The sequence below is a fragment of the Mesoplodon bidens genome, assembly GCF_964165515.1.
Source record: "Mesoplodon bidens genome assembly, contig: HAP1_SCAFFOLD_72, whole genome shotgun sequence".
Lineage (NCBI taxonomy): Eukaryota > Metazoa > Chordata > Mammalia > Artiodactyla > Ziphiidae > Mesoplodon > Mesoplodon bidens.
In genome coordinates, this window is record NW_027671438.1 from 1,352,986 (window position 1) to 1,497,164 (window position 144,179).

The following is a 144,179-nucleotide window of genomic DNA, read 5'->3' on the forward strand; positions in this document are numbered from 1 at the left end:
TTAATCGCCACATAGTTTTGAATTTTCCAGCTTCCTTCATGGAATTAATTTTGGTTTCATACCATTGTACCTGGAAAAAAGGTACTTGATATGATTCCAGTCCTCTTAAATTTATTAAGGCTTGTTTTTGGGGGGCTTCCCTGGTGGCACAGTGGTTGAGAATCTGCCTGCCAATGCAGGGGACACGGGTTCGAGCCCTGCTCTGGGAAGATGCCACATGCTGCGGAGCAACTAGGCCCGTGAGCCACAACTACTGAGCCTGCGTGTCTGGAGCCTGTGCTCTGCAACAAGAGGGGCCGCGACAGTGAGAGGCCTGTGCACCGCGATGAAGAGTGGGCCCTGCTCGCCGCAACTAGAGAAAGCCCTCGCACAGAAACGAAGACCCAACACAGCCAAAAGTAAATAAATAAATAAATAAAATAAAATAAATTAATTAAAAAAGACTTGTTTTTTAGCCTAACATATTCTCTATCCTGGAAAATGTGTTTCATGTGTACTTGAGAAGAGTGTGTATTTGTGTTGCTTTTGTATGGAATTTTCTATATATACCTGTTAAGTTCATTTGGTCTAATGTGTCATTTAAGGCTGATGTTCCCTTATCGATTTTCTGTGTGAATGATCTATCCATTGATGCAAGTGGGGTTTTAAAATTCCCTACTATGGTATTGCTGTCTGTTTCTCTCTTTAGGTCTGTTAATGTTTGCTTTATATATTTAAGTGTTTCTGTGTTGGGTGCATATATATTTACATATGTTATATCCTCTTGTTGGAGTGACTCCTTTATCATTATAAAACTCCCCTCCACTCCGCCTTATGACACACCTGGCTCTCCTTTGTGGAAGCCAGAGAGCCCCCAGGAAAGCAGACCAGATGATACCTCAAGCTGGTCTCAAAGAAGTAGAAGTTTGATCGGGGTTTTTCATTGTCCCAGGATCCTCCCTTATAATCCTGTCCCAGGTCCAGTTCTCTCCCAGGACATTGACTACCCACATTCCAGATGGGGATAAAGAGGAAATTGTCAGGAAGGATGGTTCTTATCAGCTGGCCACTGTCACTTTCACCCCTTATTTGGAGATGCTTATCCTGTTGTTCTTCTCCTATTACCTCCATTTCATTAAGGCTTTTTATTTTTTTCCTGAGGTTTTATCTTGTTCTTTCATTTGGAACATACACCTCTGTTTCTTCATTTTCTTGACCCTCTGTTTTGGTTTCTGTACAGTAGATGAAACAATCGCCTCTCTCAGCCTTGAAGGAGTGGCCTTGTGTAGGAGATGAAGCTTGTTGTTCAACCCTGCCCCAATGCTTTTTTGTCTCTCAAACCTTTGTGCTTATGCAAGCAGCCCATTACATTTTTAATAACTCCCAGTAATTGAGAATGTGCCAAGACCTGTCAGCATCCCTAATGGGAGGATCTCAGCCCCTAGATTCAGGCTGTTTAGAAGCCAGACCCTCAGGCAGTGGCTTTTTAAAGTATGAAAACGTACACAGATACATGTTTTGTAGGACCATAAGTGTAAGCTCTGCTGGCCAGGTGACCTGGCAGTCACAAAAATCAGGGCTCCAAACAAGTATATAAGCTCTTTCTGGGATATACTGGTGAACTGGAACAAGGCAGAGGGAGAGTGCCAAGATGGCATCCACAGCCTGCATTCCTCATTCCGTAATTACGGAGAGCAGCTCCGTAATCCACTACATGTGTGCTGAACCTGAAGCCTGCCCCTCAGGCTGGAGCTCCAGGATAAGCCAAGCAGCCTCCTTCACAGATGACTGGGGTATGTGCATCAGTCTGCCTCCGGCTCAGTCCCTGGGCTGGCAGCCTGCCAAGAACCATCTCTCTGATTTGCTACAATCCCGTAGGATCCACAAATGCAAGTCCCCCTGTCCACCAGAGCCAGGCAATCAAGGGGCATCCCCTAGGCAGCAACTGCAAAAACTGGGGCGCCAGATACAAAAACCAAGGCAGTAGCCAAGTGTAAAGCTTCCTTCCAGGAGACACCGGCTCTCTGGAGGGCAGCAGAGGGAGAGCATGAAGACAGTGCCTGCCCTCCAAGGCCTCTGAAAAGGATTACAGTCAACCCCTAGATGTGTGTTTAATTAGAAGCTTGCCCCTCAGGCCACAGCCATGATGATAAGCTAATAGGTCTTCTTCACAGAAAGATGGGCTTCTGGGTCTGTTGCCTCTTGCTGTGCCCCGGGGGTGGTAGCTGCTGAAGAATTCTTTCTCCTTTGGTTGTGTGAGACCCACAAGTGTAAGCGCCACTGCCTGCCAGAGCAGGTGATGGAGATGTGTACTCTGGCATCAGCTGCAAAAATTGGGGTATGAGCTCCTTTCTGGGTGACACTGATTTTTACAGTCCCAGGGGACCAGGAATGCAAGCTCCACTTGCCTCCAGAGCCAGGTGGTCAAGAGGTATCCCCCGCCCCAAGTGGCAGCCACAGAGATCTGGGCACCAGGCACATGGAAAGAGCTCCTTCTGGGAGAAGATACTGGTGCTCTGGAGCACAGCAAAGGGAGAGTGCGAAGATGGCCCCACCAGTCTCCATCCCTGGAGACTGTTCCAGCAGGCTTCTAGAGCTGTGTGTTAAATTAGATGCCTGCCCCTCAGGTCAACACTAATATAAGCAGGTGAGCCTCCTTCACGTTAAATCAGGGCTTGATTGGCTGCCTCTGAGCTGGGCCCGGGGGCGGGTACATCTGAGCACAGGGCCGCTTTAAGAGCTGGCTCTCAGATAGCTACAGCTCTGCGTCTGAAGATGTGAGCCCTGTTGGTTTTCCAAGTTAGGGCTTTTGGGGGCTGGTCTCTCAGGTGCAGGTCCTAAAAGGTGAGGTGTCCGATGTGGGGTTCAAACTCTTTCCTTCTTGGGGAGAAGCTCCGGGTTTTGAGTTTTCTCCTGGTTGTGGCTCACTGGGGTGAGCTGGGGGTGGCGTTTATATCGAGATTGTATGCCCGTTTCCATGTGGTTTCCTTCTTGTTTGCCAGATGTGTAGTGGTCATTCAGCCGGACTTGGACTTTAGGTTTTCTTTCTTTCTTTTTTTTTTTTTTTTGCGATACACGGGCCTCTCACTGTTGTGGCCTCTCCCGTTGCGGAGCACAGGCTCCGGACGCGCAGGCTCAGAGGCCATGGCTCACGGGCCCAGCCGCTCCGAGGCATGTGGGATCCTCCCGGACCGGGGCACAAACCCACGTCCTCTGCATCGGCAGGCGAACTCCCAACCACTGCGCCACCAGGGAAGCCCATGAAAGGAACTTTTTAAGTAGTATCAATGCTAAAAGAATTATCCTGGGGGCGTAAAACATTGTGAAGGTTTTCCAAAGTGCTCCTTGACACAGTAGGGCCTCCATGATTGAGATTTGAACTCCTGTGATCTGCTTAATACTGACAAGGTTATTCTAAGGGCTTTGTGCTCTCAAACATGAGCAGCATGTTATTACCCTCGATTTCAACGGAACTTCTGAAATGCCAAGAGTTTGCCTGCTGTTCCTAAGCTCGGAGAAATATAATCTGGTCCAGCAGGTCGGAGGACCTTACGTTTGGATGTGGCCCACCGTGAATGTGAAATGCTAAGTCTTCATAGCCAGATCATTTGAAATGGCCTTTCAGTTCTTAATTAGTAGATGCTTTCTCTACCACTGACTACCTGGGAGTGACGTGAAGGAGAATTTGCCTAGTTTGCAGGGGGGCGCCTGGGAGAGCCATTATCACTCACAGTGTGTTAGAAATGAAAGATTGAAGAAAAGCTGATTAAAGCCCCAGCAGCTGCCTTCACAAATGAACTTCAGGAGAAAAAGCAGTTTAGTGTAAACGTGGCAAGTCTTCATATTGGAGCTTGATGAAATTAAAGGCAATGCCAGGTAATATAAACCACTGTTGAATCTTTCTTTTATTAAAACTGGGTTAAAACAAGGAGTAGAAATTTGTCAGGTGCAGTAATTACTTTGGTACTTTACTGATGAAAGCTCTCTTGGGCAAAGCCCTCCTCATCTCTTTTCCATTTCCTCCTAAGTTAGACTTTCAGCTGCTAGAAGAGAATAAATATGAGCTAAGAAGAGGGTAACTTCAAAGCCTATCCATTTATGCATTAAATATTTCTAAGGGTAATACTGGTGATGTTTTCCCTCACTCAGTTGCCCTGAATTACTACCTTGAGAAAATTTCTAGATTATTTGGTCAATTATATTCTTAGGGGAACAGAGAAACATACATGTTGGTGACCATAGAAACAGGAAAAAAAAACTCTGATGAGACAACATCTGTTGCATGTGAAAATACTATAACCCAGCTGTTGCGGCTAAAGCAGGAGATGGAAGAAGGATACTGGGGCAGTAATAGTGGGATAAAAGAAACTGATAAAGAAGAGAAAAGTCTGTGAGGTCCTTGCTTGTAGTGTGGTCTTTGAAGCAGCATAAACGTCACCTGGAAGAAATCACCTGTTAGAAATGCAGAATCTCAGGCCTTACCCCAGAATACTGAGTCAGAGTCTGCATTTTAACGTGATCTGCAGGTGATTCATATGAACATTCCAGTTTAAAAAACTCTTGATCTATGGGCAGCCCTATAGATGCCCATCTAAGTGCTATCAAAGCCAGAGAGACCTATACAATTCAGAGGATATCCACAGCTTCTCAGAAGGCATTTGCAGAGGGCATGCCAGTGGAAGGAATTACACATTCAGTGCTGGTGAAGATAGCAACAAATAGCTAGAGAAATAGAAATTCACAGGAAATCTTTAATTTTTAAAATTTTATTTAAGTGTAGTTGACTTACAATGTTGTGTTAATTTCTGCTGTACAGCAGTGACTCAGTTATACATATATCTATTCTTTTCCATTATGGTTTATCACAGGATTTTTTAAAATAAATTTTATTTTATTTAGTTTTTTTTTAATTTTTGGCTGCATTGAGTCTTCGTTGCTGTGTGCGGGCTTTCTCTAGTTGTGGTGAGCAGGGGCTACTCTTTGTTGCGGTGCATGGGCTTCTCATTGTGGTGGCTTGTTGCGGAGCACAGGCTCTAGGCACACAGGCTCAGTAGTTCTGGCTCGCGGGCTCTAGAGCACAGGCTCAAAAGTTGTGGTGCACGGGCTTAGTTGCCCCGCGGCATGTGGGATCTTCCTGGACCAGGGCTCGAACCCATGTCCCCTGCATTGAATCCCCCAGGCGGATTCTTAACCACTGTGCCACCGGGGAAGTCCCTATCACAGGATATAGAATATAGTTCCCTGTGCTATACAGTAGGACCTTGTTGTTTATCCATTCTGTATATGCTAGTTTGTACCTGCTAATCCTAAACTCTCAATACTTCCCTCCCCTACCTCCACTCCCCTTTGGCAACCACAAGTCTGTTCTCTGTCTGTGAGTCTCTGTTTCGTAGATATGTTCATTTGTGTCATGGACAAGAAATTTTTAGAGTTAAGGCAAGAAAGCTCTCTGATTTAAGGACTGAAATGGTGCAGTAGTAGAAAGGAGTTAAAACTCTTTGCAGTATATTTACTTGCTATGAAAAAAGGCACCGAATGATCCAAACAAGGGCAGCATGGCTGAGTGTGAGACGTGGAGCTACTGGAAGCAGAAGGGACACTCAGCACCAGGCAGCAAGACAGGGGTGTGGTCCAGGATAAAGATCTGCTTCTAATCAATTTTTGCTCATAGCTTTTGTAGTGAGGTGGAGTTAACAGTAAACCCAGACCATGGTCATCCACGTTAATTCTTAGTAATTTACTGCATATCCTTATCTATTCCCATGTGCACTTAAATTAACTCTTGAATAAACTCTACATAATTTGTTCGTAAATAGGTTTTGTTTCTTCACAAGCGTGGGTTCATTTCCCAGCTTTTATCTGCCGTGTGACTTTGACCACCTGTATCTTAGCCTCACTTGCCTGTTTCTTCAGCTTTAAAATGGGGATAACAGTAGTACTCACCTCAGAGGTTTGTTTGAGAATTAAATGAATTAGTACATGTTATTTGCTTAAAAGAGCACCTGACATCTAGTTAGGGCTTAATAATTATTAGTTGTGATTATTATAAAGTCTTGAAATAAAAGTATCCATTCAGATACTTAAGGAGAGGCAGCTGAACCAGGAGGATTTAACCAGCACTGGCAATCACTCTGCTAGGACAGGTCACCTCAGTTAGACATACTATTTTTAGATGCTCCAGACCTTAAATATGGATAATAACACAAAAATCAGATAGGATTTTGAGTAGTCATAACTTAAATGTATTCTTATATACCTAAGGAATGAACTCCCTGGAAATGGAAAATCCATTACTTACCTTTGCTTCCAGAAATCTCTTTCATTTTCTTGGGTCCTTTCTATCCTTACTCATAGAAAGTACATGGAAGGCCAAGTCCATACCAGTAGTTCTTGGATAAATAGTGATAGCTGAAGTATTGTGGCTGAATTTCACTCCTTTAAAAATTGACTGAGGAATTGATCTTAATTTGTAGCTGTATTATGCATCTTGATCCAGGTGACAGGAATGCTAGAAAATGATGTAGTGAAATTGTAAAATGTTTAGGATCAACTGGATCTCATTAAGAATGAGCTATTTGTGCTTAAAACCTACTTGAGTGAAAAATGTTTTTCTCAACTACTTTGCAGTAGTTTTTCACGTGCATTTGGAAGATTTTCCTCTTCCTGCTCCTTCTGCTTTCTTGAGGGGCATTTCTGCAAGGAAATGTCATTATAAACACCAGTTGTCATAGGTGATGGCAAGAATCTCCAAAAGCAATGCATGTGAATAGCTCTCCTTGAAGAGGCAGGACAGTGATGGAAAGTAAATAAGTTTGACCCATGTTACAGACCGGATATCTGACAACTTTTCCTTCTGGTCGTGGTTCTGCTCTGACGTTGCTGTCAGCCCCCTTCTCGAAGCCTCTGTGTCCCATCTATGAAATCTGAACTAAAATATAAAATCACATATTCAACCAACTTAAAATTCTAGGCCTCTGTGATTAGGACCCTACACAAAGGAATTATGAAAAGCATTTCTAACCGATTAGTTAAATTTCCCCTGGTTTAGGAGAATTGGGGTCAGGGACCAACACGAGACTACCCTGGGGAGACATGCAGGTCTTTTCCTGAATATACTTTACTTGGGTAAATGTAATTTCTGAGAATAATTTCTTTTCTTGATTTTTTTCCTTCGGTCTGGGGCCATGTTGGTCAGCCTTTTTTTTTTTTTTTTTTGCGGTACGCGGGCCTCTCACTCTTGTGGCCTCTCCCGTTGCAGAGCACAGGCTCCGGACGCACAGGCTCAGCGACCATGGCTCACGGGCCTAGCCGCTCTGCGGCATGTGGGATCTTCCCGGACCGGGGCACGAACCAGCGTCCCCTGCATCGGCAGGCAGACTGTGCCACTAGGGAAGCCCGGTCAGCCTTTTCGTAATATGAATTTTTATTTTCAAAATGGACTTTCTCACATCTCTCTCTGTACTACTGAAGATGTTGACAATCTATACAAAACCAGGAGAAAGAGGTCTTTGGGACGCTAATGCATTACACTCAGTCTCTTGGCCCAGGTGGCCCAGGTTTGGTGAGGAGGACATGGCAAAGATGCAAGGAAGTCCTGAGCCAGCAGGGATTACTGTAATTGAATTCCTGGGCAGCCCCTTGCTGCCTTCCAGCCCAGGCACACGTCTTTGCCTTTTTTCTATCTTCTGGCTTCCATAAATAATCCGCAAAGTGGACAGTTGGCGGCCAGAAAATCAATTGGCCCTTATATCTTCTCTAATTAATTTCTCATTGCCAAGCATTCGCAAGGCATTTGTAGGGAATAAACTAACTCTTCTACCTGTTATGGTGCTTTTGATAGATGACAAGACAGATAGATTCAGGGTGGAACAAACAGGTAAAGTTCTATAGCTGAGTACACTCTATCTGGACTTCCTTTTATCTTGTGTAACTGTAGAGGACGATGTTTTCCCAAATACCATATTATTAATATAAATAATAATTAATTTAAATATGTTATCTTTTTTAACTCTACTTTTTTAAAACTACATTTGTGTTGTGTGACAGAAACTGTGGGTATTATAAGTAAATAGAAAATAGGGATGACAAAATGAAAAGTAAACTCATAAAGTACATGAACATTCCTAAGGCTTTGAAACATGCCTGTGAGGAGACCAGCAGACACATATATTGGGTGCTCAAGAAATATTTAATTGATGAATGGAATTTTCCAAAACAGTTATTTGTATTTCTTCCCACCATCAGCTTAGGAGATAACCTATTTGTTTTATACTTGCCAATGTTGTTCAATTCTTTTCCTTTTTTTTAACAATTTAAGTGATATATTCTTACTACACACCTATGAGAATGGCTAAAATTAAAATATTAAAAATACCAAATGCTGGTGAGAATGTAGAGCAACAGGAACTGTCATCCATTGCTGGTGAGAATGCAAAATTGTACAGCAACACTAGAAAACGGCTTGACAGTTTCATATAAAGGTAAACAGATACTTATCATAAGACTCTGCAAGCACACTCCTAGGTATTTGCCCAAGAGGGATGAAGATTCGTGTTGATATAAAAACTCTACACAAATGCTTAGAGTAGCTCTATTCATAGTCACCCTAAACTAGAAACAGCCTAAATGTGGGCTTCAGTGGGCAAGTGAATAAACAGACTGCTGCATTCATGTGATGGAATTCTACTCAGCAGTATAAAGAACAAATTTTTGATGCACATAACAACTTGGATAATCTCAAAGGCACTATGCTGAGTGAAAGAAGCTAACCTCAAAAGACTACATAGAGCATGATTTTCTCAAGGAATCAGAACTACAGTTGACCCTTGAATAATATGGGAATTAGGAATGCCAACCCCCCACAAGTCAAAAATCAGAATATGACTTTAGAGTTAGCCTTCCTCATCCACGGTTTTGCATTGGCAGATTCAACCAACCTTGGATCGTGTAGTACTGTAGAATTTACCATTGAAAAAAAAGCCCTATATAAGTGGACCTGCGCCATTCAAACCCATGTTGTTCAAGGGTCATCCGTATAGTGATGGGGAGTAGGTCAGTGGTTGCTAGGGGTTTGAGGCCAGGAGAGTGTGTGACTATAAAGTGAGAGCAATGGGGAGTTTTTTTGGGTGTAATGAAACTGCTCTGTATCCTGACTGTGCTGATGGTTACATGAACCCATACATGTGCTATAATTTATAAAAGTGTACCTCAAAAATGAGCCAATTTTATGGTATCATAATTTTTTTAACAAAATTTTTAATTAATTAATTGATTTGTTTTTGCTGTGTTGGGTCTTCGTTTCTGTGCGAGGGCTTTCTCTAGTTGTGGCAAGCGGGGGCTACTTTTCATCGCGGTGCGCGGGCCTCTCACTATCGCGGCCTCTCCTGTTGGGGAGCACAGGCTCCAGACGCGCAGGCTCAGTAGTTGTGGCTCACGGGCCTAGTTGCTCCGCGGCATGTGGGATCCTCCCAGACCAGGGCTCGAACCCGTGTCCCCTGCATTAGCAGGCAGATTCTCAACCACTGCGCCACCAGGGAAGCCCCGGTATGATAAGTTTTAAAACAAAGTGAAAAAAATATACATTCTTATTGAAGACTATTAAACAATAGGAAGCGTAAAAGTAAAATGGAGTCTTCACTCCTCACCTCCCTAACTCATACCAGGATGTGTATCCTTTCAGAGCTATCTATGCTGTTCTGACAGGCTGAGAGTTGCTGGGAAAGACATCAACTCAGGAGCCACATGGCCTTGATTTGTCCCAGCCCCTCCACTTAATTGTAGCTTTGTGACTTTGGGCAAGTTACTTAACCTCTCTGTTTCTCATGTTTCTCTTTCTTATGTACAAAATGGTGCTTATAGCTTGTTTACATAACAAGCACTGTAAGCATTTGCCATTTTTACTGTAGGAACATACGACATGCACACGTAAAATCGGTTTGTATTTGTATCGTTTTGACATCTTTCGTTCATTTGACATTACATAATTAATATCTTTCCATGTCAGTATATAAAGATCTTCCCTACTTCTGTGAATTCCAAAGGCTGCATAGTAGTCTATTATATATATATGAATTAAAATATATTTAATATTACATATTATTTATAAATATATATTTAATACATTCATATTAAATTTAATATTATATATCCTATTTATAATATAATATATTTAATAATGTTCTTATGGATGAAGGCACCCTTTTTAACTTAAACTGGTTTTTTATTTTTGAAAAATTTTCTCTACCAATCGGATCCCAATGTGCTCGCAATCTTCCAGGATTTGTTCACAGTTCATAGTTCACTGCTGGTACCCTTTTCTCCCTTCTCATCCTCTTCTTTCCCTTTCTCCTTCTTTTAAAAATCTTTTCCATAAGTTCCGTGGGCTTTTCGGGAGGCATTGGACGTGATGTGTGTCTTCAGTCCGTCATCTTGAATCAGAAGCTCTTACCCTCCTAACATCCTTTCTTAAACCCATCTTATGAGTCAGGGGAAGTATTGAGGCAGAAGATTGCAGTGCTTAGGGAGAAAACTGAACTTAAGCTGGGAAATTTGAGTGTGAATTCTGCTTAGCCATCCATTAGCTGGCTGAAGGTGGGCATTCACTTCACATTCTCTGGTTCTCAGTTTCAACTGTAAAATGATATGCTTAGACTAGATGAACTCTAAAATTCTGTTACCGGGCTTCCCTGGTGGCGCAGTGGTTGAGAGTCTGCCTGCCGATGCAGGGGACGCGGGTTCGTGCCCCGGTCTGGGAAGATCCCACATGCCGCGGAGCGGCTGGGCCCGTGAGCCATGGCCGCTGAGCCTGCGCGTCCGGAGCCTGTGCTCCACAACGGGAGAGGCCACAACACTGAGAGGCCCGCATACCGCAAAAAAAAAATAATAATAATAAAATAAAATAAAATTCTGTTACCTCCACTTACAAAATGGTGACACTAAGGCTCACAGAAATGATTTGCCAGTGGTCATCCAGGAAGTGAGATGTAGACTTGAGTCTTGAACACGTGTCTTAGGATTTCAAATCACAGGTGCACCAAGCCAACCTGAGCAATGCCACCTCAAGAACTGAGAGTGAAGGGGACACATCTCTCTGAGAGCCATTTCCTACCATGTGTGGATGTGGGCACGTGTGCCCCCACACAGAGGCTGTCCCAGGAGGTCGCCTCGTGGCTCTTATACGCCTGCCCTCCAGTGGACAGAGCTGTGTTCTAGAACGTTGCCTGCTCCTCCTCTCGTGGGGTGGGGGCGGGGGTGTAGCTCGGCTTTGGCCCAGCACTGAGAAGCAGCCCTGTACAGATGGTGGTGCGGCTGCGTGCACAGTGGTCGGGCCTCCCAGCACTGGAGAGCATGGCTGAGCTGGTTCCGAACTCGCTCTGACAACATTCCTCTCCTGGCAGCCATGTAATCTCTCCTCCAGCCTTGTGCAAGCAAATGGCTTTGCAGCGGCTCCCCTCAGTCCTGGTGTAAGCAAGGTACAAGCATCAGGGCCGTGCCTTTGTATACATTTCCCTTATTTGGATCTTTCCACAAGGCCTTCCCTAGATGTCAATTTCCTCCTTCCTTTCCACGGATTTCCCTTTGGGTTGTATGAACACGGTTTTTCTTTTTAGTCAGTATTAGGATGACTTTTAAAAATTTGCAGCAAAACCCCTAACTCCTCTAAACACACAAACAAACAAGCCAACAGAAAATCAAACCAGCAAACAGACGCATCCTACAAATCCATTAAAAGTGCTTCTTCAACACAATCTCATCAGCCTCTAGTTAGGGGACGGTGTACTTGTTTCTTACACGGTTTAAGAATTGAGTGCTCGTCTGTTGCCCCACACCTTTAGCTTCTTTGGAACATGAGCTTCTGGAGTGCTGATCTGTCACTTCATTCTTTCTGGCCGCCTCCTTCCTTCTCCTTTACCTGGTTCTGTCCATTCCCTGAGTCTCATGCAATTATACCATCTGGCCGACCTTTTGGTTACTCCAGACCAGCTGTTCTCAACTCTGGCTGCACGTTAGAATCACTTGGGGGTTGAATTTGTCTTTGTTGGATTCTAGGTGTGCATATATTTAAACATACCTTAAGTGACCTGTACACAGAGGGGGTAAGAAATGGATAACATCTGTTAAATGGGATCAACTCCTTCCTTTTTCTACCTACCTAATCTAGCTTCTTTCCTCTTTTGGTGATTCTCAGAGAGAAAATAGGGGGTTCCCTTGGGCGGTTGTTGGCTTTCAAGCCTTTGATCTGACAATGCATTCATAACTCTCTGGGAGTGTGGTACCCACCCTACAGGCTTATAGTCACTCTTAGAGGTCACAGGATGAACACGAGGTACAGCGTGATTTTTCGCTTGCTTTATAATTTTCTCTATATCACTCTTTCATTCATAGTTTAGAAACAGTAGATGAATTATGTAGGCTTTTTAGACTCCTCAATAAAAGGAGAAGGGGAAAGGGAGCTCTAGGTTGAAGAAATGTGCATAGAAAGAAAGTATGCCCCAGTCACTGCACATTTCAAGATATGTGATATCAGTATTTGAAATGTTTTTGAGTCTGGTTCTTTTTAAAATACTTAGGGGCATCCTGGCTGTAAAGACACAAGGCCTTTTGCACAGGTTGTATGTTTAAGCTCATGGGAAGAGAGTCATAAAGCCCATCTTCCATATCCACCTTCTGTTGGGTATTGAGAAAACTCTTTTCTCTTCGTCTAAGCACCTGTGTTGAATTTGGTAGCTGTGGTGTTTGGACTGATTCAGCAGTAATTAATCTCCAGGCTAATTATGAGCTCTGTTGTCATTTTGCTAGATGTAATTAAACTGCATAGCTGGAGAAAGTTGGGGAACTCTGGTTTCCAAGAAAACTCTTCCCTGTAACTTGGCAAGGAGCTCAAGAGTGTCAACATAATCAGCCAATTAAATATGAGCTGGAAGCCTGATGTCCTTCAGGATGAGTTTCCATGAAGAAGACAAATGTATATTCACAAGAGGCACCTGCTGTTTTACTGCTGCCTTTTTGGAAATACTGCTGCTTGGAGTATTCTAGAGGTTTTCTCTCATTAATCCTCTTGATAGCTTTATTAAACAGGAAGCAGAGCAAACATTTTAGTCCCTTTCAAACAGATGAGATGATTAACATCGTGAAGGTCAACTGTCTTGTCAAAGAGCATAGTGACCACGGGTCAGAAGAAATTTCAGTAATGTATTTCCTTTAAAAATGTGATGATTGTCTACATAGATTTCTATAGCAACCATCAAATACATGATTATACTAGCATAAAGATATGAATTGGTGAATAAATTCTTTAAGTCTTTTGGGGCCAAGGTTCTGTTCCATTTTTTAGTCTAGGGTAAGGAGATACCCTAACAAACGTGGGTGTTGCTGAATCACACTGGCCTTGGCCTTGCTCAGAAGGGCCACTTTGAAGAGATGAGGAAGAAGGTGCATCTGGTCCGTCTTTCCATAAAAATCAGCCCTGGTAACCTGTTTGGCAAATAAGTTGCAGGCTTCCAATGCCTGACATAGGTAGAAAGACATATCGTACTTTGTTATTTTAAACAGGTTTTAATGCTTTATCTCTGAGCAGACTCTTTGCCTTGGTGTGCACAGAATACATGGTCAAGGAGAAAGCATTTAAAGCATGGGACAGCTACTCTCGTTGCTGTGTTTCCAAAAGCATGTGTGGGTGTGTACATGGGCTCCACCAGTGATACTCAAGAACTCAGGATGATTGGGGGAGGTACATTGACTCATATAGGTAGAGTTTTATACTGTTGGATATTTTTCATAGTTTTATTTATGGCAAGGGATTTCCATTTAAAAGAGTAAGGAATAAGAATGTCCTGTTGAAAATAAATTTATCTAAGTAAAACTGTGACCCATATAATTGTTAAATAAATAATGATATGGGTAACGTGTGGGTAGAGGCACAATTATGAAGGTGGCACTCGAATGACTAAGGTTTAGGTCACAGGGGCCTCTATCCGTTCTCTCCTACCCCTGGTAAGAGATTTACCTTCTTGATTCCTTTGCCTCTACAGTAATTCCATTTTGTTAAAGGTGGGTCAAATAAGAAAACTAATGTGTTGTACCATTAAGTCACAAATATGTATTCCGTTGCTATTGCAATAATGAAAAGATAAGGAAAACCACACTTAAACTCTGCCTTGAGTCTCCGAATTAATTTTAGTGCCCAGTCATTTGACTAACAAAAGTTTGGGTCTTACAAACATATGACTTAGTGCCTATAATAACCACAGATTATGATTATTCCCTGAGAGTGTTTCTTCTTTCCCTGCTCTGCTGAAAACAAACAGCCATAGTAAAAACTCGGTTTCTTCCTAACCATGGACAAACTAAATGGCAAGAGATCCAGGCTTTGCATATTGACTTTGGCTTTGGAAAAATAAGGGAAACTCTAAAGGACAATATGCCAGTCCACATTTCCTGACACACACAACACGGATAATCTCACTTACCTTGTGCTAAGTGAAAGAAGCCAAACTCAAAATGTTACATACTTGTTGATTACATTTATATGACTTTCTGGACAAAGTCAAACTATGGGGACAGAAAACTTATTAGTGATTGTCAGGGGGCTACAGGTTGACTTCCAAGGGGCAGGGAAAAATTTTCAGGATGCTGGAACTATTCTCTATCTTCATTATGGTGGAGGTTGTAAGACTATATCCATTTGTCAAAACTCTTAGAACTGTACGCTAGAAAGGGTGAATTTTACTGGCTGTAAATTATACCTCAATAAACCTGACCGAAGAACAAATAAATGTTCTTAGTGTTCCATAAGAAGAATTACAAGTAAAATATGAAATAATAGTCAAACCAAAACGAAAAGCCACAAATACCTGCAAATCATTTCTTGAGGGTGGAGAAAATCAGTCTCAAATTGCAAATTGATTTACCTTGATAGACAGCCTCTTAATCTGTATGTCTAGAGTGAAAATATCAAGTGTATCCTTTTATACAAACTGTTTCCATTCAATCTTTTTTTTTGTTCACGACTAGATTCATTTCAGCCCTACTGCTCCTCATAGTTTGAACAATTTATCATGGCAAAGCGTGCTTTCTCTGGTCGGATATTATATTAGTACATCGCTGTCAATGATTGCCCTGTAGCAGTTTTTTTCATATAAAACACACTCTACCTTTGGTACAGTTAGGGAATGCCTAAGAGTGGAGATGATGGAGAAATTAGGAACATATAAACTTTTGGAGATAACGTACTCCGAATTAGTTCGGAATGGCCAACTTTTAAAATAGTGTGATCAGGTACAGATAAGGTTTGTAGCCCCTCTTACCTTGCATGTCCCCCTGTCCCCATGCTCATGAGATTGTATGGAACATTTTGGCTCCCCTGGGTGTCTTCAGTCTGTGAGTTCCTTAGGAGCAAGAGACATATTCATTTTTGTATCCTATTTCCTAGCACAGTGCTTGTAGGAACTAAAAATTGCTTCTGAATGAATAAGTGAAAACTTATGGCTTTCTAATGATCTTAAATGAATCATTACCATGTAAAAACGGACGTTTGCAAGGAGTTGGGCAAGTGACATGAATTCTGACATGCCAAGATGGACACATGAGGCCATATGTCTGTGATACTGTAGGTGTAGCTTTTCTTGGAGGCATGTGGCTGGACTTGAAGTCTTCTTGAAACTTGTTCTAGTTGCTGGTTGGTTAAAGTAAGAACTACTCAAAGCTTTTAATGCATTCATTAAAATTTGTTTAAAGTAGTATAATAATGAAAATTAAGTCATTTAGGAAAAAAATGATGCATTTTTAAAGGTTCCTCTGCCTTGCAAATATAATGAATTATCAAAGGTTACACATATTTTATAGACACTGTTTTCTTTCTTTTTCTTTTTTTTTTTTTTTTTTTTTGCAGTATGCGGGCCTCTCACTGTTGTGGCCTCTCCCATTGCGGAGCACAGGCTCCGGACGCACAAGCTCAGCGGCCATGGCTCACGGGCCCAGCCGCTCCGCGGCATGTGGGATCTTCCCGGACCGGGACACGAACCCGTGTCCCCTGCACCGGCAGGCGGACTCCCAACCACTGCGCCACCAGGGAAGCCCTAGACACTGTTTTTATAGGACTAATTGACTTTCTTTTGAAGCACTGGTATATTGTTGCAATTCAGATCATTCCATAGTTCAAATAAGAGGTCCCTTTTCCTCATGGCTTTTTAGGGAAGTCTTTTAAAGTAATACATGAAAATCTGATTAATATATAGTCTGGTTTTCATAATTGTATCTGTTGTGATTCAAGGACTGATTTAAGATTTCTATTTCATTTTATTTTTCTTGTTTTGTGGCAATCACAGACAGTTAGCCATGTTCACCTTCTGATACCTATGACACAATTTTCATATCACAGAAGGCAGAACTCACCTTACCAAGCCCTCAGGATTGTTTACTGATTATAGACTCAGTTAATTCTTCTCAAACAGTGCAAACAGTCAAGGTCAGCTCCTTTTTGTTGATTTGTTTCCAAGAGGCCTGGTAGGATACTGCCCACCTCTGTAGCTCCATTTCACAATTGATCTTGGCTGTGTTTCCCTTCACACATTGTATTTATCATCATTTCACTTATCCCAGACTTACTAATCAATACACCAATTAACAAATATTTGCTGAGTTCTTTTTGTGGTGGCACATGATATTTATCTTGCCCAGGAGACATTGCCTTTCCTATGGTAACTACATTTAGGTTTCCCTTTGGGGCGTCTCTCCCTACATCTCTCAGTCATGTGCTTTGGAAGCAGCAGAGCTCCAGCAGTGGGCACATGACTCAGACTGGCCAATCAGTGTAGTCCATTTCTCTGGCCCCAGTGAATTGTGTGGTGATGGGCACATGACATGAAACAGTCCATTAGGAATGAATTCCATGACTTTGGACTAAAACTGTTGGGAAGAGAAGCTGTCTTTCTCCCAGGGTTACTAACCAGGTGCAGTATTTCTGGGGCTATCTTTAATCCCACTATTAGAGGATCTTTGAAGAAGGAAGCCAATATAGAGAAAACCAGACCCAAGGAATGGAGAAAGAAATTCTTATGTCCCTTTAAAAAGCCTGATCCGGGCTTCCCTGGTGGCGCAGTGGTTGAGAGTCTGCCTGCCGATGCAGGGGACATGGGTTCGTGCCCCGGTCTGGGAGGATTCCACATGCCGCGGAGCGGCTGGGCCCGTGAGCCATGGCCGCTGAGCCCGTGCATCCGGAGCCTGTGCTCCGCAACGGGAGAGGCCACAACAGTGAGAGGCCCGCGTAGCAAAAAAACAAAAAACAAAAAAGCCTGATCCAACTGTGTCTGAAGCTGATATCAGGCTACACGTGTACCTTAGAACATACACAATTTCTGTCCTTCACTAAAAAGGACTACTGGTTAAAATGCTCACATGTGCAAAGATTCTGAAAAATACAAATTTCTGGTTTCCAAGGGTTTACAATAGATCAGAAAGAATAAAATAGAATCATATCAAGTTAGCATTACTCTTCAAAAGTATGCTATTTTTTCTCTCTATCCCTGAAATTATTCAGGATTGTTTGCATATATTCCTTTCTTCCAAGATAGATTGCAGAGAAGAGAGCCTGATCTTCTATTCACCTCCTTTTTCTTAATATCTAGCAAAGCGCTTGTACATGGAAAATAGTCAATAAATTTTTATTGAATTTATCTGAAAAGACAACTAATGGTACTCAGGGATTTATAGTAAATGAGTAGTTTAGATCATGACATCCTATTTTATGTTAAATCACATTTTTTGTCCTCTGGGCCAGGTCTTCATTCAGATTGCTACCACTAGATAATTTGTGTTTTGTTTTGCTTTCTTGAGCAAAGCCATGGCTCAATACTAGACAGAGGCAGCTTTGTGGGGATAGAAGAAGGGGAATTGAGAAAGCCTCCAGGGATTTATGTTTTACAAGGAATATGCTCCATTATCAAAATAACGTTAAATTATCTTGTTCACTTAACTTTAAATTGATAAACCATAAAATTTTAATGAGGAAAAGAGAGAGGAAGATTCACTCCCAATAATCAAAAGTATATGCAATAATAACATCTTGATCATAATCATTGTTTTTGACCTTTCCTAGCTCAAATAACTCAGCCACTTTTACATAGTTGCAGTGTAGAACCATTTTGTCACTAGTTAATTAGAACCAAATGCCCTGACAAGGTCTGATTCTTTCTTTATTCTCAGAGCTGTGAATCTTTTTTCTTCCTGGACCAAACTAAAGTGAACTTCGTTCCTGTCTGATATTTATCCAGCTTCAAAAGTGGAAGCACCTGAAGCTACTTTGTTCAAGGTAAGTGAACTAGATATCTGCAGTTAATATTTATTTCTTTTAAATTTTAATCGATACAGGCATGTGTGGTCTTATATGAGGATGCATATAAAACAATGCTCAAAACAATGCTTTTATTACAGTAGCTAAGATTCACAGAAGGAACTGAAAATGCATGAGTGATATTCAACACCTCTATCTTTTTCTCTTGGGTTATGTCATTCTATAGGATGAAATAATGATGGTTAAAGTTTAATTCGTTTCTATGTTTTTTTTAACAACTTTATTGGAGTATAATTGCTTCACAGTGGTGTGCTAGTTTCTGCTCTATAACAAAGTGAATCAGCTATACGTACACATATATCCCCATATCTCCTCCCTCTTGCGTCTCCCTCCCACCCTCCCTTCCCCACCCCTCTAGGTGGTCACAAAGCACTGAGCTGATCTCCCTGTGCTATGCGGCTGCTTCCCACTAGCTCTCTATTTGACATTTGATAGTGTATATATGTCCATGCCACACTCTCACTTCACCCAGCTTACCCTTCTCCCTCCCTGTGTCCTCAAGTCCATTCTCTACGTCTGTGTCTTTATTCCTGTCCTGCTCCTAGGTTCTTCAGAACCTTTTTTTTTTTTTTTTTAGATTCCATATATATGTGTTAGCATATGGTATTTGTTTTTCTCTTTCTGACTTACTTCACTCTGTATGACAGACTCTAGGTCCATCCACCTCACTACAAATAACTCAATTTCGTTTCTTTTTATGGCTGAGTAATATTCCATTGTATATATGTGCCACATCTTCTTTATCCACTCATCTGTCGATGGACACTTAGGTCACTTCCATGTCCTGGCTATTGTAAATAGAGCTGCAATGAACATTGTGGTACAAGACTCTTTTTGAATTATGGTTTTCTCAGGGTATATGCCCAGTAGTGGGATTGCTGGGCCATATGGTAGTTCTACTTTTAGTTTTTTAAGGAATCTCCATACTGTTCTCCATAGTGGCTGTATCAATTTACATTCCCACCAACAGTGCAAGAAGATTCCCTTTTCTCCACACCCTCTCCAGCATTTCTTGTTTCTAGATTGTTTGATGATGGCCCCTCTGACTGGTGTGAGGTGATACGTCATTGTAGTTTGGATTTGCATTTCTCTAATGATTAGTGATGTTGAGCATCCTTTCATGTGTTTGTTGGCAATCTGTATATCTTCTTTGGAGAAATGTCTATTTAGGTCTTCTCATTTTTGGATGGGGTTGTTTTTTTGATATTGAGCTGCATGAGCTGCTTGTAAACTTTGGAGATTAATCCTTTGTCAGTTGCTTCAAATATTGGCAAATATTTTCTCCCATTCTGAGGGTTGTCTTTTCATCTTGTTTATGGTTTCCTTTGCTGTGCAAAAGCTTTTAAGTTTCATTAGGTCTCATTTGTTTATTTTTGTTTTTATTTCCATTTGTCTAGGAGGTGGGTCAGAAAGGTTCTTGCTGTGATTTATGTCATAGAGTGTTCTGCCTAGGTTTTCCTCCCTTTCTATGGTTTTATTAGATAACTAACATCATAGGTTTTTCATGAGACGGACCCCTGAAATAAGTTTGAATTTCAGCACCGCCATTTGTCAGAGCTGTTAATTGTAGACAAGTCACTTACCTTTGCCAGCCTGTTTTCTCATCTGTTCCTCATGGAGTTGCTGTGAGGACCAAGTATTCTAATGTACGTGAGGTCAAAGGACAATGGTAGTAGTAGCAAGAGCTACAGATTAGCTGGAGTAGTAATTCTGTACAAGCTTTCCCTATATCCTCCCTAGGAAACTTGATGTAAAGGCAATTCCATTTTTCCCCAATGTTGAATGGGCCATATGGCTGGCTAGGCCCCCTCTTTCTTCACATTCCGCCTGTGTCCCTCAGGGATGTGTATGCGGTTGAACTGGTATCCTTCCAGGATGGAGGGAAACTGTTCTTCAGTTCAGGGTACCCCTCTAGGAAACATGAGAATGACAAATAATAAAAAAGAACCAGCCCCAAATGCTGTCAAATTGTGAGTACAAAACTAATGTTGGTTTTCATGTCGCTGAATTTTTTGTTAAAGGAATTAAATTCTAACAAAACTAGCTTTGGTCAAAGAAGTTGACCCAATTTCATACAAGAAATAAGGATGTTACTGGGAATTGAACAGTTTATTGCTAGAATAATAAAGACGACAAGAGGAAGAATTATGGTCTCTTTTGTTCTCTCTTGAATCCCAGCTAGTAAAGTTGTGCCTGGACTATAAGAGGTGCTCAGTATATAATTATTGAATAAATGAGTGAATGCTGCTAAAAAAAATTAACAGGTGGACTTGGGCTGATTTTTAAGCATGATAAGTGTGCCATGTAAAATAAACTAGATAGAAGCAACATAGTTAAGCCAGGAAGCTGAAATTCCTCTTCTCTGAAGATCTCTAAGAGTAGGTTCAACTCCCATTTCTCCAAGATCCTGTCAGTTTACCTTTTGAAAAGAGGATAGGCCAGATATATTCTGAGGTTGAAAGGCTCTAGAACTCTCATGGGAAGTTCCATATATGTGTGAAAGGTCTTTCATCATCTTGGAACTTGGAGAGCTTTGCCAGGCACCACAAATATTTATCCACAGTTAGTCTTTTACCCCCAATCATGCCTTAAGACAGATTTTCCTGCTACAGATCCATTTTGTTTCTGACACTCATTTGTTGCAAGCCACCAGTTACCTGTGTGTGCAGGTGATAATGACCCCAGTGATATTTATTCATAGTTCACTTTTCCTTCACAGAAAGCAGGAAACAGTTCCTCATTAGTATCTGGGCCATATGTAAATAGCTGAATGACATTGTTGCTTTCTGTCCGCAAAGGAGAGAAATTTTGCTCAGGGTTTCACAGATAATACTGATTTTTTTGTGTCCCAGATCATGTTCAGGATATCATCATACATTGTGGTTCTACTTTCCTTTTGAAAATAATGTAGTAGATCAAAGTACTTATTTCTTTTATGTGAATAATACCTTATTCATTTAAACTCCTAATATGAAACAAGAATATTTATTAAAAGATTTCATGGAAATTTGGGGTAGAAAACAGTGCTCGTTTTATAAGCAATTGGAAATCAAATGGTAATTATTTTGAGAAAGAACTTTCTTATTACCATGGTGGGCTACTGACAATTGTTTAGGATAAGCTAACTAATTTAATAATTAAGTGACTATATTTGTTGCCCAAATCTCTGAAAATGGACAGGTTTCATGTTAAATGGTCTAATGTATATGAAGCCAAAGCACAATTTTTGTTGTTTTTCTGGTTTGATTACTTAATAGATACAGTACCAGAAACAAACCACAGCCTAGAAGCCCCCATCATAGCTAGAATACATCTCAGGAAGACATAATTGGAAGATAAGTTTGAACCAATGAAACCCACAGAGCAGAAAGATACCATTACAGATTTAAAGATCATATATCTTATACACTTTAAGATAAAGTTGATGAATCTGAAGGACCCAGATCAGTAAAACCAATTTAGTCACATTGCATATGTAAAGAAAAGACAATGGGTCTAGTGAAACTAAGATGACTAACATAGCAAAAGACTTCAGTGCTCTCTAGTTTGCTTTGAAGGTATAATTTATGAAGATGCTTTAAGGTCATATGTAATACAAATGACAGTATTTCTAGAGATATATTTGTGCTCTGTAGGATTCATGAGTAATAATGCCTGGAGCACTCCAACAAAGGTAGTTGCATGAATTAATGGAGCAATCTGGGCATCAGTCCAATAAAAATGTTGGCTGAATGCTTTCTTGGGGGGAAAAGATGCTGAGAACAGGAGAGTTATAAGCAATTGATGCTGGTTAAATAGAACATCTTCCTTACTCTTTTCAGCTTGCTTCTGAACTAAGTCAGCTGTGTGTCTTTGAGAGAGGAAGAAGAAGACTTTAAGGGGCAAGTTTACTTTAATGCAAAGAGTCAATTTTCAAGTAACGTACTTCTTTTTGGGTAGACTGACCTGAGTATGAAAACCCAGGCTTACTAGCAAGCCCTTAGTTATAAAGTCTCTGCATTTAATGCTGATATCTCAGCTTTATGCTGCACACTTCCTATAAGATCAAAGTACAATATGTAATTCTCAATTTCAATGCAACTACATATTTGAATAAATTTATTTTGTGTTGGGAACAGTGGGAAGAAATGGAGTCAGTTAACCAGGTCTAATAGGAAGAGTTCCCTTCTCTCTTGGCTTGAGGTCTTCCATGGGGACATAAAGAAATAAAAACTCTAGGCTCATAAGAACTTCTGTGTCCCACTTGCCAATCAAAAATAGAAGGCAACTGGTTGTCTTTAAGTGATTGGTAGTGGGCATGGAAGAAAAGAGCATGCTGTGGAATAGCTGGGCTGGGTGGAGTGTCACATGCTTTTTAGAATTGGTCTGAAGGTCACTCTCTCCATTTATAGCCATGGAATGGATGGAGACCAAATTCAGTGTCAGAATGTTTGAAATCCATCCTTATTCTATAACTTTCTAGCCATGTTACTCAGGGCAGGTGGCTTAACTTCTCTGAGGAGAAGTTTAACTTTTTAAATTTACACAATTGGAAAAATAAAACTCTCCTCTGTGTCTTACAATCATTTCCTGAGACGCTATTGAAATAATGTATGCAGATGTGTTTTGCTGGTTGAGGAGAACTATGCCATTGTGAAGTGTGGACATTATTATTCTCTCTAATGGAAAGCTCCCTGAGGGTTTACACCGTTCATAAACCTCTTCCAGCTGCCTACTTTATTTCCCAAACCCTCCTCCTTTGGCTCTTCTTGTTGTTCTAATTACATCCAGGAGGACAACTCCATTAGGAATTAATGAGCTTTAGTACCTTCATTTGCCATCTGCTCCCCTCCCCCTTTTGACAAATGAAGGTGTGTCTCAGCCTCAAGACCTTATGTTGACTGTAGCCAGGCAGATGTAGCCAGCGTGATTCAGATGAGAAAGATTCTTTATTCCATGGTACCAAGGTCACATTTGGATTTGGTGCTGCTTTTGGAAGCCAGATGGCGACTGGAAGGTGAGAAGAGCCTCTGTTTAGAGCCCTGCTATGGAACACACTGGCCCCACTGGCATTCATTTATTCAAGCAGGCATTTATTCATTCAATTAACATTTACTGTGTCTGTTATATGCCAGACACTGTGCTAGATGGCAAGGATATAAAGTTGAATGAGACGGACTCTTTTCCTTGAATTGCTCACAGCCTACTGGAGGAGATAAATACATGTATCCAGGTAACTATAGTGCAATATTTGATGTGCTCTAATAGTCCTATAGCACTGAGTCTAGGTTCAGATATAGGGAAAGTTAGAAGAGCTGAATTGCTCTCACAATTGGGGCTTTTCAGAGAAAGGACTGTCTTCTCAGTTGCCTCCATGTCTATTAGCAAAAGGAACTGGTTTGTGGACCAGTAAGTATCTAGTTGATAACCCCCAATTGCACATCTCTCTTTTCCTTTATTCCTATGTCTGCTGTGTCCAGTTTGGGAATCACCTAGGACATAACTGCAATACTGGAAAGATTTGCAAATGTAGAGAATAATAATCTCCCCATCTCTATTTATAATAACTGTGTACCATCTATTGTTTAATGAAGAGGGTGGTAATTAGGGTCCTAATAGATAACAGATGGCACACAAAACTGTTACAAGGGTGTGAGTACAGCCCCATAGGAGGGATTGTGCAGGAATCTGGGGCTAGGAGCAGCTGAGCTGAGACAATCTCTATGTCCAAAGGGAAGAAGAGAGGGATCAGTTTCAGGACCGCAGCAGATAAAGGACCCCTGGAGAATTGGTCTTCTTGAGAGGTACAGTAACCTTCAGTAAAAGGTCATAGTTAGCCCACTTGGAGGCTATCTAGCAGGGAGAAAGCCAGGGAAACAAATCCCCTGCCTTCACTTTCCTCCTCCCTCCCTCACATCTCTCTGATGCTCTCCATGGCCCAGACCCAGCTAGAAGTCTCAGGGGCTGGGATCCTGTCAACCTCACCCTTCCAGTTCACCAGAGAAGGGTGGAGAGGGGACCTGGGAGGGCAAACAGAAGATAACCACCCAGGAGAGATCAGGATCCTCACCTGTAACATGACTGTGTAAGAATGTAGACTTGCCTGCCCCCAAAAGTTATGTTAATTATGTATATATGCGTATATATATGTGTGTGTGTGTGTATATATATATAACATAACTTTTTATGCACATTTTATTATGCCTATATATACACATATATATGCACATATATACATGTGTGTTTTCTTAAAATAATAGCACACAAGTTCTGTACAGTAAGTCCCCTACATACAAACCTTCAAGTTGTGAACTTTCAAAGATGCAAACATGCATTCGCATGTCCAATCACGTAAGTTCAAGTGTCTGGGGTAAATTGTCACGTGCATGCATCTTCTACGAGTGGTTGTGCTTTTGTGTAGTTTACAGAACTGTATAGAGGACAGTAGTACAGTATCTTTATTTCAAGCCCAGGCTGTCCAGAAGCAAGCGTAAAAGCGTAGGTAAAGTAGCTGGTACTACTGTACTTTTCAGAGTACTGTACTGTAAGATTAAAAATGTTTTCTTTATTTTTTCTGTTTGTTTTGTATGTATTATTTGTGTGAAAAGTATTATAAACCTATTTCAGTCCCGTACTATATAGCCGAGTTGTTAGTTGGGTACCTAGGCTAACTTTGTTGGATTTGCAAACAATTTGGACTTAAGGAACGCGTTCTCGGAATGGAACTCATTTGTATGTAGGGGACTTATTGTTTAACTTTCTTACTTGAGGTGCTTTACCAAACACTCTTTTTCTTTCCTTTTTTAAAATACTTTCTTAGTTATGGAAAATGTCAAACACACACATACATAATAAATCCCTAGATGCCCATTATTTTGCTTTAGTACTTATCAATTCATGACCAATCTTGTTTCATCATGCTCGCGTCCAATCTTCATAATCCTATGATTTTGAAATACATCCCATGTTTGGCTTTTGTTAGGCCAAAGGCATGTTAAAGCTATTTTTTAAAATGAATCCCCTTTCTCAATCACAAATTAAGCATATATTTTTAAGAGCTGAATCATAGGCAGTAATTAATATATTTTAAAAGGTCAGTCAGCCTCTCTTAACCCTAGATTGTTTTAAAATGATAAATGATTGCAAAACACAATGAATAACATGATTTATATAACTGTTTACTGTGTTATAGTGTAAAAATACTGGCTTATACCTTTTTTTACCTCTTTTTCTTTTCATTGTTTGGTAGTTAACTAAATTCCTAAATGACGATTTCTTCCGTTTTATTTATCCCCCACCCCTATATTGGGAACCTATCATGGGGTACCATTCAGTATATAGAACATTGTTCCCCTCTGATTTGTAATGTCCCATCTTCCATATATCAGATTTCAATACATGCATGGGCCTGTGTTGGGCACCTCTTTTTATTCTGTTGGTTTATTATTTTTTAAATCATTGTGGCAACATCATACTTTATAATATACTATAAAGTATCACTTTATAATAATTCTTCATATCTGGCGTTTGGAGTCTTTGGACGTATCCTAGCCTTTCTTGGCCCGCTCTTCCATATAAATAGGTTCAGCTTGTCAAACTCCATGGGGAAAAAATCCTATTGGTATATGGCAGTTGATTTCTAAAATGATCTGAACTATAAAACATATTTGTTGAGAACTTTGAAAGTTTTCTAGAAGTTTATGAACTGAAGGCTTCATGAGGCTTAAGACAAGCAGGAATAAAATATGATTTTCTCTTTGTGCATGTGAAGGCTTGATTAAAAGAAAAAGAATATATTTTTGTAATATTTGTGTGTCAAGCATAGGATCCATATCTTTTTGTTTAATGTAGTTTTCTACTCACTTTAAGATCTTTCTTTGCAATATGGGCTCTCAGTGACTAAAAAGGCAAGGTTGAGAAGAAATGAGAAATGATTGACAGAAGACCTCAAGAGCTCAATGGTCTCAAAAAATATGCACCATGGACCCAAGGGGCAATGCATAGAAGGAATATATTAATTGGCTGGTGATTTGAAGATATTAATGATGAAGACCATGGCTGCAATACAGCTGAGCCACCAGTCATTTAAAAATGTAGGATCTGAATGCTTAGGAATTGTATTAGTTATCTGTTTGCTGAGTAACAAATGAGTGGCTTAAAACAACCCAGGTTTTATGGGTCCGGAGTCCAGGCACTGGGTCCTGTGCTTGGGGTCTCACCAGGCTCTGATAAACGTGTTGGGTGGACCACATTTTCATGTGGACATCAGCCTTGGGGGGAATGCACTTCCATGCTCATTCAGGTCATTGGCAGAATTCATATCCTGGTTGCTCCAAGACTGGGGTCCCCAGCTTTTTGCTGATTGTCACTGGAGGCCACCCCAGATCCTAGAGGCAATGCAGTTCCTCCCTGTGGGCTTCTTCGGTGTGGCTGCTTGCTTCAGCCAGCAAGGAGGGTCTCTGGCCTGTAGAAGGCCCGGTGCCTCTTTTATGAGCTTTCACCTGATTAAGGCCACACAGGATAATCTCCTTTTTGATTTACCCTTTTGACTTGGGACCTTTATAACATCTGCCAAACCCCTTCACCTTTGCCATACTCAATTGTTTAGAAAAAAGTCACAGGTCCTGTCTATGCTCAGAGGGAGTTGGTGATCATACAAGGTGTCAACACCAGGCGGACAGAGTCATAGGGCCACGCTAGAGGCTCTTTGCATAGGGCTAAAATAAAATGGCAGAAAAATTGTCATCTGTGGTCACAGTTCTGGCCACCTGGTTCTTTAAAAGGAAAGGGCGTTTCTGGGATGAGACCTGCAGAGGCAGAGGTGTTAGGGTGATGTGGGTGCAGCCCGTTTTGCCTTGTGTTTGTGAGAAGCAGAAGGAACACACATTGGCCTCCCCGAGCTTTCAGGGTATCTGTGCTGTAGGGCTTGGGAGCTTGCTGTGGGCTGTCTCCCCTTCAGAGCAGTAGATGTGGGGACGCAGACACGTGGCTCTGACAGGCAGGCAACACGGATCTCCTTGCAGTCAGCAGCCCAGGAAAGAGTTAAGCCTTGGCTTTTGTTCCTGAGCTAGGAGATTTTGATTAGATGCTTAATTGCTATTGGAACCTCGTGTGTAGGGTACACGCTTAGCGACCTGAGACAGTCAGAGACCGAATTTAGTACCTACTCTTAGGCCTGCTCCCAAGGACGAGAAGAAAAGGAGTTGTGAGGTACATTGTTGGCACAAACGCTGGGTGAACAATCACCTTCCTGGCCCAGCAGCAGTTTCCTGGTGCAGGTGATTCTGTGGCATTTGTGCTGTACAGCTCCCTTCACCTTTCTGGCCCCAGCCTGCAAAAAAATTCTGGCACAGCAGGGAATTAGTGCCTAACGGCAAGAGAAAAGGAAATTAGCATTTCCTAACAGCTAACCAAACACAAAAGCGTCCCCCAGCCTTGCACGGAACACCTCTGACCATCCATCCCTCTATGGCCAAGCCCTGCACCTTACAATTTGTGCTTAATTATACAGGAAAAGAGAAATCTGTTTCTCTGGGAGAGCCTCTGAGAACCTGTTGGGGAAAGCTTTCAATTTTAATTACAGAAGAAATACTGGCTGAGGCAATGGTGAAAAGGAATTACCTTTCCTTTTCTTCTGATTTTGCAAAACAGCTGGCAGCAGACACTGGCACATAGAAGGTGTGTAGGAAATGTGGGTCCAATAACTGAATAAATATGTGAATGAAAAAACAAGTGTGAAACACTTACACAAGAATATTCTTCTTTCAAAAGAATAATGAAAAATAATTTCATTCAATAAGAGTCATTCTTAGTTACTGATACATGACTCAGTAGTTCCCATTCAATTTAAAATGTTCCATTTTTTTCTGATACTTAACAAGTCATTAATTGAATGTTGCTCACTTTTAAGGCCAATCTGTGAGACATTATTTATCCTGTCTACTCTAAAGTTCCAGCATCAACGCAGGCGGGGCTTCACCATGTACTGATCATGGGACCTTGGCCTCTCATTGCCTCAGTTTTCTCATTTGTAACATGGGTATAATAATAGGCTTAATTCATAGGCCTATGAGGAGGAAAACCTCATATATATTTGTGTGTGTCTATATATATGTATTTAAACAGTGTCTTAGAATAGTGTCTGGCACATGATAAGCATTACAGAGTATTGACTGCTGCTCCTAGTACTGTTATTATGAGAACTAGCTGTTGAGAATAATCCTTCATATACTGGTTTATTCCACTCAAGATAAAGGAAACTAATAGAATATTAGAAATCAGATTAAACACAGAAAGCCAGTAAAATATACCAAGACAGAAGATGATGAGAGTGTAAAAGCATAGAAGAAAAAAAAAAACGGTTTTTGTTTTTCTTTTTCTTTTTTAAAGAAGGAAAAAGCCTAGAAATAGGACAAAAACTATTCGTTGGCTATACTGACATGGAGATCGCTGGTGACCTCCATAAGTAAAATTTCAGGACAGTGGGCAAAGAGATTACGGTGAGAGAAGTCAGATGGATGTAACTTATAGAGTAAATGGGACATGAGGAAATGGAAACAATATATGAAGATAACAATTTTGAAAAGTTCAGACATGAATTGGCTAAAGAAGATATGCAGGGATTAGGGGAGGAGGGAGGCTTTCATGTTGCACGTATAGTTTTTAACATTTTAAGTTGGAGTTACTAGTCTAGAATGAGGTTGAATTTTGGCAAGAATCATTCATAAGGAGTAGATGGGTTGTAGAAAATGCAGTGCTGTGAAGTACTTGAGAAGATGAGAAGAAATGAAATGCTATCTGTAGTGCACATGGACTTTTAACTTTAACTCCTGTAGTAAAAGGGAATACAAAGATCAATGCAAATGCTAATGGATTAATGGATTTGGCAGTGGACTATTATGCATACCATAATGTCCTTTTTCTATTCCAGGATTTCATCCAAAACATCACATTACCTTTAGTTGCCATGTTTCCTGAGGCTCCTCTTGGGTTTGATAACTTCTCATATTTTCCTTGGATGACCTTGACAATTTTGAGTAGTTAGTTTCTTGTAGGATACCCACTACTAGAATTTGTTTGATGCATTTTTCATGATAATATTGGGATTATGTGTTTTGGGGAGGAAGACCACAGAGTAGAAGGGTCATTCTGTAAGATCACATCAAGTGTACGAAGTATCAATATGCATTATGAATGCTGAGGTCGACCTTGATCACCAGGCTGAGGTAGTGTTTTTCAGGTTTCTCCATCGTACGATTACTGTTTTCCCATTTTCATGCTGTACTTTTTGGAAGGAAGTCAATATGCTCAGCCCACAACTAAGGAATAGGGAGTTATGCTTCAGATGGAGTACTACATAAACTATCTGGAATTCCTTTGCACTGGAGATTTATCTATTCTCCTGCATTTATTTATGTATCCAATTATTTATTTATATCAGAAGAACTCAAGGATTTTTATTTTATACTTTGGGTTATAATCTAATTCTACTTTAGTTACTTTGTTCCTCAAATTGCTCTAGTCCTGACCCTTGTGAACTCTTTTCAGTTGGCTCTTGTGCCACTCTGAGGTATCCCCATCCTATATATTTTTTTGGAACTTTCTGACACTATAAGATGGTCTTGTCTATAAATCTTGTATATTTACTGCCCTAGTCCTAGAATCAGCTATTTCTTCAAGGATAACTAGGTCTTTTTAGTGGAGAACGGTATTAGACAGGAGGATCTGGGTGTGGGGTGTACTAATTGCTGCTTGGATGTCATTGCTTCTAGATCTTGTCAGCTGACAGAGCAAAGAGATAATATGTGTGTACATGACCCATGTATAGGCACATATCTATAAGTATCTCTCTACATAACCATGTGTATTAAGGTAATATGAAGCAATATTAAGCTAAACATGAACGTATATTGATGTTTCCAACTGTAATCTGTTACCACATAGATCATCTTAGCCTCATCTCTTGCTTATCTTTAAATTTCAACTCCAGCAAAACACTTGGCTTTTAGAAGTATGAAAATCAAATTGTAGCAACTTTGGGAAGCCACATCATCTAGCAGAATAATTCTTAAAGGGCAAGGTGTATATCATCAAATTTTAACTTACAGTCAGCAGTACTTTTTAACATCAGTAGGCCTCCAGACCTCTGCTTCCAAGAAGATGAAGTAGCCCATTTCTCCCAGGTTCTCCCACTTAAAACTAAAACCTTGAACATAACAACAAACAAACATAGGAAGACGCTGAAAGGTGGAAATGAGAAGGCAGACTTAACTAGGGACTTTGGGACTTGAGGAATAACATGGTGATGAGTCCCCTGTGTTTCCTGTTGCTTCCCATACATCCTGGAGAGGCTATTACAGGAACCCCCAATCAATAACCACCAACAGAACAACAGACAAAAAAGCTTCCGAAAAAAACACAAAACCCTGTTCCCCCTAGCCAAAGTATGAGGAAAGGGGTTGCTAAAGACAGAAGACCATTTGGGCAATAATATACACACTACTCGAGCCAAGTGCCAGTGGAATATACACAGTACTCGAGCCAAGTGCCAGTGGAATATTGCACCCATCCCCTATGTCCTGTCGTTTCAGTTGGGCCAAGGTAGGATTTGATCTTCCACACCACCCCACTCCTGCCCTCCAGAAGAGCCAGCGCTCTGATTCCCCACCAGGGTTGTTTCAGTGTGGTCCAGTGGTGAGCTGAGCCTCCACCCCTTTCCATTAGCAAACAGACTTTAAAAGGTGGTGCCTGACAGGCTAGTTAACACTGGGCTGCCCTCACACAGTCGTGGGGTCCAATGGTGGGACTTAGCCTCCGTCTCTCCCTGACATCAATAAGAATAGGATGTTACAGGTTGGAGGGAGTAGGCACCCCACTAACCGCCAACACATGGTGTCAGTGAGACCCAGTGGGGTGCTGAATCCCCATAACCATCCTGAGGCAGTAAGACAGAATGAGATGGCACAAGCAGGGCTAGTTGTTAGTTCTCTTCCTCTTACCTTGGTGTCAGTGGGGCAAGCACGTAGCTGACCCTCTACCCACACCCGGCATCAACAAGAAGCAATGAAGTGGGAGGAAGGACAGCAAACACTTCACTTCTCCCCTCCCCTGGTGTCAAGAAATCTACTGGGGAGATGAACTTCCACTCCTACTAAAAGGCAACACAATGATATTAATGTTCCCACTTTTGAGGGGAAGGTGTCAGAAAGGCCAATAGGAGCTGAACTTCTACTTGATCTGTCTTCAGTGAGACAATGTAAGTGCCCACTTTTGCTGGGGTATCGTCAGTAGGGCCCAATGGAAATCTGTACGTAACCTCCCAGTCCTCATACTACGCCTCAAATAGGATGACTTCCTTCTAAAAAGTAATAATAAAATTAAAATGGATACACAGTCATATAATAACTCACAATGTTGAGAATACAATGGAAAAATACTTATGACACCAAGAACCAGGAAATCACAGAATAAATGAGAAAGGACAATAAACATACACCAACACTGAGATAAAACTTCTGTTGAAATGATCAGACAAGGATTTTAAATAAGCTGTCACATAAGTGCTTCAATTAGCAATTATGTGTTCCTTGGCAGAAATGGGAAAAATAGAAAATGTAAACAAAGAACTAGAAGCTATAACAATAAAAACAAATGAGAACAGTAGAACTGAAAACTATAACAATCAAAAAACTTTGCTCAAGAGTAGAGTGGAGATTATAAAGCATAGAATCATGAACTTAGAAGAGATCAATACAGTGTACCACATGTACAGAGAAAAATAGACTGAGGGGTAAAGATGGGAGAAAGAACAGGATCTCAAGAACCTGTAAACAGTAACAAAAGCACTAACATTCGTATCATCAAAGTTCCAGAATGAAAAAAGAGAGCAAGTAGGACTGACAAAGTATTCAAAGAAATCATGACTAAAAAGTTCACAATTTTTTAGAAAACATAAACACAAATTCAAGAATCTGAACAAACCCAAAGAGGAAAAACGCAAAGATATCCTTGCCAAGACGCGTCATAACTAAACTTCTGATAAGTAGAGACAAAAAAAATCTTGAAAGTGGACAGGAAGAAATGATGCATTACTTATTGAGAAACACCAATTCCAATGACAGCATATTTCTTGTCTAAAACTCTGGAGTCAGAAGCATTGACATAACATTTTTCAAGTGCTAAAAAAAAGAACACTCAGCCACAAATTCACGCTTTCTATATCCACTTTCTTGTTTGACTTACGTTAATGGACTACTAACTCATCTTTCTATATCCGGGACTGCCATCACCCTTCTCCAAAAATCTAGTCACAGCATTTCCAGAGTGATCTTTCTGAAAATGAAACAACTTTTTCTTATAAAAATACCTGATTGTGTTATGAAACTTTTCTCTCTTCTAAGTTACCAGTTAAAATCCTTCAATGGATTCCCATCTTTCTTGGAGTAAAATCTCACATCCAAACTCTCTTTGTCCTTTTGGGCTGCTGTAAGATTATGGTGCAGGTTGGGTGGCTCATAAACAACAGGCATTTTTTTCTCACAGTTCTGGAGGCTGCAAGTGCAAGAATAGGGTGGCAGTATGGTCAGATGAGGGCCCTCTTCTGAGTCACAGACTTCTCATGGTAACCTCACATGGCAGAAGAGCTTCGGGAGCTCTGGGGCGTCTCTTGTATAAGAGCACTAATACCATAATCATTTCCCAAAGGCCCCACCTACTAATACTATAACCTCTGGAAATTAAGATTTCAACGTATAAATTTGGAGGGGAACACAAAGACTACACCACAGCACTTCCTATACATACATGGACCATTCATGGTCTGGCTTCTACCACCCTCTCCATTGTCTTCTTTTCTTACACTCCAGTGAGCATTTCTTTTTTTTTTTTTTTTTTTTTGCGGTACGCGGGCCTCTCCCTGTTGTGGCCTCTCCCGTTGCAGAGCACAGGCTCCGGACGTGCAGGCTCAGCAGCCATGGCTCACGGGCCCAGCCGCTCCGTGGCATGTGGGATCTTCCCAGACCAGGGCACGAACCCGTGTCCCCAGCATCGGCAGGCGGACTCTCAACCACTGCGCCACCAGGGAAGCCCCAGTGACATTTCTTATACTGATTATGAATGGAACTCCTTTCTGGACTGATCCTTAACCATTCATTTTCTGGCAAACATGAATTTATCTTCTCTTTTCCTCAAAAATTCACCCTTCCTTCATGTTACATATCCATTTCCATTGCCTTCTACAGGAAGCCCTACTGATATCCCCCATATACTACTGTCCACAGCATGAATTAAGGTCTTACCGTGTCTTCCTATAGCACTCTGTAATAATTTTTACGGTAACTATGGATTTTCTTATTTGAGTCTCACAATACATTGACTTCTAGGTGGCACGATAATGATTTTAGTAACAGTAACACTGGTGCCTAGTTTAACCCATGGCCTATTTTAGGTGTTCAATAAATGTTTGTTGAATGAGTGAATGAATGAATGAATGGTCAGTTTGAAATCTTAATCATGTTACTTTTCAAAAATCTGTTAAAAAGATACCCACAGTTTTCCAGAAGATTAGGGACTTAGGATCTTCAACTTGATTTAATAGAGGAAATTTTTACTCATACATCATGCTTAAATACCTCAAAGTAAAACCATTAACCCAGGAATTTAAGGTTACCATTTGGACTTGCAAGCCAATAATTAATATCTCCTGCCCCCACTGTATTAGATGGTTTCAATGCTCCACTCATATCTCCCCAGCACTCATCATTCCAGTATATGCTGATAGACTCATGCTACCACCTGCAATTATCCACCTTAGGGCAACCAGAAATGTACAGGAGTTAATGTATCTGGGTGTAGCTTTCAACCAAGGACAGAGGGGACTGGAAGATAAGTACTTCAAGTTTCTCACCAATTCTTGGGATAACTCTGAGACATGTTCTATAGAGTTTCACAGAACTCCCCTGAAGTACTGGCAGCAGTTTCCTGCAGGAGTAATTGATTCAGTAATGCACCTCTGTTGGCTTCCTTCCATGCCTCCATTCTCAATTCCCACTCCACTTCTGAGTTTTCTGGAAGCACCTCCCAGATGCACAGTTGGCATTCAAATTATTGCCTCAGGTTCTGCTTCTAGGGGAATTCAATTTATAGCCTCCTAACAATCCAGTGCTCCTTACAGAGCCATCACTGGTACAAGTACCAAGGCATGGCACATTATGTATCACCCCTCCTAAATCCTAATATTTTGAAACAGATAGGAAAGAGCACGACCTTGAAGAGAAAAATCGTTTCTATGAGAATAGCCAATGGACAAAGGGAAGGAGAGACAGTGCCATTTGTTTTCCATTAATGAGAGTGTGAAATTTATGGGCAGATGGTCTAACAGGTGTGACTATAATTTGAGGAGCCTGCTCCCTTGGTTACAGAAGACTGCTATTGTTATTATTATGGAAGCACAACCTCATGACTTTATTGCTTCACTTGATGTAGCCTTTTCCTTTACCCTTAAATCTTTCTACATCACTGAATTGCAGCCAATAGATTTATTTTCTCCCTATGGCTCCATAACAAAAAAAAGACACACATGTGCACACACACACACACACACACAGAGTTTTGTGTATGCCAGTGCTAGAAAAGACAAGCTCATGGTGCATGTATGCGATGGATATTGTACATTACAGGTCCCTGTGAGATAGTCTTCTGCAGGTTCGTATGTTTATTTTATGAATAATTAACTTTAGTAAAGTTAATTTCCTGAAGATCTTGATGAAGACTGAAGAAAGGAAGTAAATTTTAAAGAAAAAGACTTAGAAACTTGCCCTTTTTGCCCTCTCTTTGTGTCTTAATGAACAAAGGATAACTGGGCCTTTTTGAAGTCTTTGCTTGAGTTGAAGACACAAAATGCAACCTGTACTCTTATCATAATATGTTCAGTTTATGAGTACACAAACTTATAAACTGTGAATTTCCCTAAAGTTATTAAACCATGTAGAAGATGTTTGCTGGGACATTTACTTAAAACCAAACAATTGAGGTCTATATGTCCAAATAATTTCCTTCTCTCTTGCTGTCTCCATTTCAGTTTCCTGAGTTTCTGGGAAGGCCTTGTTTCCCCAAAGGAACGATTTCTGGTAGAATTCTGGAAGTCTGACCCAAGAAAAATAATCCAGTATAGCCAATGAATTGAAGACAAGAAGGTTTCCAATCAGGTAGGAACATTTAATCTCATACATTACAATCACCTTAAATAAGGTGTGCTGATAGCTGGATATGATATAACTGCTTGGAAAAAGATGCATATCTAACCTACCCCACAAGGAAGTTGTTCTCAATTCCCTTAGAGGTTGTGATGTTTATCAGAGAGTGCCTTGGGGGAAAATGAATACAATAACAGTATGATGCTTTTTTTTTTTCATTTTTAGCTCATTGTTGCCAAGTACACTTGGTTATCTTGGTGCCTGTGGTTTAATCCCAGCAGGTTAGACATGTGGAACAGCACATTAACCCTTTTTAGTATTTTCTCACAAGACAAATCATTTTTATAGGTTGTCTCCATGGTCTTCTAGTTGCTTATCAAAATTAAGCATCATGTCTTCTAAGTGAGTAATAGCCCCAGTCAGTGTGAGGAAATCAGCTTGGTTCTTATTGGGGCACAAATTCTTGGTCTTGGCACAAAGTGGGTTCACATAGGGAGTTAGAAGGAGAAGAATGGGGCATGCGAAAGGGGAGTTCTGTGTTCTCATTTACCTATGCATGTTGAAACTCCACTAACAGTTTTATTTTCATTAGCAATTTGTGATAAAAACTTAGGGTAAAGGGAATAATGAAGCTGTGCCATTATATGGCAGGACAAAAGATAGTAGTGACATCAAAGTCAGGGCCTATCCATCTCATTTGCAGTTATATACTCAGTGTTTAGCCTAGCATTTGACCCCTCATCAGTATTCAATAAGAAGATGCGTGTTGAATGATTTAGGGATGAATTAATGAATGAAAAAAGTTAATATGGTCGAAAATGTGTTTTATCCTTGTATTTTCGTGTGTTGACTTCTGTATTTCAAGACCCAGCACTGTAACTGACACATAGAATATAAGCAATAAAATTTGCTGAAAGAATGAATGAGTCCCCACAATTCTAAGAATAATTTTAAGACCAACACAGACCCCATATCTACCATGGTCTATGACAGAAGTATCCAGAGATGAAAGCCTGATCTCAGCTAGTGGTAGAGCTGACAGAATTTATCTAGTTTTAATAATTTACAGCTCATCCCATTACATCTAGGCATAGTACCTACGTGAGCCATACAATTAAATGTGGACTGAAAAAAAATGCACAACCTAAAAGTTGAGAATTATGTTTTATTTGGAGGACATACTGAGGACTTAAATCAGGAGACAACCTCTCAGATAGCTCTGAGGGACTGTTCCGAAGAGGTAAGGGAGGGCACAGGATATTTAGGGGTTCTTGCAAAAAAAAAAAAAAAACCCAGGTAGTTGGAACATCAAAAGATTACTGTTAATTAAAGAAACTAGACATCTTAATTAAATAAATTTAGCACTTTTCTATATATGGTGAGATGCAAGAATCTGGTCTCATGGAAATCATTCCCTTGATATGCACTTTAATTATCTAGGGCCAGTATCCTGTTTTCTCCATCCTGAATCCCCTCAGGGTGCAGCATTGGGGGTGGCTTCAGTGGCTGATGGCTTGATGGCTATAACATCCTTTGTACTGATACCGCAGGCTACATTCTTTGTCCACGTAAATGACTTGAATATGGATAGTAAATCTGTGGATTTGCAAAACGTAATTCTTGGAGCATTTTTAGAAGGACAAAGTTAAGGGCAATTTCAGAAGCACTAGCAGCTAAAATTGCTATTTATACTTTTCCACCGGTAGGTAGTAATCTGTTGTTGCTATCTTCAGTATTCCCAAGGGATAACAAAAGCCATTTAATTCTAGAAAGAAATGTAAAATTTAGCACAATGCAACTTCCATAAAACCAAACACACAAACACACACCCAACTCTCGCAGATATGAAGTAATAATCTAAAATAGAATCCTGGAACTAATTGCAAAAAAAGAGCAAATGTACTCATATTGGATTTTATTCTTTTATTAATGTTTGAGATATATATATATATATATATATAGGTATTTATTAATAAAATTCAGAGTTGCTATATGGAGAAATAGCTTTGTACCAATATTGTCTTTGTGTGTGTTTATCAGTAATGTATGAGATTGCCTCCTATGCTCCTTTTCCTTTATTCTCTTGCAGGCAGTAGATGTAGTTATCAGTTGTTTTTAAAATTTCTAGGCAGCCAAAGGGCTAGTATCACTTAAATAAAGAAGGCAAATTGTCCTAAAGTAGGAACAATTTTCCTTCATTATGGAACATAAAGTCCTCCTATGAAGGGGGAAGAATTTCATAGCTAAAAGCTTTCAACTGCAGAAGATGTATGAGTAACTATGTATGTTGTTTCAAAGTGGACTCTCTATAATTAATGTCTAGGGGTTATCTTTGGTATATAATGGATTTTGATTTTTTAAATATTATTAGATAATCTACAAAAGAATATATTTAATTGTATGTAAGTTATGAGAAATAATAAAAACTCCTGCAAACACACCACCAAAACTAAGAACTAGAATCAAAACTGCTGAGTCTTCTCTCTGTTCTCTACCCTGATCCCACCTTCCTGCTTTCACCAAAGAAATCACTCTGATCTTGGCTTTATGTTGAACATCCACATAATTTTTATCTGATTTTGCTTATTATTGAGATTTATAAAATTGATATCATACTTTAGTCTTCTGTGCTTGCTTTTTTTACTCAACATTATGTTTCTAAGGTTCATCCACTTTACTTTAACTAGTGTTCATTCATTTGTACTACTGTATAATATTTTATTGTATAAATACAAGAAAATGTGTTTATTATTCTATTAATGATATTTGGGTTGTTTGGGGCCTATTACGGACAGTACTTCCATGAACATTTATTTTAATGTTTCCTGGTACACATGTGCAAGATTTAACATAAGTAAAAGAGTAGACATACTAAGAGTAGAATTGCTGAGTTGTAGGGAATTCAAATATTCAACTTTAAAAATGCATGTCAAAATGTCTTCCAAAGTTATGGAATCAATTTTCAGCCCTTTTGCTCTATAGCTTCACCAGTTAGAATGGCCATTCTAGTCTTTTGTTCCTTGTATTAGTCTGCTCAGGTTGTCCTAGCAAAATACCTCAGATTCAGTGGCTTAAAAAACAAGAGATTTATCTTCTCACAGTTCTGGAGGCTGGAAGTCCAGGCTCAAGATGTTGGCAGTTTTGGGTCCTCCTGAGGCCTCTGTCCTTGACTTGCAGATGACCACTGCTTCCTTGCTGTGTCCTCACATGGCCTTTTCTCTGTGTGTATACATCCCTCTTATCTCTTTCTCTTCTTACAAGGACACCAGTCATATCAGTTAGGGCCCCACCATTATGACCTCATTCAACCATAATTATGTTTTTAAAGTCCCTGTCTCCAAACAGCCACATTGGGAGATGGGGCATCCACATACGAATTTTAGGGAACACAATTCAGTCCATAACAATTTTAATTTGTATTTCTCTAATTACTGATAGGCTGAGAATCCTTTCATTTGTTTAACAGTTGCCTATGTTTCCTATTCTGTGAAGTCCAGAGAATATCTTTTGTCCATTTTTCTACTGTTTATCTTTTTCTTACTTATTTGTATTGTTTTTTAAATACAAGCAAATAATCTTTGGTCGGCTATATATGACACAAATAAGTTATTTCATACCTTCTAACATTTTTAATGTTGTCTTGTGATAAATAGCGGCTCTCAATTTTAATGAAATCAAATTTATCTTTTAGCTTAGTGTCTTTTTGTTCTACTTAAAATGTCCTTCCCTAGTTTAATGCTACCCAGATATAGTATATTTTCTTCTGAAAGTTCTAGTGTATCTTTGTTTTATATTCAAGCCATTAATGCACTTACAATCGACTTGTCTGTATTATCCAATTTCTTTGTTTTCTTATGAATAATTAAGTTTTCCAGGACCATTTTGGGATGAATGGATTTTTTAGGTGTGTCTGAGCTGTTCTTGACCATTCACATAAATTTCAGAATTGGCAATCCTGTAAAACCTCTATTAAGTATTTTTATTGTAATTGTATTGACTATATAAATTAAGTTGGGGAAAAATTATACCATTATGATGAGTCTTTTCAATCCATAAACAAGATGTACCTCTCCATTTATTTAAGACTTCTTTAACATCTTTCAATAAGGTTTCATTTTCTCCATAAATGTCTTGCACATTTTTATTTAGATTTATTCCTAGGTAGTTTTTTTTTCCACTTTAAATAATTTTTAAGCTCTCTCTTTGTTCCTGGTTTATAGAAATCCAATAGATTTTTGCATCTTGAGCTTATATCTACCATCTTGCTAATATTGTTTTTTAGTAAGAGAGAGGATTTTCTTAGCAAAGAGGAATAAATGTAAAATTAAGTAAAAAGGTTATGGGTCAGCTCTGGTCAATAGAACTTTCCATGATAATGGAAATGTTCTTAGTGCTGTCAAAAACTACAGCCATTAGTCACATGTGTTTTTAAATTTTTAAATGTAAGTTCAATAAAATTAAAATTTCAGTTCCTAAGTCAAACTTGCCCACATTTCAAGTATTTAATAGCCACTTGTGACTAATGGACACTATACTGGACATTGTATCTCTAGACTATTAGACTGTGAAGCCATGGCGTCCCGGGATTTTATCTTTGTCAATGGCATAGTGAGATCTTTTATGTGACAGTTATTCTGTTATTAAAAAGAGAAGTTACTTAACCAAGTCATCCCTAACTTTTTGAAATAATCCAACATAGCTTTCACCATCCATGAATTTCTTGAATCATATTTATGTTTCTAAACTATTTCTTGTATCAGGTGTTCACTTTGTACCAAGTTCATTGTCCTAAAATGGCACATACCAAAGTATCAAGAGGTTCCCTTATTCCTGATAAGCTGTGATTGGATGAAGAAGACCTTGTTACCCTGCCTGTCTGATTTTTATTATAATCAGATGTTAATCTGTACCAGTCTCCATATTCAAAATTCACCTTCAAAATTATATGTTATTTACATGATGGTTGTCTTTATTTCATTTAGCTAGTATCATGACCTTATAAATGCAGTTTTGGTCATTTTCTACTAAAACCTCATATTTATCTGTGTGGAAAAACATCTCCTACTTGTTTGCCCTCTTATAAACTCTTCCTGTAATTTAATCCTCATGAGCTTTATTTCCCCTAATTCTAACTACTTAATATTTTGTAAAACATTTAAGAGATCACTGGTATGCTCTTTTTTTCAATCATCTATACATTTAAACAGTGTGTTGCAATAAGAAATAGTACTGGTAACCAGAAGACCAGAGTCCTAGTTTTACCCATAAAAATGAACTATATGTGCATTTAAATAAGTTTTATATAAGGTTATATAAGGTTTATTCTGATTCTAAAATTGTTATGATTATTTCGAAAATTATGTGTGAAATATGGCATTATTCAAAACCAATAGAGGTTTGAAATCTATTAAAAATCTACAAAGAATTCAACTATTTCACCTTTTTCCCTGATTTGATATTAAACTGTAATCCTTCATCTTTCACTTACAGCATGCTGTAGCTGCTGTTGACACAAAGACAAAATATAATGTCTAAATATTGTGTACTTGTTTTTTAAATGAATACTTTTGTTTAAAATTGTCTTTTACATAGATTCTTGATTCCCTTTTCACAACTTTTCCATTCCCCATGCTACTGCAATCAATCACTCATGATAGAAAATTATTCTCTTTTCTGTTTGCTAAAGCTCTTTTTAAAATACCAAGTTTCAAATGATGATCAATTCAAGAAACTTTGGGAAATGAACCTCATCATTTCCAGAATGAATATTTTGTTTCACTGGCTACCAGGACACCATCCTCTCCTAGATTTCTCCCCTCCTCACTCACCATTCCTTGGCAGTCTCCCTTGGTGATGCCTCCCATCCCTCAACGTCTTTAAGAATGCCCTAAGGCTCATTCCTGGCCCCCTTCACTCTCCATCTACCTTAACTACTCATGAGTTTTAATCTAGTCCCATTACTTGAATGGGAAGATGACTTATGATTCCCCAATTCGTACTTCTAGCCCTAAGCACTCACCTAACCTCCAGACTCCTAATTCCAATTTCCCACTAAATATCTCCAATCTATGCATAATAGACATTTCAAACTTAGCAAATAAAACTAAATATTTTGCTTTGATCCATCCATTGCACTCCCGTTTTTCCTGGCTCCATAACTCATCCAGTTGCTCAGGCCAAAAATGTTAGATTCATCCTTAAACTCTCACTTTCGCACAATTCCTGTGTCCAGTCCATCAGAAATTCTTGCCAGTCTAACTTGAAAATACATCCTGAATCCACCTACCTCTCACCTTACTCTTGCCGTCTTTACTTACTCCAAGCCATCATTGCTTGCCTCATCTAATGCAATAGGCAGCCTCTTCCACAACCTCCTTGCTTCCTCCCCTCTTGCCCCAATCCTTATAGTCTATAACCATTACAATAGCCAGAATAATCACAAAAAAACCATGAATCATATCACATTATTTCCCAAAACCTGTTCCCATCACTTTAGAATAAAAATTAAACTTTTTACCTGTCCCACATGCTTTATTCAGTATTTCTTCTGCCCTACTCTCCAAGCTCGTTTACTACTACTCTTCTCTCACACACACATCCAGATTTTCTTTCTGCAGTGGCTTTCCCAACATCAGGGCCTTTGCACTTGCTATTCCCTAAAACCTGGAAGATTTAAAAAATCTGTAAGATTCCTCCAAGCAAGATCTTAGAAGGTATTTACATTTCATTTTGTAGAGACATTTGGTAGAAGACATTTTTGCAAAAGATAGATACATTTTACTTTGGCGGCTATTCACACATCTGGCAATTTCCAAGTTGGTTAAATAACAAATGTGAATTGATGAAGCTAAAATAAAAGAACTGTAGTTGGTGAGACCTATGTGTTTTAAACCGTGAACTTTGAGGAATTGTAGACATGCAAACTCCACCATGGTTTCAGTGTTAATGTGTGAGAATTAGCTAAGGTATTTTCCAAATACTCATTACTCTCTAAAGAGCTTCTGGGCAGGAAATCAGAACAGGGCCTGTGGACCTGAATTTTATCTAGTACCACAGTTGATTCTGTTGCAGGTGGTTTTCAGTCAGCCCTTTGAGAGACACCAAGCTGGGGTATTTGCCCAGATATGATTACCAATGGTCATGCAAGTCACCAATGAGATACAATCGAGAATCAACAAATGACTGAAAAGAGTGACAAAAGAAGAAGAGGATCCAGTAAGGATCAGTAGAGACGCTATCCCAAGCACTCTTGGCTAGGAGTTTTACACATCCATTCATATAAATGGATGATAGTTAACAGCCAAATGGCACTGCACATTTTTTTAAGTTGCTGAGTATTAAAGTGTATGGCTAAGCATCATAAGTTTTGTTAAATTATATTTTGGTTGCTATAAAATTAGGTGTACATTGTGTGTCATAGATGTAGGGATACAGATGTGTAAATATATGTCATTGTTTCAGTTCTTCAGCTGCTACTTCATAATGTCTTTGCAACTTCTAAATGAAGGGCCTCTTCAAATATTGTTTAGAAAGGAAAGATACCTGTTCATCCCTGTCCACCTCCCTTTCTTCATCCCCTTCCTTGTCCCTTCCCTTTTTTTTTATATCTTTATTGGAGTATAACTGCTTTATAGTGTTGTGATCCCTTCCCTTCTTGAACAAATTAGTCCATTAAGTGAGGTAAAATAACCCTTTGTCAGCATGGGGGAGGTGGGCATTCAAGGGACCAAGTGACTTGGCATTGGGTCTCAGAGTCTGAGAAAGGGGAGAGGATGTCTGCATAAGGGAGCCTGGAGTTGACTGCTGAAGTCTGATTCGTGTGAAAGGGCATCCACATGAGGAAGTGGCCTTGGCAACCACTGTGTACAGATTGTCCTAACCCGTGCCAGGTGGAGAAAATGTGTGGATGGGAAAGTGGCAGCTACAAGAATTTACTTAAATACAGGAAGATTGATCAAATAATTAAGGATATTAAGAATATGGTAATCAGTGTTATTTTAATATCTGTGGAGGGAGTTAAAATATGAAAAGGGCAAAAACTAGAATGAAAGAGTGTTGAAAGGGAATGGAGGATGTTAATGTGAACACATGATTTTCAATATAGAGACATTATAGAAAAAACATAGACTATATGTATGCATATGTTTATGAATGTGTTTGTGAATATGTGTAAATGGTTATGAATATGTGTTTTCATATGTGTGTATGTATATATGTACATAAATCCCCTAGCTCTGCCTATTGAGAGTACCTGGGACCACTGCTTCCCAAGAGCAATGAATACACCTAGTGTCCAGATCTTGGTTTCTAAATACAGCTCTCCAACTGAAGGAACTAAAGCTCTTTGGAGAAATGGCTGATTCTAGAACCGCTACAGGGAAAATATAAGATGACCCTAGAACATACTATTGTTTCAAGAAGTAAGGGATCAGCCATAAAAAGAAGCGAAATTGAGTTATTTGTAGTGAGGTGGATGGACCTAGAGTCTGTCATACAGAGTGAAGTAAGTCAGAAAGAGAAAGACAAATACCGTATGCTAACACATATATATGGAATCTAAAAAAAAAAAAAATGTCATGAAGAACCTAGGGGTAAGACGGGAATAAAGACACAGACCTAGTAGAGAATGGACTTAAGGATATGGGGAGGGGGAAGGATAAGCTGTGACAAAGTGAGAGAGTGGCATGGACATATATACACTAGCAAACGTAAAATAGATAGCTAGTGGGAAGCAGCCGCATAGCACAGGGAGATCAGTTTGGTGCTTTGTGACCTAGAGGGGTGGGATTGGGATGGTGGGAAGGAGAGCGATGCAAGATGGAAGAGATATGAGGATACATGTATAACTGATTCACTTTGTTATAAAGCAGAAACTAACACACCATTGTAAAACAAGTATACTCCAATAAAGATGTTAAAAAAAAAAGAAGTGAGATATCACAGAATAATTGGGAAACATCAAAGGATATAGAAGCCAAACTGAAGGGGTTTCCACTGGACAAATCTTGAACAATCTCAGCCTCAAAATAAATAATGGCAGAAATGTATTATAGTCAATTGAATAAAATAGGAGTCTATGAGTTCATACTGATTTAAATAATTAAATTGAGTAAATTATGTTTGATGAGGAACAGGATATTTACATAATTACAAAGTGCCTTACCACAAAAATTATTAATAATGAAGGAGAAAAAAATAACTTTACAATGGAGAAGACTGGGTGATACACCTTAATCAAATGAGTCACATGATATTCCAGTAAGGTTATAGGTTAAAAGTTTGCCAAAATTGTTTGATAGGAAGCAGTGAGAAGAACAGAGCTTCACCACTGTGTTATTCCTGCCAACTACACATATCCTGAATAATCATGAGACAAATACAAACAGCTAAATCCTACAAAATAACTGATCCATATTCTTTAAAACTTTCTAGAGATTCAAGGGAAGCCTGAGAAAATTTTCCAGATTAAAAAACTAAAGAGACAGGACAACTAGATGCAACATGTGACACTGGGCTGATCCTTTTATTATGAAGGACATGATGGGGATAATTGACAAAACTTGAAAGGGGTCTGAGGATTAGTAGCTCTGTGGTCATGTGTCAGTGTTAATTTCCTTATTTTCATGATTATATTTGGATATGTGTTTGTAGGAAATACTAGAGGATTTGGGGGAGACATTGCATTGTGTTAGCAACTACTCTCAAATGGTTTGGGAAATAAATTATTTTTATTGTCATTTCAATCTTTCTTTAATTTTCGAGATTGTTAAAAGAAGGCAAAGAAAAGAGGAGTAACCCTCCTTTTCCTGGCGACTGCCATAGTTAAAAGCTCAGTTTACAATGGTGGTCAGTTTTTCAGTCTATTTGTGCTAATTTCTGTTACTAACAACATAGCATCTTATTTTCTATTTGAGGTTTTTGGATTTTTCCGAATTATGCTTTTGCTTTTTATTCGATCAAATGTCTATGAATTTGATAAAGTCCTTGGTATTAACACAAAATCAGTAAGATTCATAAAAATAAAAATAAGTTCTTGGAGAAATTTATAAATTTCTACCTGCATTCAAATTGGAGTAAGTTGGCAAGAAATTTATAAGGGGAAAATACTATAAGGAGCACTCCCATTCAGAAACTCAAAATGGTTGCACGTGTTTATCTTGTAAGAGGTCTGTGATGAAACAGCAGGATGAAGGCTATATGTCCAAACTTAAATGCAATCTTTTAAATCGCCTTTCGTGTCAGGCCATGTAAGAACTGGGCAATTCAAGAAGTAAATTAGAACAATTCTTATTTTCAATAATTTCTTAGGTCAACACTTAGAATAATGAAAGACTTATCTTTAACTCCAAGAAATCTGCACAGTTATTAAAGCAAATGTGTTGTCCTACTGGCCTACACCTGGTTACAAACAGCAGTACGACTTCAGAAAACCCTGGACACTGAGTGGGCTTTCTAACTATAGCTTTTTCTTTCTATAAAGGTGTTTTACAAGAATGCTATCTTTTGTGAAAATGTGGCCTTTAGAAAGGGTACACTAAGGTCTGTGACTTATAGACCTAGAAAAGATTTGAAATATTTTCTTAGCCTGGGAATCCACATTTTAGAGGCATAGAAAGAGAAACCCAATGAAATTAAATATTTTGCCCACCATCAAATGGCAAACAAGTAATAACGACAACACTCAAGCCTCTGTCTTCTAAATCCATTGAATGCAGCATAAATAGATTTCAATAACTGCTGATTTTCATTGTCCTCAACACTACATTCCTTCTGTGCCTTATACCTCTTCTTTTAAGAGGGATGACAACATTATCTGCAAACTTTATCTATAACTATTTTTTTTTAATTTTGCTGTTTTGTAAACTTTTTGTTTCTATGTTGAAAATGTGTAAGGACATTTACCTTCTTTCTTGAAACACCTTTGCCTGCATTTATCACATTTTATTGTTGAACTATCGTGTAGCAATAAGTACAAAAGCGCCTCTAGTAGAGGAGATAATATCAGAGGCAACAAGGTGTGTGTATGGGGGGGCGGGGTTAGAGTTGACGTACCTTAAGGGAGATGAGGAGAGAGGGAAGAGAATAGAAAGTTTATTTATTTGAAAAAATATGGCAAGTTAGAGAATTTTGGCTAAACTTAATACAATATAGCTTTCCTTAACTTAAATTCCGGGTTAACTTCCACTCTTTACATTGCCACAGACTAGGGAATAAACAAAGCAAAAAGATTTTTGGTACCACCATTTTGTGTTAATTTCATAAAAATTTCTACAAGACTTTTAAAAAATAAATTGAAAAACGAAAGTCTTGTCTTTAGCTTATTTTCCCTGCATGCTTGCACTTTAATAAGTTGATAAATGGCATTTAAACTCAATAGTTATGATTAATTCTGTCCCACAATTTTTAAAAGCACTGGGGATTGTGTGCGTGTGCATGTGCCCACCTTTACAACCAGTAAAATAAAGTTCTTGATCCAGAAATGATTATCACTTAGACTATTGAATAAAATCAGATATGATAGAGGGGCCAGCTGTTGGTAGGTTTAAAAGTCACCCTAGGTGATTAATTCATGCAGCAGTGTTGCACGTCTCTCTTTAGATGAAGCACTTAGAAGTAGAACCAAGCATGGATCTAATTTCATATCTGAGATGTGTTTTATTTAGAGTTCTTTGGCAAGTGCTTGCTCTATGTGTTTTTATAGTCTTTGGTTGTGCTATAAAAATGTCAAAATTATGAATTAACAGATATGCAAAAGTGAAATCCTAGAAGATAGGATAAACATGAAGTCCTCTAATTATCACTCAAATAAGTTTGGTTGACACAGAACTGGGAATCAGATAAAGACATTAATAATTCATAATGCTGAAGTTAAAATCTTCTAGTTACAGTACAAAAGAAATCCTAATTTGTACCACAAGGTAATGAATTCAGTACTTTTCATTTGTTAAACATTTGCTTATTACCCTGCACCGTGCATATAAAACTGTTCCCAAATTTGGAGGGCAAACAGGAAAAACAGACACTCTCTACCCTCAAGTTGTTTATACTGCAGTCAGTGAAATTTCTCTACTTTGAGATCTTTTAATTCCTCAGCTCATTGTAACATCTTCTTCAGATGAATTGTTTTTTATTTGTTAAAACCAATGTTTAGCACTTGAAATAGTTTCTTCAATGTTCCTGATAGTGAAATAGAGTCATCATGGTAATTTCCAATACTAATTATAGAGTTGATAGGAGAAATGCTCAAGATTGATAGTAAAGTGATTTCAATAATCTACAAAATGTCTTGAGGTTTCCCAGATAACAACTTGTCTCCCAGACAAAAATGCACTTATTATTTATCTTCCAAGCTTATAAAAATTTTTGTACTTTAATCATATAGAGATTTTACAACATCTTTTCATTCATATTTTAAGATATTTTGTTCAGTAGATTATCTCATTTAGAAACTATTGATTTATATATACATACTATGTAAATATTAGTATACATTTCTCAATGACTAGATTAGTGCTTTCTTAACTACTTAAATTTGTTTAATTCATATTGTTGTTCTTCAGCATTTCTTTTACTCACTGGAGCCTATCCTACTGACTTCAAAAAGCCTGAAAAATCTGAAAATCCCATTTAAAGTAACTGTATGGAAAATCTTTAAAATAACATATAATAATGGTAGAGAAGAAGTGTATTGAACATTGTGCTGAGATTATTCCATTAATAAAGAGATTAATCAATAATTCTAATATTCAGACATATAATCAAAATGAAAAACAATCATAATACTGAGCAATGACATTTTCAATAAAGGGAGATATTAAATATTGTATAGGAAACTAGAATCTGCAAAGCAGACAAGTTGGCAATGATTATACATATATTTAAAATATGTTGAAACAGTCATAGACAGTTTTTCTTTTTGGCTGAAAAGACGCCTATTGAAGTGTTTAAGCACTACTTCAACTGGAAGAGATATTTAGACACTATACAGAAAACACGATTGCAGAAGAGCAGATATTAGCAGGTGTGTGAATGTGTATGTCTTTTTGTTTTGTTTTGTTTTGTGGTACGCAGGCTTCTCACTGCTGTGGCCTCTCCCGTTGCGAAGCACAGGCTCCGGATGCGCAGGCTCAGCGGCCATGGCGCACGGACCCAGCCGCTCCGCGGCATGTGGGATCTTCCCAAACCGGGGCACGAACCCGTGTCCCTTGCATCGGCAGGCGGACTCTCAACCACTGCGCCACCAGGGAAGCCCGTGTATGTCTTTAATTAATGTATTTTCATTCATTCAAAAAGGGAAGAATGCCAAATTTACTTTAAAGGTGGCATTGTGATATGTTAAAGTTCCATTCTTAGACTTTTGCTGCTGTTGCTGTTCCTTTAGTATTCACCAAAGAGTACCGTCCTGTCATTTATCCAAGTTAGAAATCTAGGAGCAATCCTAGGATTCTCATTATAGGGTCCACTACCTTCATGCTCCCCCCTCAATAAGTAACACATTCTTGGCTCTCCTATATAGGAAAGCTCTCTCCAATGTACGCCTGCTCTGTCACTCTCCGGGTCCAGCATCTCTGCCTCAGCCTCCCATTGAAGTCACTTCTAGTTCATTCTGTGCAGGGCCATTTTTAAACCTTCCTCAGTCCTAGGCAATTGCCCTTTTAGAAGCTTTACCCTAAATGTTATCAAATGCATTAAAATGTGCCCAAGTCACATATCCAATATAATTTATAGATAACTATATGAAAGCTGAGTAACATTGCTGTTGTAGTAATATTAGTTGAAAATATTAATTACACAAGTTTTGATCTCCATTTTGCAGATTTGTTTTCATATTCTGGAGCCCTTTTTTTCAGGTTCCAAACAATTTTCTAAGTCCTTCTCAAACTCCTAGTCCCTAGTGAGTGTGCTTTTACTGTCACAGGGTTGAACAGCCCAGACAGCAAGATGTCTGAAGATGAAGACCATCACAGGGATGAGTAAATCAGATACGTGGAAGTTGGAATGCAAAGTGTTTGTAGAAAAAAATATACAAATCAAGGAAGAAATTGCAGTGTCAATTAATATGATGTTTATCAGATGATAGTATTAAAAAGCCAGGTGAAAATAAAATAACTTAATAATGTACCTATTTGTCTGATTGTTTACTAGTGATATACTGCTCAGTGTAAGGTGAGAACCACAGATATTATCTTCTGGAAAAAAACCCTTTAAGCCCTAACAGTTTCAGTTTATAAATTTCCTCTCTAATAAATGAGGAATAAAATAATTTACAATAAATTAATTATTTCCTCTTCTGAAGGTACCAATACCACAAATTCAGTCAGAAGATGGATCAAGTTTTTCATACATTTCTCTCATTTCACATTTTTTAAATAAATGAGACTATATTTTGTCTAATGACTACCAGAACAACTATCTGGAAACTGTGACTTCATTATATGTGAGAGAGTATTTTAGGAGATACAGACGTATATTTAGATGGAGATATAAATACATAGCATATATACACAATATTTAATCAGACACAGGAAATGTCGGATAGCTCCAGAGTGGTACACCCTATGTTCTGAGCTGCTCCGAAATGCAGTTCCTTTTTTTTTTTTTTAACATCTTTATTGGAGTATACTTGCTTTACAGTGGTGTGTTAGTTTCTGCTTTATAACAAAGTGAATCAGTTATACATATACACATGTTCCCATATCACTTCCCTCTTGCGTCTCCCTCCCTCCCACCCTCCCTATCCCACCCCTCTAGGTGGTCACAAAGCACCCAGCTGATCTCCCTGTGCTATGTGGCTGCTTCCCACTAGCTATCTGTTCTAATGGGAGTTCTCTGGGCACAAAGGGCACTATTTTCTGTAATGAGATTAGAAGAAAGGATTTGCTAATAATTGCTTCTATAGCAACTAAAAATCTTGGAATCCCACCTTTCAGCATTTTGAAAATCTTAAAGGGGATGTTGTCAGTAACAAAAAAATTGAAGACTGATTATGTATTTAAATTAATGATTCTTTAAATTCATCTGCCCATTCATCTTTTAAATGGATTCATGCTTCTCAGAAAATAAAATATGCTAATCCGTATATCCTTTTTCCACTGCGTAGGGCAACTATATCTAAAAACAAAAATACTATCATTTTACTTTCCTTTACTATATTCCTCCACAACTTGTGTTGTACTTTCATATTTTCTTTTCATTCTGCTAGTGAGATATATATCCATATATGTACGTATACATATATGTTTATATACACATAATATTTAGATTTTAGATATTTGCATTATGCAGGGCAATCCATAAAATGGATAGATGCTTAATTTTAATACCATTGAATACAATTTTCATAATTTTATACTTTAATTATTTTTGGAAGCACAAACCAGAAAGGGTAAAGCAAACTTGAAATGGAAAAAGATGACCAAGCTGGCATTTTGCATTTCAGACTTTATATTTGGACTACTCAGTGGGACAGATTATAATAACAAAATTTTGCTTTTGCAGGGAGGTCAATCTTTGCTTCTGCATTGCCTCATCTCTTTTAATCCCATCCAGTTTATTTTTCATCTCAGAAACTATATTTTTCATCTCTAGGAACTCAATTTGGGTTATTTTTATATCCTCTGTATGTCTATTTAAGATGTTGACTCTTTCCTTTAAACTTTTTGAACCTATGAAAATTAGTTATAATAACTGTTTGAATGTCTTTGTTTACTGATTGTACCATTTTTCAGTCTGTTTTCATTAATTAATTTTTCTCCTTGTTATGGGTTATATTTTCCTTCGTCTTTGCATCCCTAGTAATTCTAGATTGCATGTCAGATATTGTGAATTTTACTTTACTGGTTGCAGGGCGTATTTGTATTTTTGTAAATATTTGTAACTTTGCTCAAAGAAGTAGTTAAGAAATAGTTTGATCATTTTGAGGCTTCCTTGTAAGCCTTATTAGGCTGCAAGTGAAATAATTTAGTCTAGGGCTAATTTGGTCCCACTACTAAGCCTATACCCATTGAATACTCTGTGTACTGAATACTCTAGTTGATGCTGCATGTATTAAATTATATCAAAAAATATTTGTATAATCTTAAAGCAATAAATGCAACACATAAAAATATAAAAAATTTTAAAAATTAACCTTTATTAAATAAAACAAAAATGTTTTCTTCTAGTAATTGTAGTATTTTAACATATTTAAATACTGCATCCCTATGAAATTCATTTTGTTAATAAATATGAAAAGAGAATCCACCTTTATTTTTCACAGGTGACCAGGGACTTGTTCAAACACTAACATTTAACTGTATTACACAAAACATTATGCCACTGGTTTTTATGGGTTATCATTATAATTAACAGCTTTATACAACCGTTGTCTTGTGCTGTTTGTTGTTCAATGTCTAAAAGTATTGTTTAATATATATATATTTTTTTACTTTTAGCAGTTTAAGCCAGGAGAGTAAATCCAGTTCCTGTTACTCCATCCTGTCCAGAAGCACAGGTCTTAAGTGAAATTTAATACCAAAGGAACAGTTCCAAATTTTACAACGGATCTATCACTGGTTGTTAGCATATCTTCCCACACCCAAGACACCAAGATACCTTCTACTCACTGTTAAAGCTTTATGATGAGCAAAACTTCCACCACTGTGCTTCCTTAGCATGTGAGTATATTTTTAACTTACTGGTTATATATATTCTCTAATTATCCATTATTTTGTCCTTCTTTTTGATTAGATATTGATATCCACATTTTTTTTCTAATAGCTCACAGAAATTTCTCTCATTAACAACACCAATAGAAATAACAATAAAAATCACCTTGGGGGACCAAATTTATATCACATTATCAAGTTTTTATTTTGCTCCCATAAAACTTCTGCAAAATACAACCACTGTCTATCATCAGTATCATTAGAACAAAACCAAGTCATTCTAATCTCAAAAGCACAATATTTTATTTAACTTAATAAATTTCACATTATAAAAATTTTCTCATAGCATCATCCTTAATTCCTCAGTATTCACTAATATTGGGGGATTTTTCTTTCAGTTATTTGAGACTAAGGATGATTTTATTCATCTCTACAACCTGGTATATATATATGTACAATGTTTGTCAAAAGGTGGATATTCAAAAAAATTCTTGACTAAATTATGGTAATTCATGTGATCAGTTCTGCAGTTCTTAAAACTTTAAATTACGTGTTAATTCTAAGAGAAAGTCAGATAATTTTTAGAAGGATTTCCAAACCATGCTAAAGTGTCAGCCTTCATTTCCTTGTGTGAGGGAAACAGGAGAGAAATAGATGGTTTTAAAGTTCTCCAAGCTTCTGTGTCCTTTATACATCCACAATTTTAATCCTTATCATTTTCAAGATTTGCTAAATTATTTGAGATGATCCATTCTCTTATTAAAGTTACATATTTTATGTCACATACTGAGCATATGAACAAATAACTTACTGATAAATGACAATGCCCATAACATCAGGTTAATCTGATTTCCATGAAATGAGCTATAACTTCAAGAATATTAATTCATCTAATAAGGGTGATGATTTACATAATGTTGCCTAAAATATTTCTCTTGATTACTTAAGAGAGTTTTCCTAGGGGAAGATAGCTGGGAAGTCTATAGAAAAAAAAAATGACGACCATGATTAATTTAATTCCAGTCTAAAGGACTCCATATATAATGTATTTGAGAAAACCAAGTCACTATTATAGATTCAGATAAATGGTTGTATATATGAGATATTTTTAATGTAACCCAAATTATAAGAAATAGTTTTTTGGTATAGAAGCAACCACTCTTTTACCTAAAGGAAAATATAAAATCTGAGTTCATTGAAAATTTGCCTCATTGCCCTCTGTTAGTTTGTGCCTGCCCCATCCTTAGGGGCCCAGTTAAGGACTATTCTATCATCCATACATCAGAAGAGAATGTCTGTGTTCTATGTTGATAGTCAGTCTAAACAAATATTTATACAGTTGAGATCAGAGATATAAAATGTCAGTTCCAAATCCACCCATGATGGCACATATACCAGACAGATGACAAAGGTTATAAAGGCCTGTGAAATACTTGAATCATATTTTGCAACCCTTGAAAGAATTCAAGTTGGAGATTAGCAGAAACCAGGCTCAGTTCTGTCCATAATCCCCTTTATCTGTCTTCTAGCCAACAATATGAAAACCTGAAGCCAAGCTGACAAATAGAGTGTGAAGGGCCTTCTACTGCATTTAAGAAAAAACTGAGACTTCTATAGGTAGAAATTATCTTTTCTATTACTATTATTGTTGATGTTGTTGTTATTCATAGAAATAATGAAAAAAGACCCCTAAATAACATTATTCTGCTGGATTCTTTACTATATGCAACACAATAAATTAACTCGCTTCATATTACACTGGGCATATAACATGAAAACATGTGCAGAGAACAGAAATCAGTATCTGTACAGACAAATGCCCCTGTGATAGAGAAATCTATTATTTTAAGTCCAGACAATTAGATCTATTAAGGTGTAAGAGTGTTTCAGTACAGTCCTGCTAAAAGTAAACCTTAAAAGTAAATCGAAAAAAAAAAAGGAAAACTGATGCCAGTTAGATACAAAATATAAGATTATGCTATGTATATGGGACAGGATAGAACTCTGAATGCACTCACATGTAGGGAAAGCAATATTAGTGACAAATCAACTAATGTCCTTATTGAGCATAGACGTTCCAAGAAGGGTGAAGAGTACTGTATATTAGATGTAAGACTCATAATATTCAAGTTAGTTGTAAAAGAAACAAGGTAAATGCTTTCAGTCAATAGGATAGGCTGAACTGATATTGAGAATCCTTTCTTGCAATCTGAACACACAGTTTGTTATACTTGTGTTTTCTTTTATATGTTGCTTTTACATGTAGCAACACATAAAAAGAAAATGAACAAGCTTACAAAAAATGGGGGGGGGATCCCCAGTCTCAGGATTTAAGGAGAAAAAACAAATTCAACATTAGAATAGTGAGGAGGAGTTGAAACCAAGAAATTCAAGGGGGCCCTGGAAATAATAAGCCTTGTTTTTGAGGGCTGGCTTTAAATATCTGTCGTCTTATCAGAAAACAGGTAGATGCTGTTGTCTTATCAGAAAACAGGTAGATGCTGGAAAACAATAGAATAATATCTTCAAAGTACTGAGCACATATAGCTGTCCAAATTAAAATTCTACACCTCATTTTAAAAAACTACTCAAGAACAAGAAGTAAAGAAATTTTCATTCATAGACAAAGAGGAATTACCACCCACAAACTGTAACAACAACAACAACAAAATGACTAAAGCAGTAGCAGCAGCTATTGGAATTGTCTGAAGGCATTAAAAAATATTCTGATGCCTGAAGCCAATACTTGGAGATTTTTTTTTTTTAACCAGTGATCTAGGCGGTGTTTCAATAATGGGAGCTTTAAAAAGTTCTCACATAATTCTCATGTGTTTTAGGCAAGATTGGAGACCATTGTACAAAGAATGTTCTTCAGTAAGAAAGAAAATAAGCATAAAAAGAAGTAGGAAGGTGCACTGAACAGTGACCAGCAAAGAAATTTGTAATGTTGGAATGAATCTGAATAACGGTTGAGTGTAAAAAATAATAGCCAATGGGGGTATGTACAAAGTAAAACTAAAACACTAGATAATATACTGAAATACTGGAGATCAGATTTAAAATTTGAGGGGTCCATGAACCGCTTAGGAGGAAGATGAGATAATTAGTTTTAGACTTTTTCAAGTTAGAAATATATGTCAAATTTTTCAGAAAACACTAAAAATGAATACTTCATATATGATTCATAAAAAGGTAGACCATAAAAAGAGAATGAAAAATGTGTTTAAACGAAGTTAGTACCGGGAGGGATGAAACATGGAAAAATAAAGGAGAAATAGATCAATAATCACAATACATTTGATCACAGAGACAATAAAAATAAATTTAAAAATTCCAGTTTGGGCTTCCCTGGTGGCGCAGTGGTTGAGAGTCTCCCTGCCAATGCAGGGGACACGGGTTCGTGCCCCGGTCCGGGAGGATCCCACATGCTGCGGAGCGGCTGGGCCCGTGAGCCATGGCCGCTGAGCCTGCGCGTCCGGAGCCTGTGCTCCACAACGGGAGAGGCCACAACGGTGAGAGGCCCGTGTACTGCAAAAACACACAAAAAACAAAAACAAACAAACAAAAAAAAATTCCAGTTTATGCTGCTTACAAAAGACATATATAAACTATTTTTAAGATGCAATGCAATACTTCACTCGAAATAATTAATTATATACATGATAAATGATTTTTAAGATTACATATTTGGCATGATGACATGTCTACAAATTTTTAAAACTCAAAGCAATCATGTGTTTTTCATGGATTCATTTGCATATAGTAAAAAGTTCAAGCATGGATTCAAAGTATTTATATTCAATTCATGATACCAGTTATCTAAGAAGAGGAAAAATGGGACTGAAATGAGAATAGAGAGGAGAGAAAAGAAATGTGTGTGTATCTGTGTGTTTGTGTGTGTGTGTGTGAACACACGTACAACAAATGTGTGCTTCTTTCACAGCATGATTCACTGTATTCCATCACAATATTAATAAGATTTCACACAATATGGGCATCTCTGCAGAAATTAAAATTGTCCCATGCTTATGTGTATTGGGCAATGAGCTCACCTTACTATTTCCATCCATTCTTCAATTAAAATCTAGAAATGTGAATGGACTGTTAGAATTTAGTTAGTGAGCCAATTATCTTTACAGAACATGCTAGTTATGCACAGCTTTTCCTTGGCTTAACTATGTTTTAAAATAGCAGGCATTCATTTTACGTCTTTAATTGATGGCTATCACACACAATTAGTTTGAAATTTCTTATCAATATGCGTGAAATATACTTGGTTGAATCATTGGAGTAATCTTTTTTGAACTTACCCAAAAGTATGCGTTTAGCCTTCCTAAACACAGTGGCACATTTCCAAGTACAAAGTAGTTGCATTAGAATTATTCCTAATATGAAGACATTCAATATTTGTGTCAACAAATTTTCTCTTGAAAACTTAGCTTCCAGATGGAAGAAAAATAAGGGCAGAAATGTATTTAAAGGCAAATTTGAAGATGAGAAATCAAAATTCACATTCCATAGTGAAAGAAAAAGGGTTAGTAATTACAGAGAGAAAGGCAAATACAGTGCAAAAATTATTGGAACATATTTTGCTCAATTACAAACAAACTTACATGGTAAGTTGTAGCTTCCATTATTGCACCAATTTGTAGCATATTTTAATATTTTCATTTTGAAAGGAAAATTTTAAAAAGTCATCTATTGTTTTTTTAGAAAGTATCTAGAGTGGTTGAAGTGAAATAACTTTCAGAAAATGTGTTAAAATGGGGCTACAAAAGACTTAGGAGGACATAAGCTTGGTTCTTATTATGGACAGTTTGCAGATCAGCCATGGGGATACACATTATTTCCAATTTAAAATGAATGATGATTCTATACACATATATATGCATCTTATCATATTGATTATAAACCAAGTAAAATCTCATGAAATCTAAGTATGTTTGAAAAACTTAAACCTATTTTTATGTTTTTCCAAACACTAGAAAATGAAAGCAATTTCTGTTGTTTGTCATTTTCTTTTGGACTCTCTTGGCTTCCTGAAAATGATTATGTCAAGATATTGGAGAAATATTCATAGGAAGCAACAGAGGCCATGAGAATAGAGACCTACACTGCTTCCTCATTAGAAAAAATAAAATAAAAATTCCTGTCTATCCATTTCAAATTACACTCAGGGATGCTTATAATATAGAATTTGAAAGTTGAATACATACTAGTTGTCAAGTAGTCAGCCCCGTTGATTATTCATGCATTCCCTCCTAAGTATGTTGTTCTTAGAATTCAGAGGGGTCCTTTAATCACACCCCCCATCTTGACCACTCACATCTCCAGATTTTCCTACTTCATGGCATATTGGCGTTTAACTCATTAAACAAATATTTGTTGAACAATTACTATGCATGCTAAGCAAAGGGGATCAAAGATGAATGAATATTCATTTGTCTTTAAGGAGACACAGTCTACTGGAGAGAGACAGAACTGTGAACAGATGACTGCATAAAGAGGCAAAGTCAAGTCTTATTTATTCAGAGGAAGAAGTCCCCGTGATCAAGCAACAAGTAAAATCATTTCAGTGTGCAAGACGTGGATTTGTGATTGAAAATGCACAAGCATATTTATTATCCATCATAGATGATCACCTGTTATAATCAGGGAGATTTCTTAATGGCACAGCATCTAGAGGAGGACGTCATGCATGAACCTGTCATATTCAGAAAGTAAGGAAGTGGCACAGTGGGAACAATTCAGGAAAGTAAATAAACATGACAGTAGGTTTTAAATCTACTTTACCTGTTCTTACTATTATTAATCTATTTGGGCAAGTGGTAGTTTTCATTGATGTTAGCATTTTTTCATCCACAACTTGAAATCAGACATTAAATATTAATATTATAAAAATATTACAAATGGAATTCATTCACAAATTTATAAAAATAGATCAGCACCAGAGACCTACTTATTGGAAACAAAGTAGGTAGAACAATGAAACTCATTTATAGTTCCTCCTCAACCAAAGTGGACAGAAGTTTTATATGTAGAGGTCAATCCTGGGCCAGAGGCTATTTAATATTTTCATCAAGTCTAGGATGATAGAAAAGCATGTGGATTTAGTCATTTACAGTTCTCTTTAGTTGATAAGACTGATTAATACTTTGTCAAGATCAAAATTCAACATGACCGTAATATGACCTTGACAAATTGGAGAAGTGGTTTAAAACAATGCAATTTAATAAGTCTAAGGGTCAGGTATGGGCTTTAGAGGGATTGGGAAGGAAATGGAAATTATAATAATGTAGGTGATACCATGCCAGTGAGAATGCATTTGTGTGTGTAATATAATATGTAACAAATAATATTGAGTATGACTTGAGTCAAGAATATAGCAATAGCTTTTATTTTTTTTCTCTCTCTCACCATGGCATAGTGCTTACTCACTCACAAATATTTCTAATACATTTCCTCAAAATTTCATCATTAAATCCTGTATCCCTGCTGATAAAAGTAATTCTAAGATATGTAAATGAAGAGAAGGGTATAAAGGTACAAATAAGTGGGTGAATATTAATGAAATTACTTTGTATTGTGCTTTACAAATACGATTTATGCATTTATCTTGTTACTAACACATTCATTCATTCATTCATTCATTCAGCAATCATTACATATTTATAGAACTTCTACTAGGTCCCAGGCACTGCATTAGGTGCTGGTAATACAAGGTGTGGAAAAGCAAGCATTGTCCATATTTCTTAGAGCCTGCAGTCTAAAGAAGAATTACTAATTGTAGTAAATATAGACAGGGTACTGTGAGCCATGGAACAGGGAGCCTTTCTCACCTGGAAGGATGAGGAAAGGCATCCCTTGTGAAATGTCTTCTTAACTGAAGTATGACGTAGGTAGCCTAAGGGGACAAGGGAGTAAAGGAGTAAGTATTTCTTGCAAAGGGGAAAGCAAGTGTTAAGAATTTGAGCTTCAAAAAAGGAATGCTTCACGTTGATATTACAGTCTCAACAAATACAATTAAATTTCTGGTTGTTAATACATTGCATAAAAGTGGAGGAGTGGATTTCTGCCCAAATTAGGGCATATAGTTAGGATTAGAAATGTGCTCTGTGATATCAGTGACTTTAACATTGCAGTGAGACTGGGAGAAAAAAACGTACAAAGAGGCTATCCTCTGGACCCAATGGCACTGATGTACATCAAGACTTTTGCTGAAGTAGAAAACCTGCTATTGATATTGAGATGCTCTTGAATGAAACAATGACTTCAAATAAGAGTTCCAAACTGAAACTCAGAAAGACCACCAATCTGACATGACTTAAATTTGAACTGCTTCTCAGATAGGCAATTTATACTTTGGGGTAAATGGAAACTGGGCTTGGTTTCACTCATGATATCAATGACATTTTGCTATTAAATTTGGTTTAATACTTTCATTTTACAAATCCCTAACTTCAAAAACTCTCTAAGGGAAAGTAAGGGGAAAAGGATAGGACTAACTTGTTTAGTTACATTACCTTGCATTTTACATTTAAATTGAGCTGCGCTATCTCCACCAATGCTTGACTAGAAGCCTGCACAGTGAGTAGTTGTAATGGAGGAGATTGGCTCATTTTAATGGCCACATCTGATGGATCTCAAAGAAATTCAGGTAAAACAACTCTCTGCATAGTTCATAGTCAATTATTTATACTTACAGAAAAATGCCAAAGCCTAGAAAACTTTAAATGGTGGATAATCGGCAACATTCACATTTTTCCTTGAGGTTTTCAGGATCGTACAAACACATTTAGGCTTTGAAAGACACGTTTTGGAACTTTACTGGAGGTATTCTAAGAAATACCTTCATGTTAAAAGAATCTCCAAATATTTTAGGAATAACTAGTATCTCTCCGTAAATAATTCATGCCTTAATTAATTATTATCATTGTTAGAAATTAATACTGAAGTATTTCAGAAAAAGATGACATATTAAGAATGTGACACTGCTTCCATGTCATATAAGAGCATGAGGATATCTCTATTATGAAACTTACTGCATTTTGCTACAACATTTTTGTCTATCTTCTCTTCCAGATTACAAGCTTCTTAAAAAATAGACTGTGCACAGATCTAACTTTCTGGCCTACATTTGCAGCACTGGAGACTACTATTGAAATATTCATTCAAAGGATATTTTAGAAAACATTATAGACAGAACTCTACCATAAAAGAGCATATATAAATATAGCATATTTTCTGATGTTATTGAATCATCTTAAATATTGGTTAATGCAAATTTCAATCTCTAAGGCACTTCTACAGCATACCTGAAAAATGATCGTCATCTTGTACTTGAATGTCCTCACTGAGAAAGAAATTGCCAACTCAAAATAAGTTTGTTTCATTTTTAGGAAGCTCGAATTGTGAGAAAACTCACTCTTAAAATAAGTTAAAATCTCTCTTCCTCAACTTCTATGCATTTTCTTGGTTTTTAAAATAGGGGCAACTTGATCTTTTTTTTGATTTGACAGCTCTAACATAGCTAAAGCTGGCGTTCAGGTCCTTTGCCCACTTACCTACTCTTCATAATTATTTTATTAAAAGAAATATATTGTGGTATAATATAAAAAATATACTAACTTGAATGTCCACTTTAATGAATTTTGACAAATGTAAATATTTTGTAACTCTGTTTCCATCAAGGTAGACAATTTTCCTATTACCCCCCTTTGCAGTTTTCCCTTTCCTCTTTGCAGTCACTCTCTACTCCATATTTGATACAGGCAACTGCTGATATGTTTTCTGTCGCCATAGATTCATTTTTCCTTTTCTAGAAAGTCATATAAACAGAAACATAAAGTACATACTCTTGTGTGTCTAGCTTTTTTCTCAGCATAGTGTTTCTGAGATTCATCCTTGTTGCATTCCTCATAATTCTATCCTTCTACTGCTGTATGATATGACATTGTATGGATAGACCACAACTGGTTCACCCATATAAATCTTGTTGGAGATTTTCTGATGATGGCCATTCTGACCGGTGTGAGGTGATACCTCAATGTAGTTTTGATTTGCATTTCTCTAATGATTAGTGATGTTGAGCATCCTTTCATGTGTTTGCTGGCAATCTGTATATCTTCTTTGGAGAAATGTCCATTTAGGTCTTTTGCCCATTTTTAGATTGGGTTGTTTGTTTCTTTGATATTGAGCTGCATGAGCTGCTTCTAAATTTGGGAGATAAATCCTTTGTCAGTTGCTTCATTTGCAAATATTTTCTCCCATTCTGAGGGTTGTCTTTTCGTCTTGTTTATGGTTTCCTTTGCTGTGCAAAAGCTTTTAAGTTTCATTAGGTCGCATTTGTTTATTTTTGTTTTTATTTCTCTAGGAGGTGGGTCCAAAAGGATCTTGCTGTGATTTATGTCATAGAGTGTTCTGCATATGTTTTCCTCTAGGAGTTTGATAGTGTCTGGCTTTACATTTAGGACTTTAATCCATTTTGAGTTTATTTTTGTGTATGGTGTCAGGGAGTGTTCTAATTTCATACTTTTACATGTACCTGTCCAGTTTTCCCAGCACCACTTATTGAAGAGGCTGTCTTTTCTCCACTGTATGTTCTTGCCTCCTTTATCAAAGATAAGGTGACCATATGTGTGTGGGGTTATCTTTGGGCTTTCTATCCTGTTCCATTGATCTATATCTCTGTTTTTGTGCCAGTACCATATAAATGCTGGAGAGGGTGTGGAGAAAAGGGAACGCTATTGCACTGTTGGTGGGGATGTAAATTGATACAGCCACCATGGAGAACTGTATGGAGGTTCCTTGAAAAACTAAAAATAGAACTACCATACGACCCCACAATCCCAGTACTGGGCCTATACCCTGAGAAAACCATAATTCAAAAAGAGTCATGTACCAAAATGTTCACTGCAGCTCTATTTACAATAGCCAGGACATGGAAGCAACGTAAGTGTCCATCATCGGATGAATGGATAAAGAAGATGTGGCACATATATACAATGGAATATTACTCAGCCATAAAAAGAAACAAAACTGATGTATTTGTAGTGAGGTGGATGGACCTAGAGTCTGTCATACAGAGTGAAGTAAGTCAGAAAGAGAAAAACAAATACCGTATGCTAACACATATATATGGAATCTAAGAAAGAAAAAAAAAAAGGTCATGAAGAACCTAGAGGTAAGACGGGAATAAAGACACAGACCTACTAGAGAATGGACTTGAGGATATGGGGAGGGGGAAGGGTAAATAAGCTGTGACAAAGTGAGAGAGTGACATAGACATATATACACTACCAAACATTAAATAGATACCTAGTGGGAAGCAGCCGCATAGCACAGGAAAATCAGCTCGGTGCTTTGTGACCACCTAGAGGGGCAGGATAGGGAGGGTGGGAGGGAGGGAGACGCAAGAGGGATGAGATATGGGAATATATGTATATGTATAACTGATTCACTTTGTTATAAAGCAGAAACTAACACACCACTGTAAAGCAATTATACTCCAATAAAGATGTTTAAAAAAAAATCTTGGATATTTTGGTCATATCCAGTTTTACCTATTATGAATAATGGTGTTACACATTTTTGTGAACAAATTTGTGTGACCTAAGACTTCATATCTCTTGGATAAGTATGAACTATTAGGTAATTGCTTGGTCATATGTAAATGTATATTTAACTTTAAAGCTTTCATGCTACAAGCCCATTAACAATGTATTCATGTTTCTCTAGGTCCACACCAAAACTTGATATTAACAGTTTTTTAAATTTTAGACATTATAGTGGTATGTAGTGGTATCTCATCATAATTATAATTTGTACGTCTTTGATGGAGCAATCTCTAATATATATAAATAATATATAGTTAATATATATGTTGTATACAATATATGTAAATATTTTAATTAATTTTTTTGGAGTATAGTTGATTTACAATGTTGTGTTAGTTTCTGCTGTACAGCAAAGTGAGTCTGTTATACATATATCCACTCTTTTTTAGTTTCTATTCCCATATAGGTCATTACAGAGTACTGAATAGAGTTCCCTGTGCTATACAGTAGGTTCTTATTAGTTACCTATTTTATATGTAATAGTGTGTGTATATATATATATAAAATGTAATTAGGCACTTAAAAATAAAAGGAAGAGGGCCTCCCTGGTGGCGCAGTGGTTGAGAGTCCGCCTGCCGATGCAGGGGATACGGGTTCGTGCCCCGGTCTGGGAGGATTCCATATGCCGCGGAGCGGCTGGGCCCGTGAGCCATGGCCGCTGGGCCTGCGCATCCGGAGCCTGTGCTCCGCAATGGGAGAGGCCACAGCAGTGAGAGGCCCGCATACCGCAAAAAAAAGAAAAAAAAAAAAAATAAAAGGAAGACATGCAAATAGCCAATAGGCATATATTCATGGATACATATACTTTACATTTATATATATAAAACATACCCATAAATATATTTTTGCCATTTTCTCCCATTGGATTGTCTTTTTATTTTTGAAGTGTAAAAATTCTTTAATCTGTATATGAGTTCTTTGCCAGATATTGATATTGCAAACATTTTCCAAGTTTGATCTTTCCTGTTGATTTTCTTAATTTTGATTTTTATTCAGCAGAAGTTTCCCTTTCCTCTGTGGCTGTCACTGCCTTGTCAGGGTTGGGTTCTGATCCCTAGTCGTTGGAGCAGAGGCCCTCAGGTCTGTTTCTTAGCTGTGTTTCTGATCTGCGGTGTGAGGTAGGGAGGACTGGAGCACCCCCACTGGGATAGAAGCCATTGAGTATTCCTCCTCTGGAGGTGTTCACCTGTGGGTATGCTCTGTTTTGTCTCCTTTCCGCCCATTGTGTAGGCTTACAAAGTACACTGCTGTTGGTACTGCTCTCAGTCCCACCTTAACCGTGGTTATGGCGGCAACTGGCCCTGGTGACTCAGGCATCATTTTCACCAGGCCACTGGCCCAGATCCACTGAGGTCAGGTCCCAGGACTGCAGTCATTATGTACCTGGACCCACTATGTGAGATACGGAGGCAGCTCAGACTCTGGCCTGGCCAAACCCCAGCATGTATGTGCCCACAAAACCCACAGCTGCTAAAGCCAGACCTGTCTCAGCTGCAGGAGCACTTGTCCATTGGGATGTTCCCAGGTGCTGAATTTAGGAAGCCATCAGAGGAAGTGTAATGCCATGATTTGCACAGCCATGAGGAGAGATTTCAGCTCTTCTTCCTTAGTTGCATGTTCCCTGGAACTCAGCTGTGGCTTCAGCCCCGTCTCTGCATGTGGGCCACCCACTGGCATCTGCTCCCAAGGCTGCTGGAGCACACGAGCTTGTCAGGCAGGAGGATGTAGAAGCGGCAATCAGGGCAGGCAGGCTGCCCAGGTGAGAGGGTGCTGGGTGGCTATGGGATGTACGAGCCTGTCAGGCAGGAGGGAGTCAAGGTGGCAAGCTGGGCAAATGGGCCACCCAAGCAGGAGAGTGCTGAGGTGATGATGGCTGGGGGCCCGTGAGCCACTCTGGCAGGAGCCCTTCCTAGTGCCTGTGGAGGCAGGGGCCAGTGCGTGAGGAGAGAGGCTGCAATGGGGGCCCCGCCCTTTGTGCATCACGCAGCAGTGGCACTTTGCTTCTCTGCTGGTCTGGGCTTCCTCCAGGAGCATTCCTTGTTGTGGAGCTCCTCACTCCTATCCCCTTGAGCTGTCTCCTCACAGCCAACATCATTCCCCTTCCTGGGTCTGCTCTTCAAACCCCACATTCCAACACTCAGCCCCCGTGTGCACCAGTGGTCCCCAGTGGCTGGGGCATGCAGAGCTGTGGCCAGACCACTTGTGTAGGCCTCACTCTCTCCTGCCTGCCACAGACTGGTTGCTGCACTGTTCTCTGAGCCACCAAATTTCTCCTTCTGCCCCAGCTTCTCTCCCCGCTGCTTCCCCAGATGCGGGGAACCTCTTCTCACCTTCAGCTCCGCTCCCCCGCCCAGGGTCACAGGTCACGTCCCACTTCATCTGCTCTTCCTTTTCCCTTCTTCTTTCTTTCGTCCTACCTGCTTACGTGGGGATCTTTCTTGTCCTTTTAGGTGCCTGAGGTCCTCTGCTAGTGTTTATCAGGTGCTCTGGGAGAATTGTTCCATTTGTAGATGTATTCTTGATGCATTTGTGGGGAGATATGAACTCCACATCTTCCTACTCCTCCGTCTTCTTGACTGACTAATCAGCAGTTTGAGTTTTAAAAGGCCACTTTTTCCCCTTTGTTAACCTTGGTTTCAGGTTCTACCTAATTTAGCTAATTAGGCTCAGTCTCAGGTCATTGTGGTCTGTATTTACATTTCTGATTTGTACCGATTTGCGAGACAAAGACAGTTGCTTTTAATTCCCCAAAGAACTGGCCTGTCACCTAAATAATATTAAAAGATTGATTTGCCCAACTACGTTTTCTTTAACTTGCTTTTCTGTATCAGTGAGAAGATTTCCAACTAGACTGAAATTTCAGAATTCTATAGTCTAGAACTTTATGGTTTAATTGATCAGACCTTCTAAACTTGCATAAGGCATTCAACAAAGACCCTCTTTCTGAGTGCACAGGTTAGACCCAGAGTAAAGTCTCCATTATTTATTTTTATTATCCCTTAAATATTAGCTGTCAGTTCTTACTTTATATTGTATAGGCTCAGGTAATCCCACTGGTTTCCTTTAGTATGTTTAATTAATATTTCCTTCATATGCCGTCTTATAATATCAGGCAGGGGAAGAATTCCCCAGTGAAACATGTCTATCCCACACAATATAATTAGGCAAAAGAGAGGTAATTATCTTACACAATGCCCATTTAAACATACCAATTTTTATAAAGACTCTGGGGTCCCCAGAGAGTGGTTGAACCAAGGGACTCAGGCACTTTTGTCAATCTTTTAACTTGATTAATTGGTCTAACTTTTGCCCCAAGTAATTGTTGGTCAGGTATCTCAGTGTAATTTTACGTGTATAAAATTTACATGTAATAAAATATACGTACTTTAAACTGGGGTAAATAGGGCAGACTTGTTTGGGTCTGGCCCTTTAATGTTGATGACAAGTAGGAGATCCCTTTGGCCCATCCAATCTTAGGTAGTATTGTATCCAATCTTTGATTTACCTCATTAATGTCTGTTTTATTTATCCCACTTTAAAATAACCATCTAAAGATTTCTTATTCATTTAGGAGAAGTCCCTTTAAAATTTCCACCTTGTTGGGAAAAAGTTTTTAGGCTTTTCCTTCAGTATTTTTCCCTGTTACTTAACCTAATTAACAATAATTATTCTAATGTTTTTATTAGCATCTGTAAGACCCATTTAGGGGAAGCAGAGACCACAAATAAGGTTTCCCAAACCAATTTTTTGGGTTTGTTTGAAACTAAAGGAGTTTTTAGGTTAACCATTATATGACTAATTTCCAGCATTTCCGCCCCCCCATAGGAGCCAATGAAACAGCTGTTTATAATGAGAGCTCTCTAAAAATCTACCAATTTAGAAGTTTCTCCAATTTGAAGGATCCATCATCTGGCCATAAATGAGGTATACCTTAATAGTGACTCAAACCAATAAGACGCAAGAGGCTTCCCCACAAAAGAGTGTAAAGGATGCTGTCTAAATAAGATGCAGAAAGTTTACTCCCAAAAGTAGTTTAAGAAAGTAATGGTCTTTGTTGTACAGGCTGACACAATGAAGGTTAAGATGGCAAAAAGCCCCTGAGAGTCGTACAGTCAGACAAAAGACTGCTCAGAATCCCAGTCTATTTGACTGGCTGCCAAATGTACACCATATAAGTACTTTTGGATGGTAGTGACCAAGTTCTCAAAACACACACACACACACACACACACAGAAGAATATCAGAACACTTACATTTCAAAGACACAGGAAGAGAAATGCAAGTTTCCCCTCGAAAGCCTTTTGTTTTTTTGAAGTCAGAATTCTGAAAAGATGTTTTTATCGAGCCAGCTTTTTCTAACTTAACTGCATATGCAATAAAAGAGTCCTATCTTAGTCATTTTTAGGGCAAGATTTTCTTTAAGTCCCAAGTAAGTAAGCACTTGTAAATGTAAATTTTGTATGGACATAAACCTGGCCAGGATATCCGTTGGAGGCTGGAAATCTGTTGTTCCCTTTTCTTTTGTATTGAAAGCTAAGTTCCCCATTCTGAGTTCAATTTGTGAAGATCACTTTTATTTTGACAAACTCTATTAAAGTAGCCAATTCAAGGAAGACAGGTTAGTCTTCCACCTAATTACCCAGCCCAACTTTTACTCAGTGTCTTTCACCTGAGCAAAGTCTCCCCAGTCTTTCAGCTGAGGATAAACCACAGTGTCTACACTGAGCAAGATCTTCCCAGTGTCTTTTAAGTGAGGCTAACCCACTTGAGCAGAAGTCTTCCCAGTGTTTTTCTACTGAGGATAAGCTCTCAGTGTTTAAACTGAGTAAAAATCTTCCCAGTGTCTTTCACTGAGGATGACCCAAGTACTTCTTCTTGAAACCAAGTTTCAAGGATAACCTACTACTCAAGAGAAGAGTTGAACACCACTGAATAAAACTTAGGATCATCAACCAAAACTGGAGATCCAAGAACCAGGAGATACTCACCCAAATTCGCCTGGACTCTCTGAGAAAGCGGACAGGCCCAAGAAGCCTCTGCTGGTGCCAGGACTCTGGATCCTCATAGAGTTCAGGCAAAGAAGAAAAGTCTGCTCTGGGCCCCTTCATTGGTTGCCAAGACTGCTGACTGAAAACTATGCACAACCCAAAAGGAGAATTATGTTTTATTTGGCAGATTTTCTGAGGACTTAAGCCCAGAACACAGCCTGTCAGATCACTCTGAGGAACTGCTCAGAAGACCTAAGGGAGGAGTCAACCAAAACCAGGTAGTCAGAACATCAAAAGGTTACTATTAATTAAAGAAAACTAGACATCTCAAGTTAAGGACTTTAGCACTTTTCTATGTATGAGAAGATGAAAGAATCTGGGCTCCGTGAAATCATTCCTTTGATATGCACCTTAACTCTAGAATCAGTACCCTGTTTTTCTCCATCCCGAATCCCCTCAAGGTGCACAGTTGAGGGTTCCTGCTTTGACATCTGACTTGATGGCTGCAACATCCTTTGTCTACTGATATGGCAGGGAACATTTTTCATCCACGGGTAAGAAATTGAGGAGAAAATTAACATAATTCAAGGTATAAAACCATTACAATATTAAAAATTCCCAAATGTCAAACAAACATAAGTACCCTTGACCTGTAAAATGGAAGATGCCAAAGAAGGGAAAAAAAGAAACAATAAAGAAAATGTAGAAAATAAAGCATAAACTAAGATGGCAGAAATCAATAACAGTAGAACAATAATTAAAGAAATCAAGGTAAATGTTCTCATAAGATTTTTAAATTTCCAAAAAAAAACCCCCATCAAACAAAACATACTGAAAATAAAGTAATAGAGAAAATTTAGGGAGCAAATATGAATGCAAAGAAGACCTGTTAGGTAGTTAGTCAGACATTAGCAGCAAGGAGGTGACGGTGGTGAGAAAGACAAGAAGAAGAAATTGAGTCACACGCAGCCGTCTGGGGACTCTCCCTTGACTCCACCCAGAACGGGAGAGACTGTGGTCGGGTGGTGGGCAGCTTATCCTGATAAAGAGAGGCACAGTAACACAAGGGGACTTCTCCAGGCTGTGCATGCCCAGACCAGACAGGCGTATACCCTATAGTAAATCCAAACTCATTATACCATAATTACCATAAATTACATGTGGTTTTGCCCCTCCCCCCACCCAGTAGGCATTTCTTGAGGATTCAAGGATAAGAGCATGCGCAGCAGAAAACTTGTTACATAGCTCAGGACTGTCAGTCAAATAATGATCCTTGTCACTCACCCCCGCCTCTCTGCAAAATGCTCCTTAAAAGCGCTCGTAAGGGGCTTCCCTGGTGGCGCAGTGGTTGAGAATCTGCCTGCTAATGCAGGGGACACGGGTTCGAGCCCTGGTCTGGGAGGATCCCACATGCCGCGGAGCAACTAGGCCCGTGAGCCACGACTACTGAGCCTGCGCGTCTGGAGCCTGTGCTCCGCAACAAGAGGCCGCGATAGTGAGAGGCCCGCGCACCGCGATGAAGAGTGGCCCCCGCTTGCCACAACTAGAGAAAGCCCTCACACAGAAATGAAGACGCAACACAGCAAAAATAAATTAATTAATTAATAAAAACTCCTACCCCCAACATCTTCTTTAAAAAAAAAAAAAAAGTGCTCGTAAGCCTTTATAGGAATGCTGCTTTCAATTTGCAGAAACAGTACACCCATCACCCCCCGCCATCCCGAGAGTGTACCTTTGCTTCGATATACTTTGCTTTGGGCTTGCTTCACTTCGCTGAAATAGCCTGTTCTCAGAAACAGCCTGCTCTTTCTCTCTCCTTCTTTCTCTCCCTCTCTGAGAGTGTACCTATGCTTAAATCAACTTCGCTTTGTGCTTAAGCTTAACCTGGTAGTTTGCGATCCTTTGCTTACTATCATGGAACCAAGATAGCTGGTCCAGGCCTTCCACTGACCTCCTCGGTTGAAGCTATTTTGTTACAAAGCATGTCCACATGGTGACAGACCTAAGTCTAAATTTTGATAAAAGGTTGAATTAAGGTGACAATATCATATGGGAGGAAAAGACTGTAGGAAAAATAGTAGATGTAGGAGATATGTTTGTGAAAGTGCACATTCATGGCAATATAGCCAAATAACCTCACATGCCCACGTTCCCACTAAAACTGTATAAAATTATGACCAACAAGCAGAGAATACACATTATTTTAAAGCCCTCATGGGGCATTAAGACATATTTACCATGTGAATCCTTCAGTGAATCTTGTGTTACTGCTAAGGGATGTCATAAGGGGATTTTGTGTAAGACTCAAAGCTCCCTTTCTATATGGTTCAGGCTGGACTTGAAGCTTCAGGGCCCTGGGAGGATGGGTCAGGAAAGTCAAGGCACACTCAGAAAAGAGAATACATCCATAACACACTAGGAATATCTGAAGAGGCTGCTCAAGACCTGGCTCAGCCCCAAGGGTTGACCCCTAGTCCTACTCTTCACCCTACAGCCCTTTAGGGTCAGGACCTTGGCTCACCCTAACCCATTCCTAGCTTCCGGGTATAGAATGAGTGCACATGTCTGAATGTTAATGTTCTCTCAAAATTTACATGTTGAAATCCTACCTCTTAAAGATAGGAGGCGGGGCCGTGCAAAAGTGCTTATGAGCTTTCATGAATGGGATTAGTGCCTTATAAAAGAGACTCCAGAGATATCTCTAGCCTCCTCCCATCATATGAGGATACAGAGAGAAGGCTCCAGCTGTGAACCAGGAAGAGAGCTCTCACTACGAGGTGGCCATACTGGTGACTTGATCTTGGGCTTCCCAGCCTCCAGAACTGTGGTAATAAATGTCTGTTGTTTGTAATCTACCCAGTCTATGGTATATTGTTATAGCAGCCCTAATGGATTAAGACCACATATTTCAAAATTTATCTGGAGAGTGGGGACTGTCTTATCATTGCAAACTAAGAAGTTGGGTTGAGACAACATATGAAAGATTTTTTTTTAAGTAGAAAAGTATGGATTATTGGATTTGAAAGTACTAGATTGGCTAAGGAAAATGAGTACGTGTGTGTGTGCGTGTTTGCAGTGTGTCCCAAAAGTTTTTGTGCAGTTTAAAGATTTACTAACTCCAGAGTTATAAACACTACAAACTTACAAAAACATCATTTGAAGGTTTAACTGTTACCAGATGCAAGTCTGTGTGCCTGATGCACAGTGAGGCTAAATACTGAAACATCAGAGTTTGAAGCAGAGAAAGGTTTACACAGTGCCATGCAAGAAGACATGTGGCTCATGCCCAGGAAAAACCCCAAACTCCCTGAAGGCTTTCAGCAAAGCCTTTTTAAAGGCAAGGTGAGGGAGGGGCATGACTAATTGTTGCAAATATCTTGGTGTTGGATCCTTTGTTCTAGAGGCTGGCCAGATGGGTCAGATCCTGGTCAGGTCATGTGTTCCTGTAAACCTCCAAGAAAACAATTATTATTCTCTGTTCTGCAACTTTTTATCTCCATGAATGGGCTCTTAAAAGTCAGAGCCTTAGAAATAGTCTATCCTGTATATTTCAGGCTCTAGGCAACATTGTTTTACAAAAAGTGCAGAGCCAGCCTGGATCACAGGGATGGACAGAGTTAGCTCAGGCAACAAAGCATAAAGATTAAAGTAAAAAACATCTCATGTGGAGGCAGATTTGTTCTTCCCTATTACATAGTTATTTATAATTCTTTCATACTTATGAATTTTGAAAAATAAATTATTTTAATTTTTGTGTGTAGTTCCCTCTGATAGAAAATGAGGCAAAACATACACTATTCAAAATTCACAAAACTAAATAAGTGTAAAAGAAATTCAAGTTCTATCCCTGGGTTTACACAAGACACAAACATGATGCGGGAAAGTTGGAGCTGAGGACAAAGGAAATCCTGAGTAAAAATGTCTGTGAAACAGCCAGTCTTCCAGGGTCAGCTTAAGATGTTCAAGAGTTATCAAGTTGGTGGGCCTCAAGTAAAGGTCTCTAATGGATGAAGGAACCAGGTTCCAGATGGAATGAAGAGAAAATTGGCTAAGGTCTCTCTGACAGGATGAGAGTAGTTGGAAGGAGGGATCTGGAAGCCCCAGGATGGTGCAGGTGTCTGTGGGTCTGGATGGGAAGGAGGGGCAGTGATTCAGCCTATTTCTCGTATTGCCCCTCCCCCACACTCAGGAGCCCTTTGTGACAAGGCCACAGCTCTGTGATGCAGGCCTGGGGTTCTGCCATCAAGTGAACTCCCAGTGCTCTGTTGCCTGAGGGCAGCAATGCAGTTCAGAAGATGGAGAATCTCTTTTCGTTGAAAGACATTGTTGCTATCTGGCTGAGATCCAGCCCAACTTCCTGGGTGATTGATATCATCCTTGGGTTCCTGTGTGGACTGGGGCTCTTCCTAATGTTACTCCACTGCTTCCAGAGTAATCTATTCTTAGCACCACCTAGGAAACATAGAAACATCAGGAAGGTAAGAAACCTTTGGCTTAATCCCAGCAGAGATTCTCTCTTTTTTTCTTATTCTTATTTCCACTTTTCTAAACCACGTAGAGAGACTCCTGAGATGGGAACTCTCAGAAAAGTATAGAACATCATCCTTCTAGGGAAAAGCCAGGCCAGAGAGGGGTTAGAGTGGGCATGAGGATTTCTAGCCTAAGATCTTAGACCAGGAGTTCAGGTATGGTAGAGGGCTCCAGGGCAAGTCCCAAATGCAGTGACTAATGGTTAAGGACTGGATTACGAAGAGTTCAATCTCTGCAGGAAGGCTGACCCCTGAGCCCTGGTTCACCAGCCACCTTCCCACAGCGGGTGTCTCAAGTGAGACCTTCCTCTGTGTTGGGGCTGAGCCCCTGAGAGCCTGAGAGAAGAGGCTGGACTAGAGGTCTGGCCTTGGGAAGCAGAATCCTATCTGACAAAGCTCACGTGGGCATTTAGGTCTGAGAATGTGTGTGTTTCTTGATCAGAGGAACAGTGACAGAAGAAATCTATGGTGATTAAAACTTAAAAAATCCTTCTTGGGCTTCCCTGGTGGTGCAGTGGTTGAGAGTCCCCCTGCCAATGCAGGGGACGCAGGTTCGTGTCCCGGTCCGCGATGATCCCACGTGCCATGGAGTGGCTGGGCCTGTGAGCCATGGCCGCTGGGCCTGTGTGTCCGGAGCCTGTGCTCCGCAATGGGAGAGACCACAACAGTGAGAGGCCCGAATACTCCCCTGCCCAAAAAAAAAAAAAAAAAAAAAAAAAACCTTCTTTGCACTCCTCAAAGAAGAAAAACTGAAAAGATTGTTATCCACTTTAAAAATAAGTAAAAGGGGAAAAAACCCCACAGAGTTTTAGTTAAATGTAGAAAGTCATGTTGTTCATGAACACAGCTTGCCTAGATAGAGGACAGTGAGAGTTGGGTGTTAGCCCCTCACTTTTTCTTATCTCTCAGCATCAAGTAAAGCTGAAGGGGAGGAGCAGGAGTAGGAAGAAAAGTGGATCTTTGAAAGGTAAGCCTTTGCCATTCAGCCCTGTGTGACCCGAGAGTTAGCTTCCATCTCTCCTAGTCCTGAGGCCCCAGCTTCACGGTCTCTGAGAATGCCAGTGGCAGAGCTTATTCCTCAGGAAACAGAGCCTGAGCCTAATTAACAGAGCCTAATGAACGTGGAAGCACTTTGCAAAGGACAAACCCTTTTCAAGTGAGACTTAGCATCACTGTCAGGGACATGTGGCCTTGGACACTGATACTTGGGCTCCAGAGTCTAATCCTCCAAAGATTTCCCTTAAAGGGCCATTGCACTCAGCCTCCTGAAAGGCTCTTAGGCCTCTGCCTTCACCACCATGACCCAGTCTCCTGATTTCCAGCTTTCAGAGATTGCCTGGAAGAACTGGAGGGGACTCACGACCTGGTTTCACTTCTGCAAAGGTAAAGAATCTTTCCCCTTCTCTCCTGGGTCGTCCTTCCTCCCCGAGCCTCTAATGTGACCCCAGCCCTGGAAGGGGGAGCCATGGGAGGGCGTGGCTAAAGCCCTAGGGTGAAGGAGAGCAGGGGCATTATGAAGTCAGTGTGGGGGCAGAGGAGGGTTCTTGGGCTGCAGGTGCCCACCCGTGCCTGTCCTGTCCAGCCATCCTGGCCCCATCTGCTCTCCTACAGCTGCCTGGGGAGGCTTCCTGGCAAGGGCAACTTTCATCAGCTCTCATGTCCAGACCCTCCTGGTGAGACGTGCAAAGCAGTGCCTGCTGGAGCCTGTGGAAGATACTGCTTGAAGGGTTGGGAACCCTGCATGAACACCTCCTGTAGGGTTTCCTTCCCTGATCCAGACACTCGAGAGGTACTGGAAGCACATATTAAAAGGTTTTGGGTAAAGCACAGGTGGACCCGACCCCTCAAGGTCCTCAAGCCCATAAATCTCTTTAAGTCGAAAAAGTTCCAACCCTCCACCATTCTACAGTTTGCCACTTCCCCTTCAGCCACCTGTGTATCTGGGTCCCACTCAAAAGTCAAGTGTGCTGAGTTCCTGGAGAAACCTCCTCAGGCTCATTCAGGAGAGAAGGTGATAACAGAAGAGTCAGTTCCTACCGTGAAGAGGCCTCTCCTTGCCCCCTCAGCTGTGTGTAAGGAAATCCAGAGTGCCCTGGGAGCGATTCCATCTGCTGACTACCATGGGCCCTCAAAGGCTTCTCTGACTGGACAGGAGGACAGGCCACCTTCTCAGTCCCTCACACTCAGCCTTGTGGGCAGAACCTGGAAGAGTGAGAGTGTGGAAGGGGTCAAGAGGGACAGCCTAGAGCCAGGTCCAAGTTCAGCAATGGTCAGGAATGAGCCAAGAGAGGAGAGTGGTGGTCAGGCCTCACGAGACCCCTGCCATAGGGTAACAGTGATGGAGGTGAACTTAGGATCCCCATCTTTGAGAGGTGAAGAGGCCAGGGAGGCTGTGGAGGCCAAGGAGTCTCCTGCTCTTCAACCACAGTCTAGTGTTATCTTGGAAACCAAAGTGTTGACAAAATCCCAAACCACAAATGTACATATGAGGAGTTTAGAGGTGCCAGGGGCCAGTAGAAGTTTCCTACTACCTAGACTGTCTGTTTTCCAACATCCAGGTGAGCCATGCCTTAACATGGAGGTTGCCAGTGAGTTTAACTCCAAAGTAAAGGTACAGTCAGACAGCCAGCTTCAGGACTTTCCCAAACACAGGTTCCTTGCTGCAGACAACTTGGCTTCTCAGGTGCCTCAGTGCCATCCCCAGAGAGTCCCCACCAGAGACAGGTTAGCTTCCCAGGAGCCAAGTGGCCTTATGGAAGCCCAAAGGAGCCACCTAGGGCAGCAGGAGCCCAAAACTTCAAAACTCCAAGACTCATGGAAGAGCCAGAGCAAGATGATTGCCCCTACTTACAAAAGAGAGGACTGTAGGAGGCATAAACCAGGAGAGCATGAAGAAAGGTTTAAAGAATTAGGGACCTCTCAAGCTGGAAGTATGAGCCGCCCTGCCCAGGTCAGGGGAATAACAGACTCTATTGGGAGCAGATGTCTCCAGCTCATGCCAGAGAAGAAACATAACCCTACAGAAAGCCTCTTCAGAAAAAGGATGAGGCTATTTTTAAAGTGGATTTTCCCCAAGAAAAAAGTCAATGGTCGAGATGCTCTGCAAAAAAAAAAAAAGCCCATATCAGCCACTGCCCAGAGTCACGGATCAGTCAAAAGCAGATCAACCTTGAAGAGTGAGACTGCTGAGGGTCAGGCACGCATGAGAGCTGTTGGACAGATCCCAGAAGAAAAAAGAGCAATTCACCATGGACTTCATGCCACAAAGTTAAATGAACACAAACTGGAATTCCAAGTCCCAGTATGTGGGTGCTTCTGCTACCATAGGCTTACCTCCTACCCAGAGCAAGGGAGAATGATGGGTTCTACAGCCTGTGGTCATAAAGCCACCTCCAAGGGCCAGAGTTGTTCTATCAGGGAAAGGGAAGTCAGACACCAACATAGTTTGAAAAGTGTAAGGTTCGACGATGAGCAGCTGGGCCTAAGGTGCCTCCCATCCTTGCCCCCCAAGAAGAGTTTGTTTCCAGTTAGTACCTGCCAGTATGGGCCAAAGAGTCCAGGTGCCCCAGCCCGCCATCAACACTGTCCAAGGCATTGTCATCTTTGGGGAGGTGTCTTGCCTGGTCGACAGTAAAATCCTTCTTTAGTCTTCCCTTTAGTAGGAAAACGTATCTCCAAGTAAAAATTCAGTCCATGTAGAGAAAATGATTTTCTCATTAGCACATCCAAGATATTTAATGTTCCCCAATACATATATATATATATATATATATACATTTTTTTTTCTAATAAAAACATAGTGTAATGGCTGCTGTCTGTGCTGTGCACTTTGTCTTCTAGAAGGGAGGGGCATGGAGGGAGGTGGACAGTAGCATCACAAGCTTGCTCCTTGTCTCGTGTCCCTTCATTGCACCTTATGATACTGTCATTACACAAACCAAAATTACTCTAACAATGAGATGGAAAAAACCTATGAAACCCACACCCAAGGACCTGGTTCAACCAGTCTTTCTCCTTCTTCTATGCTACTTTGAACTTTATGCAACTGTAGTGGATAGGTTTACACGATAGGGCCGGACATTGCAATTCAGGCTCCAGGAAGTGTCAGAGCCAAGTGGATGGAAGTTTGGGGGGAATAGAGTATGGGCTCTGAGTTCAGAAACAGGAGAAATCTTGCCCCTGGATCTCTTGGTAGGGAATATCCAACATCTGCTCTTAAGAGTTCCTTCTCTCTCTGCTGAAGGCTGGGATTGAGATATGCCCTATGAACCCCTTTTAGCTTAGGCATAATAAAATGTACAGCATCACCCTCCCCCACCTCTGTTTTTCCTAGACTTTAGAGCAGCAGCAAGGATGGCATTTCCAGCTCTGTGTGTGTAGGTGGGGGGAGTATCAGGGAGGCTGCTGAGGGCTGTGTTGAGTCCAGTCCCATATAAATGAATGGCTATGTTCATGGGTCACCTACCTTCCACTCTATGTTAACCCCAGAGAAGGAGTTTTGGATGAATGGAATAGGGGTGTGACTGTGGGTAGTAACTATCTGATGGTCAAACACTGTGAATTTAGGGTGGGATGTAGGTGTAGAAAAATCCCTGGATCGAAGGAAGGAGGCAAAGTGGTACCAGATTCCCATAAATGTGCAGTTGTGAAAGAGCAGCCCCCTGACATACAACCACCATCTAAAGGCCTAAAGGGGAGGAAAAGTTAAGGGTCCAGTAGCTCATCATGGCCCCACCCCAGGGTCTCTACCCTATTCCAACTCTAAGATCACAGACCTAGAGAAACCACCTTTAGGTCAAAACAGAAGGTCAAACTTATAGAAGTAAAGCAAATCAGGGAAGGTTAATCTCTTAACACTATATTTAATAAGCTTACACATCCTCACCTCTTGACTTTTAGGAAGGATAAGTTAACAATAGGTGTAAAAGCCAGGACTAGGGAACTTGGGATGTGACTCCTAGTCTGGTGACCTTCACATAAACACATGGCCCAAGGACTGCTCCAGGGGAGAGGTGGGGACTGGCCTGTGATTGTGTAGTAAGCCTTGCCTGTCTCCCAGTCCTTGATCACCCCAGAGCCTGGCAGGTGAAGAAGCAATCAGACAGGATTTGTGGTGGTGTGGAGGTGACCTGTGCAAAGTGGATGGGGCAGGGTGCAATCCAGGGGTGTTCCACTGATCTGCTTCTGGCACAGCTTTTCTTGTCTCCTGACCCCCATCCATATGGAAAAGCAGGGAGACGAGGAAGAATTTCTCTAGAGTGATTTGGTGCTTCCTGCCATGTGCAAGGCTCATGGTGGACACAGCTCCAGGTGGTGTCTTTCTCATTGTGGAGATTTCTGTTCTAGCTGATGCCCCTGATCCAGATGACAACAGAAATGGACCCCATCTCCCATCCCTGTCAGGCCCCTCAACACGTGGAATTGCTGTGACCTGGGGTGGAGGGGGCAGAGTGAGCACAGGACTGCTCACACCCCTGGTTTCTCCCTGGAGCCAGGCCCTACCTCTGGGCCCCAATTCCCAAGGCAGCCTCCAGAATAGGCAGAGCAGTGAGAGTGGAGCCAGGACTTGTGGGAGGGGTCGGTACCCAGAGGAAAGAGATGACAGGGCTGGGACCTGAGCCTGGCTGCTGCTGGGTGCTCTCAGGGGCACCCAGAAGTGAGTTCTGGGAATATGGGGAAGCTGGACTTGGACCCCTCTGGCTCCTGCTGGGAAGGTGCCACAGACAGGTGATGCTGATGGAACAGCAAGAAAACAGAAAGAAGCAAGTCCCTTTGCCCTTCTCTTGCTGCTCCGTCTTCCATAAGGTACAGTAAGACAAGAAATTGAGAGACCAAAAGAAAAAAAGAAATGGAGAGACCCAGAGACAATACACAAAGACTTCACAGACACACCTCCCAAGAGAGACTTCTCACGCAAACACCTTTCTCAGAGATCACATACTGACACCTCACACAGGGACCTCATGTTGCTTCACAGACCCTCAGACAGAAACCTAGCCCAGATTTAACAGATTTCCCAGAGATACCTTCCAAAGGGACCGCATACAGAGACTTCACACAGAGATCTCACCCAGAGACAACACACAGAGACTTGGCACAAAGACCTCACAGAGACCTCACATCTATTCTTCAGTATCCATTGACAAGTCTTTCTTAGTGAATATGAAACCACTTAGCAAACTGGCAGCATGATAAAGATATTATCAGTTGTGCCCCTCTGAGATCCACCAGACACTCACTGTCAGCATTACTCTAAATGGGGAAATGTTTGAGAAGTTTTGTTCTTTTGTAATGTCACTTCCTCTGAACAAAGGAATTATACATTCCAAATGTAGATTTTCAAATTTCATTCTTAGGTGTTCATTAGCTTGAAAATCACATATTACATTATTTTATTTTTATTTATTTTAGAAGAATGAAGAAAATAATGTTTATTTCTTAGAAATGCATGTAGTACTCTATTTTTTTTATTTTAAAAGATTTTTAGTGGAGTATAGTTGAGTTACAAATTTGTGTAAGTTTCAGGTGTACAGCAAAGAGAGCCAGTTATACATATACATATGTCCACTTTTTTAAAAGATTCTTTCCCCATAGAGGCCATTACAGAGTATTGAGTAGAGCTCCCCGTGCTATACAGTAGGTTATTATTATCTATTTTGTATATAGTCGTGTGTATATGTCAATCCCAATCTCCCAATTTATCCTTCCCCCCTTATCTCCTGGTAACCATAAGTTTTCATTTGTACCCTTTTTTTAGGAGAATCACAAATGTTAAGCACAACTAAAACACTGTCAGTCTCCAGTGAGAGAAAATATTTGTCCAGTTTTAGTTATCATCCAGTCAAATGGTATCTGGCACATTTTTTACTTTATTGAGGACAAAGCTTAAACTTGAGATGGCTTACTTGTTTCCTTTGGGAACATAAGAAAAAACTGCAACAAAGGTACTCTAGGAATGAAATAAACCAAGAAAGAAGCATCCGGACTCACATTCACTTCCCAGAGGGCTGTGTAACTAGCACATTATTTTGCACATAATAGCTTGCATTAGGTTTGTGAGGTTTGCTTTATTTTTTAACAGGCCAATAATCATGTGAGGATTTTTCACAAGTCAAATTTCTGCTTTTAAATTTTACATTCTGGCAAAATTATGCTTCTGAATATTATTTTATTTCTTAAAATGTGGTAATGCCCTAAAATGATATTACACAATCATAACGTTCAGCTAACATACTTAAAAAGATGGGCTATTAAGGATTCATTCTTAAATAATTCTATGAAATGCACATTTTCTAAGACATGCAGTTAGGATCCATTTTATATTCATTATAGGGTTAACACATTGCTTAAAAAAGTTTTGAAAGATTATAAAATATATGACTTAGCCTATGCTTGACATTCTACATGTTACCTCATAAAATTACTGAGGTAAGGATATCTTAATATCTGAATTGAAGGTAGTGTACATTTAATCTACATTTGGCTTATAACAATGAATAATGAAAGGCTTTCATTTATTATATATCTCACACTTTCCAAAGGGTACACTTCGAAAAGACTACTGATTTCTCACTGCTAATAAGCAACCTATTGCCCTTGCCTTGGTAAAATCTATCTTAATGACAGCTGGTTGTCTCCCAGATTATCCATTGGTATTACAGCGTCACGGTCTTTTAAGAGGAACAGGGCTGACACGAGGACTCTTTGGGCTTATTTCTACAAGAAATTTAGTTTTTCTATTCTCCTAATTAAACAATGTATAATTATTAATTTTTCCCTTTACTCCTTTATGTCGTTGAATCAGAAAGCAATGGACTCTGGTCCCGTATGTCACCTAAGACTCTATCAGATCACTTTTGTTTCAATAGTGCAGCTTACTCAGGTAAGTTTACTGATCAGAACCAAATGGGATCAATTAGGAAAAAGTTCATACAGGAAAGTATCCTTTTCAAAGTTGACTATTTTAACACAGTTAAATAAGCGATTATTTTTTAATCCTTTGAGTTAAAATTGTTCAGGGTGGCCAAGAAAGTCTGGAAACATGAAAAATGTCCATAAAAGCACTTTATTACTATAATACGTTGAATGTGTTGCTCCTCATTATTAATTCACAGTTCATTAAGCTGGGCAAAATTACAATGAACAATGTGCATTAAAGCAAAATTCCCATCAACCATTTTCCATCTGTCATACATTGTGTCAGATGATTTGTGTGTCTAATTTTCATGGAAAAACTTGTACCTTTACTCCAGAATAAGAAATCAACGGGGATCAATCTATTAAAAAGATATTAATATTCCCAGACTCTGTGACCTTCCGTATTTTCTTTTTAAGAAGATTCACCTAGTGCAAATCTTATAAATATTTTTACCATTTAATATGCCCAGACAAAATGGATACAAAAATTAGATAAAAGAGAAAACAACAAAAACAGATCCCCTTTGTTTTCAAAACATTTGATGTTTACATCAAAATATTTTGTTGAAAATGAAGTGATTTTTAATCTATAGTTAAAAGACACTACAATGATATTTAGAACATATTACAGATCTGGATTTTTACAAATAGATTTTTGTTTAAAACAGGTCTCACACTGATATCAAGAAACCAGGCACTCTAGAACAAAATGTGGAGAGATGGCAATTATGCGATGACTTCTTAATACTCCAAGGGAAAAAGATTGTTTCCAAAGTAGTCCATCTACAATATTAACCCTTAAGATCTACTCCCCTTGATAGGTTTCAATATTATTTTCTGTTTTATACACATTTACTTTATAATTAACTCCTACAGGAGGACATTTCTGGAAATGTTCCCAGATATCTACAGCCACACTTTCTGTCATGATCACACCATGGAAAAAGTAGGGAACATCCAGATCCTGATGATCCAGGGGTTTCATAATTACCCCTTTGAGGTCAGTCAGAATCATAATCATTCCCAGAACAGGGTCGGTCTTTACATTTGTGCCCCTAGACATGCAGATTGTAACACTACCCACCCAAAGGCAAGTTGTCTTCCTTACTCAGGTTTGCAGGGGCACCACTCACTGTGGTAGCTAGAAAAGTCCGTTGCCCCCAGCCCGGACCTGAATTCTCTACTCTCCACAGACACATCGTACTACAGATATACCAGTGGTGCTGATGAAACTTCCAGAAAGCTATAAAATAATGCATGCCAGGCACGGTAGATGAGGATTTAGAAAATGCTAACATCTTCTCTAGGAAATAAAGGTGACATACCTATGTGGCTTTAAGCATTTTTGTGCATTAGCTGGCGCCCTGGATCTGGGAAAAAGCATCTGATTTTAAAGTTTCTCAGCCTCATTCTCTGCAATGAAATCTGAAGCTCTTCCTTCCTTCTCTGAGTCCAGAAGCTGGAATTAATACAGTCTGCTCTCTGTGATTTGTCTCTACCATTTGTTTCCAGTGACCACTTCAACTCAGATATCTCTCAATTCAGGGATCACTCCTAAACTTCAGGACGAAGGTCACTGCCCTTTTTATTCCCACCACAATTTTATGCTAGTAACCCTTTACAGTGTCAATAAATTTATTTTGTAGAATGTGCCCCCTGGACTCCACCAGCTAAATCTGTTTTGTGGGGAAATCATTTGTTACTTAGCTAAACAAATTTTATAAAATCATATTTCATAAAATTGTATTTTATAAAATGTTACTTTCTTATTTTATAAAATTGGTAAATCCAGGGATTTAGGCTTAATTCTTATTTTTAAAAATGTTGGTACTCATTTTGCCAATTTTTCTCTTTTTACATGTATCAGAAAATATGTTAAGAACTCAACTGTGAAGATACCACTATTTTTATTTTTTCTCACTTTTTGTACTTAACTTTTATAACAAACCTTTATTATTGCACAGGAAACAAGAAAGTTTGTTACTTGGAAAACATCAGTCCTAAGAACGTACTAAGTTAAACCTTAGCATGTTAGATCTGCGAGTAGCCTTGTCTTTTTTTTTTTTTTTTTTTTTTTTGGTACGCTGGCCTCTCACTGTTGTGGCCTCTCCCGTTGCAGAGCACAGGCTCCGGACACGCCAGCTCAGCGGTCATGGCTCACGGGTCCAGCCGCTCCACGGCATGTGGGATCTTCCCGGACCGGGGCACGAACCCGTGTCCCCTGCATCGGCAGGCAGACTCTCAACCACTGCGACACAAGGGAAGCCCAACCTTGTCTTTTTTTTAATGATGCTTTTTTCTGAATTGGTTAAAAAAAAAAAAAAAGCCTTAAGGCTTAGGAACAGAAGCAAATTGAGAATTAAAATCCAAATCATTCAAATGAAGTTTGTCAGAACAGTTTGTGTGTGGAGAGGACAGCTTCTGGGCACTTCAGAGAAACCAGCAGGACAGAATTGAGAATAGCCAACACCTTACAGGGCTTCTCACAGAAATGCTTTAATGCAAAGAGGTGACTAGATTTCACAGGGAGACCAGGGAGAGGATGCAGAGATAATTAAATCACATTCAAGCACCTGTTTACCTGGGAGGTAAGTTCCTTCATATTGTGGTCAGATGCTGTTTAGGGGGACACTGGTGCAAGGGAGGTGTTGGGAGGATGAACTCTTTTCTGAGTGATTTTGCAAGTGTGAAAATTCATCCAACAGAGATGCTAGAAAAATTTGCTCCTAGTAGCGAGTGTCCAACATGATATTTTGGGACAAAAATGTGTATTTGGAAGAATTTTTCACAAAAGAACAGTGATGGGAGGAAAAGATTCATATGGGCCTGGCTAGTAATATTCTTCCTTCACAATTTTCTTGTGGGTTCCTGAGGCCTGTTGTGACTGCTTGGAGACCTGGTCCCCAAGCAATGGCCCTCTTTGTCATACTCAGGGTAATCCAGGAAGTTGCTTGTCTGAAGCAGAAAAGGTTCTCCCTTCCACTCATGTCCTCTTGCTGATCAGATGAACACATGGCATCATCTACAGCTGAGAGGTGTTTGTTAACTTCCTTTGTTTCATAGGGCACAACTCATATATACTCTACAGTAATGTTTATCACTGTCTTTTATAATCTCAAGGTAAGAAGTAATCAGTGTTAAAATCATTCTACTGGAATAACAAAGCACATGATTTTTTTTTTCCCTAATAGTGATTGTATTTGTTTGCTAGGGCTTCCATAACAAAATACCGCACTGGCTACTAGGTGGCTTAAACAACAAAAACATATTTTCTCATAGCTCTAGAGGCTAGAAGTCCAAGATCAAAGTATCAAGTTTAGTTTCTTTGAGGTCTCTCTCCTTTGATGGCTACCTTCTCGCTGTGTCCTCACATGGTTGCCCCTCAGTCTGTGCATGTCTGTGTTCTAATATTCCCTCCTTATAAAGATACAAGTCATATTGGATTAGAGTCCATCCATATGATCATTTTACCTTAATTTTCTCTTCCAAAGCAGTATTTCCAAGTAGAAGTTAAGCTTACTGTACAAGCAATCAGGTATTTAAAAAGAGGCATTGCTATGGAGACAAAAAAACAATGGTTAATAATTGAGGCAAATTTCATATCAGTTTTTGAGTTCTGAGGGTAGACAGTTGAGAAGATCTCTAAATGTCAGGGTTAAAGCATCTTTTGTAGTTTGAATGTCCATCAGATGTTCAGGTAAGCTTTCTGAGTGGTCCATATAGCAACAGGAACGAAGAAGACTGTCTAATCATGAGCTGCTGTGGAGATTTCTCTGAAGTTTATATTAAGATATCTACCTTCAGTATGCAGGACTTCAGAAAAAAAGGCAGTTTTAGTTTCAATGGTTCCAAGTCAAAAGGGTGGGAGAAAATTTAGAAACACTAGTTTGGAGAGTTGTAGTCAGGTAGTGGAGTAACTAGAAAAATTCAGGATACAGTCCAGTTTTCAGGTAATTAACAAAACTTCAAGGAAAATTAATAGCACTAGAATCTAATATCCACAATACGTATTTTGGTTTCTATTGAAAGATAATTTTTCTCTCTAAAATCACCCTCATTTCTATCAAAGATAGCCAAATTAAGACAAATTTGTTTGCAAAATAAGTCTAGATTCAATACACTTGGTCTTATTTATATAAGTATAGCAAGGAACATGACTGACCATATAGGCTTGTTTTTTATTTTTATTTTTTGGTTTTATTAAGAGAATTTATTGCCTGTCTCTCCTCCCAATAGCTCAAACATGAAGAAGCAACATCAGAGGAAGACAGACAGAAAATGGCTCTTTGAGTTTGTCCTTCTTGGCATTGGTGAAGGAAGAGGCAGCTTTCTCAAAGTTTTTATCTGCTTAATTGGATGTAGTGGAGAAAGGGAACAAGGAAAGTCAGAGGATAAGTGAACAGGCTCTGCACCTACCAAGGATGTGTTATCCTCCTAATCGTCCCAGTAGGAATATTCCATTCATGTTCTTTGATCTGATCCTTGCATTGGAAGACACTTCTTTTTTTAATCTCTTTTTTTAATTTAATTTTTATTTTATATTGAAGTATAGTTGATTTACAATGTTGAATTAGTTTCAGGTGTACAGCAAAATGATTCAGTTATACATATACATATATCCATTCATTTTCAGATTCTTTTGCCATATAGGTTATTACAGAATAGTGAGTAGAGTTCCCTTTGCTATACAGTAGGGTCTTGTTGATTATCTATTTTATATATAGTAGTGTGTATATGTGAATCCAAACTCCTAATTTATCCTTCCCCATACATTTTCCCTTTAGTAACCATAAGTTTGTATTTTAAGTCTGTGAGTTTGTTTCTCTTTTGTAATTAAGTTCATTTGTATCATTTTTTCAGATTCCACAGATAAGTGATATCATATGATATTTGTCTTTCTCTGAATTACTTCACTTAGTATGATAATCTCTACGTCAATTCATGTTACTGCAAATGGCATTACTTCACTCATTTTTATGGCTGAGTAATATTCCATTGTATATATGTACCACATCTTCTTTATCCATCCATCTGTCAATGGACATTTAAATTGCTTTCATATCCTGGTTATTGTGAATAGTGCTGCACTGAACACTGGGGTGCATGTATCTTTTGGAAGTATAATTTTCTCCAGATACATGCCTAAGAGTAGGATTGCTGGATCATATGGTACTTCTATTTTTAGTTTTTTAAGGAATCCCATAATATTCTCCATAGTGGTTGCACCAATTTACATTCCCACCAACAGTGTAGGAGGACTCCTTTTCTCCACACCCTCTCCAACATTTTTGTAGTCTACACTTTGTAGACTTTTTGATGATGGTTACTCTGACTGGTGTGAGGTGATACCTCATTGTAGTTTTGATTTGCATGTCTCTAATAATTAGCGATGTTGAGCAGATTTTCATGTGCTTTTTGCCCATCAGTATGTCTTCTTTGGAGAAATGTCTATTTAGATCTTCTGTCCATTTTTTTGATTGGGTTGTTTGCTTTTTTGATATTGAGCTGCATGAGCTATTTGTATACTTTGGAGATTATTCCATTGTCAGTCTCATCATTTGCAAGTATTTTCTCCCATTCTGTAGGTTGTCTTTTTGTTTTGTTTATGGTTTCCTTTGCTGTGCAAAAGCTTTGAAGTTTGATTAGGTCCCATTGGTTTATTTTAGTTTTTGTTTTCTTTCCTCTAGGAGGTGGATCCAAAAAGATATTGCTGCTGTGAAAGAGTGTTCTGCCTGGATTTTCCTCTAAGAGTTTTATAATATCCAGTCTTACATTTAGGTCTTTAATGCATTTTGAGTTTATTTTTGTCTGTGATGTTAGAAAATTGTTCTAATTTCATTTTTTTACATGTAGCTGTCCAGTTTTCCCAGCACCACTTATGGAAGAGACTGTCTTTTCTCCATTGTATATTCCTGCCTCCTTTGTCATAGATTAATTGACCATAGTTGTGTGGGTTTATTTCTGGGCTTTCTATTGTGTTCCATTGATCTATATTTCTGTTTTTGTGCAAGTACCATACTGATTACTGTAGCTTTGTAATATAGTCTGAAGACAGTGAGCCTGATTCCTCCAGCTCCATTTTGCTTTCATAGTATGCTTTGGCTATTTGGGGGTTTGTGTTTCTATACACATTTTAAAATTTTCTGTTCTAGTTCTGTGAAAAATGCCATTGGTGGGGGCTTCCCTGGTGGTCCGGTGGTTGGGAATTCACCTTCCAATGAGGAGGATGCAGGTTCGATCCCTGGTCAGGGAGTTGGGATCCCACATGCCATGCAACCAAAAAAACACACAAAAAAACAAAAACCGAAACATAAAACAGAAGCAATATTGTAACAAATTCAATAAAGACTTTAAAAATGGTCCACATGAAAAAAATCTAAAAAAAAAAAAAAATTCCACTGGTAATTTAATAGGGATTGCATTGAATCTGTAGATTACCTTAAGTAGTATAGTCATTTTGACAGTATTGATTCTTCCAATCCAAGAACGTGGTATATCTCTCCATCTGTTTGTATCACTTTTGATTTCTTTCATCAGCATCTTAGAGTTTTCAGAGTACAGGTCTTTTGTCTCCTTAGGTAGATTTATTCATAGGTATTTATTCTTTTTGATGTGATGGTAAATGGGATTCCTTCCATAATTTCTCTTTCTGATCTTTTGTTTTTAGTGTATAGGAATGAAAGAGATTTCTGCGTATTAATTTTGTATTCTGTGACTTTACTGTATTCATTGATGTGGTGTATCACACTGATTGATATGTGGATAGTGAAAAATCCTTGCATCGTTGGGGTAAATCCCACTTGATCATGGTGTCTGAGCCTTTTAATGTGTTGTTTGATGCACTTTGCTAGTATTTTGTAAATGGGTTTTGAGTCTATGCTCATCAGTGATATTGACTTATTTTTTCTTTTTCTGTAGTACCTTTGGTTTTGGTATCAGGGTGATTATGGCCTCATAGGATGAGTTTGGGAATGTTTCTTCTTCTGAAATTTTATGGAATAGTTTCAGAAGAACAGGTGTTTAGTGTTCTCTAAAGGCTTGATAGAATTCACCTGTGAAGCTATCTGATCTTGGACTTTTGTTTGTTGGGAGTTTCTTTTTTTTTAAATAAATTTTAATAATTTTTTTAAATAAATTTATTTATTTATTTTATTTTTGGCTGCATTGGGTGTTTGTTGCTGTATGTAGGCTTTCTTTTTTTAGTTGTGGCAAGCGGGGGCTACTCTTCATTGTGGTGCATGGGCTACTCATTGTGGTGGCTTCTCTTGTTGCAGAGCATGGGATCTAGGCACGTGAGCTTCAGTAGTTGTGGCATGCAGGCTCAGCAGCTGTGGTTCGTGGGCTCTAGAGAGCAGGCTTAGTAGTTGTGACCCACGGGCTTAGTTGCTCTGTGACATGTGGGATCTTCCTGGACCAGGGTTCGAACCTGTGTCCCCTGCCTTGGCAGGTGGTTTCTTAACAACTGCACCACCAGGGATGCCCTGTTGGAGTTTCTTCATCACAGTTTCAATTTCAGGACTTGTGATTTGTCTGTTCATATTTTCTATTTCTTCCTGGTTCAGTCTTCGAAGGTTGTACCTTTCTAAGAAATTGTCCATTTCTTCTAGGTTGTGCATTTTACAGGCATATAGTTTCTTGTAGTAGTCTCTTATGAGCTTTTGTATATCTGTGGTGTCCATTGTAATCTCTTTTGTATTTCCAATTTTATTGCTTTGAGCTCTCCCCATTTTTTTCTTGATGATGCTGGCTAATGGTTTATGAATTTTGTTTATCTTTTCAAAGAACCAGCTTCTAGTTTCATTGATCTTTCGTACTGTTTTTTCTCTCATTTATTTCTGCTCTGATCTGTATGATTTCTCTTTCTACTAAATTTGGGTTTTGTTTGTTCTCCTTTGTCTAGTTGCTTTACGTATAAGGTTAGGTTGTTTATTTGAGATTTTTCTTGTTTCCTGAGGTAAGATTTTATCACTATAAACTTCCCTCTTAGAAATGCTTCTGCTGCATCCCATAGGTTTTGGATCTTCATGTTTTTGTTTTCATTTGTAGGTATTTTTTAATTTTTGTTTTGATTTCTTCAGTGATACATTGGTTGCTTATAGCATATTGTTTAGCCTCCATGTATTTGTCTTTTTTACAGTTTTTTTCTTGTAGTTGATCTCTAATCTCATAGCATTGTGTTTGGAATAGGTGCTTCATATGATTTCAATTTTCTTAAATTTACCAAGGCTCACTTTGTGGCCCAGCGTGTGATCTATCCTGGAGAATGTTTTGTGTGCACTTGAGGAGAGTGTGTATTCTGCTGCTTTCAGATGGAATGCTCTCTAAATATCAATTAAGTCCTTCTGGCCTAATGTGTCATTCAAGGCCTGTGTTTTCATATTGATTTTCTGTCTGGATGATCTGTCCATTGATGAAAGTGGGGTGTTAACATCCCCCAATACTACTGTGTTACTGTCAATTTCTCCTTTTATGGCTATTAGCATTTGCCTTATATATGGAGGCGTTCCTATGTTGGGTGAATATATATTTACAATTGTTGTATCTTCTTCTTGGATTGATTCCTTGATCATTATGCAGTGTCCTTCTTGGTCCTTGTTACAGTCTTTATTTTAGAGTCTATTTTGTCTGATATGACTATTGCTACTCTGGCTTTCCTTTGATTTCCATTTGTATGGAATACCTTTCTTTTACCCTCTCACTTTCAGTCTGTGTGGGTGTCTAGATCTAAAGTGAGTTTCTAGTAGGCAGCATATATATGGTTCTTGCTTTTGTATCTGTTCAGCCAGTCTATGTCTTTTGGTTGGAGCATTTAGTCTCTTTACTTTTAATGTAATTATCAATATGTATGTTCTTATTGTCATTTTGTTCATTGTTTTGGGTTTGTTTTTGTAGCTCTTTTTTCTTCCCTTCCTCTTTTGTTCTCTTCCCTTGTGGTTTGACGACCATCTTTAGTGTTGCATTTGGGTTGCTTTTTCTTTGTGTATCTATTGTCGATTTCTGGTTTGCATTTCCCATGAGGTTTTGATATAGCAGAGTGTATATATATATATACGAAAAGTTGTTTTAAGTTGCTGGCCTCTTAATTTCAAATGCATTTCCAATATCCTGCATTTGTACTCTCCTCTTCTCATGATTGCTTGTTTTGATATCATATTTGTGAGTGGATGATTTCCTACCTTTACTGTATGTTTGCCTTTAATGGTGAGCTTTCCCATTCATAAGTTTCTTTTTTTCTAGTTGTGGCATTTTCTTTTTCATCTAGAGAATTTCCTTTAGCATTTGTTGTAAAGCTGGTTTGATGGTGCTGAATTCTCTTAGCTTTTGTGTGTCTATAAAGCTTTTGATTTCTCTGTCAGGTCTGAATAAGAGCCTTGCTGGGTAGAATAATTTTGGTCGTAGGTTTTTGCCTTTCATCACTGTAAATATATTGGGCCACTCCCTTCTGGCCTGCAGAGTTTCTGCTGAAAAAAATCAGCTGATAACCTTACTGGGGTTTCCTTGTATGCTGTTTGTTGTTTTTCTCTTGTTGCTTTTAATGTTTTCTTTGTCTTTAATTTTTGTCAATTTGATTCATGTGTGTTGGCATATTCCTCTTTGGGTTTGTCCTGTAGTTGACTCTCTGTGCTTCCTGGACTTGAGTGACTGTTCCTTTTCCATGTTAGGGATGTTTTCGGCTATTATCTCTTCAAATATTTTTTCAGCCCCTCTGTCTCTCTCTTCTCCTTCTGGGACCCCTATAATGTGAATGTTGGCACATTTAATGTTGTCCCAGAGGTCTCTTAGACTGTCCTCATTTGTTTTCATTGTTTTTCTTTATTCGGTTCCAAAGCAGTGATTCTCACCAATCTGTCTACCAGCTCACTTATTTATTCTTCTGCCTCATTTATTCTGCTATTGATTACTTGTAGAGTATTTTTCATTTCAGTTATTGTTTATCTCTCTTTGTTTTTTAAAACTTCTAGCTCTTTGTTAAAAATTTCATCTATGTTCTTGGTCTGTGCCTCCATTCTTTTTCCAGTTACTTGTATCATCTTTACTATCATTACTCTGAATTCTTTTTCAGGAAGATTGTCTATCTCCACTTCACTTAGTTGTTCTTCTGGAGTTTGATGATGTTCCTTCATCTGGAACACATTTCTCTGCCTTCCGTGTTTGTAGCCTCCTTTCCTCAGGCTGCAGGATCATGGCTCCTCTCACTTCTGGTGCCTGCCCCCTGATGGGTGAGGTTGGTCCAGGAGCTTGTGCAGTCTTCCTGGTGGTAGGGACTGGTGCCTGCCCACTGGTGGGTGGAGCTGGGTCTTCTCCCCCTGGTGGGCAGGGTTGTGTCAAGTGTTGTTTAGAGGTGGCAGTGGGATCAGAATAACTTTAGGCAGCCTGTCTGCTCATGGGAGGGTCTGTGTTCCCACCCTGTTGGTTGTTTGCCCTGAGGCATCCCAGAATGGAGACTGCAGGCTATTGGGTGGGGCCAGGTCTCAGTGCCCAAATGGTGACCTCCAGGAGAGCTCACACCGAATAATATTCACTGGGTCCTCTGCCACCAGTGTCCTTGCCCCCACAGTGAGCCACAGCCAACTTCTTCCTCCCCAGGAGACCCTCCAAGACCCTCAGGTAGGTCTGACCCAGGCTTTTATGGAGTTACTGCTTTGCCCTGGGTCCCAGTACACATGAAACCTTGTGTGCACCCTCCAAAAGTGGAGTCTCTTTCCCCCAATCCTGTGGAGTTCCTGCCATCAAGTCCCACTGGCCTTCAAGATCAAATGCTCTGGGATCTCCTCCTCTCATTGCCATGTCCCCAGGCTGAGGAGCCTCACGTGGGTCTCAGAGCTCTCACTCCTGTGGGAGAACCTCTGTGATATGATGATTATTTTCCACTTTCTGGGTCGCCCACCCAGCAGGTATGAGATTTGATTATATCATGAAAGCATCCCTCCTACTATCTAGTTGTACTTTCTTCTTTGTCTTTGGATGTAGAGTGTCTTTTTTATATGTTCAAGTCTTTTTTGTTGATGGTTGTTCAGCAGTTCGTTGTGATTTGGGTGGTTTCATGAGAGGAGGTGAGCTCACGTCCTTCTACTCTGCCATCTTTGTCTCTACCCTCTCTCCTGAATATTACTGTGAGGAGTCCTGGCTTCTTAAAGTTCAATTTTGATTGAAATTCATGAAGGACTTCAGGCTTTACCTCTGGTCAACCACTATCTCTGCAGAATATCTCCAGGGTTAGAGGGAAATCTCCCATATAGGCTCTTTTAAATCTGCTTTGCTGGAACTTTTTATAAGGAAGCTCCAGATTAAACTTTTAATAGTCCCTTGAGGCTAAGAAGCCAAGCCAATCATTTGACATCTATAGATTTGGGTGAATTCTTCTCCTCAATGTCCTCCAAATATTCTGAGGTTCTTGCATTTGCCAGGAAGTGACCTTCCTCACTCAACTAGTAAGGCTGCTGCGAACTCTAAGCAAGGTACCACACTATTTTACCAAGGGGCTTTATTGGCTCCATAAAGTCAACTTTAGTTTCTTAAAGCTGTTTGGTCAAACCTAAGTTTATGTATATCTCTCTCAAATATGACATTCTAGGCAAAAGTTTAGTAATGTAATCAATGTTTGCAATTATGTGCTATTATAAGAACAGAGTCTATTGAAATTATGCAAATAACTATATTGCCAAGAAAACAAGAATGTTCAATGAAAGCTTCTGAATTCTGGAGGAATCGGGTAGGGAGAAAAAGACAAATGATTCAATTTTGCTTACAAGGGTATAATTTACCAAACTGCTCTAAGCTTAAGAGAGAAAAACAAATTTTCCTACATTTGGAGAAACAAAACTTAAAAAAAATAAAACCAGCAATGTTTCAAATGTAAAAATCATAGGGCTTCCCTGGTGGTGCAGTGGTTGAGAGTCTGCCTGTGATGCAGAGGACACGGGTTCATGCCCCGGTCTGGGAGGATCCCACATGCCGTGGAGCGGCTAGGCCTGTGAGCCATGGCTGCTGAGCCTGTGTGTCCGGAGCCTGTTCTCCACAATGGGAGAGGCCACAACAGTGAGAGGCCCGTGTAACACGAAAAAAAAAATCATAAAATGGGGCTTTCCTGGTGGCACAGTGTTTAAGAATCTGCCTCCCAGTGCAGGGGACATGGGTTCAAACCCTGGTCCAGGAAGATCCCACATGCCGCAGAGCAACTAAGCCCACGTGCCACAACTACTGAGCCTGTATTCTAGATCCCATGAGCCACAACTACTGAAGCCCATGCACCTAGAGCCCATGCTCTACAACAAGAGAAGCCACTGCAATGAGAAGCCCACGCACCACAACGAAGAGTAGCTGCCATTCGCTGCAACTAGAGAAAGCCCACACACAGCAACAAAGACCCAATGCAGCCAAAAATAAATAAACTAAATAAATTTATTTTTAAAATCATAAAATATTATAACCATCTTCTTCAGTTTACTTAGTCCCATGGAATTAATTCTTGTTTTGTTTGATCTTTTGTTAGAAGTTTTATGAAACCGTCAATTTCTCCATTAGGGTTTTGTAAATTCTTACTCAGTTCAGTGTAATGATTTGAAATTCATCAGAAACTTGTGTTCTAGAATACTTGTTAGATCCTTTTCCATGAATTTCTCTGAACATGAAACACATTTTCAGGAAGCTTTTGTAAAAGCATCTGAGTAAAACCATTGTCTAAGTAATAAAAGACAAATAGCCATTACTAAAAATTGGATTCATTCTAATGGAATTGACAAGAAAATTTATCTCTGTGACACAAAACATTTAAGATAATAACTAGAATTATGACTGATAACATTATACTAGGACATATCCAATTTTAGGAATTTCATATACTTTCGAGAACATTTATATTAATAACATTCACCCTTATGATATAACCTAGAGTTGATGATCATTTATTTAGCAATGCTTCCCATATAAGTAACATACCAAATAAGCCTAATGAGTTTCATAGCTCTCTTTTCTAATAAGATAAAACAAATCTTTGAGGGTGTTCCAAGGGGCCTCTGGAAAACCTGAACATTATTTCCAGGTCCATAAGACTTCATTTAGAATTTGACTTGGGGGAAAATCTACTTTTTCAAAAATAAAAATGTTTTAAAACACTTTGTCAAATATGATCATATGTCACTGTGAATTAATATTTAGTTATCAATTTAATCAAAGTGACAAAGATTCACATGTAAACACAGATAGTTAAATAGTGTAAAAAGACTTAGCTCTTTTAATATTGAAAGCACTCAGTTTTTCTTCAAAATTATCAGACTCATCAAGACAAAATGTACAATATTTGTTTTGCTAGACAGATTACATTAAATGTAAAAAAAAGTCTTTGTTTACAATTTCTCATTAAGAGCAGACCAATAATTAAGAAAATGTTGCAAAAAGAGAGAAAAAACAAATTTTAATTTTCTACCAGCTTACTTTGGATATTAAAACTCAATCACTTTATTAAATTCATTCCAATCTTAGACCTGACTACACATAAAATTCCTTTCTAAAGATTCCTTTTTAACAAACCTCTCACAACTTTCTCTGCCCATTTTGATTTGTCCCTTGTTCTCTTTCCCATTTAGAAGTTACCAGCTTTAGGACAAAAATCACTTAACAAAGTTTTTATATGAACAAAAACATCTCCATAGCTTACACTTTTTCTTACCCCAAAACCTATTCTAATTTCCTTATAATTCCTAGTAGCTTTAACCACATATATTATTTACAATTCTTAATCCTTTGAAGCTTTAATTTTTTTGTAAAGATAAAGTTAAAAATTATTAACTGTGTAAGTATTTTGTGGCTTGGCAAACTTATAAATACATTTCATAATTTCTAGAAACATATTCTACTTCATAGTACAAGCTTTTAATGAAGCACAAGACAGGTTTACTAATAGAACCAAACATATTTAGTGTGTAATAAGAGGTCAAAGGTAGGTAAACTTAGACTCGTGCAGCAATTAATATTTCAGTATTTTGTCTCAGTTGGAAATGATCTAGACATTCAATTCATTTAATTTAACTTAGCAAAACTCTAAGGGTACAATTTATCAAAGACATTTAGAAAACTATTTAAGTTGACATAGCAAAAACAATTATTGCTAAAAAAAGTTTACCTAAAAGAATTCTTATCTTATGTCTATTTAATTAATTTGTTCTTAACAATCACTCAGATTACTCATGACAATTTCATAAGATGTTAAAGTAGTGTTAGCCATCATCTTAAATTATTATTATTATTACTGTTTTCTGAGAAATTTTGTAAAAGAGATAACATGAGCTTATTTGACTTTTAGTAAAACTACATAGCATAAAGCTATTATACTTAATGCTGATAACTCTTAAGATATGTCTGTATGAATTAAACCATTAAACCTGAACTAGATTTTACTTACCAAAAATTATCCAAGATCATGTAAATTTGAAAAATATTTGTACTCGTTTTTGTTATATTTTTGAGAATTTTTAGATTGCTTGTTGGAATAAATTAAGTTTACTCACTCAGATAGCTACAGTCTTTTATTAGTTATGGAGAAGACTTTTAAGTCTTCTTGCCCTTTAAGTGTACTTGCCCTTGATAAACAATTTTAAGGAGACTGTGATTTAGAGTTTGAGCAAGAGAGGGTTTTTTTGGTGGTTTTTGTTTAAAACAAACACCTCTTTCCTTTTTTTTCTTTAAATTTTAGTTTCAGGTTCTAACAATTGAGATAATCTGGGCTCAGTCTCAGGCAATGTGGCTGTGTTTACATTTCAAAGACATGGTAAGATTTATAACTTTAAGGGACAGAGAAAAAAATGTAAATTTTCTTCTGTGAGTTTTGGAGTGTATTTTTCTATTATCATAAGTCTCAGGGTAATTATTATTTTAAAAACTTTTTCTTCTTAAGTACAGGACAATTTTGCTCCAATTATCCTCAACTTTTATAATATCTACAAGAATTTGAGAGGAATAGGTTTCAGGGTTGGTGAAGATAAATGGGCCTTGACTTGTTCCTAAGTTGCATTTCTGGTTTTGTAGAGATTTGTAAGACAAAGATAATTGTTTTTATTAGCTCTTGAATATTGGCTTCCAACTGATCTTTTCCTAATTATTTTTAGGAGGGCCTAAGGAATTGCTGAGGAGATGGGGCAATTTTTAAAATTTTTCTTAAAAAGGGGAATTCACGTTGGATCTTTATTTGAAGTCTAATTTCTGTTGTTTCATCTTAATAACGATTCCCTGAGGCTAGCTGTTATACATTATTTTTCCTTTCAATTTGATCCTTCCATAAATACCAATATGACAGCTGTTTATGATGAGAGCTCTCAAAAAGGTAATCTTTTAAATACAGCAAATTTAAAGGAGCCATCATCTGGACATTGAGGAGTAAGAACTTTCATTAATTTCAAATAGTGACTCAAATCAGTAAGGCTTTTTATGGAACGACCCAGAGGTAACTTTTCAGGCTTAGAATAAATCCTTACCATGGATGAAATAAGCATACTTTCAGATGGAGAAGGCACGGATGGTATAGCCCCTATAATGTGAAAATTCATTTCCAAGGATAATCTAAGAAAGCAAAGGCCTTCATTGCACAGGCAGTAAGGGTGGTATAATGCAAACTGTGTCCCTGGTCTCTCCTGGGAATTTGAGGCACCTCTGATCCCAAAGCTACTAATCTGTGACACCAGGCATATGCTGCTGGAATGGGACTTTTCCAACACTTACAAGGTAATGAAGGTTGAAACAACAAAGGCCCCTTATGGACTGGGTCCCCTTAGGACAAACTCCTCTGACAGCTGGCACAACAAGACTAGAGTGTGCTGTTTATGACTTTGTGTCTCAGAACCCCAGTCAATTCAACTGGTTACCAGAAGCACCCCAGTAAATACACCATCCAGATGGTGGAGACCAGAGAGAATATTCTCACTGGACAAAAAGCCAAACTCTCAGGACATAGAAAAATACAGAAGGAAAAATCTCATCCAGTTTTTATATAGAGGACTGACAGCAAAGTTTGTCTTAATAGGCACTGGACTGGAGAGAACTGTTAACTCACCAGTCTGTGAGGCTGTCTCCAACAGCAGGCTTATAGGGCCTATGCCTGTACTCTGCCCTATGGTTCTTTCTTCTTATGAAACATGACTCAGGAGACAGAGACAAAGAAAAACAGTGACTCTCTCTGGGAGGAAAGGATTAAGAAAAACTGAGACGAGATTACTCATTTCCAAAAACCAGATTTTCTATGTCACAAGGATCTTGCTCCATAAGTATTTTCTTCTGCTAATCTAAATTTAGAGAGAGAGAAAAGGAGACTCTTAAGCACTTTCCCGCCCACCAGACCTTACAGGCCTGGGAAGTTGAGGAGATAAGAACTTTTACCTTCTGCTGGCCTTTGTCATGTGTCCTAGGATCTCTCAGCTGCAGCAGTCTTGTGGTGGGAAGCAGGGTTTAGCCAGCCTCCTGGTTGTCTTGTCAGCTGTTGAGGAGGAAGAAATGTCCCTGCCAACCTTCTTGAGTTAAAGAAGTCACAAGGTTTATACAGCCTTCTTGACCCTGCATTCCCTATCTCTGGTGCTAATGATGTCTTTCTACCTCCTGGTAGAGGGAGGGCACCATTCACATGAGATATTAATTTCCTGCTTTCATGGAGACAGATAGGAAGGTCAGTGTGTCTCTCTTGCATCAGTCATTTCTTCAGTAACTTTAATTCAAAGTAATATTCCACTGAGGCATATTTTGGAGCATCCTGCCCTGGGCACCAACAAAGTCAAATGGTTTAGAGAGAAAGCAAGTCCCTTTGTCAGCAGTGACCTGTGCTCATGGTGATTGTTATTGCATCTCCACAATACCGTTGGGCTGGGTGCTCAAGAAACAGAGCTGTGAAAACATGGCTCCTGTCTCTTATAATTTATAGTACCAATGTTTCAAAGAAAAACTTTTATTTAGTGCCTCCTTTGTGTTAGACAATAATGCTGGTATATTTTCAAGATATACAAATAATAGAAAGAGACATGTATGGTACTTGAATTGTAGTGAGACATTAAAAATTTTCCCCCCAAAAAATCTTTTTCTTTATACTTATAAGAAAAAAAAATGTAGATTCATTTTGGATAAGATAAAGAAAATTTATGAAGGGATAAATCTAACCTGAGAAAGTAGAAAAGAACACAGTACACAGGCTCTGAGCATTCTACTCACAGAAAATATTGTCCTGTTCTTTTGCAATATGGACTTGTTCCCCTGTCCCTATGGCTGTCTATTCCCCTCTCTGTTTCTGCCCCTCTTCTGTCTCTCCCTCACACATACACACATTCACTCCCCTACAAAAAAACCCATTGACTAAATGCTAATTGGCAGGCACTGTGCTCAAACTGAGGCTACAATGGTGAGTTAAAAAGAGAGATCATTTTTCCATCCTCATCAAACGTATATTCCAAGATGGAGAAAGTGAATAGTAACCAAAGAGTCACACAACCATAATATTGCAACCACAACTAACAACCATAACCACGGAGTTAAGCTAGGCAAGCCACTATTGTCAGCTTTCTCTCAACCCTCAGTAGAGTGTGTTCCACTTAAAGGCCTTGAGTAAGTCAATATTCTGTTGAGAAAATCCAGGAAATTTCTCAGTCTTCCACATCTGAAATTATGCAGTTTCGAATGTTAGGAACAAGAGTGAGGGGAAAGGTCATTCAGAACTGCAACTAACCAGTTTCTCTCTTTCTGACTGCTGCAATAACCTCCTAGTCTATCCTGTGTTTACTCCCGTTCCTCTGGCCTGTTCACAGAGCTGCCAAAGTGGTCCCTTAAAATTTAAGCCTGATTGTGCCACTCTAGACTCAAAATCATCCAGTGAATTCAATTTAATTACAATAAATCCAAAGTTCTCACCAAGGCCTCAAAGTCCTTTTTGATCTGTTCTCCCCTTCTCCCATGTCTCTCTTGGCCTCATTCCTACCACTCTCCCCCTTGTTTTCTGTAATCCAGCCAAACTTGCTTCTTCTCCAGCTTTTACTAAAACACTACTTAGTAGACAAACAATTTAATTTAAATTGGGCCAAAAATTTAATAAGACACTTAACCAAAGAAGACACATGAATGGTAAATAAGCAACATTTTAAAATGTTCAGCATTATTAGTCATCAAAGAAAAATTAAAACCACAATGCAAATAACTTCACATCTACTAGAATGACTAAAATTAAAAAGATTGGTAGCATCAAATGTTAGTAAGGATGGAGAACAACCAGAAGTCTCATACATTCCTGAAGAAAATGTGAAATGATGTACTGCTTTGGAAAACAGTTTGGCATTAATACAACCCCCTAATTTCACCCCCTAGGAATTTAAATGAGAAAAATATGTCCACACAAAATTTGTACATGAACGTTCATAGAAACAACTTTATTCATGATTGTGAAACTGAGTAGGATCCTGTGGGGCCTTCCCAGTGACAGACTCCCAGTGTTCCCTGCTTCTTGTTTGTAGAACAAAGCGTTAGTCTCCTAGGCCTCCCTTGATTTCCAAAGAGCAGTTAATGATTATAGAACTGACCAAATTCAGAAACAAAGGAAAAGCAGTCAAGCAAGAAAAGTAACAAGAGATTGAAAAACAGTGTTGTCTCTATCCCTTTCTCCTCAAGGGATATAGATAACAGTCTGACACATATCCTTGATGTGGTGCTCCAAGGACAATGGTGCTTCAAGGACAAAGGACAATCCTCTCTGAAAAAGTGTCAGCGTTACACCCCTTATCAGACCCTTAATTGCCCTCCCCACCATGTTGTGATGGTTATGAAATTCCTGAGCCCAGCTGGGCGATGAGACCTGTCCCAAATAAGAAAAGGCATCTTCCCTGTCCCACTGCCACCCTATAGAAGGAAAGTATATGTGCCTCGACCAATCAGTAAATGAAATTTTCAACTTGGAGCATTCCTTTGTTTTCTGGCTATAAAAACTGATCAATAGCACATGTTTGGGGTCCACTCCCCCAGACTACTAGGAAGTCAGCCTGCTGTTCTGGCAGAGACACTTTCCTCTAATAAATTTTATCTTCTTTACGTTCTGCCTTGTGTCTGGAAATTCTTTTCCAACCCACGTATGGACCACGACACTTGAGCGTTTTCTGTAGACACTAAGGCTCTCCACCTGATGGAGGATTTGACTACATGCTGATCACAAGCATGTAGGTCCCAGACTGGTTGGAACAAGAAGGCTGATGAATAAGGTTCCCAAAACATCACCCTGTCACCTCTCCACCAACTAATCAAAAGAATGTCCATGAACTGATAATTCACCCTGAGACCCTCACTCCTAATGTTGTCTTTGAAACACTTGCCCAAAAGTCTTCAGGGAGTTTGGGTCTTTTGAGCATTAGCTGCTTGTTATCCTTGCTTCTCATCCTGCAAATAAACACTGTACTTTCCTTCACCACAACTGGTATCAGTAGATTGGCTTTGCTCTGCATTGAGTGAGTGAATCTGTGTTTGGTTTGGCAATAATTTGGGCAACCATGAAGGGGCCACCATCCCCAGTGGGCATCTCAACCATAGCACACTGGCTCCTGACCAGTGGCAGCTCATGGATACTACTCAGCAGCTGCTTGAACACCTTTGTCTCAGAGATGGCCCTGAACACTTGCCACTGAGCAGGCATCATTGGCCCATGGCACTTTTGATTTCTGTGGTAAAGGGAAAAAGACACATGCTTTGCTGGTTGAGATTTCTCTAGTAAGTAGTGGAACTTGTGTGTGATAATACCAGGGTATTCATTCTCTTAGCCATTTGGGTCTGTCAGTGGCTAAACATTTGTTGGGATTTTCCCTTTTGGGCTTAGGAGTTTGAAACCCTGAGAGACTACATTTGTTTGTTTGTTTGAGATTTTAAGATTACCAGCCATAAACAACTGAGAAGGGGTAATCAGAGCTCTGTTTCATCTTATATTCCCTATGGTGTATTTTGCAGAATTGGGAAATTCTTAGCTCTTAGTTTCACGGGCTCATACCCATGAAAAGGAGATGGTGATATTTTTCTAAAATCATGTGGTCACAGTATTCTTTAGGCTCTGGAGAATAATGCCCCAGATGGGGCACTTTTTGACATTCTAAATCTTGTTTTTGCATATGAAAAAGCTGGCTTGTTAAAAGTATCTCTTCACTCTTCTGACCAGAAGGAAACAAATCTTACTAGGAGGAACTTACATTTTTCTCCCTGTGACTTTGAAAGGTAAATGTTCTACCCTGGGCTCTAATGTACTCTCACTCACTCTTGTCTATACCATCGCCAATTCCTGAGACTGAGGGGGGAAAAAAAGGGAGAAGAGTCCTTTTTAAACTCAGGCAGGAAAACTGTGAGATCTCTGTTTGTCTGGAATGTATGTATGTCCATGTGTACATTATAAATATATCTCTTTTCCTTTGGATGGTATTATCAGAGTTAGTTTGTAAATGACCTCTATTTAATTGACTTAAAGGAAATTAAGCACTTACAGAAATGCTCAGAAATATAAAAGAAACTAAGTTGAATGAATTTCAGATTCATGTGATCTGAAAAATATTCAATATTAAATTTGGGATAATGGCTGACTTGGTCTAATGTCTCATAAAGTTTTCTTGGGTAATCTAAACATAATTTTTGAGAACAAGTGAATAAAATAGAGGTAAATGAGACAAGAGTTTTTAGGTGAACTCTGGGAATAATTATGTTTTAGGAATGTCTACTTAAAAATAGCTTTTCTGGAAGTTTTAGTAACTTGAAATTTTAGAGTTTAACTAAATTAAGCTAAATGATGAGAATTCATTGAATATCAAGGTCTTTTCCAAATAAAATAATATACTGAAATATTAATTAGTAAACATTGGCTTCCTTTTACAGAGAAAGTAAAGATATTTAAGACTATTAATAAATATGTTTGCTGTCACACTGAGACATTTTCCATAAGAAAGCACATATTTTTAGAAATTATAAATAGCATTTATTTATAAATTTGCCAATCTACAGAATGCTAATGTAAAGAACAGCTCATAATTGCTTACTTCTTAATTTTCACTAGGAATTTAGGTTTTTAAGACTTGAGAATTCTAATTAAATATGTAATTAAAGCCACTAGAAATAATGAGAACATTTTCGTATACAGGGTAATAGGATGTGTGTTTTCATTAAAAGAGGGTATGAAGAATAGGAATTTATTTTTTTAAAGAAAAAGGAAGTAATTTTGTCTTAAAGCTGGTTATTTCTAAAGAGGAAATAAAATAAAGGGCAAGTTAATATAAATATAGAAAGTTGTAGATTTCTGGGGAAAAAGTAATCTTTAGAAAGAAATTCTATGTGTTGTCAGGACTCACTAAGATTAGAATGAATTTAATGGAGTAAATGAATTTTAAGATTAAAAGTAAAGTGGTACAAAAACTTAAAATTTTTTTCTCTCTCTGTTAAGAGAAAAAAGTTTTCTTGGAATATTGATTTGCTTTTGATTAAGATTGTAAATTTTCTTTACCTTTTAAATAATCTGTTATAACTTTCTGTACTTGCTTTTAAAATCTTTCATTGTAACTTTGCTTAAATGCATAAGCATTGTTTCACAGTGATCTGTAATCCTATTTGACCAAGTGTCTTGAAACTTTTTAACATTTTGGATAAACTTCTCAAGGATAGAATCCTAATGAAAGATATTTTGACCTCTAGATACCTTTGGGATGTTTCAGAGGACCCCTAAGTCATCTCAAAGAGAGATATTAAACTAATTAGGATGATTTGGTATGTTATGGGAGGCACTGTCAATTGATTAGAGATAAATGTATCTACAACCTTCTTAGGTTATCCATTTAGATTATACTAAATATCATTAATATAGATATTCTTATGTTATATGAAATTAAATAAAATTTCTAAAATTTGAATATGTCAAATTTGTATGTTACAGAAGTAAACAATTTTTTTTTGTCAATTGCATTTTAACCAGCTCTTTAACTGTGTCTTTTTAAGTCTTTTTATCATTCATAGATGTTTTGCAAAAATGCTTCATCTTCAGGAAGATTCATACTAAAGACTTTCTGACAAGTGCAGGTTTCTGATAACTTTCAAATCGTACCGTTGAATTGGGTAAGAAATTAAAGAATTCTAATGGAAATCCCGATGGTTTCATAAAGGTTAAGGCTGCAAACTGTAAACAGCTCAAATGTTCATCATCAAGTGAATGAGTAATTCACATCAGCAATAAAGGGGAATGAAATATTAATATACATAACATGGATGAATCTCAAAACATGCTGACTGAAAGAAAACAGGAACCAAATACACACTGTTAGATTCTATTTATGGAAATTTGAGAATGGGAAAACTATAGTCACTGAAAGCAAATCATCATATCACTTTTGTAGGAAGGTGAGGATTGACCACAAAGGAGCCTAAGGAAACTTTCTGGGTAATGGAAATTTTCTGTATCATGATTGTGGTAGTGATTACACAACTGTACATATTTGTCAAAATTTATCTAACTGTGCTATACACTTAACATGAGTGCTATTAGTTGTATGTAAATTGTACCCCAATAGGGGTGATTAAAAGGAAATATATATTATGTATGACATATAAATATATCTTTACATATATTACCCATATATCATGACAATAGAATAAAATATGTTCTTAGTGATGAAATTGCCATTTAGCCAACATCCAGAATGCCAAACATCCTTATTTTTTTCTTGTTTTTCCTTTCTCTAACCTTTCAAAAAGCATCATTTTTAAGAGTCACATCAACATTGCTGATTAGATTTGCAGTAATTTGAAAACACGGAAGACATTCCTTTTAAAAATATAAACAAAACTTCTTTCATCTGCTCTCTAGATCTTTTTATTCTTATGCCACATTCTTTACACCAGTTGACCAATTGAGTTAGGCACTCATTTCCTTCTTCACAAATCTTTGCTGTGTTTCTGCTAGCTCTGCATTAGGGACTATTAAGGAGGAAAACCACTGACACAAAATGGTTTCATTTGTGCTGAAGCCCACGATACCACGCATATATTTAATACCTAACCTACTTGCAATTTCGACCTTCACCAGAAATGTTATCTTAATTCTGAAATCTGGAATTTTCTGGTCGGCACCAATGTGGTAATCTATCACAGGGGCCCTCTCCATCTCCCCCAACCCAAGAAGAAGAGGCAATCTGCAAGATAAAACTCAAGGCTTCCCTTCCCTACAAAGAGAAGATAGTACTGGTCCCAAATAACCTTTTTTTTCTTTTGCTAATGACTTTCTTGCCCACCCTCCTTTCTATAAAAACCTTCCACTCTGTAAAACTTCTCAAAGTGCCCTTCTATTTACTAGATGAGATGCTGCCCAATTCATAAAGCATTAAATAAGGCCAATCAGATTTTCAAATTTACTCAGTTGAATTTTGTTTTTTGACAAGACATGATCTTAAACAAGATAAACATTGCCCCTGTTTTCATCTCAGGTGGCCTCAGCCTGCAGCTGCTTGAAGCAGGATTTTGGTTCCTGGCCAGAGATTGAAGTCAGGCCGGGGCGGTGAAAGCACTAAATCCTAGCCACTAGATCACCAGGGACTAGTGGCCAGTGACAAGTTCCTGGCCTGTCTGCTGTGTAGAAATGAATTTCCACAGAGATGGAAAGTAGTGAAACAAGTAAAGTGTTTATTAGGAGGACAAAGAATACATGTGGCTAGACACATGGGCGGGCTCAGAGAGAGTTGCGCTCACTTGGTAGTTTGAATCACTTTTATGGGGAATTTCTTCCAGGTTTCCTTTGACCAATCATCTTGCTTTGCCTGGTTCTGAGTCCATATTTGGTATACCTCCGGGTCCTCCCGTGTTCATGTGCATCTTTTAGACAAGATGGATTCTAGCGAAGAGGCCTATGGGTAGTTGACATCACTTACTATGGGGTGGTGCCCTCTCCCTTTTTGACCTCCAAGGAACCCTTCTGCACATGTGTAGCTGGGAAGGTCTCCTTGACTACGAGAATGAGGAACATCTAGTCTTTTATCTCTTATCTGGGCAGGGCACAGCCTCCTTTCTCGATTGCCCTGTTACTGATATTTTGGAGTTTCTCCCCAGAGGGAATGAATTCCTGCTGCTTACCCTGGGGCCCATCTATCTCCTGCCTCACTTTCACAGAACTCTCAATCTGCTGTGAGAGACAGTCAGAATATGAGCACACACACACAAATCATTTTAAAGCCCGATAGATTTGAAGTCAATAGGAAAGACATTGAGGGCTTCCCTGGTGGCACAGTGGTTAAGAATCTGCCTGCCAGTGCAGGGGACACGGGTTCAAGCCCTGGTCCAGGAAGATCCCACATATCGTGGAGCAACTAAGTCCGCGAGACACAACTACTGAGCCCGCAAGTTGCAACTAGTGAAGCCCATGAGCCTAGAGTCCGTGCTGCGCAACAAGAGGAGCCACCACAATGAGAAGCCCTCACACTACAACGAAAACCCAATGCAGCCATAAATAAATAAATAAATAAATAAATATTTTTTTTAAAAAAGAAAAGACATTGAAAAAGAAATGGGCCTCCTTTTGATAAGGAAGTCAGAGGTTTCTCTGTAACTTCGTTTGAGAGCAATAAGCCATGTCTTTTCCTTCTTCTACATTTTCACTCCCCACTGCTGACCCCAACAAAATGCTGAAGACAGAATTTGCACTCAATAGATTACCTTTTAAATTGATGTAAAAGTATAAAGTATATTTATGTGCGTTAAAGTATGGAAGAGCATACATTTGGAGCATAAAAGCTCAGTACCTGCTGGAAATATCACATAATTGATGAATATAAAACTAATTATATAATAGGGAAATTAAAAAGAAATTTCAGGCTGTGTAGAGACTAAATTAAGAAAACAATAACATATATAATAGCTGAATATTTTGGCATTTGAAATTGGAATTTAAAAAATAAATAAGAGAGGAAGAAATAGGAGTCTTAATTAATACCTGAAGGACAGAGGGGGGATAGGTAGCTTATTTAGCTTATTTCTGCCTTTTTAGTTGCAGAAAATATCAGTTTTGAAACCTGATATGGTTGCAATGTATTAGTTCTGCACAAAGTGCTTGCTAGGATGAGTTTCCCCACACCCACAGTTTGGGGATAGTGCTTTACTCATAACTCATCTTTCATGCATTTGCCTAAATTCTTGTGGAATACAGCTGGACGTGCAGCTCATAAATATGACCTTTGGATGTGTTTTAAACACTACTGAACTCCATTTTAATTTTACATATTAAAGCCTCTGGGCTCTATTTACTCTTTCATTATATAACATTCATTTATCTTATGAAAAACGCTGTGATTCACTGTTGGTCTAGCATTTTTTTTTTCACTTATTTGGAAGATTTTTAGAATCCACACTGTATTGTTATTTATCTTGGAAAACAGAAACACTTTCGGGAGTCAATTCTCTGAGTCCCAAACCCCTCACCTGACACCCTCTTGTGGTGCTGTGCCCTGGGGGGAGGATACAGCAGGATCTGCAGGTGGAGAGGCCTAGAGAGCTGAGGGTATTATGTGTCCGGTTTATCGCCAAGATTAGTCAAGCCCCAAATTATAGTGTTGAGGGAGAAACTTTTCACCTAATGAGGTATGGGGAAGTCATTTAGGCTTATACATGGTTCAGTGTAAACTTTGTGTGAACTGAAAGAGCCTGTCAAACACACACAGCACATCTGCTTTAACCATTAAGGAAAAGAACTGTCTGATTCAAAAAGAAGGATAAATGACACCCTTCTTATGATGCCCATGTTAACACCCTCTCGAAGATGAGCTTCCTTTCCCACGTACCAGTATCCTACTGTCTCACTAGATATGTCCTCAATCTGTCTCTTTTGAAATCTTTAAGGAATAGACCCCGTCACGTTTGATGTATGTTCTTTGCTCTGATAAAGTATAAGACTACCATGTTTCAGTGGAGAAGTTCCTTAGAGCCTTTTGAGGGGCTGCCTCCCAGATTATAGCCCACAGCTTGGCTCAAATAAAACTATTTTCTGTTCCTATTATAAATTCTTTATTATTTCCCTCCACAGTGTGTTATTCCTTATGAAGTCCAGCTGTTCTAGGCTGACACCAAGCCACCCTGAAGCAGCCATCGTGTCTTCATTGCCTCTTTCTCACATCTGGGTCCTTGAAGGTTGCTGAGATCACACTTGCTTGTCTGTGTCCATGGAACCCAGGGCAGAGCCCAGGTCCTCCCACCAGGGCCCTGGATTCTGGTACCAAACCCAGGAGAAGGTGTGCTCTAGTGATATCAGCCTCACCTGGCACCAAGGCCAAGATCGTCATGTGTTTTTTCCCAGACTACTTCTGTGGGAAAGGGTTTTGTGATGTTTTGTTTTCCCTAGTTCACCCTAGAGAGATGCAAGGAGGAAGTCTGATGCAGACTTTCCAGCTTACAAACATCTGAGGGCTGTGTCTCAGGTCAGGATCAATGTTCCCTTTTCCATGGGCATTCAAGTCAGTGAGGCAGCCTGACTTGAGGGCCAGGACTCTGCCTCTGTAGTCCTGGAGTTGATGGCTGAAGGCTGGGGACAGGGGCGCTGCAGTTCTGCCCAAGGGGAATTAAAGGCCAGAAAGCCCTGGTTTCTGCAGGAGTCTGATCATCGCCTGGAATGTATGCCAGTTTACATATAATTTCTTTATCCTATTTATTCATTATTGTTATTTCTCATTGTACTTTGGGACTCAAGTTTTTATTGTTATAGAAATCCAATGTTTTCAAAGATTCTCCCTCAAGGATTCTACTGTTAACATTTTTCATTAAGAGAAATGCCTGTCTATTCCAATCTTTCTTTCAATCCATTATTGACTCTGTCTTTTCTAGGTCTTGTCCTTGTCTCCTGGGCCACAGTCAGTAATGTCTCCACTTATGTATTCTGAGTGTGTGATCATTTGGTCCAAGGGATTCTGCTGAATGAAGTATAAATTCTGATATCTTTCTCTTGCAAACTTTCAAAACCTACAAATAAAATGAAGATATGGGCAATATAAAATGAAAATATGATTTTCCATTCTTATTAATATCTATCTCTATTTCCATAGAATTCAATTATTGGCCCCCGATGACTATATTTTTCAAAAGAATTCCCTAAATAATTACCAGTAATTCACTACTCCAATGTAATGTAGAAGATATTCTTAGTGTATTCTTCAAATTCATGTTGATGGAATGCTCAAGTTCCCTATATCAAATTGAGCTCCTATATTCCCTCTGAATAATAAAACTAAGATATGTTTGCTAAAGGTTGTTGAAAAACAACATTTTAGCTTGACAAGGACGGTACAAATATAGTATCACTAAGGGTGAAAATTTAGTATATGTCCTGTAGACTACCAATTTCATGTTCCACAAGCACAATCGAACCATTTAAATACCGAATTATTTCCTAATTCTCTATGATATAAATCTCATTATAAATAACAAGCATTTTGAAAGCTTTAAATTTTTAACTATAGCTAATTAATTTGTACCTTTTCTCCTCTATCAACAAAAATTGACTTTCATGGTTAACTCAGTTAAAAAATAAAACAGCACAATAGGAAAGAAGTAAAATATCTCCATTGCCTACAATATATAATAATATATATAAATATGCTGATGAAAAAAACGTGGGTCTGCTCTCCCATGTGCAGTAAAGCAAATCTACTGACACCAGGTTATGGCAAAGGAAAGTGCAGCGTTTATTGCAGGTGCCAGGCAGGGAGTTCAGGTCAGCTAGTGCTCAAAACACCTGAACCCCCTTTCCTGAGGGGTTTCATGAAAGCATTTTTAAATACCAGGTGAGAGAGGGGAATCACAGGGTGTGTGATCAGCTCCTGCACAATTCTTTGGTTGATGTGAGGTAACAGAGCAGTGTCACAGTGGTTAACATTATCAATCCTCAGGCTCCAGTAAAAGATCTCCTACTTAAAACAGTTTTAAAACTTAATAAAAATAAACATTAACTGAGTAGAGGGAAGGTATCCTCAATTTCAGAACAGTGTAAAGTCAGCAAATATCACAACTGGTGCACCCCTTGAAGATACTGATCTTGACTGGTTGCAATTTTTAAGAAAACACATATGGGTAAAATTAACTCTGCACTTAAAAAATTGAGTCACAGGTTTTAGGTTTTCTAAATGCTCTAAAAGTACTTATTTTTCCTTTCCAAGAAGGGACTTTCAACCTCCCCCAAAGTAAAAGGGCAGTGCCTCTTGTATTGCTTTCTCTCACTGAACACACCGAAGAAAAATTGCATCATGTTGGTGTCTATCTGAATAATGTGCTCAGGGCTCTCCCTGAGTCACTGCATGGTTCTCATTTGCACGTGGGAGCCAATGGGTCTAAGTGCAGGCCACCACAAGATGTGCCACTATGGCATGTGGATTATTTTGAGCTGAAAACAATCAAGGCCCAAAAGACGCAGGAAGAGCCTTTGAACTCCCCCCATTATTGCCTAAAATAATTTAAGACAGGAGGCCTGTCCCAGGAAGAAGCTATCACTAGAGGTAAATGTAGTATAACACTAGGTGTGGTAGAACAGGAGGAACATTGAAAAGCCCATTTGATCAAAATCCTCTCTGTGGGGCTTCCCTGGTGGCGCAGTGGTTGAGAGTCCGCCTGCCGATGCCGGGGACACGGGTTTATGCCCCGGTCCAGGAAGATCCCACATGCCACGGAGCGGCTAGGCCCGTGAGCCATGGCCGCTGAGCCTGCGCGTCCGGAGCCTGTGCAACGCAACGGGAGAGGCCACAACAGTGAGAGGCACACAAAAAAATAAATAAATAAAAATAAAAATCCTCTCTGTGTCTCATTGTCTTTGGATGGCTCAGCAAACATTTGTTTACCAAACATTAACTCTTTTTAACTTCCTGTGAGTTACCTTACTTCCCCTTGAAATTTCAGACCCATACCTCCTTCTGATGCCGAAATTTGGCCTCTGTGCACTGGTATGGAATCGAATTCGGAGGCAGAGTTTGGGTGAAGTAGAAAAGAATAGGTTTATTGCGTTGCCAGGCAAAGGGGGACACAGCAGGCTAACGCCCTCAAAACTGTGTGTCACAACCTGGGGGGATTTGGTGAGGAGTTTTATAGCAATGGTTCAAGGTCAGGGTTGCTGATAAGGATTATGGTGTGTTCAGGGCCTGCAATCCTTTAATCTGGCCTCAGGTGGTCTCCTGATGAGCTTCTATGCTTCTCAAGGTTATCAAACTGTGACCTTCTCTCTAGAATGAAGGATGCTTCATCAAGTAGTTAACATCTTCCATTTGTTGGGGGTTTGAGTTCTGTAGAAGAGCTCAAAGTTATTGTTATGTGTTTCCCTTGAGGCAGAACCAGGATCTTGTCCCAAAGCTGCACTATTGTTTCTTGACAGTTCCTCCCTTGTCTCTGCAGCCCCTTCCTTCCCTGATTAGCAACTATTTGACCCTACCCTTTGGAATTCAGGGAAGGTTGTGGAGGCTGAAGCCTAGTCCCTGCAAATAAGAAATGGGGGACACAGAAAGACTTTAGTGCCCAGGAGCCCCACAGGGTCCTGCTCAGTTTCACTTCTCTTTAGTCAAGACTATATATATGTCACCTTGTCTTGCTGTCTTTGGAATTCTTCATACTTATGTGAATTCCCCATGTGCACATAATAATTTAATTTTCTCTTGTTAATCTGCCTTATGTCATTTTCATTGCCCGCCAAAGAGCTAATGTTACCCAAAAACCTGGGTTTGCCTCTTGGTGGGCGTCAAGCTGAAAGGCACAACAAAAGCAAAGATTGGGAGAAGAAAGGATTTGTTACTTGCAGCAAGTAAAGAGAACACCGGGGGTCTTTCCCAAAGCAGTGTCTTCCTGAACAGCACAATTGGGGAATTTTTAAGCTAAGGGTATATGCATATTCATGAAGGGGTTTGGGTGGTCCACAGAGTCCAAGCTTTAGTGGACTGAAGTCATGAGGGTCAGAAAAGGTCAATATCATCATTCCTTATGTTCCCAGTTGATCAGGCTAGTCTGTACCATTGAAAGAGAACTGGGAGTCTTTACAATTATCTTTGTTATTGTTACTTCTTTGACCTGAAAACAGTCCTTTGATTCTGCATTATTTTGTTCCCTTAAGATCATTAATTACTGAGACCCTTTCAACGGCAAGCATCCTGGCCAGGCTTAGATTGCAAAATGGCTTAGGCCAAAAATGACTCCTAGATATACATATTATTAAACTTTTGTTTTATTTTCTCCTGTTAATCAGTCTCACGTCAATTTAATTCTTAGACCAGCTCAAAGTGTTACCTGAAACACTTCTTTTGTTGAGCCAATAGACACAACCAAGCCAAAGGGCAGGAGAAGGAAGGGTTTATTACTTGCAGCAAGTAAGGAGAACAGCAGGGATTTTCCCCAAACGGTGGCTCCTTGAACAGCCAAATTGGGAAAGTTTTAAACTGTCAACTGAAAAAAAAAAAAGCACAAACTGAGAGTTGTGAGTTAAGTTTTATTTGGGGCAAAATGAGGACTATAGCCAAGGAAACAGCCTCTCAGATAGCTCTGAGGAACTGCTTGAAAGAGTTAGGGGGAAGGTCAGCATGTATGTGATTTTGGTGAAGGGGGACACATGTAATCAGGGACACATTTTGGCAGAAATTTGCTGCTAGTCACGAAATGGTGGCTGCTAGTCACAAGGAGCAGATGTCTCCATTAATGATTTTAGTGCTTTTCTAGATATGAGAAGATAAAAGAAACTGGGCTCATAAAATCTTCTGAAAATATCGAACTATCTGAAGGCCTGTTCTGCCGGGTTTTCTCAGAGCATAGACTGCCTCATTCCTGATCTCTGTCCTGAATTCCATTCAGGGTGTGTTGAAGGTTGTGAAACAAAATTTATATTTTATGGCAAGACAAGAGAAATTTAAACATAAATTCTTCTCTGCCCTTTGGTCTCCTCTCTCCCCACACTGTGCACTGTGCATCTGCATTATACATAGACCAAACCTCCCCCATAGGCAGGGACACTTGCTCAACCATAAAGAGCAACAGTCTCCTAACATCAACAAGACAACTCCCTCCTTAAGAGATAACATTTCTTCTTGACCTTGTAAGGGGTTACATGACCAGCAGGATGGCACTTAGATCTGAATTATGTAAATGTTCAATAAAATGTCATTTGATGTACAGCCCTCTGTCTCAAAAAAAACTTATACACCTCCCTGGGTTTCTAATGGGCAGAAGAGTTTTCAGAGTTTTCTGAGATGCTCTTCCCAGGTTATAATCCTCAAATTTGGCTCAAAGAAAAATTTCCAGTTCTCTTTTAGATCAAGTGATTACTTTTTTGTCAAGGTCAGAGACTACAGTGGCTAGTGACTTCATTCTTATAGAACCAGATGGTAAGGGACAATTTTATTTCACAAGATCATTAATTACTGAGATCTGTTCAAGAGCAAGCATCATGACCAGGCTGAGATCACAAATGATTTAGGCTTAAAATGGCTTCCCTTATGTCAAAAAGTTATATTTGATTCTTTTTCTTTGGGGACCCCCTACTCCATTTGCCTACAGAAGGGCAGAGGAAAAGTTCTTCCTCTCTGACAGTCTTCATAACTGCCTGGAGAAACAATGATGGACTCAGGAGTTCTTCTCAGCCTCGATGTGCACAGAATCTTTATGCCTATGGTAAAGGGGCATGGAAAGGAGAGGGTTCTCAATGTGTATAAGTTCAGATGCTTTCGAAGGCAGGCAATGTGCCCTGCACTATAATGCCTGTTGGGCAGGAAGAAAGTTTCCTGTACCCTTCTAGATTTTTCTGGCTAGTCTAGGAATTAAATTGACATCAGACAGATTAAGATTAACAGGAGAAAATCAAACAAAATTTAAAAATATGTATACATGGAAGAGACCCAGGAGAACTCCGTAAATCTCCCAAATGGCTGAAATCCTCACCTTAAATACCACTTTCAACTAAAGACAAAGATGTTGGGTGTAGTGGTTTGGGACTTCAAAGGGGAGGAAGTTAATTCTTCCTCGGACCTCATACGTGAAGTCACCATACCTCAAGGGGAAATTCAGCTTGCACTGCAACTTCAACTAAGGAACAGTTCTTCATGTAACACTGCCGGATATTGGAAGATACACAGGCCCCTCGGCCGACCGAAGGCATTCCTTCATTGAGGCAGTTCGCTAGCCGCAGAACACCCTGCTTTAAAAAGTTGATTCAGTTTAGGGCACAGTGGGTAGCTTGTGTCTCTTTTACTTGTTAGAAAACACACGTATTTAGGCTGCATGTCAGTCTAGACATGGCGTCTATAGCGAAAAGCCTGGTTTTCCCATTTTGAAAGCTCCATTCTTGCAGCCGGAAAAAACCTGAAAATCACTGTTGTTGCCGTGTTTCTAATCCCTGCAGGCATGGCTCTGAGAAAAAAAAAGAGTTTTCTCGAAAGAAAGAGGGGGCTTCCAGGTCCTGGGTGGGAGCTCTTCCTGCCCTGCTCTAGAGCTAAGGGGAATCTCAACGGGGGCCCTAGCCTCAACGTAAGGTCTTGATTTGGCATCCAGAAGGGTAGGCGTGAAGCAGGTTCCCTGAGGCCTTAGTCGCAGTTCTGCATTCGTTTAACGGCAGTAAGTGTCTAGAGACTCGTGGCCCCGTCGCGTCAGCGCCAGTTTCAGGACAAGGACTCTGAGGACCCGCCAGCTCCCCTGGGCTTGCTGGACCACACTCAGACCCGTAGGCCCTTCATGGTGCCCCAGGGTAGGCCGAGGGAAGGGGAACACACTGCAGTCTACCTTGGGGGAGCTAGATGTTGATGTTCCAACTACCGGGTTTTTTTTTTTTTTTTGCAAGAACCCCTAAATATCCTGTGCCCTCCCTTACCTCTTCAGAACAGTCCCTCAGAGCTATCTGAGAGGCTGTCTCCTGACTTAAGTCCTCAGTATGTCCTCCAAATAAAACATAATTCTCAACTTTTAGGTTGTGCATTTTTTTTCAGTCAACATTTAATTGTATGGCTCATGTAGGCACTATGCCTAAATGTAATGGGATGAGCTGTAAATTATTAAAACTAGATAAATTCTGTCAGCTCTACCACTAGCTGAGATCAGGCTTTCTTCTCTGGATACTTCTGTCATAGACCTTGGCAGATATGGGGTCTGTGTTGGTGTTTAAACTATTCTTAGAATTGTGGGGACTCATTCATTCTTTCAACAAATTTTACTGCTTATATTCTATGTGTCAGTTACAGTGCTGGGTCTTGAAATACAGAAGGCAACACACGAAAATACAAGGCTAAAACACATTTTCTACCATATTAACTTTTTTCATTCATTAATTCATCCTTAAGTCACTCAACACGCATCTTCTTATTGAATACTGATGAGGGATCAAATGCTAGGCTAAACACTGAGTATATAACTGAAAATGAGATGGATAGGCCCTGATTTTGATGTCACTACTATCTTTTGTCGTGCCATATAGTGGGACAGCTTCATTATTCCCTTTACCGTAAGTTTTGTTTTTTTTGCGGTACGCGGGCCTCTCACTGCTGTGGCCTCTCCCGTTGCGGAGCACAGGCTCTGGACGCACAGGATCAGCGGCCATGGCTCCTGGGCCCAGCCGCTCCGCGGTATGTGAGATCTTCCCAGACGCGGGCACGAACCCATGTCCTCTGCATCGGCAGGCAGACTCTCAACCACTGCGCCACCAGGGAAGCCCTACCCTAAGTTTTTATCACAAATTGCTAATGAAAATAAAACTGTTAGTGGAGTTTCAACATGCATAGGTAAATGAGAACACAGAACTCCCCTTTCACATGCCCCATTCTCCTCCTTCTAACTCCCTATGTGAACTCACTTTGTGCCAAGACCAAGAAGATGTGCCCCAATAAGAACCAAGCTGATTTCCTCACACTGACAGGGGCTATCGCTTACTTAGAAGACTTGATGCTTAATTTTGATAAGCAACTAGAAGACCATGGAGACAACCTATAAAAATGATTTGTCTTGGGAGAAAATACGAAAAAGGGTTAATGTGCTGTTTCACATGTCTAACCTCCTGGGATTAAACCACAGGCACCAAGGTCACCAAGGGTACTTGGCAACAATGAGCTAAAAATGAAAAAAAAAGAGCATCATACTGTTATTGTATTCATCTTCCCCCAAGGCACTCTCTGATAAACACCACAACCACTAAGGGAATTGAGAACAGCTTCCTTGTGGGGCAGGTTATATATGCATCTTTTTCCAAGAAGTTAAATCATATCCAGCTATTAGCACACCTTACTTAAGGTGATTGTAATGTATGAGATTAAATGTTCCTGACTGGAAACCTTCTTGTCCTCAATTCATTGCCTATACTGGATTTTTTTTTGGGGGGTGAGACCTTCAGACTTCTACCAGAAATCGTTCCTTTGGGGAAACCAGGCCTTCCCAGAAACTCAGGAAACTGAAATGCAGACAGCAAGAGAGAAGGAAATTATTTGGACATATAGACCTCAATTGTTTGGTTTTAAGTAAACGTCCCAGCAAACATCTTCTACATGGTATAATAACTTTAGGGAAATTCACGGTTTATAAGTTTGTGTACTCATAAACTGAACATATTATGATAAGAGTACAGGTTGCATTTTGTGTCTTCAACTCAAGCAAAGACTTCAAAAAAGGCCCAGTTATCCTTTGTTCATTAAGACACAAAGAGAGGGCAAAAAGGGCAAGTTTCTAAGTCTTTTTCTTTAAAATTTACTTCCTTTCTTCAGTCTTCATCAAGATCTTCAGGAAGTTATCTTTACTAAAGTTAATTATTCATACAATAAACATACGAACCTGCAGAAGACTATCTCACAGAGACCTGTAATGTACAATATCCATTGCATACATGCACCATGAGCTTGTCTTTTCTAGCACTGGCATACACAAAACTCTGTATGTGTGTGTGTGTGTGTGTGTGCACATGTGTGTCTTTATTGTGTGATGGAGCCATAGGGAGAAAATAAATCTATTGGCTGCAATTCAGTGATGTAGAAAGATTTAAGGGTAAAGGAAAAGTCTACATCAAGTGAAGCAATAAAGTCATGAGGTTGTGCTTCCATAATAATAACAATAGCAGTCTTCTGTAACCAAGGGAGCAGGCTCCTCAAATTATAGTCACACCTGTTAGACCATCTGCCCATAAATTTCACACTATCATTAATGGAAAACAAATGGCACTGTCTCTCCTTCCCTTTATCCATTGGCCATTCTCATAGAAAAGATTTTTCTCTTCAAGGTCATGCTCTTTCCTATCTGTTTAAAAATATTAGGATTTAGGAGGAGTGATACATAATGTGCCATGCCTTGGTACTTGTACCAGTGATGGCTCTGTAAGGAGCACTGGATTGTTAGGAGGCTATAAATTGAATTCCCCTAGAAGCAGAACCTGAGGCAATAATTTGAATGCCAACTGTGCATCTGGGAGGTGATTCCAGAAAACTCAGAAGTGGAGTGGGAATTGAGAATGGAGCCATGGAAGGAAGCCAACAGAGGTGCATTACTGAATCAATTACTCCTGCAGGGAACTGCTGCCAGTACTTCAGGGGAGTTCTGTGAAACTCTATAGAACATGTCTCAGAGTTATCCCAAGAATTGGTGAGAAACTTGAAGTACTTATCTTCCAGTCCCCTCTGTCCTTGGTTGAAAGCTACACCCAGATACATTAACTCCTGTACATTTCTGGCCTGCCCTAAGGTGGATAATTGCAGGTGGTAGCATGAGTCTATCAGCATATACTGGAATGATGAGTGCTAGGGAGATATGAGTGGAGCATTGAAACCATCTAATACAGTTGGGGCAGGCGATATTAATTATTGGCTTGCAAGTCCAAATGGGTAACCTTAAATTCCTGGGTTAATGGTTTTACTTTGAGGTATTTAAGCATGATGTATGAGTAAAAATTTCCTCTATTAAATCAAGTTGAAGATCCTAAGTCCCTAATCTTCTGGAAAACTGTGGGTATCTTTTTAACAGATTTTTGAAAAGTAACATGATTAAGATTCCAAACTGACCATTCATTCATTCATTCATTCACTCATTCAACAAACATTTATTGAACACCTAAAGTAGGCCATGGGTTAAACTAGGCACCAGTGTTACTGTTACTAAAATCATTATCGTGCCACCTAGAAGTCAATGTATTGTGACACTCAAATAAGAAAATCCATAGTTACCGTAAAAATTATTACAGAGTGCTATAGGAAGACACGGTAAGACCTTAATTCATGCTGTGGACAGTAGTATATGGGGGATATCAGTAGGGCTTCCTGTAGAAGGCAATTGAAATGGATACGTAACATGAAGGAAGGGTGAATTTTTGAGGAAAAGAGAAGATAAATTCATGTTTGCCAGAAAATGAATGGTTAAGGATCAGTCCAGAAAGGAGTTCCATTCATAATCAGTATAAGAAATGTCACTGGGGCTTCCCTGGTGGCGCAGTGGTTGAGAGTCCGCCTGCCGATGCTGGGGACACGGGTTCGTGACACGGTCCTGGAAGATCCCACATCCTGCGGAGCGGCTGGGCCCGTGAGCCATGGCCGCTGAGCCTGCACGTCCGGAGCCTGTGCTCTGCAACGGGAGAGGCCACAACAGGGAGAGGCCGGCGTACCGCAAAAAAAAAAAAAAAAAAAAAAAAAGAAAGAAATGCTCACTGGAGTGTAAGAAAAGAAGACAATGGAGAGAGTGGTAGAAGCCAGACCATGAATGGTCCATGTATGTATAGTAAGTTCTATGGTGCAGTCTTTGTGTTCCCCTCCAAATTTATACGTTGAAATCTTAATTTCCGGAGGTTATAGTATTAGTAGGTGGGGCCTTTGGGAAATGATTATGGTATTAGTGCTCTTATACAAGAGACGCCCCAGAGCTCCCGAAGCTCTTCTGCCATGTGAGGTTACCATGAGAAGTCTGTGACTCAGAAGAGGGCCCTCATCTGACCATACTGCCACCCTATTCTTGCACTTGCAGCCTCCAGAACTGTGAGAAAAAAATGTCTGTTGTTTATGAACCACCCAACCTGCACCATAATCTTACAGCAGCCCAAAAGGACAAAGAGAGTTTGGATGTGAGATTTTACTCCAAGAAAGATGGGAATCCATTGAAGGATTTTAACTGGTAACTTAGAAGAGAGAAAAGTTTCATAACACAATCAGGTATTTTTATAAGAAAAAGTTGTTTCAATTTCAGAAAGATCACTCTGGAAATACTGTGACTAGATTTTTGGAGAAGGGTGATGGCAGTCCCGGATATAGAAAGATGAGTTAGTAGTCCATTAATGTAAGTCAAACAAGAAAGTGGATATAGAAAGCGTGAATTTGTGGCTGAGCGTTCTTTTCTTTTAGCACTTGAAAAATGTTATGTCCATGCTTCTGACTCCAGAGTTTTAGACAAGAAATATGCTGTCATTGGAATTGGTGTTTCTCAATAAGTAATGCATCGTTTCTTCCTGTCCACTTTCGAGTTTTTTTTGTCTCTACTTTTCAGAAGTTTCGTTGTGACGCTTCTTGGTCAGGATATCTTTGCGTTTTTCCTCTTTGTGTTTGTTCAGATTCTTGAATTTGTGTTTATGTGTTCTAAAAAATTGGGAACTTTTTAGCCATGATTTCTTTGAATACTTTGTCAGTCCTACTTGCACTCTGTTTTCATTCTGGAACTTTGATGATATGAATGTTAGTGCTTTTGTTACTGTTTACAGGTTCTTGAGATCCTGTTCTTTCTCCCATCTTTACCCCTCAGTCTATTTTTCTCTGTACATTTGGTACATTGTATTGATCTCTTCTAAGTTCATGATTCTATGCTTTGTAATCTCCAATCTACTCTTGAGCAAAGTTTTTTTTTTTTTTTTTTTTGAGCAAAGTTTTTTGATTGTTGTATTTTTTAGTTCTACTGTTCTCATTTGTTTTTATTGTTATAGCTTCTAGTTCTTTGTTTATATTTTCTATTTTTCCCATTTCTGTCAAGGAACACATAATTGCTAATTGAAGCATTTATGTGACAGCTTATTTAAAATCCTTGTCTGATCATTTGAATAGATGTTTTATCTCAGTGTTGGTGTATGTTTATTGTCTTTTCTCATTTATTCTGTGATTTCCTGGTTCTTGGTGTCATAAGTATTTTTCCATTGTATTCTAAACATTGTGAGTTATTATATGACTCTGTAACCCATTTAATTTTATTATTACTTTTTAGAAGGAAGTCATCCTATTTGAGGCGTAGTATGAGGACTGGGGGATTACGTACAGATTTCCATTGGGCCCTACTGACGATACCCCAGCAAAAGTGGGCACTTACATTGTCTCACTGCAGACAGATCAAGTAGAAGTGCAGCTATCCTATTGGCCCTTCTGACACCTTCCCCCCAAAAGTGGGAACATTAGTATCATTGTGTTGCCTTTTAGTAGGAGTGGAAGTTCATCTCCCCAGTAGATTTCTTGACATAGGGGAGGGGAGAAGTGAAGTGTTTGCTGTCCTTCCTCCCACTTCATTCCTTCTTGTTGATGCCGGGTGTGGGTAGAGGGTCAGCTACGTGCTGGCCCCACTGACACCAAGGTAAGAGGAAGAGAACTGCCAACTAGCCCTGCCTCAGGATGGTTATGGGGATTCAGCACCCCACTGGGTCTCACTGACACCATGTGTTGGGGGTTAGTGGGGTGCCTACTCCCTCCAACCTGTAACATCCTATTCTTATTGATGTCAGGGAGAGACGGAGGCTAAGTCCCACCATTGGACCCCACGACTGTGTGAGAGCAGCCCAGTGTTTACAAGCCTGTCAGGCACCACCTTTTTTTTTTTTTTAATAAGTAAATTTATTTATTTATTTGGCTGTGTTGGGTCTTCATTTGTGTGCAAGGGCTTTCTCTAGTTGAGGCGAGCGCGTGCCACTCTTCATCGTGGTGTGCGGGCCTCTCACTGTTGCGGCCTCTCTTCTTGCGGAGCGCAGGCTCAGTAGCTGTGGCTCATGGGCCCATCTGCCCCGCTGCATGTGGGATCTTCCCAGACCAGGGCTCGAACCTGTGTCCTCTGCATTGGCAGGCAGATTCTAAACCACTGCGCCACCAGGGAAGCCCAGGCACCACCTTTTAAAGTCTGTTTGCTAATGGAAAGGGGTGGAGGCTCAGCTCACCACTGGACCACACTGAAACAACCCTGGTGGGGAATCAGAGCGCTGGCTCTTCTGGAGGGCAGGAGTGGGGTGGTGTGGAAGATCAAATCCTACCTTGGCCCAACTGAAACGACAGGACATAGGGGATGGGTGCAATATTCCACTGGCACTTGGCTCGAGTACTGTGTATATTCCACTGGCACTTGGCTCGAGTAGTGTGTATATTATTGCCCAAATGGTCTTCTGTCTTTAGCAACCCCTTTCCTCATACTTTGGCTAGGGGGAACAGGGTTTTGTGTTTTTTTCGGAAGCTTTTTTGTCTGTTGTTCTGTTGGTGGTTATTGATTGGGGGTTCCTGTAATAGCCTCTCCAGGATGTATGGGAAGCAACAGGAAACACAGGGGACTCATCACCATGTTATTCCTCAAGTCCCAAAGTCCCTAGTTAAGTCTGCCTTCTCATTTCCACCTTTCAGTGTCTTCCTATGTTTGTTTGTTGTTATGTTCAGGGTTTTAGTTTTAAGTGGGAGAACCTGGGAGAAATGGGCTACTTCATCTTCTTGGAAGCAGAGGTCTGGAGGCCTACTGATGTTAAAAAGTACTGCTGACTGTAAGTTAAAATTTGATGATATACACCTTGCCCTTTAAGAATTATTCTGCTAGATGATGTGGCTTCCCAAAGTTGCTACAATTTGATTTTCATACTTCTAAAAGTCAAGTATTTTGCTGGAGTTGAAATTTAAAGATAAGCAAGAGATGAGGCTAAGATGATCTATGTGGTAACAGATTAAAGTTGGAAACATCAATATACGTTCATGTTTAGCTTAATATTGCTTCATATTACCTTAATACACATGGTTATGTAGAGAGATACTTATAGATATGTGCCTATACATGGGTCATGTACACACATATTATCTCTTTGCTCTGTCAGCTGAGAAGATCTAGAAGCAATGACATCCGAGCAGCAATTAGCACACCCCACACCCAGATCCTGCTGTCTAATACCGTTCTCCACTAAAAAGACCTAGTTATCCTTGAAGAAATAGCTGATTCTAGGACTGGGGCAGTAAATATACAAGATTTATAGACAAGACCATCTTATAGTGTCAGAAAGTAAGGAAGTCCCAAAAAAAATATATAGGATGGGGATACCTCAGAGTGGCACAAGAGCCAACTGAAAAGAGTTCACAAGGGTCAGGACTAGAGCAATTTGAGGAACAAAGTAACTAAAGTAGAATTAGATTATAACCCAAAGTATAAAATAAAAATCCATGAGTTCTTCTGATATAAATAAATAATTGGATACATAAATAAATGCAGGAGAATAGATAAATCTCCAGTGCAAAGGAATTCCAAATAGTTTATGTAGTACCCCATCTGAAGCATAACTCCCTATTCCTTAGTTGTGGGCTGAGCATATTGACTTCCTTCCAAAAAGTACAGCATGAAAATGGGAAAACAGTAATCTTACGATGGAGAAACCTGAAAAACACTACCTCAGCCTGGTGATCAAGGTCGACCTCAGCATTCATAATGCATATTGATACTTCGTACACTTGATGTGATCTGACAGAACGACCCTTCTACTCTGTGGTCTTCCTCCCCAAAACACATAATCCCAATATTATCATGAAAAATGCATCAAACAAATTCTAGTAGTGGGCATCCTACAAAAAACTAACTACTCAAAATTGTCAAGGTCATCCAAGGAAACTATGAGAAGCTATCAAACCCAAGAGGAGCCTAAGGAAACATGGCAACTAAAGGTAATGTGATGTTTTGGATGAAATCCTGGAATAGAAAAAGGACATTAGGTAAAAACTAAGGAACTGGACTAATGGATGGGTTATAATAAATGATAATGTATCAATATTTGTTAATTGATTGTAACAATGTAACATACTAATATAAGTGGATCATCATAGAGGGAAATGGGTATAGTGTATATGGAAACACTTTATACTATCTTCTCAATTTTTCTGTAAAATTAAAACATTTCTAAAAAATAAAGTCTATAAAAACATCGTGTTTCTTGTTTTAGGAGTATGTGCCTGTATTTCCTAAAAAATATGTAAATTTGCTTTACCTTCCTTGATACTCATATTAAAGAAAATACTAAGTAACCCTGAAAGAATTTGTAACTCCAATTCAACAAGCAATAATACTTGGTATTAACTTTTTGGAAGAACCCACTGAATAAATCAAAGCAAATTGTCTTTAAAGGCTGAATTTCTTTTCAGTGTTTAATCTTTTATATGATTAATGCATACCACAAGCATGATTCTGTTTCAAAGCGCAGAAAACGTTGATTGTAGGCAATGTTTAAAGTACAGTGAAATATTAATGCCTGATGCTATAACAACTTTAATGTATTTAATGTTTTCAAAATGATGAATTGTTATTTCAGTCAATAAAGTATTCACTTTTATACATTTCCTACCCACCTTTTGCGAAAACACCCACAAGAAATGATACTATCATCTGACATTAGGTTCATCAAGTTAAATTAGCGTTTTTGGTAGCTGTGGTTGCCAATGGTACTGGAATGTGTGATACTTTTACAAATCCTCTCCATGGCAAAATCTGATCTTCACAAGGTAAATCACAGTAGGTGCCTAAAGCCAAATGACACATAGCTTTGGAGCTAGATGACCAAGCATTTTACTTAGAGGCACAATAGAATGTAGAAAAGGCCATTTCTCTTTCTGTCTTTTTCTGCTCAAAGGTCACTCACCATCTTACTTTTTATCAGCCATCTCAGAAGTTTTCCGCAAAATTAGACTATATAATGTCACTTAAGCGAAAGTAGCTCAACATCCTGTTTTAGTACAGCTAATCTCACATTATTTTATTGGTGCTAAATATGTAAATCATCAGCAAATTTTTGTACTTAACTTTTCTTTTGATGTGGACCACTTTTTAAAGTCTTTATTGAATTTGTTACAATACACCTTCTGTTTTATGTTTTGGTATTTTGGCTGCGAGGCTCGTGGGACCATAGCTCCCCGACTAGGGATTGAACACACACCCCCTGCATTGGAAGGCGAAGTCTCAGCCACTGGACCGCCAGGGAAGTTCTTGTACTTAACTTTTAAAAATAATTAAAATAAGCTATTCAACACATTTTCCCTTCAAAAAAAAAAGCAAGGATTCTTAGGCTGGCCCTGGGCACATATGTGACTTTGCCATTTTTTCCATGGACTATTTTCTTATCTGTTCTACTGTGTCACATTTGTTCTACCTTCTCAAAAAGAAGCATTCAAAAATTCATCTATGCATTCATACATTTATTAAATAAATCTATTGAACACCTACATACGGCACAGAAAAAAAGGCAGCAAACTAATCTGGGTTGCACAGAAAGTAATGAACTCAGTTAAAATTTTTAGTGAAAACAGGTGTTAATCTACTGGAAAATACGTTTCATTATGGGGACTCACAGACTCAAGGAAAATCAAGACCTCAATAATAATAAAGTAATAAAAGCACTAGCCATTTACTGAGTGCCTGCTTGTACCTGACTCTGAAAGTCTAAAATCATTATGGATGTTTTGAGGATTGTCTGATATGATTATAATGTCCATTTTACAGATGAAAATAACAAGGTTCAGAGACATTAGGTTACTTGCCTAAAGTGAAGTGGCCCAGAAACTACAGAACTGGAAATTGAACCTTAGATTTCATAATGCCAAAGTCTGTGCTTTTAATCACAATGTGTGTGTGTGTGTGTGTGTGTGAGAGAGAGAGAGAGAGAGAGAGAGAGAGAGAGAGAGAGAGAGAATGTGTTTAATAGAGAACTTCTGAGAAATGGCAAGAAAACTGCCAGGTATCCATAAAACAATAATTTAGGAGCTTCTTACTATACAGGTAATTGTTAATCATATGGCTGGATTAAGCATCTCTCACTTTTGAACTAAGAAATGAAAAGCTACCAGAAGTTGAGTCTAAATTTTACACTTACATAAGATACTTCATACAGAATGCTCAAGTATAATAACTAAAGAGCTCTGAAAATACTGGAAGCATTCATATTAGTATGGTTTCATATTGTGGATAATAGAGGATTTAAGAAATTGGCAGAGGCAACTGCAGACTCATTTGTTATCATTTCTGTGAATAACTGAATAAAATGCGAAAAAAGAAAAAAGAATGGCTAACAATTTTAGGTAGTTTGCTTAATCTCCATACTAGGAAAGACTAAGCAAAAAAAAAAAATTCTCGAAATTTTATTTTGAAAGCACCTACAAGTGTATATGGTCTTTTTATACCAAATAACTTGGAATTATGAACTGTCAAATAAGTCTAATCTTCTCTGATGATAAAATTGCTGACTTTATTTGAAACTATGAAATGAAAAATGAGGTAATAATCAGAAATTCTTAAGAAAAGGAGTAGAAAAAACAAAATTATAAGAGTTATGTTAAAAAATATTTTGAAACAAACATAAAATCCCCATTACTGGTACAGAGCTTTTAAAACCTTATTTTGGTTTTAAGTTTTAATAAATATTTATATGTTTACATAATTACTGTCATAAGGAAGACACAATTGTAGGTCAGCTTTCTTCATTCTTTCTTTATTAAGCATTATTCTATTTTGCTCCGTCATCTTGTAATTATACTATAGTAACTGTGTAATTTTCTACTAAGTGGATATAATTTCCTAAACTGTTTTCCTATTGTTAACAATTAAAGGTGTTTCTAATTTGTTATTGCAAATGACATGACAATGAGCATCTTTATATAATAATTTTCTGGATTATAAAGTATTTATTGGCATAAGCATCCAGAATTAGAATTAATGTGTAAAAAGCTATTAACATTTTTATCTTGCTAGACATTGCCAAATTACTTGTCAAAAGATGGAACCAAATTATATTGCAAAAATCTTTGCCAACGGAACACATTATATATAATTTTTGATTTTGCTAAATTAATAAGTTGGAAACCTATGATCCATTTCTTTGAATTCTTTGATAACAGAGTGCTGCTGGAGGCTGGGAGGGCAGCCATGTCCGTGAAGGCTCCCCAGAGTTGGAGCTGGGAAGTGGAAAAAGGTAAAAAAATACTAATTGTATTTTCCCTCGATTGTTATCTCTCACTCTTTTCTGCCTCTGTATAACTTATATCTAGGTAACTGGAGAAAAATCATGTGGCAGGGCAAATTGGTATTCCAATAAATTAGTAATCACCAACTTCAAATGGATTTTCAAGACTGGAAATAGTGCTCTGACTTATAGTACGTTCTTTCTAATTCTCCTTAAGGACTATTTTCTGAGAAGCTTTACCTGCCCTCCTCAAATTTTCCTCCATCCTCTCTACTCCCTCCATTCTGAGCCGGTGAGGTGCTTCATAACTCATTAAGAACACAGAAGTCAGTAAATAGTCCACTGCCAAATCCATTAATTCATTAGCATTTGTGTTGATCTTTGTATTCCCTTTTACTACAGGAGTTAAAGTTAAAAGGCCATGTGCACTACAGATAGAATTTCATTTTCTCTCATCTTTTCAAGTACTTCACAGCACTGCATTTTCTACAGCCCATCTACTCCTTATGAATGATTCTTGCCAAAATTCAACCTCATTCTAGACTAGTAACTCCAACTTAAAATGTTAAAAACTCTATGTGTAACATGAAAGCCTCCCTCCTCCCCTAATCCCTGCATATCTTCTTTAGCCAATTCATGTCTGAGCTTTTCAAAATTGTTATCTTCATATATTGTTTCCATTTCCTCACGTCCCATTTACTCTATAAGTTACATCCATCTGACTTCTCTCACTGTAATCTCTTTGCCCACTGTTCTGAAATTTTACTTATGGAGGTCACCAGCGATCTCCATGTCAGTATAGCCAACGAATAGTTTTTGTCCTATTTCTAGGCTCTTTCCTTCTTTAAAAAAGAAAAAGAAAAACAAAAACCGTTTTTTTTCTTCTATGCTTTTACACTCTCATCATCTTCTGTCTTGGTATATTTTACTGGCTTTCTGTGTTTAATCTGATTTCTAATATTCTATTAGTTTCCTTTATCTTCAGTGGAATAAACCAGTATATGAAGGATTATTCTCAACAGTTATTTCTCATAATAACAGTACTAGTAGCAGCAGTCAATACTCTATAATGCTTATCATGTGCCAGACACTATGCTAAGACACTGTTTAAATACATATATATATATACACACACACATATATATATATGAGGTTTTCCTCCTCATACGCCTGTGAAATAAGCCTATTATTATACCCGTGTTACAAATGAGAAAACTGAGGCAATGAGAGGCCAAGGTCACATGATCAGTACTTGGTGAAGCCCCGCCTAAGTTAATGCTGAGTTAATGCTGGACAAGTTAAATAATGTCTCACAGATTGGACTTAAAAGTGAGCAACATTTAATTAATGACTTGTGAAGTATCAGAAAAAAATGGAACATTTTAAATTGAATGGGAACTACTAAGTCATGTATCAGTAACTAAGAATGACTCTTATTGAATGAAATTATTTTTCATTATTCTTTTGAAAGAAGAATATTCTTGTGTTAGTGTTTCACAGTTTTTTTTTTTCATTCACATATTTATTCATTTATTAGCCACACATTTCCTACACACCTTCTACGTGCCAGTGTCTGCTGCAAGCCTTGGAAGATTCAGCGGTGAGCAAAAAATTACAAAGTCCTTGCTCTTAAGCAAATGTCCAGTGGTGGAGGAAGACAGAGTAAACGTAAATAAATTTTGTACAGCGACAGAAATACAACTGGACAATGGGACGGAGAGGCACTGAGGAGGCAGGTCTCTTTGGTCAAGATAGTAGTGGTGGCGTTTGAACCGAGACCTTAATGATCAGAGGGAAATTGGTCTGGGTAGAAGGATTAGCCAATCTAAAGCTGGGAGAGCAAGAAGTAGAGCTTGTTGCATCTGAGGGACTGAAAAAGACAACTGTGCCTCGAACCCCATGAAGGTCAGGGAAAGATGTAGTAAGTGACCAGAGCACATGGTCCCTGTGAGCCTGGCTAAGTAGTTGAAAATTTAATCTCTTTACAATAGATAGCCTTTAGAGGTTAGAAGCAGTGCAATAATAGCATCTGATTTGTGCTTTTTGAAAGAACTACTTTGACTGTTGAGTGTCCTACAAAAGCAAAATACTTGTGTCTCTATGAAGCGCAGATAGTAAAATTTAAAAAGCCCAATGAGCTCATAAGCAGTTGGTTTACTAAGTGTAATCATTTATCTTAACTAGACTTCATTAATATAAGCTTGGTGACCTTGGGGTCCTGGGACATATTAGATTAGGGAAACCCAACTATTTTCAAATAGTGTGATTTGAAAAATTCTCGAACTTGTTGGGGTTCAGGAAGATTATTTTATTGCTGGGCCTGGATGGGAAGTTTAGAATAAGAAAAGAAAGTATGATGGCTGGCTTCCATCTATTCTCCCTTCCTGTGGGAGAAATGATGGTGGGGTGACTACTTTGCTGTTGACCCAATGCTTAAATTTCAGAGCTAGTTCAATCCAGTAAATATTTGCTGAACAACTATTATATGTTAGGCACCTTGCTGAAACTGGGAATATAGAGAATAATTAATAATAAAAGCAGGTATTACTAACAAGAGACAGGCAGTGTGCTAATGCTAAACATGCACCATCTCAAGTTACATTAATTTACACACTAACCATGTAGGGTAGATGCATTTATTATACCATTTTCCGGGTGAGAAATCTAATCCCTTTAAGGGGCTTAAGTTACTTCTCCAAGGTTACACAGCTAGTTAGGGGCATAGGCAGTATTTGGACTCAGGTCTGGTATCAGCACCAATTCTCTTAGCCATTATGCTCTATAAGGACCTTACTTGAGAAGTTCAGGATTATACATATATGGGTACAACCAACCCTAAGACCATCTGGCAAAACTGGCTGCTTGAGAAGTCCTGGATTTATGTAAGATGCTCTTGGAATGGAGAAGATCGTGAAGGAGGGTCCCCAAAACACACTCTCTATACTAAGGGGCAACAGAAGAGAAAAAGAAGTAGCCTACAGCAGTATGATATTGAGGACCAAGAAACAGTGTTTCTCTCTTTTGTGAATAGTTATTACATTATTTCTACTTCAAAATATCAGAAAGAAATCACAGTACTATGGACAGTTTGTGGAGCCACCCTATCTTAGCGTGAATCCTGGCAGGTGTAGAGTTCATAGTATGACCCTGGCACCTAAGTGTAGTTAAGTAAGCTTTCATTTTTCTTTAGCCTGAAAGCAAAGTAGCTTTCTGATAGGTATAGTTTAGGAAAGTCTTCAAAGAAAATATTTAAAGTCCACTATCTCAGAGAAAAGCAATTTTGCAAAAGATCTGTCAGCCAAAGCAAGGCCAAACACACCAATTATTTAGTGAGACTTGTATTGTTATATCATTGCTCATGTTGTTTCTTTATGCATTTACCTGGAAGAAGGCTTTTAATGTTCAACAATTCTCAAAGAGATAAAGACCCACACTGACGTGCCAGAAAGAGCTGTGCCCTGGAATTAGATCAGTTTAGGTTTGACAACTTACTAGAATTAGGTAACGTTCTTAATCTTTCTGAGCCTGTTTCCTATCTGCAAATAGGGATAACACTATCTATTACAGAGGGATGTGGTTCAATTAAATGACACATGTAAATGAAATATAGCCTTCCAGACTGAGAACATACCTAGTAAATGTTAAGTGATCTGCAAATATTCTGCTTTCTTGAAATGGATGAAACCTGTTATCATGTTCTTAACCAATGGTCTAAATATCAAGACAATGTTTAGTTAAAAGTTATATTTGTTCTTTCACTGTCCATCTGCATTTTAACATATTCTAACATATTCTCCTTGATCAATTGTGTCAATATTAGTAACATTTGTCATTTAAGCTATTATTGTTCATATGTTTAAAATATTTCAATGTGATAAAAGTCATTACTCAAAGGGATGCCTAGCTGGCTTTGTCAAAGATTTATTTTAAGTAAAAATAAAAGACACATTTTTCATTTTCACCAAGTTTTATTGAACAGTGTATTCATTAACTGTATGAACTTTGTGGCCAACCCAATACAGTAGCCAAGACATGGAAACAACCTCAGTGATTTTTGTGGGTGAATGGATGAAGAAAATGGGGTGCATACAACCTACTATTATTCAGCCATGATAAAGAAGGAAATCTGGCTATTTGTGACCACATGGGTGGATTTGGGGGGCATTATGCTAAATGAAATGTCAGACAGAGAAAGATAAATACTTTAGGATCTCATATGTGAAATCTAAACTGCTGAACTCATGATAGAAAGAATGGAATGATGGTTGCCAGAGCTGGGGGTTGAAGGTGAGGAAAATGAGTGAAGATGATCAAAAGATAAAAACTTCTAGTTATAAGATAAGTGAGTAATGGTGATGTCATGTACAGCTTGGTCGCTACAGTTAACAATACCGTATTTTACGTTTGAAAGTTGCTAAGAGAGTAGATCTTGAAAGTTCTCATCACAAAAATAAAATTGGTAATTATGTGAATTAAGGTTAACTAAACTTATTGTGGTAGTCATTTCACACTATATATATATATATATATATCAATCATCACATAGTACACCTTGGACAGATACAATATTATATGTCAATTCAATCTCAATAAAACTGGAAAAATCTCATTTATATTTTAGCATAAATATATCAAATGGGTTTCTTAACAAGATGAATAATAACTATAGATAAAAGGAAATAAGATATTGTTGTTGCTGTTGTTTGCTTTTCCAGAGTGCAAAACACTAAAAAGGGGGGAGGTGAGTATGGGCTTGCAGATGCTGCTTCATGGGCCCTAATGCTATGATACAGACATTTAGTCCAGATCTGAAAGAGAACTTGAGTCATTTCAACAAATCTGCAAAACAGTCATGTTCAAACGTGAAGAGATATCAGTAACTTCTTTTTCACACTGCAAGAAATCTGCCTTCAGCTTTCAGCAAAACCTCAGTTTTTGGGTTATGAGGGTAACAGTTCTTAAGCAAGCAGTACAATGCTTCCACCAGTGCTTTCTCCCTATGATGAATAAGTTTTCAGTCTCCCCACCAGTGCTCATCCCTTCTCCCCTTAATGTCTTGGCCAAAATTCAACCATCAGCCCAGAAAACTCCTCCCCAGTTTCATTGACTGTACGTGACCACGTTATTTCAATCACCTTGGCACATTTATATTACCTACTTCCTAAGGTAGGTATTATATATATGAGATTTTAAATAAAAGAATGCCTGTAAAGTACTTAATGCTCAACTCCTAGCACAATATGAATATTCTGTAACTGCTGACTAGCATTATTATTATATCATTTACATTAAAACTAATCTGTACTTTCTTTCACCCACCCATGTTCTTTGTCCCCAACTGGGGTAAAGGAAATAAATGAACATTTATTGATTATCTACAGTGAGAGTATAGAATGCAGTGTAGGCTATAGAATTAGTGGTGTTCAACACTGAAACTGACCTGGATTTGAATTCCAGACCTCTCACTTACTTAGACTTTACGACGCCTCAGTTCCCTTACTGATAATGAGAGATAATAGACATTTCAGGGACCACGGTAAGGATTAAAAATATTATAATGTTTGGATCCAGAAAGGGCATTCATTACCTCATTTCATGTAAACTCTTAGATAATCTGATTGAGTTTTGAGAATCTGATAACGGCTCTGCATCCTTTTGCATTTGCTAACCATTCATAGCATTTTGCATAGAATTCCAGGGCTTTGCTAATATGAAAATCAATCAAAGGCTTTAGTTGGCACAAAGGACTCAGAGAAATTGTTATGGGGCAAGAATTAGAATTCTTCTTGAAATACAGACTATCATCCTGGAGAAGAAAGAACAACATTTTAATGTGGTCAAATTTGGGTCAAAACTATGCACTTCCATAATGATGTTTCTACCAGGTCTTGATTTGACTGGGATTGAAATTTCTGACATTACTGTCCCCATCACAGACTTGAAAACCTGGCAGGCAATCACGTGCAACCTACAGTTAAAGGTCGCTGATCTAAAAAAAAAAATGGGTTTGTTACTACCATTCCGACAAGAGCGTTATGAAGATTAAGAAAAAGCACAAATAAACTCTCCTAACACCTGACAGCCAAGTAATCCATCTTTCAGCTCTTTCAATTCTTTTTCCTTCTTACCTGACTTATTTCCTTCCTTGCTCTGAGTTCTCACTGTGTTTCATGTCCCACAATGCTGAAGTCATTGTAATGCTTTTACTCAGAAATCTCATTTAACATTTAGCATAGTAAATAAGAAAGCCTAAGAAGTGATTGAGGTAAACTGCCCTTATTACATCATTCTGATAACCTGATTTGTCCAGAAATGTGACTATGTGATTCTCCTTTACTTCTAGTTGCTCACCATTCATGGGCACAAATTGAGTGTATATCAGATATATTAAATTCCTGCAAAATTATCTGTGGTGTGATTTGGGGTTCTCTTTGTGTACTACAGCTTTCCTAAAACTAAACTATTATCATTTCTACTCCTCTTCTGTCTGAAAATCCTCAAAACATAATTTCTAATTAATAGTTATACTAATTGGCATTATAGTCATTCTTTTTTGCTTTTTCTCTGATTATAAGTATCTTCTGACGCTTAAGTCAATCAAATGGGTTCTCTACATATGAGGAAGTTCAAAGGGGAACGTAGGAGGAGTAGGGTAAGAAGACATTCACACATAGAATTAGTGGAAGCCTTAGCAGTAACAAAGCTAGTGAAATTAGAGCTCATTAATTAGCAGTCAGGAAAATTTCATCGTGTGTTGTCATTAATTGGTCAACTAGGGTAATTAGGCTTACAAACAATAGAAAGCAAAGAATGGAAAATCTATTGTTTCTGCCAGCTTCTCCTGCTTGTTATAAGCGTAATTTTCTCCTAGTTTATGAAACAATAACAGTTTGGTATTAGAATTTAAATGCCATCAATATAAGATATGGAGATATGTGAAGCCTACTACACTTTCTTCGTAAACTAGTACTATAGCATCATAAATTCCAGTAGAATGATTTAGTTGAAAGATAAAATTCATGCAGAGTACACTATTTGTTTAAACTTCAAAAGAATCAAAAAGGATTGCTATATCTTGGCACACTCTTCTTTGTAGAATATGTTAGAGCCGGCCTTTTTTTGATTAAGAGCTACTGTTCTGTAGAGAACACTTTTTTTCATATTCATAATCATCAGGCAAATCAAGGATCTGACTTCCTTAGAATCAGTAAGTGTTTTTTTCCTCACTTCTTAACAAAGAACAGAACAGCTGATAAGAAAACTAAAATACCTCTTTTTATTGATGCAGAGCTGATTTACGATATTATATTAGTTTCAGGTGTACAACATAGTGATTCAGTATTTTTATAGATTATACTACATTTAATTATTATAAAATGATGGCTATATTTCCCTGTGCTGAACAATAAAATCCCTCTTTTGTTAAAAAAATAGCAAATGATGGATGTTAGAAAATTAATTTATTTCCCATGAATAATGATCAATAACTATGGGACACTGGCCCATGTAAATTAAGAGGCTTCTTTTTCCATGTGATTCTGAATACAAAATGTATCCATATTCAGGAATCGTTTTCAAAGTGAATTTTTTTGGGTACCTTAATAATCATAATGGGTAGTAAGATCAATTTGTTTTAACACTTATGTAGATCAGTGTTGAATATAAAATGATAAAACATAGGGTCTTTTCACTTTTTAATTTTAACTCTGTACATGAGACAAAGAAAACGAACTGCTTTCTATCATACTGTAGTTTTTGCTCAACTCCTACGACCAAAATCCTTGAAAGAGAGAATTACCTGTTTGTGTCCTTTCAGAACAACCCCCTTGCATACCAGGGCCATAAAAAAACAATAGCCTTGAGGGACCATTCAAGGAAATCATGGTTATTGATTCATCCCTCAAATAGGACCCAATTGAGCAACAAAAGGATGCTGAAGTTTATCGTTTCTTCTCAGTGAATTTATAACTCTGGAAGATTTAAATGTCTTTTCCTAGATGACAGAGGTGGCTTCTATACACATACACAATGGACACGTACACACAAATAACATCCTGATATCCATTTTACATCTGTAATTCCACTCTGAATTCTCCCTGCCATTAACCAACTCAAATGCCACATTATTCAACTCCTTTCCCTTGCTGGTTGGATTGGGTTCAGGAAACAGGGAGCAATTTTAATGTCCTCTTTAGTAAACCTACACCCTATTTATGAACTAAGAAGAAATAGTTTTGGTTTCTATTTTCTGATATCTTGAGCCTTTCATATGATTGCATCTCTCCAACTATGTGTCTTCTCATCTACTAACTGATGGTTGGCACTCAACTCTCATCCCTTTATCTCGGAATCTCATCCCTTTAGCTTAAATCTTTTTTTCCCATTAAAATTCAAATACTGGTTGTGCTTTAAGATCGTAGTCATTTTTACCTCAGCCTGAATGATCCAAAAGCAAGTGTTGATGATGTGCAAGAGGGAAGGGAACTTGAGGGCATAAGTGTTCTGCAGAGGGTATTAGGGAATAGAGAAGACAGAGCAATAAATAGACTCACAGGGGAAACTCAGAAAGTGGAGCTTGATGAAACAAGCAAACATCACGGTTTTGCTAAGGTCTATTCTAATTAGTTGTTATTTGTGTGTAAAAGTTTGCCTACAAAGCATAACCTATGAGTGATTTGTGCCCCTGCATATTACGGATGTATAATATAATTCAAACAGTGCAAGGAACACACAGATTACCACATGGCCTCAGCCATGCTCCATTTTGTAGTCTGCCCACTTTGAGCATCAGAAAACGGATTGTAGAAATCTGGTTCATCTTATTTTAAACTTCTCATTCCCCAAATTTGAAATAGTACTTATTTAAAAACTAGGCTCTTTATAAAGGTCGCAAAAACACTCTAAAGTATTCATTGAAAAGAACCTAACATTTACTACTGTAGTACATTATGTACAATTTATTGACTATTTCCACTGAATATACATTTATGTATTACATAATCTAACATTTATATTAAGTATAACTATAATATGATTCTTGTGTCAACCTTGACAAAGCTGGTGAAATCCTTTGCTACAAAAATATGTCTCTGCCTTATCTTTTTGTTTCAGTATTAGTTTCCACATTTGCCAGCACGATACTTTTCATCCTACTAAACTAATAGGCCACTTAGTTGAATACTGGATAAAATACAAATTGCAGAGAATTCTCCATTTCTGTTTATAATTTTTAAAATTTCCACTACAAGTGCAAAGCTTTTATCAATTTCTGTAGCTTGCTCTCTTCCTAAACCTACTTGCTTCTTCCATCAATATTTAAGTTTCTGGTTTTAAATAACTGTGACTCTCCTTTAATGTGTTCTCTGTTAAAGGCTTTCTCTCCCTTTAGAATTGTTAGTAGGAGAAGTGGTATTTTTGTGGGAAGAAAACTGCATCTTCTCTACTACTCAGCTGTCAGGACTATAGAGCTACATCCTCAGTTGTATAATCAAAAACCTGGCCTGGCATCAACTAGTGGGATGAAAAAGACTATGCAAAAAAGCCAGTTGTTTTAAAACATTATGGCTGGTGATATAAATGGCTGCAGCATATTATATCTACACCTGCATGTTTTTAACTTCCAGAAACTAAAAATCACCTCTGCAACATGCAATCAGCCATGAAGAAAGAAAGAAACAAACAAAAACCCAGTATTGAAAATTTTCTGCCTGATACGTGAATGTATTGGCGAACAAGCCTGCTACTTCTAGTATTTACATAAAGACAGTAGTCAAATAACCAATGCACTAAAACAAACAATTCTTCTGTGAGAAAAAAGAATGATGCTACTTAGAGTTGATGGACATGAACTTTAGGAATTTTAGAGCTGAAAATAATCTTGGAGGCCTCCTTTAAGTGATGAGGAATATGAGGTCTATGGTGGTTAAGTGAATTGTCCAAGCCAGAGATGGGACTAGGGTCAAAGTTGAGATCTTCTGCCAGGAGGTTGAGCTTACTCTTTGAACTTGCTGGGTGTTTACATATTGCATCAACAGAGCCTATATGTACTGAATTTTCTTCCATTTACTAATAGAAGCAAGTTAGTGCCTTTACAGGTATTGTAGTATAAAATCAGCCCATTCAGCCAAAAATTAGTCAATCTAGGAGTCCCAAAGAGACAATGCTTTGCAGGCTTTTTCTTTTCTTTTCTTTTCTTTTCCACTGGAAATGGGAATTACATAGATAATGCATGTTTGTGTGTATGTACGTATACATATATATATATATATAAATATATATACTTAGATCTTGTTCAAATTTAAAAGAATACAATTTTTATAGTCTAATTACGCATGACATAAAAATAGAACATCGTTAATCAAATACATTTGCAGTATTTATTTTTGTAAGTAACTTCCTTTCTTTATATATCTATACAGTTTTAAAGATAATGGGACGACACAGAAATATTATTCATTTTCAAGCTAACACTGATAAGTAATGTTTTGTAAGTGCCCTAAATTATGTAAAGACTAAAAGTTCCATTGTTCTATCTATTCTATGGAAAGTGGTTGATGTTTAGCTATGCAATAATGTATCAATCTCAGGAAACAATTCTTAGGTTAAAAAACTCATTTTCCCTATGATGTCTTTTCACAAAGATTTAATTCAAAGAATTTGCCTTTGTAAGATCTCCATCACTTTTCACCATTGTTCCCATGCATGTTCCTGTTAAGAGTGCCTGATTCTGTTGCTAAGCAACCTTGCAGTCTGGTTGGGTCATGATGGTGAACTAATGATTATTTAAAATGTGTCTGTTTGGATAGGGTCTTTTAAAGAATATCGTGATACTTTTGTGTAAGAGGCTGGGTAAGAGGGTTCTTCATTTCAACTTACAGTTCTACAGGAATATAAGTGATAGAATGATGTTTTCCAGAAGAGTTGGAAGAATGCCAAGAGTACACTAAAAAGCACTAGGTCTTACTTCTCCCAGTATGCTTTTTTTCTAGAAAAGGGTAAAAGTCAGTCAGATGACAAGTCAAGAAATTTACCAAAGGATTTCAAAGAAATAAGAGGAACATCAATATTCTTTTTATTGACTAGGTTAAATTATTATGTTTTTCCTTCTCCTTCCAAATTCTTAAGAATAATTGTCAAGCCATATTATGTTGAAAACTAAGTCCCATGTAAGCGAGACATGGGTATTTGAATTTTATCAGGCTTCCAGATAAAACTAAATTGTTGATTAAATCCTGTCCATCCTGCTTGCTCTTGTCCCAGACATCCCTCTCCAGTTCAGGAATATCCTCCTTTAAACAGCTTATTTAACCATATGGGACTGATGCCAGTAGCCTTAATATTTTCTGTACGGTATACTGGGATATATAAGGGGACTACCATCATATCTCTAGCATGTAGTGGGAGTTGGTAAATAGCATTCCCAGTGTGTATCTGGAAAAACAAAAAGGTTGTGCCTTTAAACCATCTTTCCTGGTGATAAAGCAAAGAATCAAAGGTATTTCATTACTAAAGAATCCGAGAATGTCCTAACTCTAAGAGAAGAGCACTTCTAATGTCATCTCAATATCCATCCAATCCAGAAGCAGAGCTGATGGTGCTACCAAGAGACAGAGTCTCCTTGTGGGGACACCACCTTCAAAAGTTTTGGAAGGTACCCCCAAACATCACCAGTTTTCTTTACACCCTTGCTTGTCTCTAGTATTTAAAGATACATCTGATACTTATTGATTCTATTTATATTTTGAGGGTGATCCCTTCTTAGGGATATCATCTCATATGCAAAGTTAAAAGTATTGATCATTTTTCTCTCCTAAACTTAAACTATTATAATTTATGTTTAAGGCAGCCAAGTTTAATAGCTTTATGACTTGGGGCCATAAAGGTGAGTGTTTCAATCTTGGTTCACTGTCCTGTAGGTGGTATATGGCCACTCCAGGTATCAGTTTTCTTACTTATAAAATAGGGTTTGCAGTGCTTTCTTCACAGAGAAACGATTAAATTTGATATGCTAACATAGTGTCTACCATATAGTGTACATTAAATGTGAGCCCTCTTTCCTATCTCCACTGGGTGTGGCCAACTTCTAGTTTTCTAGCATTTACTAGAAAATTTCATACCTTCTAGGAATATATGGCTTCTGATCATATCCCCTTACCATCTTCATTTTACTAAACTAAAGGCTCTTAATTTTTTTGTAATTCCCACATTCTTATTTCCTATCTCAGCTACTTTTCTGTTAATTTTTTAGAATTCAGTTTATTTTAGCAGGCATTAATTGAGGTAAGGGGAATTACAGTAGGTCCTATGGTTACAAATGTAAACAGGATCCCTGTTCTCAGGTACCTTACAGTCTAGTGTCAAGAGTAGTAAACAGACAAAAAATTGCAATTTGACCTGATAAATTCTGTGATATTGGTAAGCCTGTGACAACACAAGTGAAATACCTAAATCAGATTAGGGAGGATGGGAAATTAAAGGTAAAGGAGCTGGTCGTACTTGTAGGCTTTTCTCTAGAGTTGGCAAACATCTGTACCTGTGTTCAAGGTTTAGATTGACCAAGACAGCCTTAACGTTCCTTTCAGCTTAATAAAACTTTAGACAGGTTTCTTCCTGACTTATAGGCCCTTGACCTCCCCTTATTTAGAACATTTACTCTAAAAAAACATGCAAATTCTTTTTTCACCCCTTTGACACGTAAATCTTCTTCTAGTCATCTTGCCAGATTTACAACCCAGGAATGTCTTTCTCACGGACATGGGAGCCAGTTTTCGAAATGTAATCATCAAGAAAGATAGCACCGCATTCTCTGTGGGAGGGCAAGAGTCTAACTTCAATAAGTGCTGATTAGCAAACACAGATGGCCTAATCACATTAACCAGTCTCCTCCTAATGTCCTCCAGTACCAGTCCACTAGCTTACTCCAGAATTGATAAACTGTCCCACCTTTTGTTTCAGCAGAGTTTAGTCCAATCTCTCTCTCCAACTGCAATAGTTTTCAATAAACTTTCCCTCACCTGTTTAAGTCTGTCCTTGAACAGGATGCATCCATGTTTTGTACAAGGGGAAAAAACGGATTTTTGCCCAATAATCTACTCACTGATGCCTGGCACTTGGTCAACTTTTGTAATTGCTGATTAAAATAAGTCCATCATGTCAATGTCTAGGGGGAAATGTTTTCAATGGCTCTAAACACTTTGAGCTGTGATAAATGAAATCTCTGAGTTCACCATCTTCTAACTGGAACTAGAATTATTTTTCCAAAAATATATTTCTTTACACTTATGCACAAAATGAGCCTCTGCCTCAAAGAGACTGTGAGTAGGCTCAAGTATCCACTTGTCCTAATAGCTTTATACTCATTCTTTTGGTATTTCAATTATCTCAAGTGTTCAGCATCATGAATAAAGTTGGGATCAATTCATGATGATGTTAATCAATTATAAATTACTCAACAAGGGCTCCCCTTATTATACTCTCCATGAAGCTCTCTAGAGGATCAGCTCAGGTACTGGCCTCAGGCACAGTCTAGATTGAGAGAGGATTTCAAATAATTGATGGTTTTAGCCAAAATTTTGAATTCTAAAAATGGATGGAAATTTGGAAATTCTAAATCAATCATAGCAAATTACAAATTATCATCAAGAAAGACTGCATAATAAAAATTTCTAAAGGTTACTGTAGAAATTAAGCTTAAATTCAAATTTAATTCTAAGGTCAATAAAACTATGTATTCCATTTTCTTTTTTCATTATAAAATTTATAAAACCAGAATTTTCCTTCTAATGTGCGCATTTGGTGTACTTGCTTTTTATTTCCAAAAAATGTTTCCCTAACTTAAGGACATATACAACATAGGGTACCTTAGAATTAAGGAAATATGGGAGAATGATTTTGATTACCTCCTCATGCTACATGAAAATTCATTACTTCAAACTTTCTTGAACAGTTTTTTTAAAAGATGCCAGTTACCTAACTCATACAAACACCCATATACATATGTACATCTTTCTTGTTGGGGAACAGACTTATATTAGTGTAAGTAAGTGGTCATTAAAGTTAATGTGTTCATTTTATATAGTTATAATTTAAGATATAGTAGAAATTCGTTTGAACATGATGTATACCTTTTTAAAATATATTAGAGACTTATAGAACCACCTCACAGTGACTATATTTGTCCATTATGAGGTTTAGAATATACTTTACTACTTAAATGAGTTGAGTATGATATTTTATCATTATACCTTTACTTTTATCATATATCGTGGATGTAGAGTCTTTGGTGAGAAACATACCCTCTATATTATAAAAACATCATTATAGAAAAATGTAGTATTCTTTTAATATATAATTTAACATGAAACTAGGACAGATTTTCAGCAAAAGAAGGGAGCTGCATATAGTTGGCTTTTTACTGGCAGGCCTGTTTCTGCCCAGTAATTACCCAGTCTTTACATACATGTTACAGTTCAGTGCTTTTAAGGAAATCCAGCTTTCTTTGCTCTCTGATCTTTTCTTCTCACAAAATACTTAGCAAACACATAGCTATTAGCTCCATAGGAAGTGGTTGTATACATCAGGTATTTTTCACAAGCCCACTTAACCAAGGTACCAAGTAATTTGACTAGAATCCAAACCAAATCAGTTGAAGAAGCTAAGTGTGCAAAAAATCCTGTAACACACTAGATTCCAATGAGCCACAGTTTTATTAACACTGCATCACTTAGCAAACTCAGATAGGGTCTTTGGGTCTTTAGGTTGAGTTTCTTTAATTGGTAAATGCTTAAGAGCACACTTTATTGATTGATTGATTGATTAAAGAATCATCTTTTTTTTAAATTTATTTATTTTTGGCTGTGTTGGGTCTTCGTTGCTGCACGCGGACTTTCTCTAGTTGCGGGGAGTGGGGGCTGCTCTTCGTTGCGGTGCGCGGGCTTCTCATTGCGGTGCCTTCTCTTGTTGCAGAGCACGGGCTCTAGGCACGTGGGCATTACTAGTTGTGGCACACGGGCTCAGTAGTTGTGGTGCATGGGCTTAGGTGCTCCACGGCATGTGGGATCCTCCCGGACCAGGGCTCGAACCTGTGTCCCCCGCATTGACAGGCGGATTCTTAACCACTGCGCCACCAGGGAAGTCCCTAAGAGCCCACTTTAAATGCAGTTACACAATGACATCATGATAAGAAATGCTATAGGAATATAGGCATAGAAAAAAAAATTATCATCACTCACATATGCCCTGAGCATTTTCTGCTGGAGAATCTGAACTTCATAATGAGGGTACTAATATATTACAAGCTTCTGATAGTAAGTTCTTATCACTTGAGAAATATCATTAAACGTTATATCTCTGCAGCTTAATCCTTCTTAACCTGAAATATACCTTTAGAAATAATATTTTAACAGTTTGAGAAAATTCAGCTATTACATAGCTATTTACCTAAATATTTACGTGAGATAATTATGAAAGCATTCTATTAATAATTTTTTGAAGACATTGTAATAACAATTTAGTCTTAGAATTTTAGAAAAAAAATAAACCAGTAAAGGTACTTCTTCTGGTTCCAACTGTACAAATGAAAATTCTGAAGCTAAGTAAATTGGGCAAAGTATGTTGCTGTTTCATAAGTTAATGAAAGTAAATTTATTTATTAAATTTTTATTTATTTATATTTTCATGGGTTTATAACACATAAGGTTCATGTGTATAATATTATATTTTGACATTTATATAAACTACAGTGTGCTCACCACCAAAAGGTTAGTTGTCAACTGTCATCATATTGTTGACCCCGGCATTGGGTGTCCAGCACTGTAGCTTGCTGGGCGTTGAATGAAGCTGGGTCTTGGTGTTGAGATGGAGATCTCTGGGAGATTTTCGCCATTTGATATTACATGGAGCTGGGAGGTCTCTTGTGGAACAGTGTCCTGAATTTGGCTCTCCTACCTTAGAGGCACAGCACTTACGCCTGGCTGGAGCACCAAGAGCCTTTCATCCACACGGCTCAGAATAAAAGGGAGAAAAAGTGAAGGAAAAAAGAAAGAGAGAGGAAGGAAGGAAGGAAGGAAGAGGATAAAATAAAATAAAATAAAGTAATATAAAATGAAATAAAGTTATTACAATAAAATATAATTATCAAGGAATCAATTTTCTTTTTAAAGTAAAGAACAAAAATGGACGGACAGAACCCTAGGACAAATGGTGAAAGCAAAGCTTAACAGACGAAATCTCACACAGAAGCATACATACACACTCAGAAAAAGAGGAAAGGGGGAAAAAATAATATATCTTGCTCCCAAAGTCAACCGCCTCAATTTGGGGATGATTTGTTGTCTATTCAGGTATTCCACAGTTGCAGGGTACATCAAGTTGATTGTGGAGATTTAATCCACTGCTCCTGAGGCTGCTGCGGGAGATTTCCCTTTGTCTTCTTTGTTCGCACAGTTCCCAGGGTTCAGCTTTGGATTTGGCCCCGCCTCTGCGTGTAGGTCGCCTGAGGGCATCTGTTCCTCGCTCAGACAGGACGGGGTTAAAGGAGCAGATGCTTCGGGGACTCTGGCTCACTCAGGCCGGTGGGAGGGAGGGCTACAGAGTGCAGGGCCAGCCCGCGGCGGCAGAGGGCGGCGTGACGTTGCAGCAGCCTGCGGCGTGCCGTGTGTTCTCCCGGGGAGGTTGTTCCTGGATCACGGGACCCTGGCAGTGGCAGGCTGCACAGGCTCCCGGGAGGGGAGGTGTGGATAGTGAGCTGTGCTTTCAAACAGGCTTCTTGGTGGCTGCAGCAGCAGCCTTAGTGTCTCATGCCCGTCTCTGTGGTCCGTGCTCTTAGCCGTGGCTCGCGCTCTTAATCCCCTCTCCTCGCGCACCTGGGAACAAAGAGGGAAGAAAAAGTCTCTTGCCTCTTCCGCAGGTCCAGACTTTTTCCCAGACTCCCTCCCGGCTAGCCGTGGTGCACTAACCCCTTCAGGCTGTGTTCAGACCGCCAACCCCTGTCATCTCCCTGGGATCCGACTGAAGCCCGAGCCTCAGCTCCCAGCCTGCCCCGGCGGGTGAGCAGACAAGCCTCTCGGGCTGGTGAGTGCTGGTCGGCACCGGTCCTCTGTGCGGGAATCTCTCCACTTTGCCCTCCGCATCCCTGTTGCTGCACTCTCCTCCGTGGCTCCGAAGCTTTCCCCCTCCGCCAGCCGGAGTCTCTGCCCGCGAAGGGGCTTCCTAGTGTGCGGAAACCTTTCCTCCTTCGTGGCTCCCTCCCACTGGTGCAGGTCCCGTCCCTATTCTTTTGTCTCTGTTTTTTCTTTTGCCCTACCCAGGTACGTGGGGAGTTGCTTGCCTTTTGGGAGGTCTGAAGTCTTCTGCCAGCGATCAGTGGGTGTTCTATAGGAGCAGTTCTAGTAAACTCAGGTAGAATAACATTTGTTTACATTCATTATTTTAATTAAACCAACACACATTTTAATTAAAATAACAAACTTAAACTAGGTTTTATTTACTGAAGATTATCCCAGATGAACACTTGGGTTAGTTTCTATATTTCTGAGAGTTTTAGAAGACCCAATTTTTTCAAGTACTTGACCTTCAACCCAACTGAATAGAGCTCTTTTACAAATTAATTTTGGCAATACCATCCTAAGGTAGAAAAATACCACACATATACAATGTACATATATAGACACACATAAACATACAGACAGATGCAAACAGACCTTATAACTATAGTTTTAAAATTTTAGCTATGATTAAGGTACAGTAATATAAAACTCACGAGTTTATAAATGAACAGGTGGATCCAAATTTTGTTTTGGCAGTTGGAATAAGTGACGTTCACCTGCTCAGATGGCTAAAGCTTTTTATTAATATTTGTGGAGAGGACATTTAAGATTTTTTTATTTGCCCAATTTCCAATTACCATCCCTCCCCGTTTTCGGATGAGGAACATCTCCCTAAGATTTGCATTTTAGGGAATGGCTGTTGAGTCAATAGAGGAGATGGAGGTAGAAAATCTACATCACAGAGAAAGTATCCAAGTTTACTCCAAGATGGAGTTTTTCAGGCATATTTGCCTGTTTTCAGAGGTCCAGGGTAATTACTATTTAAATTTTTCTTTTTCTTAAGTGCAAGACAGTTCTGTCTCCAATGTCCTGGTTTTTAACAATATCTACAAGCATTTTGAGATGAATAGGGGAGGTTTGGAGATTGGTAAAATAGGTGGAATTTGATTTGCTTCTAGAGCCACATTTCTGGTTTTTTAGAGGTTTGTAAGACAAAGATTGTTGTTTCCAATTCCCCAAAGACCTGGTTAACAGCCTATCAAGGGACTGATGTGCCCATCCAACTAAACTTGCTTCTTTATATCAGGGAGATTTCCAACTAAGATGAAAATTAAAAGATTTCTAGAGCTTGAGGGTTGAATGCAGTATGCCTTCAAAAAGTCTGTCTAAAGCATTTAAGAAAGACCTTTCTGAGTACAAAATTCAACCTCAGACCAATTCACCTTAGGGAGAAACCTGTACTATTGCTTCTACTAGCCCCTAAACATTGGCCTCCAGGTGATCCATTTCCTGATCATTTGTAGGAGGTCCTGGGAGAACTTCTGGCCATCTGTTTCCTCTGCAGTGGGGAGGTGTTTCTCAGGGGACTGCCTGGCTTGTCTGATAGTTGTAGTATAACCAAGGGTGGGAAGAACACCTTAACAGTCGATCTAGGTTGCTGTGAGTGTGGTTGTGAATGGCCACTAAGCTTTCCATTCCTCTCTAAATTTGGTAAGAGGTTCTGAAAGTTGAGGTAAAAGGCTTTATAACTTAGAAGATCTGCTGCTGTCTGGGGGACATGAATTTTTTTGTGGTGTGGGTCATGGAAACAACCACAGAGGCATTGCATAGGAAGGCCTAAAGCTGGCAGAGCCTGTTTACAGAGCCCTGGAAAGTGGCAAGGGTCATAAGGGATGGAAAAATGATCCCTACCATCTGTCTCTGGTACTTGTTCTGAATTCAATTCCTTGCTTTTAGTATTTTAATGCTTAATCTGTATACCCCAGGCCTAGAGGTTAGGCCAGAGTGCTCTCTGTAAATCTTGCAAAGAAAGGGAAGTCAAAACAGGCAACTTGATGTTTAATGGATTTTGGGGGAAGTTGGAGGAATCTGGGGACCTAAGGGAGTTCACTGAGGTGATGGAGTTGGATTTTGAGAGGTAGGGTTTAGACCAGAGGCCCAGAGAGCCAAAAGATCTGGAGGGTCAGGGACAGGGAGTTGGGGGTAAAGGAATGTTTAAGAGGATGAAAAAGGGGAATTTATGTCAGGTGTAGATGTTATTTTTGTTCTGAGTCTAATTTCTGTTCTCTCGTCTTATTAAGGGAGTCCCTAACAATAGCCATTACACTTAAATATAGCCAATTCGAAGCTCCCATTGTCTGGCAATTGACAGGTAGGATCTTATATTAATCTCAATATCAAATCAAACCAATAAGACTTTTTATAGCTTAACCATGGATGCAAGAAATGTCCCAAAGGAGACTGCAAACATGCAGCCCTAACAATATCTAGAATGAGACAATGAAGGTTGAGATGACAAAGGCCCCTTCTGGCGCAGGGCCCCTTGTGACAGACTCCCCTGAGAGCTGGCATAGTCAGACAAAGAGATGCCAGTTGCAAGCCCAGATTGTTACCAGTGATTCTGATCAACTGGCTACCACACTTGGAATCCCAGTCTTTTCAACTGGAAATGCACATAAGTATAGGTACCTTCCAGGTGGTGGAGACTAGACGTGATATTCTCACTGGTCATAAAGCTAAGCTCTTAAGCATAGAACAACACAAAAGGAAAATTTCCTGCACCTCTTTTTTTTTTTTTTCATGTACACATGAATGGC

The 144,179-nt window shown here is 38.8% G+C and overlaps 1 protein-coding gene and 1 long non-coding RNA gene across 2 annotated transcripts; both read left to right on the forward strand.

Moving 5' to 3' along the window:
* The first annotated feature begins 18,110 nt into the window (after positions 1 to 18,110).
* LOC308611365 lies at positions 18,111 to 54,289 on the forward strand. Its single transcript, XR_014014881.1, has 4 exons — positions 18,111 to 18,286; positions 35,385 to 35,511; positions 51,933 to 52,154; positions 53,675 to 54,289. It is a non-coding gene; the product is annotated as an uncharacterized lncRNA (long non-coding RNA).
* An 18,879-nt stretch (positions 54,290 to 73,168) lies between these two features.
* Positions 73,169 to 112,339, forward strand: LOC308611389 (putative spermatogenesis-associated protein 31C2; the record flags this gene model as incomplete). The annotated part of the gene is made up of 4 exons (XM_081260196.1): positions 73,169 to 73,246; positions 73,602 to 73,662; positions 73,891 to 74,867; positions 112,248 to 112,339. The coding sequence occupies exons 3-4, from the start codon at positions 74,021 to 74,023 to the stop codon at positions 112,337 to 112,339; spliced, it is 939 nt and encodes a 312-aa protein (XP_081116322.1). The 5' UTR covers positions 73,169 to 73,246; positions 73,602 to 73,662; positions 73,891 to 74,020.
* Positions 112,340 to 144,179: the final 31,840 nt, after the last annotated feature.